Below are 106,597 nucleotides of genomic sequence, written 5' to 3'. Positions count from 1 at the left end.
TTGAATGTTTTAGTGACTATGTATAAAAATGCACTCTAACATATAGGAACATTATATTGAGCCCAACAGACTGCAGCTTTATATTGTACGCCTATTTACCTTTAATGGAAAATAACCTACCTACAGCAATGATTCTGAAACCTTTTAAACCTACAGACCATAGGAAAAGTCAAGGGTCTCGATGTACCACCCAAAGGCTACTACCTAAACAGGGAGGAATATGTAGTACTGTGCCACAGTAAAGTGAATTCAAGTTTCCTTGTTGAGCCCAGTGGTGGAAAAAGTACCCAATGGTCATACTTGAGTAAAAGTAAAGATACCTTAATAGAAAATGACTCAAGTAAAAGTGGAAGTCACCCAGTAAAATACTACTTGAGTAAAAGTCTAAAAGTGTTTGGTTTTAAAAATACTTAAGTATCAAAAGTAAAAGTATAAATAATTTCAAATTCCTTATATTAAGCAAACCAGACTGCACCATGTTCTTGTTTTTAAAAATATATTTACAGATAGCCAGGGGCACGCTCCAACATGTTACAAACGAAGCGTGTGTTTAGTGATTCCGCCAGATCAGAAGCAGTAGGAATGACCAAGGGATGTTCTCTTGATAAGTGTGTGAATTAGACCATTTTCCTGTCCTGCTAAGCATTCAAAATGTAACGAGTACTTTTTGGTGTCAGTGAAAATGTATGGAGTAAAAAGTACATAATTTTCTTTAGGAATGTAGTGATGTAAAATATGTCAAAAATATAAATAGTAAAGTACAGATACCAAAAAAAACGACTTAAGTAGTACTTTCAAGTTTTACTTAAGTACTTTACACCACTGGATGAGCCTTATGACACTACAGTTTAGGAACCTCTGAGCTATCATTTTCAAAAGGATCCACCTCTGATGAATGCTGTATGGATGTGACATCCTGTCATATGTTTTTTTCTCACTCTGTATGTGTCATTTTGTAGGAATGCTGTATGGATTTCATATGCTGTCATGTTATCTCTCACTCTATGTATCCCTATTCCTGGTATTGATCTATGAAGTCCATTCATTGAGGACAGCACAGCAGTCTGGTGCTCTAATCTATGATTACTGTTCCCTACAACAACCTTGCTGTTCAATGCTTTGTTAACAACCACACTGCTGTAAACTAAATAAAGGATTTTTCATGCAATGATGTAGTAGGCCTATTATGGATAATTTATTCAGTCACTTGACATGTCTACCAATCTGATTGAACATTCATCTTAACAATATGCTTATTTATACATTTGTGTTAATTGTACTCACTGTGAAGTGGCTTTCTTATCACTAATGAATCAATTGTTTGGATCATTGTTTGGATTCCAGAGTAATCAGTCAGAAGGGTATTTTAACAAATGTAGGCTTAATACAAAATGGAATTGAAGAGTCTTATATGCTTGATTAATCCAGTGCGAACAAGCATGTTCTCAGCATCCCCCTCATCATTTTGAAATTGCAACAGAAATAGCTGTAGTGGAGTGATCTACTTGTCTGTCACACTGAAGGAGTTGATCCAGGGGCAGCTCACAGAGCCTCAGCTCTCCCTCGAGTGTGTCTGCCTGGTGCCTAAACTCCTCTGCCAGGGCTATGTCATCATGGTTGGGCCTTTTCTTTTACTGCCTCCAATCCCTCTGCCACCAAGCTCAGCTAGTAGTTGTCGTTGGCTCTGTGATCGGCCACAGGCATGCCTCTGAGTTCACTCCCCACAGGATTGTGGCTCTGTCTGCTTCTCAAAGTGTCATTATATAACAGCGTTATACTTTTGTCTCTATACTCCAGCATTTTCGATTTGAGATAGAATGTTTCATATTAGGCGATAGTACAGAATGTCAGCTTTTATTTTAGGGTGTTTTCACACATACAGTATCTGTTTTACCATTTTAGAAGTGAAAGCACTTCATGTAGCTTAGTGGTTAAGAGCGTTGTGCCAGTAACCGAAAGGTCCCTGGTTCTAATCCCCGAGCCGACTAGGTGAAAAATCTGTCGATGTGCCCGTGAGCAAGGCACTTAACCCTAATTGCTCCTGTAAGTCGCTCTGGATAAGAGCATCTGCTAAATGACTATAAATGTAAATGTAATGTACCTAGTCCCCCCATTTGAAAAAGTCATAAGTATTTCAGAAAAATCACTTATAGGCTATTCATTTAGTCAAAGTGTAGTATTTGGTCCCATATTCCTTGCACACAATCAGAGGCATCATGCCCATAGTGGTCACAGGGGCATGTGCCCCCTCAGATTTGTCCTGTAAATTTTTTTTAACATTTATTTTCTTTATCAAAATTATGTGTTTCTCTTTAATACACTAGCCACCTAGCAATTTTATGAAGTTTGCTTTAGCTAGGGTTGGGCTTGAATAATTGAGTAATCGAACGGGTGTCAAAGCTCAATCTTTAACCCATTACAGTCTAAGCCCTGTCCAAGCCAGGGGAGGGGGGGTTCTACTAAGCTATATGGAATTGTTTTAAGGTCATACCAAGGATAATTTTGCTTTTGACTTTTAAGGCTCCTTGAAGTATCAATTTATTTTATCTTATTTAGCCTTACTGCTATTAGCCCATACAAGCACATTGAATAACAGATTCACTACATGGAACAACAGATAGTCCCCCCAAAAAATGATAAAGGAAGTGTCTGGATTTTTATTTTATTTTATTTTTTACATGTATTTAACCCCTTATTTTTGGCACTAAACAGTCTCCATATATACACTAAACAAAAATATAAACACAACATGTCAAGTGTTAGTCCCATGTTTCATGAGCTGAAATAAAAGATCCCCCAAAATGTTCCATATGCACAAAAAGCTTATTTCTCTCAAATTCTGTGCACACATTTTCTACATCCCTTTTAGTGAGCATTTCTCCTTTGCCAAGATAATCCACCTGACAGGTGTGGCATATCAAGAAGCTGATCATTACACAGGTGCACCTTGTGCTGGGGGACAATAAAAGGCTACTCTAATATGTGCAGTTTTGTCACACAACACAATGCCACAGATGTCTCAAGATTTGATGGAATGTGCAATTGGCATGCTGACTGCAGGAATGTCCACCAGAGCTGTTGCCAGAAAATTAAATGTTAATTTCTCAACCGTTTGCCGCCTCCAATGTCATTTTAGAGAATTTGGCAGTGCGTCCAACCTGCCTCACAACTGTAGACCATGTGTAAGGAGTCAGGTGGGTGAACGGTTTGCTGATGTCAACGTTGTGAACAGAGTGCCCCATGGTGGCTGTGGCGTTATGGTATGGGCAGGAATAAGCTACGGACAACAAACAAAATTTGCCGCCGTCACCTCATGTTTCAGCATGATAATGCTGGCCCCATGTCGCAAGGATCTCTACACAATTCCAGGAAGCTGAAAATGTCCCAGCTCTTCCATGGCCTGCATACTCACCAGACATGTCACCCATTGAGCATGTTTGGGATGCTCTGGATTGACGTGTAAAACAGCGTGTTCCAGTTCCCGCCAATATCCAGCAACTTCGCACAGCCATTGAAGAGGAGTGGGACAACATTTTACAGGCCTTAATCAAACAACCTGATCAAATCTATGCGAAGGAGATGTGTCGCGCTGCAGGAGGCAAGTGGTGGTCACACCAGATACTGACTGGTTTTCTGATCCATACCTTTTTTTTCAAGGTATCTGTGACCAACAGATGCATATCTGTTTTCCCAGTCGTGAAATACATAGATTAGGGCCTAATGAATTTATTTCAATTGACTGATTTCCTTATATGAATTGTAACCAGTGGTGATTTGAACATGTAAATCTTGGTGGGGCAAACCCCCTCCAAAATGTGGGGATGCATGCCAGCAAAGCCACTACACAGCACTAAACAATACATTCATTGCACTATAACGGTGACGAACGGTGCCCACAAACTGTTAGGGCCTACATAAAGCTGTCCCAACAGCAGAGCTTTCTTTTCAGCACCATGGAGTGAATCCTTACCACCGCTACACCTGGCTATCAGCGGAGCTTTGTCTGGCAGCGAAACAGTTCATTCAGCCTCATTTGCTGCCTTAAAAAAAACACAGCTGATATGACTGACTTGCTTAAACAAATGTGGTTTCTACTGACAATTGAGATGTACAAATGATGGCATAAGGGAACGACGAGCTGATAAGAGGCGATCCATAATTTCGATCAAGACATAAATGAGCGACACCGTCCCTTTTTCCACATTTTATGTTACAGCCTTATTCTAAAATGGATTAAATAAAAAAGCCTTATTCTAAAATGGATCACATTTAATTAAAAAATCCTCATCAATCGACACACAATAATGACAAAGCGGAAACAGGTTTTTAGAATTTTTTGCAAATGTATAAAAAATAAAAAACAGAAATACCTTATTTACATAAGTATTCAGACCGTTTGCGATGAGACTAAAAATTGAGCTCAGCTGCATCCTGTTTCCATTGATCATCCTTGAGAGTCCACCTGTGGTAAATTCAATTAATTGGACATGATTTGGAAAGGCACACACCTCTCTGTATAAGGTTCCACAGTTGACAGTGCATGTCAGAGAAAACACCAAGCCATGAGGTCGAAGGAATTGTCCGTAGAGCTCCGAGACAGGATTGTGTCGAGGCACAGATCTGGGGAAGGGTACCAAATAAATTCTGCAGCATTGAAGGTCCCCAAAAACACAGTGGCCTCCATCATTCTTAAATGGAAGAAGTTTGGAACCGCAAGACTCTTCCTAGAGCTGGCCGCCCGGTCAAACTGAGCAATCGGGGGAGAAGGGCCTTGTTCAGGGAGGTGACCAAGAACCAGATGGTGACTCTGACAGAGCTCCAGAGTTCCTCTGTGGAGATGGGAGAACCTTCCAGAAGGACAACCATCTCTGCAGCACTCCACCAATCAGGCCTTTATGGTAGAGTGGCCAGACGGAAACCACTCCTCAGTAAAAGGCACATGGCAGCCCGCTTGGGCGGATGATCTCCACATGTATGGTTCCCACCGTGAAGCATGGAGGAGGAGGTGTGATGGTGTGGGGGTGCTTTGCTGGTGAAACTGTCAGTGATTTATTTAGAATTCAAGGCACACTTAACCAGCATTGCTACCACAGCATTCTGCAGCGATACGCCATCCCATCTGGTTTGCGCTTAGTGGGACTATTATCTGTTTTTCAACAGGACAATGACCCAAAACACACCTCCAGGCTGTGCAAGGGCTATTTGGCCAAGGAGTGATGGAGTGCTTCATCAGATGACCTGGCCTCCATAATAACCCGACCTCAACCCAATTGAGATGGTTTGGGATGAGTTGGACCGCAGAGTGAAGGAAAAGCAGCCAACAAGTGCTCAGCGTATGTGGGAACTCCTTCAAGACTGTTGGAAAAGCATTCCTCATGAAGCTGGTTGAGAGAATGCCAAGAGTGTGCAATGCTGTCATCAAGGCAAAGGGTGGCTACTTTGAAGAATCTCAAATATGAAATATATTTTGATTTGTTTAACACGTTTTTGGTTACTACATGATTCCATATGTGTTATTTCATAGTTTTGATGTCTTCACTATTATTCTACAATGTAGAAAATAGTAAAAATAAAGAAAAATCATTGAATGAGTAGGTGTGTCCAAACTTTTGACTGGTACTGTACGTGTTCTCAACTTTCCACAGAGAGGTCATAGTTTGTAGGCCAAACCGTTCGGACGCTACAGACGATTTTGTGAGAAGACCCATTTTCTGGATGTCTCATGGTCTGACAAATACCGCTTTAGCTCTGTCACCTTTCTCCGCAGATGCGGAAGTGAGTGTCACGCTCTGGCTCCGGGACTGTGTATTTTGAGCCAGGGTGTGTTCATTTGGTTGTGTGTGGTATTGGTTGTGTTGTATTTGTTTGGGTTTCCTTGTTTGGTCGTGTGACTCCCAATCAGTGGTAACGAGTGTCAGCTGTCGGCTCGTTATCTCTGATTGGGAGCCATATTTAAACTGTCAGTGTTCACCTTAGTGTTGTGGGTTTTTGTTCCGTATTCAGTCTTTGTCACTGTGGACTTCACGTATCGTCATTGTTTGTTGTTTTGGCATTGAGTACTTTAATTTAATAAAGTCATGTTCACTCAACGCGCTGCGCTTTGGTCTCATTCGTCAGACGATAGTGACAGAAAAACCCACCAAAAAAGGACCAAGCAGCGTGTCCAGGAGCAAGGAGACTGGACATGGGAGGAAGCGCCGGGTAAGGAGATCGAGAGGCTGGCGATGGCCCAGGTGGGCAAATCGTGGTCCTGGGAGGACATGCTCGGGGGCAAGGGACCTTGGGGGAGGATCAAGGCCCTGGCGAGAGAGGAGCAACGGCGTCAGCAGGGCCATCGTCGGAAGGACGAGAGGCAACCCCAAGAAATTTTTTTGGGGGGGGCACATGGCTTGGGCGGCTGGGCAGCAGGAGGCTGCCACAGGGCAATTTGGAGAGGAGGCCACCGGGTTTTGGGGGCCAGAAGGCAGGTTGGCGAGGCCGGGATGGAGAGCGGAACCAACTTCCCGTACTCAGGCATGGCAGCATGGGACGGGGCAGGTTCCGCGGTATGCGGAGCAGCGTACGGTGCCACGAGTGGTCCGGCACAGTCCTGTACGTCCTGTGCGAGCACCCCGCACGTGTCGTGCGAAGGGGGGTATGCAGCCAGGACGGAGTGTGCCGGCTCAACGCTCGTGGTCTCCTATGCCTCTCCGCGGTCCCGGATATCCTGCTCCAGTATCACGTGCTGTCATGTCGGTACGGGTACACAGCCCTGTACGTCCTGTGCGGATGCCTCACACAGAGGGTGTGAAGGTAGGCATTCAGCCGGGACGGGTTGTGGCCGCTCTTCATTCCAGGTCTCCTATCCGTCTCCACAGTCCGGTGAGGCCTGTTCCTGCTCTACGCACAAAGCCTACGGGGTGCGTTGCCAGCCCAGCCCGGCCTGTCCCTGCTCTACGCACAAAGCCTACGGTGTGCGTCGCCAGCCCAGCCCGGCCTGTTCCTGCTCCACGCACAAAACCTACGGTGTGCGTCGTCAGCCCAGCCCGGCCTGTTCCTGCTCCACGCACAGAGCCTACGGTGTGCGTCGCCAGCCCAGCCCGGCCTGTTCCTGCTACTCGCACCAAGCCAAGGGTGCGAGTCGTCAGCCGGATCCAGCCTGTTCCTGCTACTCGCACCAAGCCAGGGGTACGAGTCGTCGGCCTGGTCCAGCCCGTTCCTGCTACTCGCACCAAGCCAAGGGTGCGAGTCGTCAGCCTGGTTCAGCCCGTTCCTGCTACTCGCACCAAGCCAAGGGTGCGAGTCGTCAGCCTGGTTCAGCTCGTCCCTGCTACTCGCACCAAGCCAAGGGTGCGAGCCGTCAGCCTGATCCAGCCCATTCCTGCTACTCGCACCAAGCCAGGGAGGCGAGTCGTCAGCCTGGTTCAGCTCGTCCCTGCTACTCGCACCAAGCCAAGGGTGCGAGCCGTCAGCCTGATCCAGCCCACTCCTGCTACTCGCACCAAGCCAGGGATGCGAGTCGTCAGCCTGGTGAGGCCCGTTCCGGCTCCACGCATCAAGCCTAGGGTGCGTATCGTCTGCCAGGTCCGGTCCATTCCTGCCTCACGCGCCAAGCCAGGGGTGCGCGTCGGCAGTCCTGATCCAGCTAACTGGGTCAGATCGGACTGGGGGCACTACGGGGGGATTGTAGTAGGGTGGTGGTCAAGGCCGGAGCCGGAGCCGCCTCCGAGGAGTAATGCCCACCCAGCCCTCCCCTGTTTGGGGTTTTTGAGGCGCGGTCGCAGTCCGCGCCTTTAGGGGGGGGTACTGTCACGCTCTGGCTCCGGGACTGTGTATTTTGAGCCAGGGTGTGTTCATTTGGTTGTGTGTGGTATTGGTTGTGTTGTATTTGTTTGGGTTTCCTTGTTTGGTCGTGTGACTCCCAATCAGTGGTAACGAGTGTCAGCTGTCGGCTCGTTATCTCTGATTGGGAGCCATATTTAAACTGTCAGTGTTCACCTTAGTGTTGTGGGTTTTTGTTCCGTATTCAGTCTTTGTCACTGTGGACTTCACGTATCGTCATTGTTTGTTGTTTTGGCATTGAGTACTTTAATTTAATAAAGTCATGTTCACTCAACGCGCTGCGCTTTGGTCTCATTCGTCAGACGATCGTGACAGTGAGACCTCGGAGGATGTGGTGGATTGAGACACATCCATTGCAAAAAAAACATATCTCTAGCTTAAACTGGCTGATTTTATTGTTGTATTATGCTAATTCGATTTCCGCCGGGGCGTGGACATCGACTCTAGGGGATTCAAATACTGTGTAAAAATATTTGGTGCAATATGCTTTGTGGCTGCCCAAACGGGCTGTCACGTTCGTTCATGAACGGGACGGACCAAGGCGCAGCGTGATATGCATACATGTTTATTTATATTGAATAAACACCACGACAAAACAACAAATGAAACGAAACGTGAAGTCCAAGGTAGACAAACAACATACCTCACACGGAACAAGATCCCACAACTAACAGGTGTCAAAAGGCTGCCTAAGTATTGGCCCCAATCAGAGACAACGAGCTACAGCTGCCTCTGATTGGGAGCCACACCGGCCAACATAGATCTACACATTCTAGATCTCAACATAGACAATCAACATAGCACAACACGACACAGAAAATACACACCCTGACTCAACAAATGAGAGTCATGGCGTGACACGGGCAAGTTAAAAAAAATTATTGAAGACAACGTTAATTGCTTTGACTCTATTGTTTAATTTGTGCATGTGCATTTGTAAGCACAACTAAAAAGAAACCAAGCCAAGCATTACACAGTTCTTCTCCCTAAATTCCCTTTCCCCTTCGTGGCTCATTCACTCAATTGCGTTCTGATTAAAAAATTTCACTCCTTGACAAGAGTCACTAGAGACTCCAAGCCACAAGCGAGTAGAGCACATTTAAAACATTGCTTGTTAGGTGGAGGTAGTTGCAGAAACTATGGAATATGTGTTCCAACAACGAGCTGCAGTTTTTGAATAATTGCGTCCAGTCTATTTTACACTTAGGCTACTTTACGAACTGCTAGTGCCATTTAGAATTGGTTAGTCTAAGATATAACCCCCCTAAACATAGACAGGTTCCACTGAAAATATGCAGAAACATTAGTTTGATAAAGAGCTTATTTTTATCAGAATCATTAAGCATATGCCTACTCCCCAAATAGATGTCGTGACTGTAATTCATTACCATGCAGTGTTCAATGTGGAATTGTTCATCCAACGTCTGTATAATGAAAAGAAGACAGATTTTGGTTTGTAACCCATATTTTTTTTTCTTTCAACTCGCCAAATTGAGCCCCATTTCAAATGATCACTCTTTGAGAATAAAGTTTCCAGACTCTAAATGCGCATCACTTTGCACTGGCAACTTTTTACATTTGGAAAAATATTCTGTTATATTTTATTCTGCTATATGTCTGTACATCATGTTTTTTTTTTACTATAAAGTAGGTGTCGTCACTGTGATAAGGGCTCAGGAAATAAGAGTGTCTTGTCTGCTAAATTAACAAAACAGGGCTATACCATTGCACAGCCATAGGCTTCTACAAGCAAGCGCCACTGCCCTGCCCTGAACTTAGTCACTGTCACTAGCCAGCTACCACCCGGTTACTCAACCCTGCACATTAGAGGCTGCTGCCCTATGTACATAGACATGGAACACTGGTCACTTTAATAATGGAACACTGGCCACTTTAGTAACCATAATGTCAACATATTTCTTTCCAGTGCGGGCCTTGTGTTCTAAAAACAGAATATTATTTTTCACTGAGTACTCAAAAAAACAACATGCGAGTACTCAAACAGTCAAGAAATGTCTAATGCCCATCCCTAGCTTTAGCTAGCCCAGATAGGTTCCCAATCTCCCAACCTCATAACTAGTTACCAACAGTGGTGTAAAGTACTTAAGTAAAAATACTTTAAAGTACTACTTAAATAGTTTTTTTGGGTATCTGTACTTTACTTTACTATTTAAATTTTTGACAACTTTTACTTCACTACATTCCTAAATAAAATAATGTACTTTTTACTAGATACATTTTCCCTGACACCCAAAAGTACTTGTTACATTTTGACAGGAAAAGGGTCCAATTCACGCACTTATCAAGACAACATCCCTGGTCATCCCTACTGCTTCTGATCTGGCGGAATCACTAAACGCATGCTTCGTTTGTAAATGATATCTGAGTGTTGGAGCGTGCCCCTGGCTATCCGTAAATATATTTTTTTAAACAAGAAAATGGTGCAGTCTGGTTTGCTTAATTTAAGGAATTTGAAATTATTTATACTTTTACTTTTGATACTTAAGTATATTTTAGCAATTACATTTACTTTTGATACTTAAGTATATTTAAAACCAAACACTTTTAGACATTTACTCAAGTAGTATTTTACTGGGTGACTTTCACTTTTACCTGAGTCATTTTCTATTAAGGTATCTTTACTTTTACTCAAGTATGACTTTTGAGTACTTTTTCCACCACTGGTTACCAAGAAGCCATTTCAGGCTATCAACCAAATTAGAGTAGCTAGCTTGTCTAACTATCTTAGCTGGCATGCCTGCTGGCAAGGTTAGTAGACTTTGGAAAAGCAAGCAATAACTAAATGTGCTAAATAAGACTTGCATTCCTTTCAATCTTTTACCCAGATTTTACCAGAGATGCAGAGAAGCAGATTTTGTTTATTTAAAAAAAGAACCACCAGTCATCATTCACCATTCAGTTACTATTGGGCAAAACATAAACCAAAACAAACTGCAAATGCATCCAATGACTTTGTAGAGAAACGAGCTTGGTGTAGTCATTGTGCGCAAGGAATATGGGACCAAATACTACACTTTTGACTACTTTAATACCCTAAGTGAATTTGTCCAAATACTTCTTCACATGGGGGACTAGATACATAAAGTGCTATAATTTCTAAACGGTAAAACAGATGTGTGAAAATATCCTCAAATAAAAGGTGACATTCTGGACTGTTGCCTCATATGAAACATTTGATCTCAAATCCAAAATGCTGGAGTATTGAGTCCCCCCTCCCAAAAAAAACCACTGTCCAAATACATATGGAGGGGAGCGTATTTTCAACAACCTCAGTCCTCAAACCAAGGTTTACACATTGTTTGTATGAACTGTTTGACCAATAATTCTCCCGAGTGGCGCAGTGGTCTAAGGCACTGCATCGCAGTGCTAGCTGTGCCACTAGAGATCCTGGTTCGAATCCAGGCTCTGTCGTAGCCGGCCGCGACCGGGAGATCCATGGGGCGGCGCACAATTCGTCCAGGGTAGGGGAGGGAATGGCTCAGTTGGATGTAGCTCAGTTGGTAGAGCATGCCGTTTGCAACGCCAGGGTTGTAGGTTCGATTCCCACGGGGGGCTAGTATGAAAATAAAACAATAAAAACAAACAAAAACACAATTTATAATGTATGCACTCACTAACTGTAAGTTGCTCTGGATAAGAGCGTCTGCTAAATGACTAAAATGTAATGTAATAGAATAGATAGAAAATGAGACAGAAAATGTACTGAATTCATACACATACAATACATGGCACAAAACACCCTTTCTAAACGTCATGCTAATGACCATGACATACAGGTACACAAATGTAACCCTGTAGTTTCTTTATTTGGGGTAATGCTAAGAGAGGAGAAACTCATGTTGTTTGTCTTTGAGTGCACTTACCTCGTCCCCAGACCAATTTCCCACAGACAGTGTCGGTTGAACGTACTAGGGCACTGAAGTTGTCTAATTACTTTACTTGCTACTATGGGTTATGTTTACTTTCTCTGTTCATCTGATTTGACTGCCCCCAAACCCTCTCATGACAACTGATAGTTCGTAGAAAAAACCAGCAGTGGTGATTAGCTGTGTCCATGTGGATCTGACTTGTCGGGGGCAATCTGTCAGGTCTAGAGACGAGGGGTTAGAACATCTACAGGTGTATGGTGCTGAGTCTCCAGGGCACAGCATTACATCTGCTGTGTTCAAGGCTGCTCCACATGAATCTTACATGAAACCGTACAAGTGCACTTTAAAGTCAAGGGACATGACAATATGTACTCTCTTGCAGAATCCATATGCTGATGCTGCTCACAATTAAGACAGTGTGTACATGCATTCTGTATATAATGGGAAGTGGGTGGACTGAGAAATCTAAGCATGTGTGAATACAGTGATTGGTGTCAGTTGTCATGTGAAATTCAAAGCTAATGTTGCTCAGAACTTCTGATTATACTGCATCCCCTAAAGCCCTGTTGTGTCTGCCTGGGCCAGGGCAGATTAACTGAGAGAGAGCAGCAGGAGATGATGCTGAGACGCCCCTGGCATTACAGTCAATCTAGGAAAATTATTTTACATTATATTATTTACTAATTTGTCAGTCTCCCTTTGGAAGGCCTACCTCAAACCCTATTCAGACTTCTCAATGCATTATTCATATTGAGCCATTTCCTCAGAGAGGAATTCTGTTTGAAGTTATTAAACTCGGTATGAAATAGCCTCCAGCATCCTAACTTTTCAATCTCATCTGTGAACCTCCGGACCTTTACCCTTCTACTCTGCTCTATAGATGGAGTGAGTTAGATAGCTTTAGGACATCATGTGGGATAGTTGTAGAATATAGAATAAGCTTTTAAGCAAAATGATCATGAATTACATAACAGGAAATCATTGTTCTGAAATTCAATATTTTATTACACAGAAAAAATGACCTCACTGGTTTTGAATACATTCTGTACATTCTATACATTAGTTGAAGATACTCAGCAAGCACATACTTAATAAACAAATATCTGGATTGGTTATGAAATTAGACCCTGGTGGATTCACAGAGATGCTCATTCCTAGTACCTCTGTAGGAATGGCGACACCACAATAGTGACACCATCAAAATTCCCCATATAACAACAGCCAAAGGTCACATCAAAAGTTCAATGTTCACTCGCTGGTTCCTGGTTGCCCAATGGTAGGTCAACCATGCTGAGTTTATAGGCACAATCTGTCAGATTTGCTGATTTCCAATGGTCATTCATTTCAATTAATGACATAAATTACAATAATGCCTTATGAGCTTAGTACAGCTGTCTTACACTATCATAACCCAATATCTAAGGTTGTTACTCTTTTTTTGTAAACAATGTAAAGCTTAAAAAATATCAGCTCCATCCATCAGCTCAAGTAGCAGGGTACGGCTGTTGAAATCCCATATTGTGCCTTTAAGAGTCCACAGGACATGCTGTCCATTATTTTTGCTTCGAAAACTCTTCGCATGATCTCTGTGTAAGCAAGTAAACCAAGTCATCCGTTCTTCCCCAGTCAGAGGTTTTCCTCTTTGCCAATGCGTTTTGCCATTGTGTCATTAATTCATCCATAATACACATTTTTATCAATCAGCATGTTATATTGACCAATATAACACATAAAATACAAATTTCAGTTAAAATCTGAGCCATTGATCTTTTAACTTATGAAATATGTAAGTGTATCCCTTCTGCTAAAGATTGCATTTTTCTGATTCTGTTAATTAAGCAAAGCAGTAAAGTGTTGGCATTATCTTCACTGTAGTCTCGTGAGCCATACTCAAAGTATTGCACCAACTGTAGCTAGCTACAGTATATGAAAGGATGCCAAAGGTCCTGGTCAGTTGGAATAGAGCACATGAAAAATCTAATGGAACTTTGTTTCACAGATCAATTGCTCAGCTTCTCTCTGATCCTTTGAGTAAAGTAGAAAGCATTTCTGATGATTAGAGCTGAGCTTGCTGTCCATTTGTTGATAGTGGTTTCGATTGGTGGAGAAGGAGAGAAAGTCACAGTATTCAGGGGCCTTCAGGGTCCATGCTGCTCAGTTATTTGACGGCCCTTGCTATCCGGGTCCTTGGGATGTCCAACTCTGATGTCACCCCATTGAAGTTGAAATTTAAAATGGTAAGGGATAGAGTTAGGGTTTAGGGTAGGGACGTCCCATGGACCCTGGATAGCACTAACCGTTCTTTGACAGATGCTTTTGCCCTTCTCTTCCCTCACAGGCATTGGTCAGACGGGCGTGGGGGAGGGCGGGAAGGGGGGGGAGCTCTGCATGGGGGTGGGACCTGAGGGGGTGGGGGCAGAGAGCCAGTTGGGGAAGGGGGTGTGGCGGGGCAAAAGGGTGGAGGGGTGGCAGGGCAAAAGAGGGGAGGGGTGGGTGGAGCAACAGGTGGGGGAGGACTTAGAGAAGTGGGGGGCAGAGCTCGGTTTGGAGGGGGGGTGTAAGGGGGAGGGGTGATGCAGGATGGAGGGGGGGGAGTGGATGGCAGAGGTGGTAGAGTGGAGGTGGGAGAGGGGGGCATATGGGAGAGGGTGCTGTGTGAGGAAGGGTGACTGTAGGTGTGAGGCAGACTGTAGATGGCCGTGGAGGGCTGGTTGTAGACTGGATAACGAGGAGCAGGGTAGCCTTTCACCCGGGTGAAGCTAATGCACCTGCCCTGTAAGTTAGGAGAGAGGGATACAACAGGGAAGAGTGCAATCAGAGGCAGTCATCAGGGTTTTACTGATGCGTTGGTGTATATTGAATTATTTTATAACGTTTCCATGCAAAGTGGATTTATAGATCTTAGCGTCTCCATTCAAATAGGATCGGAAGGGAATACGACCAATCTCTCATTTTCCTATCTGAATAATGTGCTGACTCCATCTTGTCTTCTGCTTACCTATAAATGTCAAATTCAGTCAAAACAACAAGGAGATTTACTGAGGTAGCAACAGCTTCTGGAAGATGGGAAGAGGGGGAATTGTGTGGATGGTTTGCCCCATCCTCCTATCCACATCTGTCATTGAGACCATATAAAAACAAAACTCCCAGCTAGGCTAGAGTTACAGGAAGGTGGGGATGTGGGTAGTCATCTAACCTTAATGGCTTCAGCAGATTTGAACACATTCCTTCAGGTTGGAGCAATACAGTATTAGCGCCTCAGCCTGTATATGCCAGGTTACTTTGTGCCTTTCTCGCAGCCACTCTGTCTGTGCACTGTTATAATGACTAACAGCTGCAACTTCTCTGCTCTATTATTTACTGCCTGGCTGGAAATGGTTTAAAAGATTATGTTTTAAGATTATTTAATTAAGAAATGGTCATTCAAAAGCAGTTTTAATGAATTTAGGGATTTAATTGGCGTTCAAAACTGCCAAAGTGATGAGTGTGTAGGGAGGTAATGAAAATGCCCACTCTCCTCAGCTGCCTGGTGGAATAGTTTAGATGAAAAAAAAAAAGATTTGAAAGGTTCTGGAAGAATCATCGCGATGTACAAAAAGAGAATAAAAAAGGAAGATGGTAGACTGAAGCCTCCCCTCTCTCTATTTTCCATGCTGTCTGCTTTGCTCCTCAGGCTGTGGTCTTGGCTCCAGACCTTCCTATTTCCCTCACTTTTCCAGGAGTTTGAGTTATTTCTCTTAAGGATTTGCAACGGAGTGGGTCTTGGCATTACGCAGTGTGGTCTCTGCCTCCTTAAAGGGGCAGTCTGCAGTTTTTGTCTTATAAATGTTTTATGTACCCATTGATTCTTGAAGAAAATAAATGCCTCATGAGCTTAGTTCTGTCGTACCCCATCAGAACCCAAAATATAAGCTTGTTTTACTCCTATGTTTGTAAACAATGTAAATGTAAACAAACACTATATAGCCTCAAAACATGGTTAAAACTATAATGTTGATTACATGGATAGTCAGGACTTGAATCCATAGCTCTGTCTATGAATTTGAGAGTGGTTACACTTCTCCATCCCCATCCCTCAGCTTTTTACCGAAGCAGGGGCGGGGAAACACTTTTACATTTGTTCAACTGCTGATTGCCGTTTTAACTGTTTCCTCTGATTGTATTTTTTCTGCTTCTCTTGCATAACAGCATAACGAAGTGCTGGGCCAGTGGGCCTTATGATCCCATAGAAGAGCTCTGAAAGAAAATCCCCTGTAAACTATCCTTCTCTGCCCTATAGGTAAGCCTCAGTCACACACTGGCTTTCTTATTGAGTTGCTAAAACGGCCTTCCATGACTCTGCATATCCTTGCGTCCGCCCATACAGTGCAGTGACAGCAGGTAGCATGTGTTGGACGTGTCTTTCTCTATGCTGTTTGTCTTCACGTCTTACCTTGTCTCCAGGATGGGGTCTCATCACAGACACCCTATCATAGCCTTTCCTCAGGAACACCCACAGAGCATCCAGCTTGCCCTGAACAAAGACATGCACAGTAAAGGGAAGATAATAATATTACATAATAGATGTAGAACATGATAATTCCAATAATATTGCCTGGCTGCCTGCCTGGTTGTCTGTCAGTTGCTTTACTCTGCTTTGTTTCTATACTGTATATGGTATAGTATACAGGTCTGTTGATCAGTCGGACTGTCTGTCTGCCTGGTGCACTTTGTTCATGGAAAGCTATGTCCCTCGACATCATAATAGTCCGAGAGAAGGGTAGGTGTCTGTTTCTGTCTGTCTGGTGCTCTTTGTCCATGCAAAGCTGTGTCCCTCCACGTCATAACAGCCAGGGAGAAGGGTAGGTAGAGATAAAGGGGAAGGAATGTATTGTGTTGGGATTAGCACCAGCTCCCCTCTTCTCTGCAGATTTTGTGTTCCCGAGGTCGGCTCAGTTCATGTCTGGTTCATATTACGGCTCATCCAGCTGACTGAGACGTTATGAAACAAAGTTCCTGGAAATGTTGACGTTACAGGAACACTGCAACTAACTAAGAATTGTTTTGATCATAGACTGTTTTATTTTTTATGGAATTTAGAGTGCATATGATTGCGTGTGTATGGTACTGCAATTTTGTTCTTGTTATTGCCCCACTCAATTAGAAGAAATTCGAACTTGTATGGTATACCATTACATGTTTTTGATATTTTCCATGGAGTGTATAGTGCACTTGTATTTCGATAGGAAGGTACTGTAATTTTGTTGTTGTTATTCCCCTACTCAACTAGAAATTGTACCTTTTTATGGTATCCACCTTATGCAGCCTGGCAACAAGGGCATATCCAATTTGTTGCTGTTGTTTTTCAACTTCCGCCGCATTGACACCGCTGGGGATGGTCAATATAAATGAAATTTATTAAAACTATTAAATAATGCACACAGAATTGGAAAGATATGGGAATGATCTGGTGAGGAAAATGATTGAAAAATGTTAACTTTTGTTTTCATGTAGTATAAGCACTCAGAAGCTGACGTTAGCATAAGGAAAAGGCAATAGGGACACTCCTGACCTGCAAACCAATATTTCATTTCAGAATTGGTTAAAATTAGGTCAGGGTTTTGGTTAAGGTAAGAGTCAGTTTTAGATTTAGTTAGTCTTTTTGCAGGTCAGCAGTGTCCTTATAGACTCTCTTAGCATATTTAGCATTCCCCATAGTCATGGCAGGTTAACGTTAGCTTTGTGGCACAACAGTTTGCAAATATCCTAATGTTATCTACATAAAACATTTCTGCATTGTTTCTGTCATTTGTCAATGTTATTCTGTGTCCAACAACATTGTCTTTTCAAGTATTGCTCTTTGATTGAAAATGGAAATAGCCTTTGTGGATAACGACCATTAGATACAGTCTAATTACGCTAGCTAACCATCTATGTTGAGTCTATGGGAATGCTTACGTCGGCATCCTACGACATGAAAATAAATGTTCTCATCAGATAATTAACATATCGTTTAGATTTTCTGCACTTTATTTAATAATTTTGACTAATGTAATTTATACACTACATGACAAAAAGTATGTGGACACCTGCTCATCAAACATCTCATTCCAAAATCATGGGCATTAATATAGAGTTGGTCCCCCCCTTTGTTATAGCAGCAGTCTCCACTCTTCTGGGAAGGCTTTCCACTAGATGTTAGAACATTGCTACGGGGACTTTTTATTTTTTATTTTTAGGGGGTAGATCAGCTTTAATATTGCAGATAGATTGTAACTTCCATCAATGTAATTGTCTGCATCACTTCCAATCCCCCATATGTTTTCCCCCCACAAATATATACATACATACATACATACATACATACATACATACATACATACATACATACATACATACATACATACATACATACATACATACATACATACATATAAATACATATACATACATATACACTACCGTTCAAAAATTTGGGGTCACTTAGAAATGTCATTGTTTTCGAAAGAAAAGCAATTTTTTTGTCCATTAAAATAACATCAAATTGATCAGAAATACAGTATAGACATTGTTAATGTTGTAAATGGCTATTGTAGCTGGAAACTGCAGATTTTTAATGGAATATCTACATAGGCATACAGAGGCCCATTATCAGCAACCATCACTCCTTTGTTCATTTTAAAAGGCTTATTGATCATTAGAAAACCCTTTTGCATTTATGTTAGTACAGCTGAAAACTGTTCGTGCTGATTAAAGAGGCATTATAACTGGCCTTCTTGAGACTAGTTGAGTATCTGGAGCATCAGCAATTGGGGGTTCGATTGCAGGATCAAAATGGCCAGAAACAAATAACTTTCTTCTGAACCTCGTCAGTCTATGCTTGTTCTGAGAAATGAAGGCTATTCCATGCGAGAAATTGCCAAGAAACTGAAGATCTCGTACAACGCTGTGTACTACTCCCTTCACAGAACAGCGCAAACTGGCTCTAACCAGAATAGAAAGAGGAGTGGGAGGCCCCGGTGCACAACTGAGCAAGAGGACAAATACATTAGAGTGTCTAATTTGAGAAACAGACGCCTCATAGGTCCTCAACTGGCAGCTTCATTAAATAGTACCTGCAAAACACCAGTCTCAACATCAACAGTGAAGAGGCGACTCCGGGATGCTGACCTTCTAGGCAGAGTTGCAAAGAAAAAGCCATATCTCAGACTGGCCAATAAAAAGAAAAGATTAAGATAGGCAAAATAACACAGACACTGGACAGAGGAAGATTGGAAAAAAGTATTATGGACAGACTAATCGAAGTTTGAGGTGTTCGGATCACAAAGAAGAACATTTTTGAGACGCAGACCAAATGAAAAGATGCTGGAGGAGTGCTTGATGCCATCTGTGAAGCATGGTGGAGGCAATGTGATGGTCTGGGGGTGCTTTGGTGGTGGTAAAGTGGGAGATTTGTACAGGGTAAAAGGGATCTTGAAGAAGGAAGGCTATCACTCCATTTTGCAACGCCATGCCATACCCTGTGGACGGTGCTTGATTGGAGCCAATTTCCTCCTACAACAGGACAATGACCCAAAGCACAGCTCCAAACTATGCAATAACTATTTAGGGAAGAAGCAGTCAGCTGGTATTCTGTCTATAATGGAGTGGCCAGCACAGTCACCGGATCTCAACCCTATTGAGCTGTTGTGGGAGCAGCTTGACGTAAGAAGTGCCCATCAAGCCAATCCAATTTGTGGGAGGTGCTTCAGGAAGCATGGGGTGAAATCTCATCAGATTACCTCAACAAATTGACAACTAGAATGCCAAAGGTCTGCAAGGCTGTAATTGCTGCAAATGGAGGATTCTTTGACGAAAGCAAAGTTGGAAGGACACAATAATTATTTCTTTTAAAAATCATTATTTCTAACCTTGTCAATGACTACATTTCCTATGCATGTTGCTATATTTCCTGTTCAAACTCATTTCATGTATGTTTTCATGGAAAACAAGGAAATTTCTAAGTGACCCCAAACTTTTGAACGGTAGTGTATATACACATATCCTTTTTTTAAATATATTTTCCTTTATTACTTTCCAACCCCACCACCCCTCCCCTAATTGGAGTAAACAGTATGAAAATGTATGCACTCACTAACTGTAAGTCGCTCTGGATAAGAGCATCTGCTAAATGACTAAAATGTAAAAAAAAATGTAAACTAGTGAACAACAACGCTTAGGCCTCTACGTCCAGCTTATACATACTACAGTGGGGGAAAAAAGTATTTAGTACAGCCACCAATTGTGCAAGTTCTCCCACTTAAAAAGATGAGAGAGGCCTGTAATTGTCATCATAGGTACACGTCAACTATGACAGACAAATTGAGAATTTTTTTCTCCAGAAAATCACATTGTAGGATTTTTAATGAATTTATTTGCAAATTATGGTGGAAATAAGTATTTGGTCACCTACAAACAAGCAAGATTTCTGGCTCTCACAGACCTGTAACTTCTTCTTTAAGAGGCTCCTCTGTCCTCCACTCGTTACCTGTATTAATGACACCTGTTTGAACTTGTTATCAGTATAAAAGACACCTGTCCACAACCTCAAACAGTCACACTCCAAACTCCACTATGGCCAAGACCAAAGAGCTGTCAAAGGACACCAGAAACAAAATTGTAGACCTGCACCAGGCTGGGAAGACTGAATCTGCAATAGATAAGCAGCTTGGTTTGAAGAAATCAACTGTGGGAGCAATTATTAGGAAATGGAAGACATACAAGACCACTGATAATCTCCCTCGATCTGGGGCTCCACGCAAGATCTCACCCCGTGGGGTCAAAATGATCACAAGAACGGTGAGCAAAAATCCCAGAACCACACGGGGGGACCTAGAGAATGACCTGCAGAGAGCTGGGACCAAAGTAACAAAGCCTACCATCAGTAACACACTACGCTGCCAGGGACTCAAATCCTGCAGTGCCAGACGTGTCCCCCTGCTTAAGCCAGTACATGTCCAGGCACGTCTGAAGTTTGCTAGAGTGCATTTGGATGATCCAGAAGAGGATTGGGAGAATGTCATATGGTCAGATGAAACCAAAATATAACTTTTTGGTAAAAACTCAACTCGTCGTGTTTGGAGGACAAATAATGCTGAGTTGCATCCAAAGAACACCATACCTACTGTGAAGCATGGGGGTGGAAACATCATGCTTTGGGGCTGTTTTTCTGCAAAGGGACCAGGACAACTGATCCGTGTAAAGGAAAGAATGAATGGGGCCATGTATCGTGAGATTTTGAGTGAAAACCTCCTTCCATCAGCAAGGGCATTGAAGATGAAACGTGGCTGAGTCTTTCAGCATGACAATGATCCCAAACACACCGCCCAGGCAACGAAGGAGTGGCTTCGTAAGAAGCATTTCAAGGTCCTGGAGTGGCCTAGCCAGTCTCCAGATCTCAACCCCATAGAAAATCTTTGGAGGGAGTTGAAAGTCCGTGTTGCCCAGCGACAGCACCAAAACATCACTGCTCTAGAGGAGATCTGCATGGAGGAATGGGCCAAAATATCAGCAACAGTGTGTGAAAACCTTGTGAAGACTTACAGAAAACGTTTGACCTGTGTCATTGCCAACAAAGGGTATATAACAAAGTATTGAGAAACTTTTGTTATTGACCAAATACTTATTTTCCACCATAATTTGCAAATAAATTCATTAAAAATCCTACAATGTGATTTTCTGGATTTTTTTTCTCATTTTCTGTCATAGTTGACGTGTACCTATGATGAAAATTACAGGCCTCTCTCATCTTTTTAAGTGGGAGAACTTGCACAATTGGTGGCTGACTAAATACTATTTTCCCCCACTGTATATACATTTTATGGACACAGTCAATTTTACAATAATTCTATTTTGTTTGTTTTTATTCCTAAACTTCCTCTACCCTCAACGTCTCCGATCATTTTCATGATGTCCATCCAGTTTGCTTCTAAATGCCATATCTTTCAAACTGTGCTCTTTCACAAACGTTCTCAACCTATAACCTACAGTGGGGAGAACAAGTATTTGATACACTGCCGATTTTTCAGGTTTTCCTACTTACAAAGCATGTAGAGGTCTGTAATTTTTATCATAGGTACACTTCAACTGTGAGAGACGGAATCTAAAACAAAAAATCCAGAAAATCACATTGTATGATTTTTAAGTAATTAATTTGCATTTTATTGCATGACATAAGTATTTGATCACCTACCAACCAGTAAGAATTCCGGCTCTCACAGACCTGTTAGTTTTTCTTTAAGAAGCCCTCCTGTTCTCCACTCATTACCTGTATTAACTGCACCTGTTTGAACTCATTACCTGTATAAAAGACACCTGTCCACACACTCAAACAGACTCCAACCGCTCCACAATGGCCAAGACCAGAGAGCTGTGTAAGGACATAAGTTCAAGATGACGGTCAATCACCCTCGGTCTGGGGCTCCATGCAAGTTCTCACCTCGTGGGGCATCAATGATCATGAGGAAGGTGAGGGATCAGCCCAGAACTACATGGCAGGACCTGGTCAATGACCTGAAGAGAGCTGGGACCACAGTCTCAAACAAAACCAATAGTAACACACTACGCCGTCATGGATTAAAATCCTGCAGCGCACGCAAGGTCCCCCTGCTCAAGCCAGCGCATGTCCAGGCCCGTCTGAAGTTTGCCAATGACCATCTGGATGATCCAGAGGAGGAATGGGAGAAGGTCATGTGGTCTGATGAGACAAAAATAGAGCTTTTTGGTCCAAACTCCACTCGCCGTGTTTGGAGGAAGAAGAAGGATGAGTACAACACCAAGAACACCATCCCAACCGTTAAGCATGGAGGTGGAAACATCATTCTTTGGGGATGCTTTTCTGCAAAGGGGACAGGACGACTGCACCGTATTGAGGGGAGGATGGATGGGGCCATGTATCGCGAGATCTTGGCCAACAACCTCCTTCCCTCAGTAAGAGCATTGAAGATGGGTCGTGGCTGGGTCTTCCAGCATGACAACGACCCGAAACACACAGCCAGGGCAACTAAGGAGTGGCTCCGTAAGAAGCATCTCAAGGTCCTGGAGTGGCCTAGCCAGTCTCCAGACCTGAACCCAATAGAACATCTTTGGAGGGAGCTGAAAGTCCGTATTGCCCAGCGACAGCCCCGAAACCTGAAGGATCTGGAGAAGGTCTGTATGGAGGAGCGGGCCAAAATCCCTGCTGCAGTGTGTGCAAACCTAGTCAAGACCTACAGGAAACGTATGATCTCTGTAATTGCAAACAAAGGTTTCTGTACCAAATATGAAGTTCTGCTTTTCTGATGTATCAAATACTTATTTCATGCAATAAAATGCAAATTAATTACTTAAAAATCATACAATGTGATTTTCTGGATTTTTGTTTTAGATTCCGTCTCTCACAGTTGAAGTGTACCTATGATTACCTCTACAGGCTTTGTAAGTAGGAAAACCTGCAAAATCGGCAGTGTATCAAATACTTGTTCTCCCCACTGTATATAGTTATTATGGACACAGTATATTTTACAGTGGTTATTTTGTTGTTATTAGTCCCAACCTGCAGCTCCATTCAACCCCTCCCATCTACCTCTTAACACCATCCATATTGGATTTCTATTTGCCATATATTTTTCAACTGTACTGTGATGCTTCACAAAAGTTCTGAACCCTTCTATTCTCATTGTTTCTACAGATTGTAAATAAACATTTTTGCTAAAAGTATTATTATATTATTGATCGATAGACAATGACTTTTCAGATCACCCTGTACTGCTATCTGCAGGGTTAGCTCCAGGTAAATATTGCCATCCTTCAGCCATCCCTGGACCTGTGACCAAAAATAAGCTACAAATGGACAGTACCAAAACAAATGATCTAATGATTCTGTCTCTTCGCAGCAAAATCTGCAGAGGTGGGAAGATTGTATCCCCCATATAAATAACATTCTATTGGTAGCAAGAATTTTGTATAATAATTTAAATTGAAAAATTCTAAGTTTTGAATCCGGCGTCGTTTTGCGTATCAGTTCATAAACTATTTGCCATGGAATCGGTACGTCAAAAATCTCTTCCCAACTATTTTGCAATCTATATGGGACGGCTGTCAATCCTTTGGTCCTTAAATGAAACTGGTATACTTTTTTATTTATCACAATTTTCTTTAACCAATTATGTTCTTTAATGCAGGGCCGACAGACAAGTTCCTTACTTTTTCCCCCTTCCACTTTCCTATTCCATTTTTGTGGTAATGCTGCAATTATTTGGTTGTAATTTTGGGTAGAGCAGATATTTCCATATGTTTTTGTTAGCTGCATGTAACTCCACCAGTCCTACCTATGATATCATTTACGAAGATTATACATTTTTTTAAACATTCTTTAAAAAAAAGAATGTTTTTTTTTATCAATTAGTATATTTCAGTTTAACCACAATATTTATTGCATTATTTGTTCTGTCATTTCTGGAGGATTAAATTGAAATTGCAACCAACTTTTTATTTAATTTTTTTATTTTACCATTACTTAACTAAGCAAGTCAGTTAAGAACAAATTCTTATTTTCAATGACGGCCTACACCAGCCAAACCCGGATGACGCTGGGCCAATTTTGTGCCGCCCTATGGGACTCCCAATCATGGCCGGTTGTGATACAGCCTGGAATCGAACCAGGGGGTCTGTAGTGACGCCTCAAGCACTGAGATGCAGTGCCTTAGACTGCTGCGCCACTTTCAATGGCTTGTTTTAGAAATAGTGATATTTTGGAGATTATTTCTGAAAGTGAGAGGTTGTAATCTGAATAAAGGGAAAAAGGCCATTCTTCAACATGGGGTGAGATAATCTTACTAATTTGCTAGAGAACCAGTTCGGATTTAAGTATAACTTTTGTATGACTGAAGCTTTTTGTGATAGATCTAATGCTTTAATATTTAATAATTTCTGTCCTCTGAATTCATAGTCATTATATAAATAGGCCCGTTTAATTTTGTCTGGCTTGCCGTTCCAAATAAAATGGAATGTTTTTTTCTCATATAATTTCGCTAGGCGTAGGGAAGACCATAAGCAAATAGGTAAACTGGGATAACACTAAAGAGTTAATCAGGGTGATTTTTCCACAAATAGACAGGTATTTACCTTTTCATCGTAGGAAGTTCTTATCTAGTTTTGCTAACTTTCTATTAAAATGTATTGGAGTGATATCATTTATTTATTTTGGGATATGTATTCCGAGTATATCCACATCACCATCAGACCATTTTATTGGTAAACTACACGGTAATGTACATTTTTTATTTTTTAGTGATCCAATATGTAATATAGTACATTTATCATAATTTGGTTGTAATCCAGAGAGGTTAGAAAATGTATCTAGATCCTCTATGAGGCTGTGGAGGGATTCAAGTTGTGGATTTAAAAGAAAACATGAATCATCAGCGTACAATGACACCTTTGTTTTTAAGCCCTGGATTTCTAATCCCTTGATATTATTGTTGGATCTGATTTTAATAGCTAACATTTCGATGGCCATAATAAATAGATATGCCGATAGTGGACAACCTTGTTTTACTCCTCTTGACAGTTTAAAACTTTCGGAGAAATAGCCATTATTTACTATTTTACACCTAGGTTTACTATACATGATTTTAACCCATTTTACAAGAGATTTTCCAAAATTGAAATGCTCCAGGCATTTATTTATAAACTCCAGTCGTACTTTATCAAAAGGCTTTTCTAAGTCAGCTATGAATAGCAGGCCTAGTTTCCCAGATTTTTCATAGTGTTCAATTGTTTCCAGTACTTGCCTTATATTATCTCCAATGTATCGTCCATGTAAAAAACCTGTCTGATTAGAATTAATAATGTCAGACAATACCTTTTTAATTCTATGCGCTATACATTTTGCTAGAATTTTTGCATCACAACACTGAAGTGTAAGGGGCCTCCAATTTTTTTAATGGACTGGATCTTTATATTTCCCACTTGTATCCTGTTTCAGTAATAATAATTGCTACAGGGACTTGCTTCCATTCAGCCACAAGATCATTAGTGAGGTCGGGCACTGATGTTGGGCTATTAGGCCTGGCTCGCAGTCGGCGTTCCAATTCATCCCAAAGGTGTTTGATGGGGTTGAGTTCAGGGCTCTGTGCAGGCCAGTCAAGTTCTTCCACACCGATCTCGACAAACCATTTCTGTATAGACCTCACTTTGTGCACGGGGGCATTGTCATGCTGAAACAGGAAAGGGCCTTCCCCAGACTGTTGCCACAAAGTTGGAAGCACAGAATTGTCTAGAATGTCATTGTATGCTGTAGCGTTAAGATTTCCCTTCACTGGAACTAAGGAGCCTAGCCCGGACCATGAAAAACAGCCCCAGATCATTATTCCTCCTCCACCAAACTTTACAGTTTGCACTATGCATTGGGGCAGGTAGCGTTCTCCTGGCATCCGCCAAACCCAGATTCGTCCGTCAGACTGCCAGATGGGAAAGCGTGATTCATCACTCCAGAGAACGTGTTTCCATTGCTCCATGAAAAACGCCCCCAGACCATTATTCCTCCTCCACCAAACTTTACACCACTCCAGCCGACGCTTGGCATTGCGCATGGTGATCTTAGGCATGGTGTGCGGCTGCTCGGTCATGGAAACCCATTTCATGGAGCTCCCGACAAACAGTTATTGTGCTGATGTTGCTTTCAGAGGCAGTTTGGAACTCGGTAGTGAGTGTTGCAACCGAGGACAGACAATAGTTACACACTACGTGCTTGAGCACTCAGCGGTTCCGTTCTGTGAGCTTGTGTGGCCTACCACTTCGCGGCTGAGCCGTTGTTGCTCCTAAACGTTTCCACTTCACAATGACATCACTTACAGTTGATGGGGCAGCTCTAGCAGGGCAGAAATGTTACTGACTTGTTGGAAAGTTGGCATCCTATGATGGTGCCATGTTGAAAGTCACTGAGCTCTACTGAATTCTACTGCCAATGTTTGTCTATGGCGATTACATGGCTGCATGCTCGATTTTATATATCTGTCAGCAATGGGTGTGGCTGAAATAGCCGAATCCACTAATTTGAAGGGGTGTTCACATACTTTTGTATATACAGTTGAAGTCGGAAGTTTACATACACCTTAGCCAAATACATTTAAACTCAGTTTTTCACAATTCCTGACATTTAATCCTAGTAAAAATTCCCTGTTTTAGGTCAGTTAGGATCACCACTTTATTTTAAGAATGTGAAATGTCAAAATAATAGTAGAGTGATTTATTTCAGCTTTTATTTATTTCATCACATTCCAAGTGGGTCAGAAGTTTACATACACTCAATTAGTATTTGGTAGCATTACTGTTAAATTGTTTAACTTGGGTCAAACATTTCAGGTAGCCTTCCACAAGCTTCCCACAATAAGTTGGGTGAATTTTGGCCCATTCCTCCTGACAGAGCTGGTATAACTGAGTCAGGTTTGTAGGCCTCCTTGCTCGCACACGCTTTTTCAGTTCTGCCCACAAATGTTCTATAGGATTGAGGTCAGGGCTTTGTGATGGCCACTCCAATACCTTGACTTTGTTGTCCTTAAGCCATTTTGCCACAATTTTGGAAGTATCCCAGGGGTCATTGTCCATTTGGAAGACCCATTTGCGACCAAGCTTTAACTTCCTGACTGATGTCTTGAGATGTTGCTTCAATATATCCACATAATTTTCCTACCTCATGATGCCATCTATTTTGTGAAGTGCACCAGTCCCTCCTGCAGCAAAGCACTCCCACAGCATGATGCTGCCACCCCTGTGCTTCACGGTTGGGATGGTGTTCTTCGGCTTGCAAGCACCCCCTTTTTCCTCCAAACATAACGATGGTCATTATGGCCAAACAGTTCTATTTTTGTTTCATCAGACCAGAGGACATTTCTCCAAAAAGTACGATCTTTGTCCCCATGTGCAGTTGCAAACCGTAGTCTGGATTTTTTATGGCGGTTTTGGAGCAGTGGCTTCTCCCTTGCTGAGCGGCCTTTCAGGTTATGTCGATATAGGACTCGTTTTACTGTGGATAAAGATACTTTTGTACCTGTTTCCTCCAGCATCTTCACAAGGTCCTTTGCTGTTGTTCTGGGATTGATTTGCACTTTTCGCACCTAAGTACATTCATCTCTAGCAGACAGAACGCGTCTCCTTCCTGAGCGGTATGACGGCTGCGTGGTCCCATGGTGTTTATACTTGCATACTATTGTTTGCACAGATGAACGTGGTACCTTCAGGCGTTTGGAAATTGCTCCCAATGATGAACCAGACTTGTGGAGGTCTACAATTTGTTTTCTGAGGTCTTGGCTGATTTCTTTTGATTTTCCCATGATGTCAAGCAAAGAGGCACTGAGTTTGAAGGTAGGCCTTGAAATACATCCACAGGTACACCTCCAATTGACTCAAATGATGTCAATTAGCCTATCAGAAGCTTCTAAAGCCATGACATCATTTTCTGGAATTTACCAAGCTGTTTAAAGGCACAGTCAACTTAGTGTATGTAAACTTCTGACCCACTGGAATTGTGATACAGTGAAATAATCTGTCTGTAAACAATTGTTGGAAAATTACTTGCGTCATGCCCAAAGTAGATGTCCTAACCGACTTGCCAAAACTATAGTTTGTTAACAAGACATTTGTGGAGTGGTTGAAAAACGAGTTTTAATGACTCCAACCTAAGTGTATGTAAACTTCCGACTTCAACTGTATAGTGTATTTACCGACATCTCCTCCCTGGCTTTGCTGTGTGACAACAGGCCGGAATGGGTCGGAAGTTGGAAAACAACCACATTTGATCAGGAACTGGGCGGGGCTACGTAACAAAGTGAATACAGCCCTGTACATTACCTTTATAGGGGAGTACCACTTCTGGGGACTGATGGGTTTGTGCATGCCGTTGTTGAGAGTGCGTGTTGGTGCCATGTCAAACTCCTGCTCTGGCATCTTGACGCGGGCATTCTTGGCTTTCTCTAGTTTGGCCCCCTCCTCAGTGGAACCCTTGTCACCCCAGCGGACCTGAACAGGGACAGGCAACAACAGTCAGTGAGTGGCAGGGGAATGGTAATATAATGACCAGAGCTGAGCCGTAATTGGATGAAGGGCCCCACAGTCCGGGCACAACAGTCAGTGCATGTCTTTCTCACCTCCATTCTCTTGATGCCACCCACACCTCGGCCACCGTAGTATGAGGCATCAACAGTGGGCCACCTCTTCTTGGGATACCCGTCCTCGTCCTCGTCCTTACAATAGAGGAAAAAGAGATCCCTCATATGGTACCCTTGCCCTATAATGTTCATGATATCAGATGCCTTCAACTCAACCAGTGATATTGTTGCAAACAAGCAAGGCAGAGGTCATGCTAAACTTGATGTCCTGGTCAAGTTCAACCAAGTCTCACAAATATATATGAAGCATGGCATCCCTGTGGGGTGTGACCGGAGAGTTCCCCTGTTAAAATCTCCAGCCACATCTGAGAGCCTGAAAACAGTTATAACTAAACTTGTAGCAAACCTGTAGCATAACTAAACTCCTCTCTCTACCTAAAGAGCTGGGCTGCTATCCAGTTTACCGGACAGAAAGTCAAAAACAACTCCATCCGTCTGGAATAAGGTCAGACAATCTGCCCTGTCAGGTCCTGGCTGCATTGCCCCTCTCACCTACAGCTGCAGTCCAGTCACTCTCTTGGTTGGCAGTCCACATGCAGACAGAGTGTTCTTTGGCAAGAGAGACAGGAGGCCAACCTCCCCTCACAAATAAGTATGAAAAAATGTATGCACTCACTAACTGTAAGTCGCTCTGGATAAGAGCGTCTGCTAAATGACTAAAATGTAAAATGTAATAATATATATAATAATATATGCCATTTAGCAGACACTTTTATCCATGACTTACAGTCATGCATGCATACATTTTGCGTACGGGAGGTTCCGGAAATCGAACCCACTATCCTGGCGTTGCAAGTGCCATGCACTACAAACTGAGTTACAGAGGACTGAAATAATGCTGTACAGGTCAGGACCTTGGGTGATTGACTGACCTTGTGCAGATGGAGTCTTTGTTAGTTTTTTTACCCCTGTGAGTTCTTTAGGTAAAGAAGGGAGTTTAGTTTGTGTGTGTCTGTGTGTGTTTATTTTATTTCACCTTTATTTAACCAGGTAAGCCAGTTGAGAACAAGTTCTCATTTACAACTGCGACCTGGCCAAGATAAAGCAAAGCAGTGCGATAAAAACAACACAGAGTTACACATGGGATAAAACAAAACATACAGTCAATAACACAATAGAAAATCTATATACAGTGTGTGCTAATGTAGTAAGATTATGGAGGTAAGGCAATAAATAGGCCATAGTGCAAAATAATTACAATTGAGTATTAACACTGGAGTGATAGATGTGCAGAAGAAGATTTGCAAATAGAGATACTGGGGTACAAATGAGCAAAATAAATAACAATATGGGGATGAGGTAGTTGGGTGGGCTAATTACAGATGGGCTGTGTACAGGTGCAGTGATCCGTAAGCTGCTCTGACAACTGATGTTTAAAGTTAGTGAGGGAGATAAGAGTCTCCAGCTTCAGAGATTTTTGCAGTTCGTTCCAGTCATTAGCAGCAGAGAACTGGAAGGAATGGCGGCCAAAGGAGGTGTTGGCTTTGGGGATGACCAGTGAGATATACCTGCTGGAGCGCATACTACGGGTGGGTGTTGCTATGGTGACCAATGAGCTAAGATAAGGCGGGGATTTGCCTAGCAGTGATTTATAGATGACCTGGAGCCAGTGGGTTTGGCAACGAATATGTAGTGAGGGCCAGCCAACGAGAGCGTACAGGTCACAATGGTGGGTAGTATATGGTGCTTTGGTGACAAAACAGATGGCACTGTGATAGACTTTATCCAATTTGCTGAGTAGAGTGTTGGAGGCTATTTTGTAAATGACATCGCCGAAGTCAAGGATCGGTAGGATAGTCCGTTTTACGAGGGCATGTTTGGCAGCATGAGTGAAGGAGGCTTTGTTGCGAAATCGGAAGCCGATTCTAGATTTAACTTTGGATTGGAGATGCTTAATGTGAGTCTGGAAGGAGAGTTTACAGTCTAACCAGACACCTAGGTATTTGTAGTTGTCCACATATTCTAAGTCAGACCTGCCGAGAGTAGTGATTCTAGTCGGGCAGGCGGGTGCAAGCAGCGTTCGATTGAAGAGCATGCATTTAGTTTTACTAGCGTTTAAGAGCAGTTGGAGGCTATGGAAGGAGTGTTGTATGGCATTGAAGCTCGTTTGGAGGTTTGTTAACACAGTGTCCAATGAAGGGCCAGATGTATACAAAATGGTGTTGTCTGCGTAGAGGTGGATCTGAGAGTCACCAGCAGCAAGAGAGACATCATTGATATACACAGAGAATAGAGTCGGTCCGAGAATTGAACCCTGTGGCATCCCCATAGAGACTGCCAGAGGTCCAGACAACAGGCCCTCCGATTTGACACATTGAACTCTATCTGAGAAGTAGTTGGTGAACCAGGCGAGGCAGTCATTTGAGAAACCAAGGCTATTTAGTCTGCCAATAAGAATGCGGTGATTGACAGAGTCGAAAGCCTTGGCCAGAGCTGGTGGCCGGGGTAGGGGTAGCCAGGTGGAAAGCATGGCCAGCCGTAGCAAAATGCTTATTGAAATTCTCGATTATCGTAGATTTATCGGTGGTGACAGTGTTTCCTAGCCTCAGTGCAGTGGGCAGCTGGGAGGAGGTGCTCTTATTCTCCATGGACTTTAGTGTCCCAAAACATTTTGGAGTTAGTGCTACAGGATGCACATTTCTGTTTGAAAAAGATAGCCTTTGCTTTCCTAACTGATTGTGTATATTGGTTCCTGACTTCCCTGAAAAGTTGCATATCGCGGGGGCTGTTCGATGCTAATGCAATACGCCACAGGATGTTTTTGTGCTGGTCAAGGGCAGTCAAGTCTGGGGTGAACCAGAGGCTATATCTGTTCTTAGTTAAGAATTTTTTGAATGGGGCATGCTTATTTAAGATGGAGAGGAAAGCGCTTTTAAAGAACAACCAGGAATCCTCTACTGACGGAATGAGGTCAATATCCACCCAGGATACCCTGGCCAGGTCAATTAGAAAGGCCTGCTTGCTGAAGTGTTTTAGGGAGCGTTTGACAGTGATGAGGGCTGGTCGTTTGACCGCGGACCCATTACGGACGCAGGCAATGAGGCAGTGATCGCTGAGATCCTGGTTGAAGACAGCGGAGGTGTATTTAGAGGGTAAATTAGTCAGGATGATATCTATGAGGGTGCCCATGTTTACGGATTTAGGGTTGTACCTGGTAGGTTCCTTGATAATTTGTGTGAGATTGAGGGTATCTAGTTTAGATTGTAGGACGGCCGGGTTGTTAAGCATATCCCAGTTTAGGTCACCAAGCAATACGAACTCTGAGGATAGATGGGGGGCAATCAATTCACATATGGTGTCCAGGGCACAGCTGGGGGCGGTCTGTAGCAAGCGGCAACAGTGATAGACTTATTTCTGGAGAGGTGGATTTTTAGAAGTAGAAGCTCAAACTGTTTGGGCACAGTTCTATCTAGACGGAAAATGTTGTAGTTGGGGATGGAAATTTCAGAGTTTTTGGTGGTCTTCCTAAGCCAGGATTCAGACACTGCTAGAACATCAGGGTTGGCGGAGTGTGCTAACGCAGTGAGTAACTCAAACTTAGGGGGGAGGCTTCTGATGTTAACATGCAAAAAACCAAGGCTTTTACGTTTACAGAAGTCAACAAATGATAGCGCTTGGGGAGTAGGAGGGCTACAGGGCCTGGGTTAACCTCTACATCACCAGAGGAGGAGTAGAATAAAGATACGGCTAAAGGCTTTAAGAACTGGTCTTCTAGTGCGTTGGGTACAGAGAATAAAAGGGGCTGATTTCCAGGTGTTGTAGAATAGATTCAGGGCATTATGTACAGACAAGGATATGGAAGGATATGAGTACAGTGGAGGTAAACCTAAGCGTTGGGTAACGATAAAAGAGATAGCATCACTGGAGGCACCGATTGAGCCGGTCTCCGCGTGTATGGGGGGTGGGACAAAGGAGCTCTCTGAGGCTGGTTGAGCGGGACTGGGGGCTCTACAGAGAAATGGTATAATAAGAACTAACCGGAACAGCAATAGGCAAGGCATATTGTCATGTGAGAGAGGCATAAAGCAATCACAGGTGTTATTTGAGAGAGCTAAGACAACAACTGGTAATGGCGACGAAAGTTTGGGCTGAGGCTAAACAGATAAACAGGACAGATAAACAGGATGGGGGTACCGTGTAAAGGAACTGTCCAGCAGGCATCAGCTGTGCAGCTGAGTGATCATATGGTCCAGTGAACAGTAATAGGTGAGTCCGGGAGCAGATCGAATGGCTGCTATAGCACAGGCGAACAGGAAGCACGGCTGTTGATTGTGTGTGCTAGCGGGCCGGGGCTAGCAGATGGATCTTCGTGGTCGTTGCAAAGGGAAGCCTGTTGAAACCACATCAGACGATTACGTCGGCAGACCAGTCGTGATGGATCGGCGGGGCTCCGTGTCGACACTAGGAGGTCCCATCCGGTTGACAGAGAGGTAGATAGCCGGGAGATGGGCCTGGCTCGAGGCTAGCTCAAGGCTAACTGGTGCTTGCTTCGGGGGTGGTGGTGATTAGCCAACAACATCCATTCGGTTGCAGCTAGCTAGTTGCGATGATCCGGTGTTAAGATCCAGTGATTCAGTGATTCCGACAGAAAATCAGATATGTTCTTGGTCGATCGCGCGCTGTGCAGACAGTGCAGACAGGCCGATAATAATCCAGGCTAGAGCTGGCTGGTAGATGTGTGTGTGTGAGAGAGAGAGCGAAATCTAATTTAGCCTGACCATGCCTCTTTGTGTTGCCTCTAATATCTTCCATCACTACCCACTGGGCACAGACGTCAATTCAACGTCTATTCCACATTGGTTCAACGCAATGTTTCATTGTAATGACATGGAAACAACGTTGATTCAACCAGTGTGTGCCCAGTGGGTACCCTCCTCGGTACCAGTCCCTATGCCCTGCTACATTTTGAAACCAACTCATGTTGTTCTGATTGATGACATGCGATGCCTCTATGCTGAACGTCTGCTTCTGTCGGGTCAAAATGGAAAATGACAGCTGTGAGTCAATAACTCAGTCTAATCCCCATTATGCTCCTACAGGTTCAGAGCTCTTTGAGGCAGAGGCTGCTGGCTGTTTTCAGACCAGACAACAGGAGACTGAGAAAGACACAGAGAGCCTGATAACAGGGTATGATAGTGATGTTTCAACTCTACAAGAGGCACAGGCCTAGAGACAAAGTATATGAGACTACAAGATTTACTCACTGAGCTGTCCTCCAGTACCGGAGGTGGAGGCTCATGGATGATCTGCAAAGATGGAAAAAGAGACTGAATCATGAAAAATGATATTTCCCATCTGCATACTGTACATGGCAGCGTCTCTGCTGGGGTGCAGGAAATTAGTTTGAATGTGAGAGGGTGATAATGTGTTACCTACAGTGCCTAGTGAAAGTCTACAGTACACACCCCTTGCACGGTCTTCACATTTTACTGCCTTAAAATTTAGTTTTAAAAGGGATTTAATTGGATCCTATCATATTTATTTTGACCCTTACAAACTCCCCAGTCCCTACCGGTGACAAAGATAACCATAACATGATACTGCCAGCACAATCATTGAAAATACAGAGGGTTTATTTGCTGTATTGTCATGCAGTATTACTTAACAGCCTTATTGCAAACAAAATGGATGATTTGGAGTGGAGTTTTTAACACAGCCGTCCTTCTTTTCACTTTTTCATACAGGCCAGTAATGTGGAGTGAATGCAATGTTGTTGATCCTCTGTATTTTCAAGTATTGTGGTGGCAGCATCATGTTATGGGTATGCTTGTCACCGACAGGGACTGGGGAGTTTGTCAGGATAAAAAAAACATGAAAGGAGCAAAGCCCAGGTAAAATGTTAGAGGAAAACCTGCCGTAGTCTTCTGAGAACCTAACCCTGGGATAGTTTTATTTTTCAGCGGGACAATTACACACATCTTAATGCCAAAGACACACCAGAATGGCTTTCCGAGGTGTTGAGTGTTCCTGAATGGTCCAGTCTCAGTCCTGACTTAAACCTGCTTGAAAATCAGAGACATGGTTTGAATATTGATGTCCAACAATTATTCCCAACCAAATTTACTGAACTTGAGCAATTTTTACAAAAACAATGTATATATACTGAGTATACAAAACATTAAGAACTGCTCTTTCCATGACATAGACTGACCAGGTGATCCCTTATTGATCTCACTTGTTAAATCCACTTCAATCAGTGTAGATTTTTGTATATGTATTTATTAAGGATCCCCATTAGCTCTTCCTGGGGTCCTGCAACATTAAGGCAGTTATATACAATTTAAAATATTACATGCCATTATATTTCATAACACTTTACCCAATACATTTAGTGTGTTCCCTCAGGCCACTACTCCACTATCACATATTTACAATACAACATCCATGTGTGTGTAAAGTGAGTGTCTATATGTATGTGTGTATGTACCTGTGTGTGTGTCTCTTCACAGTCCCCGCTGTTCCACAAGGTGTATTTTTACCTGTTTTTCTAATCTGATTCTACTGCTTGCATCAGTTACCTGATGTGGAATAGAATTCCATGTAGTCATGGCTCTATGTAGTACTGTGCGCCTCCCATAGTCCGTTCTGAACTTGGGGACTGTGAAGAGACCTCTGGTGGCATGTCTTGTGGGGTATGCATGGGTGTCCGAGCTGTGTGTCAGTATTCCAAACAGACAGCTCGGTACATTCAGCTCGTCGACACCTCTCACAAAAACAAGCAGTGATGAAGTCAATCTCTCTTCCACTCTGAGCCAGGAGAGACTGACATGCATGTCATCAATGTTAGCGCTCCGTGTACTTTTAAGGGCCAGCCGTGCTGCCCTGTTCTGAGCCAACTGCAATTTTCCCAAGTCCCTCTTTGTGGCACCTGACCACACTACTGAACAGTAGTCCAGGTGCGACAAAACTAGGGCCTGTAGGACCTGCCTTGATGATAGTGTTGTTAAGAAGGCAGAGCCGCGCTTAATTATGGACATACTTCTCCCCATCTTAGCTACTGTTGTATCAATATGCTTTAACCATGACAGTCTACAATCCAGGGTTACTCCAAGCAGTTTGACACCTCAACTTGCTCAATTTCCACATTATTCATTACGAGATGTAATTGAGGTTTAGGGTTTAGTGAATGATTTGACCCAAATACAATGCTTTTAGTTTTGGAAATATTCAGGACTAACTTATTCCTTGCCACCCATTCTGAAACTAACTGCAACTCTTTGTTAAGTGTTGCAGTTATTTCAGTTGCTGTAGTAGCTGACGTGTATAGTGTTGAGTCATCCGCATACATAGACACACTGGCTTTACTCAAAGCCAGTGGCATGTCGTTAGTAAAGATGGAAAAAAGCAAGGGGCCTAGACAGCTGCCCTGGGGAATTCCTGATTCTACCTGGATTATGTTTGAGAGGCTTCCATTAAAGACCACCCTCTGTGTTCTGTTAGACAAGTAACTATTTATCCACATTATAGCAGAGGGTGTAAAGCCATAACACATACGTTTTTCCAGCAGCAGACTATCATCGATAATGTCAAAAGTCGCACTGAGGTCTAACAAAACAGCCCCCACAATCCTTTTTAGATGAAGGGGAGGGGACCGGTAAAATAAGGATTTTTAAGCCTTGAGACAATTGACACATGGATTGTGTATGTGTGCCATTCAGAGGGTGAATGGGCAAGACAAAATATTTAAGTGCCCTTGAACAGGATATGGTAGTAGGTGCCAGGCGCACCGGTTTGTGTCAAGAACTGCAACGCTGCTGGGTTTTTCACGCTCAACAGTTTCCTGTGTGTATCAAGGGTGGTCCATCAACCCAAAAGGACATCTAGCCAACTTGACACAACTGTGGGAAGCATTGGTCAACATGGGCCAGCATCCCTGTGGAATGCTTTCGACACCTTGTAGAGTCCATGACCCGATGAATTGAGGCTGTTCTGAGGGCGAAAGGGGGGTTGCAACTCAATATTAGGAAGGTGTTCCTAATGTTTGGTATACTCAGTGTATGTTACCCTAAGAGTTGTGCAAAGTTGGTAGAATCTTATTTAAAATTATGCACAGCTGTGATGGCTGACAGTATTAACTCTGGGGTGTGAAAAAAGTTCTAATTGAATCCCTTTTTAGATGTGATTTTAAGGCAGCAAAACATGAAGACTGTGCAAGGGGTGTGTAGACTTTTACTAGCGACTATATTCATTTTTTGTGTGTTTGGTTTTACAGGTACTGTAGATAAAACACAATCTCATGAACAAATACTGCTGCGTAATGCAATATCCTAATGCGCACACACACTTCACGAAATGATTACAAAAAGTATGGCTGACGTACCACTGTGCAGCAGAGAGGCCAGAACCACCAGAGCAGAGCCAGCATCAGCAGGAGCAGCAGGATGAGCAGAGCTATGGCCAAGAACGTCCCATCAGACTGGGGTAGGTCGAGATAGGAAATAAGGTCAGAACCTGGTGTACATAAACTAAAGTCTGTGCTTGAACACAAGCTATATTACCTCCCAGGAATAGACATGGAAGAGTACAGTACTAAAATGAGCCACACAATTAGAAGAACAACACTGTGTAGAGAGGTGGTGAGGGGTTGATACTTACACAGCTGACAGTGGTGATGGTGACGGAACTAGATATGAAACTCAGGCCATTGTTCATACTGACGTGGAGGGTAGCTGCCCTGAGGGAGGTGAGAGGAAGGTGAGGGAAGAGAGGCAGGGAGAGGTGAGGTGAGAGGGTATAATTACCTGCACTGTTTGTTTATTTTGCTCTAATATCTATCCTTCAACACATCTCTGTTTTCATTTCAGAGACCGACGATAGCTGCTTTTCTGAGAAAATATGACTTGAAAGCAAGGGAGATGTAATTGTGGGTAATGAGTGGGTAAAATAATATGCAGTACCAGTCAAAGGTTTGGACACACCTACTCATTCAAGGGTTTTTCTTTATTTTTACTATTTTCTACAGTACATTGTATAATAATAGTGAAGACATCAAAACTATGAAATAACACATATGGAATCATGTAGTAACCAAATAAGTTTTAAACAAATCAAAATATATTTTATATTTGAGATTCTTCAAATAGCCACCCTTTGCCTTGATGACAGCTTTGCACACTCTTGGCATTCTCTCAACCAGCTCCATGAGGTAGTCACCTGGAATGCATTTCAATTAACAGGTGTGCCTTGTTAAAAGTGAATTTGTGGAATTTCTTTCCTTCTTAATGCGTTTGAGCCAATCAGTTGTGTTGTGACAAGGTAGGGGGGTCATACAGAAGATAGCCCTATTTGGTAAAAGACCAAGTCCATATTATGGCAAGAACAGCTCAAATCAGCAAAGAGAAACGACAGCCCATCATTACTTTAAGACATGAAGGTCAGTCAATACGGAACATTTCAAGAACTTTCAAGTGCAGTCGCAAAAACCATCAAACGCTATGATGAAACTGGCTCTCATGAGGACCGCCTGTCACGGTTTCGGCCGAGGCTGCTCCTCCTCCTGGTTCGGGCAGGCTTCGGCGGTCGTCGTCCCCGGAGTACTAGCTGCCACCGATCTATGTTTCATGTTCGTTTGGTTTTGTCTTGATGTTGTACACCTGTGTCTTGTTAGTCCTCGTTAGTGTCCTATTTAGTTCTTGTTGTGTGTGTTTGTCTTTGTGTGTGATTGCTCTTCTGTTTTGTGTTGGAGCTACGTACTTCCCTCCAGTGTTTTGGAGAGGTGTTTCGCACATGTTAGTGCGCCGTTTGTTTGACGCCTGTGTGCGCCGTTATTTCGCCTTCGGGCTTATTGTGCTTATTTTCTACGTGAATATTGCACTAAAGTCTTTTGGACTGAGCTTCTGCGTCCTGCGCTTGATTCATGCACCACACCCACCTTCAGCACCCCTTGACAGAATCACACACCAAAATGGAATCAGCAGGATCTGCAGCTACGCCTGAGTCGCTCGAGGAGCATGTTCGCGGCCAAGATGACCAGATACGACAACTGGGGACCGCTCTACAGGACGTCATCAACACCCTGCACCGATGGGAGGCCAGCGGGGTACCCACACCTCCACCTACCCTGCCAACCCCATCGGCCGGTCCACCAGTCCCAGGTCCGGAACCCAGGGGGATTCGGCTCTCGCTCCCGAGGGCGTATGACGGAACAGCTGCCGGGTGTCAGGGGTTCCTCCTGCAGGTGGAGCTCTACCTGGCCACTGTACACCCGGTGCCCTCGGGACACGAGAGCGTTTCCGCCCTCATCTCCTGTCTCACGGGCAAGGCGTTGGAGTGGGCTAACGCCGAGTGGAGGAAGATGGACGCCAACACCATCTCCTACGCCGAGTTCTCCCGCCGCTTCAAGGCCGCGTTCGACCATCCACCTGAGGGCAAAGCGGCGGGGGAGCGTCTAGTCCACCTAAGACAGGGGAGGAGGAGCGCACAGGCGTTTGCTCTAGCGTTCCGGACTCTAGCGGCGGACGCAGGGTGGAATGAACGGGCCCTCATCGACCATTTTCGATGTAGCCTACGGGAGGACGTTCAACGTGAGTTGGCCTGCAGGGATACCCATCTCACCTTCGACCAGTTGGTCGATATGTCCATCCGTCTGGACACCCTGCTGGCCACCCGTGGACGTCCCGAGGGGGGTCCGTCCATTCCGCCCACCGGCACCTCCGAGCCGAGCCCTATGGAGCTCGGGGGTGCCGGCGCTAGAGAAAGGAGGAGGAGGAGCCCGAGGGGGCCTGTCTCCTGCACCAAGTGCGGTCGTGGAGGGCACACTGCGGCCAGGTGCTGGGGAGGGTTCTCCGGGGGAGAAGACAACAGGCCACGCACTGGGGGGGCCTCCCAGGTGAGTAGACGTCCCACTTACCCAGAGCTTTCTGTTGCGCACTTTTGTATACCTGTGTGTTTTCCACAGGTTGCACCTCATTCCCAGCATAAGGCGCTAGTAGATTCAGGCGCAGCTGGGAATTTTGTTGATCGGAAGTTTTGTTTAGATTTAGGGATCCCTCTCCTACCTGTTGACAAACCTTTTCCCGTTCATGCCTTAGATAGCCGCCCGTTGGGGTCGGGGTTGATTAGGGAGATCACAGCACCACTTAGGATGTGTGCGCAGGGGGGTCATGAAGAGACTATACAGCTGTATCTGATCGACTCTCCTGCGTACCCAGTGGTGCTGGGAATTCCCTGGTTAAGCACCCATAACCCTGCTATTTCGTGGCAACAGAGGGCTCTCGATGGGTGGTCTGCTCAGTGCGAGGGGCGATGTCTGTGTGTTTCCGTGGGGGCGACTTCGGTGGAAAGTCCAAACCAAGTGCCCGCACTGCACATTCCGCCTGAATATGGGGATTTAGCTCTCGTGTTTAGTAAAACTAGGGCGACGCAGTTGCCTCCTCATAGACAGGGGGATTGTGCGATTGATCTCCAGGCAGGAGCAGCGCTCCCACGGAGCCACATGTATCCTTTGTCTCAAGAGGAGAGAAAAGCTATGGAGACTTACATAGCCGAATCTTTGAGACAGGGATACATTCGGCCCTCCACTTCTCCCGCCTCCTCGAGTTTCTTTTTTGTGAAGAAGAAAGATGGAGGGTTGCGCCCGTGCATTGATTACCGTGGTCTCAATCAGATTACTGTGAAATACAGTTATCCACTCCCTCTGATTGCGACCATGACAGAGTCATTGCATGGAGCGCGGTTTTTCACAAAATTGGATCTCAGGAGCGCGTATAACTTGGTGCGCATTAGGGAGGGCGACGAATGGAAGACAGCGTTTAGTACCACGTCAGGTCATTTTGAATATCTCGTCATGCCATATGGGTTGATGAATGCTCCATCAGTCTTCCAATCCTTCGTTCTCTCTCAACGGTCCGGCACGCCACCTAAACTCCGCCCCTGTGCTTTTTACTCAAAAAAGCTCAGCCCGGCGGAGCGTAACTATGACGTTGGGGACAGGGAGCTGTTAGCTGTAGTTCAAGCCCTTAAGGTGTGGAGGCATTGGCTTGAGGGGGCTCAACACCCTTTCCTCATTTTGACTGACCATCGGAACCTGGAGTACATCCGGGCAACGAGGAGACTGAACCCTCGCCAGGCTCGATGGAGTATGTTTCTCACCAGGTTCGTATTTAAAATCACGTACATCCCTGGGTCCCAGAATGGTAAGGCAGATGCGCTGTCCCGGCGGTATGACACGGAGGAGAGGTCCGTTGAGCCTACTCCCATACTACCGGAGTCTTGCCTTGTGGCACCGGTGGTGTGGGAGGTCGATGCCGAAATCGAGCGAGCGTTGCGTACCGACCCCAGCCCTCCACAGTGTCCTGAGGGTCGGAAGTACGTTCCGCTCGAGATTCGGGATCGACTCATTTACTGGACTCACACGTCACCCTCCTCTGGACATCCGGGTATTGGCCGGACAGTGCATTGCCTTAGCACTAAATACTGGTGGCCCACTTTGGCTAGGGATGTGAGGGTTTATGTCTCCTCCTGCTCGGTGTGCGCCCAGTGTAAGGCGCCCCGACATCTGCCCAGGGGTAAGTTACAACCCCTGCCCGTTCCACAACGACCATGGTCCCACCTCTCGGTGGATTTTGTGACAGACCTTCCCCTCTCTCAGGGGAATACCACCATCCTGGTCGTTGTGGACCGGTTCTCTAAGGCCTGTCGTCTTCTCCCTATGTCGGGTCTTCCTACTGCCCTACAGACCGCTGAGGCCCTATTTACCCACGTCTTCCGGCATTACGGGGTACCCGAGGATATAGTGTCTGATCGAGGCCCCCAGTTTACCTCCCGTGTTTGGAGAGCGTTCATGGAGCGTTTGGGGGTCTCGGTTAGCCTTACCTCAGGGTACCACCCGGAGAGTAACGGGCAGGTAGAACGTGTCAACCAGGATGTGGGTAGGTTTCTGAGGTCGTATTGCCAGGGCCGGCCGGAGGAGTGGGCACGGTACATTCCCTGGGCCGAGATGGCCCAGAACTCTCTCCGCCACTCCTCTACCAACCTAACCCCCTTCCAATGTGTGTTAGGTTACCAGCCGGTTCTGGCACCTGGGCAGCAGAGCCAGATCGAGGCCCCTGCGGTGGATGATTGGATTAGGCGCTCGGAAGAGACGTGGAACGCTGCCCACGTCCACCTGCAGCGGGCCGTCCTTCCTCACAAGGCGAGCGCCGATCTCCACCGCAGTGAGGGGCCGGTGTACGCACCCGGAGATCGAGTCTGGCTCTCTACCAGAAACCTACCCCTCCGCCTGCCCTGCCGGAAGCTGGGTCGGCGGTTTGTGGGGCCCTTTAAAGTCTTGAGAAGATTGAACGAGGTGTGTTATAGGTTACATCTACCTGTTGAGTATAAGAATATTAACCCCTCGTTCCATGTGTCTCTTCTCAGGCCGGTGGTAGCTGGTCCACTCCAGGACAATGAGATAGGGGAGACTCCTCCGCCCCCACTGGACATCGAGGGGGCTCCGGCGTACACCGTTCGGTCCATCTTGGACTCAAGACGCCGGATGGGGGGTCTCCAGTATCTCGTGGAGTGGGAGGGGTACGGCCCGGAGGAGCGGTGCTGGGTGCCGCGGAGGGACATCCTAGACCCATCTCTCCTGTCGGAGTTCCACCGGGACCATCCCGCGCGCCCTGCTCCGCGTCCTCCTGGTCGTCTCCGAGGCCGGGGTCGGCGCACGGCTGGAGCCGCGCGTCAAGGGGGGGGGGTACTGTCACGGTTTCGGCCGAGGCTGCTCCTCCTCCTGGTTCGGGCAGGCTTCGGCGGTCGTCGTCCCCGGAGTACTAGCTGCCACCGATCTATGTTTCATGTTCGTTTGGTTTTGTCTTGATGTTGTACACCTGTGTCTTGTTAGTCCTCGTTAGTGTCCTATTTAGTTCTCGTTGTGTGTGTTTGTCTTTGTGTGTGATTGCTCTTCTGTTTTGTGTTGGAGCTACGTACTTCCCTCCAGTGTTTTGGAGAGGTTTTTCGCACATGTTAGTGCGCCGTTTGTTTGACGCCTGTGTGCGCCGTTATTTCGCCTTCGGGCTTATTGTGCTTATTTTCTACGTGAATATTGCACTAAAGTATTTTGGACTGAGCTTCTGCGTCCTGCGCTTGATTCATGCACCACACCCACCTTCAGCACCCCTTGACACCGCCACAGGAATGGAAGACCCAGAGTTACCTCTGCTGCAGAGGATAAGTTCATTACAGTTACCAGCCTCAGAAATTGCAGCCCAAATAAATGCTTCACAGAGTTCAAGTAACAGACATATCTCAACATCAACTGTTCAGAGGGGACTTTTTTTATTTTATTTTTATTTCACCTTTATTTAACCAGGTAAACCAGTTGAGAACAAGTTCTCATTTACAACTGCGACCTGGCCAAGATAAAGCAAAGCAGTGCGATAAAAACAACAACACAGAGTTACATATGGGGTAAAACAAAACAAAGTCAAAAATACAACAGAAATACATATAATATACAGTGTGTGCAAATTTAGCAAGTTATGGAGGTAAGGCAATAAAATAGGCTATAGTGCAAAATAATTACAATTAGTATTAACACTGGAATGATAGATGTGCAAGAGATGATGTGCAAATAGAGATACTGGGGTACAAATGAGCAAAATAAATAACAATATAGGGATGAGGTAGTTGGGCGGGCTAATTTCAGATGGGCTGTGTACAGGTGCAGTGATCGGTAAGGTGCTCTGACAACTGATGCTTAAAGTTAGTGAGGGAGATAAGTGTCTCCAGCTTCAGAGATTTTTGCAATTTGTTCCAGTCATTGGCAGCAGAGAACTGGAAGGAATTGCGGCCAAAGGAGGTGTTGGCTTTGGGGATGACCAGTGAGATATACCCGCTGGAGCGCAGACTACGGGTGGGTGTTGCTATGGTGACCAATGAGCTAAGATAAGGCGGGGATTTGCCTAGCAGTGATTTATAGATGGCCTGGAGCCAGTGGGTTTGGCGACGAATATGTAGTGAGGACCAGCCAACAAGAGCGTACAGGTCACAGTGGTGGGTATTATATGGGGCTTTGGAGACAAAACGGATGGCACTGTGATAGACTACATCCAATTTGCTGAGTAGAGTGTTGGAGGCTATTTTGTAAATGACATCGCCGAAGTCAAGGATCGGTAGGATAGTCAGTTTTACGAGGGCATGTTTGGCAGCATGAGTGAAGGAGGCTTTGTTGCGAAATAGGAAACCGATTCTAGATTTAACTTTGGATTGGAGATTCTTAATGTGAGTCTGGAAGGAGAGTTTACAGTCTAACCAGACACCTAGATATTTGTAGTTGTCCACATACTCTAGGTCAGACCCGTCGAGAGTAGTGATTCTAGTCGGCTGGGCGGGTGCAAGCAGCGTTCGGTTGAAGAGCATGCATTTAGTTTTACTAGTGTTTAAGAGCAGTTGGAGGCTACTGAAGGAGTGTTGTATGGAATTGAAGCTCGTTTGGAGGTTTGTTAACACAGTGTCCAATGAAGGGCCAGATGTATACAAAATGGTGTCGTCTGCGTAGAGGTGGATCTGAGAGTCACTGAGTGAATCAGGCCTTCATAAAGGAACCACTACTAAAGGACACCAATAAGAAGAAGAGACCTGCTTGGGCCAAGAAACACAAGCAATTGACATTAGACCGGTGGAAATTTGGTCTGGGGTCCATATTTGAGGTTTTTGGTTCCAACCGCCGTGTCTTTGTGAGATGCGGTGTGGGTGAACAGATGATCTCCGCATGTGTATTTACCACCATAAAGCATGGAGGAGGAGGTGTTATGGTGTGGGGGTGCTTTTCTGGTGATACTGTCTGTGATTTATTTAGAATTCAAGGCACACTTAACCAGCATGTCTACCACAGCATTCTGCAGCAATACGCCATCGCATCTGGTTTGGGCTTAGTGGGACTATCATTTGTTTTTCAACAGGACAATGACCCGACACACCTCCAGGCTGTGTAAGGGCTATTTTACCAAGAAGGAGAGTGATGGAGTGCTGCATCAGATGACCTGGCCTCCACAATCCCCCGACCTCAACCAAATTGAGATGGTTTCGGATGAGTCGGACCGCAATGTAAAAAATAGTACAAATAAAGAAAAACCCTTGAATGAGTAGGTGTGTCCAAACTTTTGACTGATAGTGTATAAGTTTATCTTAGCATTTCATGAGTTGGGTTTGGCATGCATCAATTAAAGCAGTGAGGATGTGAGAGTTAAACAGTCACTTACGTCCCCTCCTCCTCCAATATTGGAGCTGGACACAGCAGGTAGGTGTCTCTCACGACCAATGGTCTTTTCACTATGGGTTATAGAAGAGAATGCTTTGTATTATGTGTATATATAAAAAACTACCTAATACTGTATACAGTGGATAATGTCCCTGATTATACATCCTATAGCTATGCATCCAGCGAGAGGTGCATGGAAATAAAAACAAAAATAAAATCAAAATACAGTACAGTAGCTAATTAATTAACAAACGGTGCTATTAATTTAACTATGTATCTCAGTTAAAGTATCATAGTTTCAAAGAGTTGTAGATCAAAGAGTGTTTTAAAGAGTATAGTTGAAATTGAAATACTTTGAAACAAATTGTGAAAATTCCTTTGTTGTTGTCTTTGTGGCCCTTTACTTGTGGAAAATGAAGCAACTGAAATCCTTCAGAGTGAGTGTGGTTTATTTACCCTGGCCGAGAGAACGTCCAGTGTGTGCACATGGCATATAAGATCCACATTCCCGCTGTACATCTGAGAAGCCTTAAGTATTCAACCAGATGAAGCAAAGTGTGTGTGTGTTTGTGTGTGTGTGTGTGTGGGGGGGGGTATTTGTAATAACAGTGTGCATGATATAACCCCCTCTTCCTTGTGGCCAAGGCAAACGTAGCCCCACCTCCCGTAATGCCTCAGGGAAGAATGCAGAAATGTCTCTTCAGTGTAAAGAATTGGACTACTCTCTACTGAATATTGCTAATCAACGGATATTATTGCAAGTCCCTGATCCATTTGAAGATTCTGGATTAAATAAACCCTTACCTTTAAAGCTTCAGAGAGCCTTCTACCTAGCTTATCAGAGGCACTGAGCCTAGAGCAGATGTGCTAGATCCGTTTTGGATGAGTGAAAGGAACAAAGAAAGCACATTACATCTCCAACTCAGATCTGTTTGTGCACTGCTGCCGACTACATTGGTGTGGAATTTGCAACCAGACAGTGGTTTGCAACTTTGGAGCGAGGGTAATCTCTTGCATCAAAAGCTTTGTGCCACAAGTGCAAAGAAGTCCTTTCTTGGTCCATTGTCCAATGTTCTGTCATGTGTAGGGCACCTTGTGGGATACTGCTGTTCTACATTGGCCCAATGAAATGGTTAAGTGAGGAACAGAAGACAGGCAGAAATTGTCTTGAGAACCCAACTGGTGCCTGTTTGATCTAATGAGCATTCTTTCAGGCTCATTCCTTTAGGCTCTTTCGTTCAGGATGGTTGAAATCCTTCTCTTTTGTATTTGCCTGTTTCACAGTCACAGTCAATAACAGCCAACTAACTCACTGTGACATTGCTGAAACAGATATCTTTCTAAGCCTCATTACCCTGCACTAAGAACCTTGTGTGAAAGTTAGAGATTCTTCCCAGCTCATTAAAAACAGAGGTGTTGCTGATGGGATTCATTAAGGTTAATGGTCGGTAAATTGTAGGTACCGTAACGTCCACTTACTCAAAGTAAGAGTGTCGTTGATGCGGAAGCTACAAAGGACCTTCCCCACCTCGCGGGCATGTGAGAAACCATTTCCTTTCACTACCACCTGGAAGGACTCTAAGGCAGGATGAAAGGGAGAGAACATGGAGAATCATCAATGCCATCTGTTCACCTTGATATTCATAAGTAAAGCGGAATTACAGTTGATAATGATATTTTCAAATCCTTCATTCCTGAGGCCAAATGCTCCCCAATTATCCATAATGATACATCCCACTGGGCACAACACATCATTTCAACGTGGAGAATTGGGTAATATTTGGTAGATGCATTGATCAATGAGATTCCACCCTATTTTCACCCACACAAAAAGTTTGTTGAATTCCCAATGAAAAATCAATGTCTGATTTCTGGTTTAGTTGTCACCTAAATGTGTTATCAATGTGCTTTCAACCATTGAAAAGCACAACAACGTTCAAATGGGAATACAATGTCAGATATTTTGTTTATTTATACAACAACTTAATGTGTTATCAATGTGCTTAATCTAATAGCACAACCAAATGACCTGGATTGCAATTGAGATTACATTAAACTACATGGTACAAGTGACCAATGCCGTTTGAGATTCTGTTCAGATTATTGTAGCAATTGTGAAGATTTCCACAGAACATTTCATGTTACAGTAACCTCAAAATGTGGCCATGGATGTGTTACCAATTTTAAGGTTGAATAAATACTGTTACATTAGTTTGTACGATAGCCTTAACATTAAGCTATTTACTGTCTTACAAAAGTAATATTGAATTGTGTTTGGTTGACAATGCAACAAAATATCAACATTTTAAAGGAGATGTATCTATTACTTGGATAGTTCGATCTAAGCCACTGGCTTAATCTTATTATTTTATTTCTTTAACTTGTATAAGCTTGAAACCCTACAGCGCATTCGGAAAGTATTCAGACCCCTAGACTTTTTCCACATTTTGTTACGTTACAGCCTAATTCTAAAATTGATTAAATTGTTTTTTCCCTCATCAATCTACACACAATACCCCATAATGACAAAGCAAAAACAGGTTTTTAGAAATGTTTGCAAATGTATAAAAAAAATGAAAAAAGTATTCAGACCCTTTACTCAGCCTTTGGCAGTGATTACAGCCTCAAGTCTTCTTGTGTATGACGCTATAAGCTTGGCACACCTGCATTTGGGGTGTTTCTCCCATTCTTCTCTGCACATCCTCTCAAGCTCTGTCAGGTTGAATGGGGAGCGACGCTGCACAGCTATTTTCAGGTCTCTCCAGAGATGTTCAAGCGGGTTCACGTCCGGGCTCTATCTGGGCCACTCGAGGACATTCAGATACTTGTCCCGAAGCCACTCCTGCGTTGTCTTGGCTGTGCGTTTAGAGTCGTTGTCCTGTTGGAAGGTGATTCTTCACCCCAGTCTGAGATCCTGAGCGCTCTGGAGCAGGTTTTCATCAAGGATCTCTCTGTACTTTGCTCCCTTCATCTTTCCGTCGACTCTGACTAGTCTCCCAGTCCCAGCCGCTGAAAAACATCCCCACAGCATGATGCTGCCACCACCATGCTTCACCGTAAGGATGGTGCCAGGTTTCCTCCAGATGTGACGCTTGGCATTCAGGACAAATAGTTCAATCTTGGTTTCATCAGACCAGAGAATCTTGTTTCTCATGGTCTGAGTCCTTAAGGTGCCTTTTGGCAAACTCCAAGCGGGCTGTCATGCCTTTTACTGAGGAGTGGCTTCTGTCTGGCCACTCTACCATAAAGGCCTGATTGGTGGGGTGCTGCAGAGATGGTTGTCCTGCTGGAAGGTTCTCCCATCTCCACAGTGGAACTCTGGAGCTCTGTCAGAGTGACCATCAGGTTCTTAGTCACCTCCCTGACCAATGCCCTTCTCCCCCGATTACTCAGTTTGGCTGGGCGGCCAGCTCTTGGAAGAGTCTTGGTGGTTCCAAACTTCTTCCATTTAAGAATGATGGAGGCCACTGTGTCCTTGTGAACCTTCAATGCTGCAGACATTTTTTGGTACCCTTCCCCAGAGCTGTGCCTCAACACAATCCTGTCTTGGAGCTCTACGGACAATTCCTTCGACCTCATGGCTTGGTTTTTGCTCTGACATGCACTGTCAATTGTGGGACCTTATATAGACATGTGTGTGCCTTTCCAAATCATGTCCAATCAATTGAATTGACCACAGGTGGACTGCAATCAAGTTGTAGAAATATCTCAAGGATGATCAATGGAAACAGGATGCACCTGAGCTAAATTTTTAGTCTCATAGCAAAGGGTCTGAATAGCTATGTAAATAAGGTATTTCTCTTTAATATTTGTAATACATTGGCAAAAATGTCTAAAAACCTGTTTTTGCTTTGTCATTATGGGGTATTGTGTGTAAATTGATGAGGGAAATGTTTTATTTAATCAATTTTAGAATAAGGCTGTAACGTAACAAAATGTGGAAAAAGGGAAGGGGTCTGAATGCACTGTATATGTATTGTCTATTTTTAGAATTTAAACAATAGCTGTTGATGACTTCCCAAGTACTATATAGGCCTGAATATGGTTACATTTAATTTGCTCTGTTGAATCTACCCTTTGGAATAACTTCGATAGCAACAGTGAATCTATTAAGGGGACATTTCTCAACAATCATTCTCACGATATTACATGGTTATAGTCTAATATCAAAGCTAACCAGGGCTGGGTTTGGTTAAAGCCCTTGATGGAAGACTGAAGGGATAGCTGTAGATAGATCAACTCTCCAGTAGGAGGTGCTGCTCAGCCTATTGTTTTTTCTTATAGTGGATATTACGTTGAAGATCTGATGTTGTTTCAAAGGTACAAATTCAACATATTTTATACAAGGTGTGTCTATGTTGAAAATTGGTTACCATCATGATATTATCCTGTAGTTGAAATTCTACCCTTAAAACAACAGTGATGACTTTTTTCAAATCCAATGTATTTTCCACATAGATTCCACGTCACAATAACTTGACAAATTACTTTGAAACAATGTTGACTTAACCAGTTTGTGCCCAGTGGGATGATGATTATCTGAAATCGGTCAAATGCAGGCTAGGCTGAGCCAGAGAGGATGTAATGTTTTAACCACGCCTGTTTATCTTCAGCTGGCACTTTGCATTTACACTGAGTCAAACACATATTTAAGTCAATCAATTTCCCCCCTGCTGTCTCATTACACACACAGTAGAAACACAGAGTGGATTGATCCGTGTTAGCAGCATATCAATAAACAAGCGTCATTGCCATGCAGCTGGAGCCCATTAAGAAACCCATTTCCATTCTGGAGCTCCAACAGAGGAGCTAATACACCACTCACCTCCTTCACAGATACTAGAGGGCTCTGCTGCCAAGATCTCAATGCATGATCTCTTCAGGATCTGCGGGAAGGGAGAAGAGAGAGCGAGAGAAACAGAGAGCGAGGGAGAAGACGAGAGGGAGAAGGCGACGGTTAATGATGAAGGCGGAGAGCAGCAGTACTGATGGCGTAAATCTGTAAGAATTAGAGCTGTTGAAAGTATGTATACCTTATACCATGGTATCCTTTCAACAGTGTTGAAAACATACCTTAAAATAGTGAACAGCTGTTTGCATCATTCTACCAACCCCAACAACAGTGCCCTTACTGAATCAATGACTCCTTGCAGTGCCTCAAAGCCATCATTTACAGGGAAGACATGGTCCTTACTGTCGGCTATTGTCCAAAGCTAGGGAGTGAGGAGAGTTATAATTTAATAACAGTGTAATAACAATAATAATCCCCTGCTCACAACAGAAACATGTGAACGTGGCTCACCTGGGTTTCATTGAAGTCTTTTACTCCCACGCAGTAGACTGAGGCGCCCAGTTGACGCGATCGGCTGGCCTAGTTTTCAAAAGGGCAACACAAATAGACATGAAAGTTATTTCATAACTCGATATTGACCAAAGTAGAGAGAACTTCATGTGTGGTGTTAGATATATAGAAAACCAATACAACACATTGTATAAAGGTGTCTCCATAAAGGATGAGCATTGATTCTATGAAGCATCTATGGAAGGCTTGCAAGACAGATTTTGGGTTTTCTCCAACCATCTTAGTTTGTGCAGGTATTTAGTCATGACTGACATTTGGAGACAAAGGCATCCAAGTTTTCTCCAAAGCAGAGTTTGCTGTCTATAATGTTGCAGGCATTTTTGTAGCAGTCCACTCTATCGATTGCTTTGTTTAAATCTAGTTATTTCAGGGCCGTAACCAGGGTCTGAGTTTTAGTGAGGTCCCCTGACAGGGTGAATATTAAGACAGTTGGAGCTCAGTTACTGAATTCTTATACAGTTTAAAAACTATACAATGCTTTTTGGAGAACAGCAAAAACAAGCAAAAATGACTCCAGCCATTATCACCTTGGCTGCTGTAGGTTCATTCACCTCAGTCGATCTACAAACACATAGCCTATTAGCTATAATTAGCTGCTACACATTAACTCAGCACTGGGATTAAAAACTATAATTTAATAAGTACAGAGGGATCTGTTAGCAGAAAAAGCATTTTATTAACAAAAAGTAAACAAATTAGTTTGTTTTATATAACTTTATCTGTATGAGAGTGACTAGCAAAAACAATGGGGGCCCCCTAGAGGTCAGGACCCCTGGGTCATGATTATTACAAGTTTAGATAGCTGGCTAGACTAACTAGACTAATTTACCAATGTATTTTTACAATTGAGTGACTGTCAGTAAAGAGGTTTCCATCCAACCATCCATGTGTGTAAAGTACATGTCGGAAAAAAAATGTCAGACAGACCTGATGGAAACACAATTTTTCGGTAAACCTTCCAAATGTCGACAAAACAAAATACGCAAGACAAGGTGGGATCTTTTTATGTTGGTAAAATTTATTATGCGAAAATTTTTGGTGGAAACGCTTTTATACGCAAATGTTGATATAATAGCCATCATATCGAAGTAAACTTGGAGTCATAAGATGACATGTTGTGTGGTCCTCCTACTACGACTCATCGGGAAAGCATACAGTTTATTAGGTTACAGATTAAATAAATTATGATGAACTTCACATGGTGGTATAAGTGCACTGTATGAGCTTGATGCTCATTTCCAATAAATATCAAGGGTCTTATTCTGGTGACATGATAATCAATCCAGGGTGCCGTTTGACAAATAATCTCGCTCTTTTGTCCAAAATAATAATCTCATCATGTAGGCTATATGTGTGCTTTAGCGAACAGTGTACAGATAGCGCTGTTGGCTAGAGTGTATGTGCCAATAGCAGAGTGTGCACACTCACTATATAACACTACATTTTAACAGCAAAATGCATTTTATGTGCACTACGTCATCACGCACAGCCTTTTAGCTGCAACAAGTCCATTTGATGGAAACACCTCTGGTGGGAAAATTTGCATATTGTTTATATGCAGATTATAGAATTTTCGCATGAAAATCTGTTGCCAATTTGATGTAAACCTAGCTAGTGAGTGACGTATGACGAAGAAAACTGCTGATGCACAACTAAGTTTCAGAATTGCACCTTGTGTAAATTGAGACCCCGACTGAGTTCCTAAAAATAAAAACAAAATTGTTTGTTGAAATTCGAGTGTGAGAACTGTGAGAAGTCCGGACCTTGGTGTCCACATATATAGTTATGGCCCTGAGTGCTTTGGGTGTTCTTCCACAGCCCATGATGACTTCTTCAGTCTTGGTGACATTTAAGTCAACTTCTCAAGTCTAGGAAGTTCTGCACAAATGGCCACCAGCCAATGTATAGACATCCAGTAATTGAAAGGCTTTAGGTTAGGCTCTTTTCCATTTCACCAGCTGAATTTACTGATGCAGCCAGCTGTAGGAAGATATGCTACATCACCAAAAGTGTGTGGACACCTGCTCGTATAACATCTCATTCCAAAATCATGGGCATTAATATAGAGTTGGTCCCTCCTTTGCTGCTGTAACAGCCTCCACTCTTCTGGGAAGGCTTTCCACTAGATGTTGGAACATTGCTGCAGGGACTTGCTTCCATTCAGTCACAAGCATTAGTGAGGTCGAGCGCTGATGTTCGGCGATTAGGCCCGCAGTCGGCATTCCAATTCATCTTAAAGGTGTTCGATGGAGTTGAGTGGCTCTGTGCAGGCCAGTCAAGTTCTTCCACACCGATCTCGACAAACCATTTCTGTATGGACCTCGCTTTGTGCACAGGGCATTTTTATGCTGAAACAGGAAAGGGCCTTCCCCAAACTGTTGCCACAAAGTTGGAAAGCACAGAATCGTCTAGAATGTCATTGTATGCTGTAGCGTTAAGATTTCCCTTCACTGGACCTAAGGGGCCTAGCCCGAACCATGAAAAACGTCCCCAAACCATTATTCCTCTTCCACCAAACTTTACACCACTCCAGCCGACGCTTGGCATTGTGCATGGTGATCTTAGGCTTTTGTGCCGCTGCTCGGCCATGGAAACCCATTTCATGAAGCTCCCGACGAACAGGTCTTGTGTAGACGTTGCTTCCATAGGCAGTTTGGAACTTGGTAGTGAGTGTTGCAAGCGAGGACAGGCGATTTTTACGCGCTATGCGCTTCAGCACTTGGCGGTCCCGTTCTGTGAGCTTGTGTGGCCTACCACTTCGCAGCTGAGCGTTGTTGATCCTAGACGTTTCCACTTCACAATAACAGCACTTACAGTTGACCGGGACAGCACTAGCAAGGCAGACATTTTACGAACTGACTTATTGGAAAGGTGGCATCCTATGACGGTGCCACGTTGAAAGTCACTGAGCTCTTCAGTAAGGCCATTCTACTGCCTGTTTTTGTCTATGCAGATTGCATGGCTGTGTGCTTGATTTTATACACCTGTCAGTAATGGGTGTGGCTGAAATAGCCAAATCCACTAATTTGAAGGGGTGTCCACATACTTTTGTATATATAGTGTATTAACAGAAACAGCATTTCTAATAATGATAATTACAGATTATGACAGGCAGTAGTACTGAGAAGCCACTCCTCCAGGACTGGAATACCTTGTGGAATGTGGTTAGCTATTTGCATTCTCCTCACTCTGTGAGTGTAGTGATACAGTAGATATTACCAATAGATCATCCATTACTGTAGGTCCAAAACAAATATTTATCTCACCTCTCTCTCTGCCAGATCAAACTGATTCTCCCTCAGTTCGCCATCTGTCAAGGCAATGATGACACTGGCCGTACGGAAACCTGATGGACCAGGACAAATACATTTACATTTACATTTTAGTGATTTAGCAGACGCTCTTATCCAGAGCGACTTACAGTTAGTGAATGCATATTTTTTTATACTGGCCCCCCGTGGGAATCGAACCCACAACCCTGGCGTTGCAAACGCCATGCTCTATCAACTGAGCTACATCCCTGCCGGCCATTCCCTCCCCTACCCTGGACGACGCTGGGCCAATTGTGCGCCGCCCATGAGTCTCCCGGTCGCAGCCGGCTGTGACAGAGCCTGGATTCGAACCAGGATCTCTAGTGGCACAGTTAGCACTGCGATGCAGTGCCTTAGACCACTGCGCCACTCACAAATGAGTTACAAGACAACAGAGCAGAACAGAAGACATCTTCTCAGAACACAGACTGTCTATCTGTCTCTGAATGTGAAGATAATAATTGGATAATTCATTCTAATACCTCTGATACCATAAATTGTGTTCAATAGGGATCAATAGGTTTTAATTGTACTCTTTTGTGTCTGCTTTTGACATAATGAGAGCCAGAGTTCTACCCACATTATTTATTCCAAGTGCAAAAACAAGAATAATCTACTCACTGTCACCAGCATAGTAGATTTGTTCACTGGCCTGGAAGAGCAGATAGAAGAAGAATCATTTTTAGGATACTTTATTGATCAATACGAGAGAGCAATTTGTCTTCTGCTTTTACCCATAGATAGATAGGAAGGTTATTGGAACAGAACAATATATTGTTCTAATTTTTGCAGCGGGACGTCTAGCTGTTGCCCAGTTACCTTCAGCTACTGGTCTCCAATCCATTACTCACCCTTTGGAACCCTTTGTGCATGAAAGTGTCTCCCCCAGGGTGCACCATGCGGAGCTCCTCCAGGCCTGCCCGAATCTGCTCCCTGCTCTTACACAGACACACACACACACACTATGCCATTGGTACCGTCAGTGTATCATGTGGGCAGTACCCCACATAGTACCCTCCACAAAACGATTGACCAATGAGTGAAATGGGCAGGTCATTAAAAGTGTTGTATTGTGTATCCTGTCTGTGTTAGTTGTGAGTAGTTAAAGCATAACCACAACAGCTTGAAGGATTATGTCTTGCCTGTCTTCTGTTAGTTTCATCAGGATCCGTCCCTCTGTAGAAAATACAATGAAGGACATCCGCAGCTGAGGACTAGAGAGGAAGAGAAAGAGATACAGGAAACTGCCAAAATAATGGAAAGACTTGAGTAAATAAGGGATACAAAGTATATTGAAAGCAGGTGCTTCCACACAGTTGTGGTTCCTGAGTTAAGTAAGCAATTAACATCCCATCATGCTTAGGGTCATGTATAAAAATGCTGGGCAGGCCATTATTTTGGCTACAATGGCTATGCCCCCATCCACAGGGCACGAGTGGTCACTGAATGGTTTGATGAGCTTGAAAACGATGTAAATCATATGCCATGGCTGTCTCAGTCACCAGATCACAACCCAATTGAAAGTTTATGGGAGATTCTTGAGTGGCGCCTGAGACAGCGTTTCCCACCACCGTCAACAAAACACCAAATGATGGAGTTTCTCCGATAGAGTTCCAGACACTTGTAGAATCTATGCCAAGGTGCAAGGAAGCTGTTTTGGCTTGTTGTGACCCAACACCCTATTAAGACACTTTATGTTGGTGTTTCCTTTATTTTGGCAGTGACCTGTAGATGGGTGGGGGGTGGGAGTATTTCCACAGTTGACAGACAGACATAATCTCTTTATGTGTGTTGCTGTCTTGTCCAAATACTTTGTGCAAAAACATGTCTGTTTATATCCTTACTGGACTTGATAGATCCTTACTGGCCAGTATACATTCATTGAGCTCTCTGGGACTTGTAGTGGTATCTGGGTAACAATCCAGGCAATACTGTACCTTATGAATTTATGAGCCAGGTGATCGACAAAGTAATAGATCTCATTCCAGTGGTGTTGTACACTCCCGGACCTAAAATAAATGTTGGAAGATGTCTGTTATTGTGGTGGAGCTGTTAAAAGGGCCCTTACAGGTACCATGATTGACCTGTCCACAAACCAATCGCTGCTTCCGTGTGTCCACCAATCAGCTCACCCTACAGGGCGTTAGCTAATGATAATGCGTTACCCTGCTCAGATGTTGCATGCATCAACCAATGGTTGTGTGCCATGATAGCAGATTTCTATATCATGTGATTTGGTTTGTTGATATGTTAAATAGGCCTACCTATCCAGGCGTTGTAAGATCTGGCATGTGTCTGCAATGTAGTCGGGGAGGAACTCAACCAAAATGAGGGAAATGATGCTTGTCAATACAACATGTAAGTAGACATATTTTGAAAGTGCAGTCATGCACAGCAGGAAACGTTGGTAGGGCCTTTTAAAATCCATTTTTATATTTTACCTACTTCAGTTTTTTCCCACAATTCTGTTTTCTTGCTTTTGTTTTTCCAGGTTTCAGATTTCTCAATTTATTTCATGTTTAACCCCATTTTGTCACAAACATTTTTCTGTGTTCACAACAATGCTTAAACCACATCAGGGGATGACTTTTGAGGTCTGGGAAAAATCAAAGAAACACTGTTGTTTGGTTAGCTGGTTTTCTGTAGTGCAACAAGCACATGTGATGTGATTTGGCCGCCAATAGAATGGCCAGCAGCACTCCGTATTATTCAGCCCAATGAAATGACACCATATATACATTCTACAGACCCTACTGAATATTCCCTACCATACCTTTACTGCGGCACCCAGAATAGTTCTTGCTCTAAGCCTATACAGATGAAGTCAGAAGTTTACATACACTTAGGTTGGAGTCATTAAAACTCATTTTTCAACCACTCCACAAATTTCTTGTTAACAAACTATGGTTTGGGAAGTCGATTAGGACATCTACTTTGTGCATGACACAAGTAATTTTTCCAACAATTGTTTACAGACAGATTATTTCACTTATAATTCACTGTATCACAATTCCAGTGGGTCAGACGTTTACATACATTAAGTTAACTGTGCCTTTAAACAGCTTGGAAAATTCCAGAAAATGATGTCATGGCTTTAGAAGCTTCTGATAGGCTAATTGACATCATTTGAGTCAATTGGAGGTGTACCTGTGGATGTATTTCAAGGCCTACCTTCAAACTCAGTGCCTCTTTGCTTGACATCATGGGAGAATCAAAAGAAATCAGCCAAGACCTCAGAAAAATAGGTGTAGACCTCCACAAGTCTGGTTCATCCTTGGGAGCAATTTCCAAATGCCTGAAGGTACCACGTTCATCTGTACAAACAATAGTACGCAAGTATAAACACCATGGGACTACGCAGTCGTCATACCGCTCAGGAAAGAGACACGTTCTGTCTCCTAGAGATGAACGTATTTTGGTGCGAAAAGTGCAAATCAATCCCAGAACAACAGCAAAGGACTTTGTGAAGATGCTGGAGGAAATAGGTACAAAAGTATCTATATCCACAGTAAAACGAGTCCTATATCGACATAACCTGAAAGGCAGCTCAGCAAGGAAGAAGCCACTGCTCCAAAACCGCCATAAAAAAGCCAGACTACGGTTTGCAACTGCACATGGGGACAAAGATCATACTTTTTGGAGAAATGTCCTCTGGTTTGATGAAACAAAAATAGAACTGTTTGGTCATAATGACCATCGTTATGTTTGGAGGAAAAAGGTGTCGCCTTGCAAGCTGAAGAACACCATCCCAACCGTGAAGCACAGGGGTGGCAGCATCATGCTGTGGGGGTGCTTTGCTGCAGGAAGGACTGGTGCACTTCACAAAATAGATGGCAACATGAGGAAGGAAAATTATGTGGATATATTGAAGCAACATTTCAAGACATCAGTCAGGAAGTTAAAGCTTGGTCACAAATGGGTCTTCCAAATGGACAATGATCCCAAGCATACTTCCAAAGTTGTGGCAAAATGACTTAAGGACAACAATGTCAAGGTATTGGAGTGGCCATCACAAAGCCCTGACCTCAATCCTATAGAAAATGTGTGGCCAGAACTGAAAAAGCGTGTGCGAGCAAGGAGGCCTACAAACCTGACTCAGTTACACCAGCTCTGTCAGGAGGAATGGGCCAGAATTCACCCAACTTATTGTGGGAAGCTTGTGGAAGGCTACCGGAAATGTTTGACCCAAGTTAAACAATTTAAAGGCAATGCTACCAAATACTAATTGAGTGTATGTAAACTTCTGACCCACTGGGAATGTGATGAAATAAATAAAAGCTGAAATAAATCATTCTCTCTACTATTATTCTGACATTTCACATTCTTAAAATAAAGTGGTGATCCTAACTGACCTAAGACAAGGAATTTTTACTAGGATTAAATGTCAGGAATTGTGAAAAACTGAGTTTAAATGTATTTGGCTAAGGTGTATGTAAACTTCCAACTTCAACTGTATGTATTCCATATACAGTGATTCACATTGGGGGCATTTATATGACCTTGGAACATGTCTAAAAACACAAATGTAATGCAAATGTCACTTACATATGAACAAATATGAATCATTGTTAATGTTTAGACAATAATTTTTCATGAATGGTTATTGACACTTTTCTACTATTACGTGGGGAACTTTCATATTGAATTCTTTCAAAATTCCGTGGCCCGGAAGTATATTTTTTGTGTTGCTGACGAGACACTAATCATGTGATGAGTTCGCAAATCAAATACCCCACTTGTGTTGCCACTGGACAGCAAAAAACAAGTAAGTTAACTTTTATTTATCGTAATTTTAATTAGTTTGTAGTAGTTAAGTGTTGTTAGATTACATACTGTAGCTACCTCAATCGTTATTTCAAATAATTTTGGTGACTTCACAGCAATTGCTAACTATAAGAAATGCGGACTTGTGTAAGACCCGCAGCTGTACTTAAGTATGTGGGCATGCTGCAGTGATGTCTAAAATGCTTTGAATTAATTAGCACCTTGGAGTGTGCTGTCGCTTTCACCACAATCCATAGTAGGCTACTTGGCTGCTACGTTGTGTTTGACACTTTTTTTCTCAATGTGTTCCGGTACCTCAGAGCCCCCCTCAAACCCACAGCATAGACACACACACTTACACATACCAACTGATTAATGGACTGCTGAATGTATATATATTTTTCTCTTGCTTTGTTTGCTCTTTTCCATATTATATCTCCGATAAGCTACCCAGGAAAGGCCTGAAAATTGCCCACATTAATATATGTAGCTTCAGAAATAAGGTTCATGAAATCAATAACTTGCTAACTTCAGATAACATTCATATATTAGCCATTTCTAAAGCTCACTTAGATACAGTGCATCCGGAAAGTATTCAGACCCCTTGACTTTTTCCACATTTTGTTACGTTACAGCCTTATTCTAAAATGGATTAAATAAAACAACGAATCCTCATCAATCTACACACAATACCCCATAATGACAAAGCAAAAACAGGTTTTTAGAAATGTTTGCAAATGTATTTATAATAAAAATCATATTATTTACATAAGTATTCAGACCCTTTGCTATGAGACTCGAAATTGAGATCAGGTGCATCCTGTGTCCATTATTCATCCTTGATGTTTCTACAACTTGGAGTCCACCTGTGATGAATTCAATTGATTGGACATGATTTGGAAAGGCACACCTGTCTACATAAGGTCCCACAGTTGACAGTGCATGTCAGAGCAAAAACCAAGCCATGAGGTCGAAGGAATTGTCCGAAGAGCTCCGAGACAGGATTGTGTCGAGGCACACATTTCTGCAGTATTGAAGGTCCCCAAGAACACAGTGGCCTCCATCATCCTTAAATGGAAGAAGTGTGGAACCACCAAGACTCTTCCTAGAGCTGGCCGCCTGGCCAAACTGAGCAATCGGGGGAGAAGTGCATTGGTCAGGGTGGTGACCAAGAACCCGATGGTCACTCTGACAGAGCTCCAGAGTTCCTCTGTGGAGATGAGAGAACCTTCCAGAAGGACAACCATCTCTGCAGCACTCCACCAATCAGGCCTTTATGGTAGAGTGGCCAGATGGAAGCCATTGCTCAGTAAAAGGCACATGACAGCCCGCTTGGAGTTTGCCAAAAGGCACCTAAAGGACTCTCAGACCATGAGAAACAAGATTCTCTGGTCTGATGAAACCAAGATTGAACTCTTTGGCCTGAATGCCAAGCGTCACGTCTGGAGGAAACATGGTACCATCCCTACGGTGAAGCATGGTGGTGGCAGCATCATGCTGTGGGGATGTTATTCAGTGGCAGGGACTGGGAGACTAGTCAGGATCGAGGGAAAGATGAACAGAGCAAAGTACAGAGAGATCCTTGATGAAAACCTGCTCCAGAGCACTCAGGTCCTCAGACTGGGGCGAAGGTTCACCTTCCAACAGGGCAACAACCCTAAGCACACAGCCAAGACAACGGAGGAGTGGCTTCGGGACAAGTCTCTGAATATCCTTGAGTGGCTCAGCCAGAGCCCAGACTTGAACCCAATCTAACATCTCTGGAGAGACCTGAAAATAGCTCTGCAGCAACGCTCCCCATCCAACCTGACAGGATGAGAGGATGTGCAGAGAAGAATGGGAGAAACTCCCCAAATACAGGTGTGCCAAGCTTGTAGCGTCATACCCAAGAATACTCGAGACTGTAATCGCTGCCAAAGGTGCTTCAACAATGTTCTGAGTAAAGGGTCTGAGTACTTATGTAAACGTGATATTTAAGTTTATTTTTGACAATTTATTTGCAAAGAAAATCTAAAAACCTGTTTTTTGCTTTGTCATTATGGGGTATTGTGTGTAGATTGATGAGGGGGGGAAAACGATTTTATCCATTTTAGAATAAGGCTGTAATGTAACAAAATGTGGAAAGAGTCAAGGGGTCTGAATATTTTCCGAATGCACTGTAATTCATTTGATGATACAGAAGTAGCAATACAAGGATATGGGAGAGGTGTTGCTGTATATATTCAGAGCCATATCCCTGTAATGCTTAGAGAAGGTATTATGTCAATTGTTATTGAAGTGTTGTGGTTACAGGTTCACCTGGCACATAAATACTTTTGGGTGTTGCTATAGGCCACCTAGTGCTAACAGTCAGTATCTAAATAATATGTGTGAAATGCTTGATAGTGTATGTGTTGTAAACTGAGAGGTCTACTTTCTTGGGGACCTGAATATTGACTGGTTTTCATCAAGCTGTCCGCTCAAGAGGAAGCTTCTCACTGTAACAAGTGCCTGTAATCTGGTTCAGGTTATTAATCAACCTATCAGGGTGTTTACAAACACTACAGGAACAAGATCATCCACATGTATTGATCACATTTTTAGTAATACCGTAGAACTTTGTTCTAAAGCTTTATCCGTACCCATTGGATGCAGTATAGTGGCTACATCCAGGAAAGCCAAAGTTCCAAAGCTGGGCCTAAAATAGTGTATGAGATCATACAAAATACTTTGCTGTGACTCTTATGTGGATGATGTAAAAAAATATATTTGTTAAGGCTCCATGGATTGATGAGGAATTGAAAAACTATGGTTGAAAGTGATGGGGCAAAAGGAATGGCTAATAAGTCTGGCTGCACATCTGACTGGCTGACTTACTACAAATTGAGAAATTAGGTGACTAAATTTAACAAAAAGAAGAAGAAACTGTATTATGAAGCCAAGATCAATGATATAAAGAATGATGGAAAAAACGTTGGAGTACTTTAAATGAAATTATCAGATGGCTTATTCATTACACAACCATTTAATGTTGCCAATTATTTTAATGATTACTTTATTGGCAAAGTGGGCAAACTTAAGCAAGAAATGCCAACAACGAACAGTGAGCCATTGTACTCATGCATAAAAAACAAATAATGAAAGAAAATCATTGCAAATTAGAATTTTGTAAAATTAGTGTGGGAGAGGTGGAAAGATTATTGTTATCGATCAATAATGACAAACCTCCTGGCATTGACAACTTAGATAGAAAGCTACTGAGGATGGAAGCTGACTCTATAGCCACTCCTATCTGTCATATCTTTAATCTGAGCCTAGAGGAAAGTCTTTGTCCTCAGGCCTGGAGGGAAGCCAAAGTCATTCCGCTACCCAAGACTGGTAAAGCGGCCTTTACTGGTTCTAACAGTAGACCTATCAGCTTGCTGCCAGCTCTCAGCAAACTGTTGGAAAAAATTGTTTGACCAAATACAATGCTATTTCTCTGTAAACAAATGAACATACTTTCAGCATGCTTATAGAGAAGGGCACTCAACATGTACTGCACTGGCACAAATGACTGATTGGTTGAAAGACATTCATAATAAGAAGTTTGTGGGAGCTGTACTGTTAGATTTCAGTGCAGCCTTTGATATTATTGACCATAACATGTTGTTGAGAAAACGTATGTGTTATGGCTTTTCAACCTTTCTATCTAATAGAACTCAGAGGGTTTTCTTTAATGGAAGCTTCTCTAATGTCAAACACGTAAAGTGTGGTGTACTCTTTTCTATTTTTACCAATGACCTGCCACTGGCATTAAACAAAGCATGTGTGTCCATATGCTGATGATTCAACCACATACGCATCAGCAACCACATCTAATGAAGTCACTGAAACCCTTAACAAAGAGTTGCAGTCTGTTTTGGAATGGGTGGCCAGTAATAAACTGGTCCTGAACATCTCTAAAACTAAGAGCATTGTATTAGGTACAAATCATTCCCTAAGTTCTAGACCTCAGCTGAATCTGCTAAATAATGGTGTGGCTGTTGAACAAGTTGAGGAGACTAAATTACTTAGTGTTACCTTAGATTGTAAACTGTCATGGTCAAAACATATAGATTCAACGGCTGTAAATATGGGGAGAGGTCTGTCTGTAATAAAGAGATGCTCTGCTCTTCATTGTAATAAGAGGGCTAATATTAATACTATGCATGCCAGTCTCTCTTGGCTAAGAGTTGAGGAAAGATTGACTGCGCCACTTCTTGTTTTTATAAGACTTAATGTGTTTTAAATTCCAAATTGTTTGCATACTCAACTTACACACAGCACTGACACACACACTTACCCCACCAGACATGCCACCAGGGGTCTTTTCACAGTCCCCAGGTCCAGAACAAATTCAAGTAAACGTACAGTATTATACAGAGCCATGAGTGCATGGAACTCCCTTCAATTATATAGCACAAGTGAACTGCAGACCTGGTTTCAAAAAACAAATAAAGCAACACCTCACGGCACAATGCCTCTCCCCCATGTGAACTACTTGTTGTGTGTATGTACTGACATGTATGTGTAACTGATAGATTCACACACATACTACATGTTAATGTTTTTAAATGTATGTAAATTGTAAAGTATTTTGTCTGTAATGTATTTTTCGTTATGTGTTGGACCCCAGTAAGACTAGCTGTCACCATTGGCATCGGCTAATGGAGATCCTCATAAATCAAATAAAAAATAAAAGCAGGGACCTCATGAAATGGGGAGTAGTTTGGACAGCATTAAGGAAAAATATTATTCAGATGATTACCAGTATGTGTTTGATGATTACCTTGGACAGCAACACTGGACTCAGGAAATGAGCACAGCTTTTCCAAAACGCCAGTCAAATAGGATAATGTCAATGCAACTTTGAGATGTGACCATTTTAGACTTGATAAGTATGGTGCATAGAGACAGGTTTTGTTTAGGATGGATCACAATGTGCCTTTTTCTGTAGGCCTACAGACGTGCCAGAGGTTTTGAGTGATTGGCCAATTCAGACTGACACAATAGCAATACAGCAGTTATGAATACTTACAGAATGTCCCACATATTTGATGGATATGTTTAAGTATTTGAAAGATGTTGATGCTTGAAAGTCTGAATACATTGATTGAGAAAGGATAAATCAAAAGATCTCTTTCTCTCTCTCTACCTTTCTTTCTCTCTCTTTCTTTCTTTCTCTTTCTTTCTTTCTTTCTTTCTTTCTTTCTTTCTTTCTTTCTTTCTTTCTTTCTTTCTTTCTTTCTTTGCCTCTCTTTTCTTCCCTCTCACTTGTTTTTCTGTCCGTTGTACTTTGATATGAGTCCCAGTCCTGACACAGCTGCCAGAAACTCGGGAGCTTTGGAACATCTGGGCCTAATGGTGAAAGGGTTCTGCAGACCAGACAGACATGGAGAGAGGTTTGGGGCGTAGAGAAAGACCGGAGCTCTCCCCACTGCACACTACACTGTGCAAGGGAAGACGACTGGGGAGTCATGAAGTAGCTAACATTGCTCTGCATGCTGTATGAACAGTCACACATTTCACCCATGCATACTGTATTCCGATTAAAGTGTGTGAAATACTGCATGTGATCTATACTATAGAACTGTTCATCTGAAAGATTTTAATTGCTTGGGAAACTTAAAGCAGCAAAAAATTATCTAAAGTAGAAATGTATTGTTTTCTCACTTCCAAACTAAGCTGATTGCTTTTGCACGTTCAAGAGCAGACTTTTATTTACTTTTATTGTAAACTTGGTTATTTATATGGTAAGTGGTGTACCATATGCATCCAAACAACTAGTTAAAAAATATATGAACTAATGGTTTTGTGGGGCAATTTTTTTTCTAAAATCATTTTATTTGCTAGCTTTCATATATCCTCAATAGTGTGACTGCTCAACGGATTGTGGATGAGAATTGAATAAGACAGGACTAACTGTGAAAAAACATTCCCTATGAAAGCTCGGAATTACTGTAGTTCTGTATTCTAGCATGGTGCACCACAGAAATGTAATTGCAGTGGAGCTGCCAATAACTGGGAAAACAATTGCCATCTTTAAAAGCATTTGGACACACAGAGGGAGGGGTGAGTCTGGAAAGGTAAGGAACACATGACTTGAACACATAACAATAACATACTAGCATTCCCCAGCATCCTACATGCCATATGGGCAATGTTTCATGAAAACAGAGATTCTAAGGCCCGTGATAGCACAACAAGTTTACAGATAGCCTGTGTTTTGTTGGCAGTTTTTTCCATTTCCAATTTCCATTTTCCAGTAGAAACTAATGGAGCCTCTTGACAGAGCAGGTGGGGAAAGCTGAGGAAGTAGATTTGACCAGTTTTCTGCTGTGCTGCTTTAGTGGAACTGATTGGAACCACCAGGGAGAGGTTAGTATGCAGCCTCTGGCCCCATGGGTCTCTTGGACTGCATATCACCCACATACCTGCTCTAATTTCTGCATATTTACCTCAGCCCAAGCACCCCCTCCACTCCACCAACTCTATTTCCCTCTTCCACCACCCCACCCCCATGCTCTAACACTTCCAATTAGCCCCCGGAGACATATATGTTCACGTTGTGTTGTCAGGCCTCTGGTTCAGATTAGTGGATCAGGCTATCACTCCATTAAAATTAGACTACCTTAAAAATATATATATTTGTAAAGTAAAATGTAATTGCTCGGTGTAAGTATTTCTCTGGGCAATAATGATGAGAATGCAGAGAAATGTCCAACATGTGGTAGGTGACTAAATGGAAGCAGGCTGCTACACTGCCTCTATGGATGCTCCTGCAGTAAAGTGAGACTTGGAGCAGGCAAGAAGACAGAGGAGAACACTCACTTGTCCAAAACGAAGTAAAGGTCAAACCCCCCGTAGCAGGAGGACCCTGCCTCCCTCCTGTCCTGGCTCTGTCCTGCAGTGCCTGCCACCAGAATTGCCATCAGGGTGCAGATCTCTGCTGCAAGCATGGCCTGCCTGCATCTGCCCAGAGACATTATTCCAGCTTCAGGAGAAGGCTGCAAAATCAGAACACCTTCAAAAAGTCCAAACTAGTCCAAATGATCTCCTTTCAGATAGTTCCCGTGTTCCCCAGCACGCCGCCTCACGGTGCAGTGATCCACCCAGAGTTAAGATTCCAGGCATTAAATATTCCCAGTCTGGATCAGCATCCCATCTCCACAGCAGCAGTCCTGTGCCGGGAGAGGGGGAGTGGAGCTGCTTGGACTGCATCAGGAAGAGCTGTTCCAGGTCATACACACTCCCTCTCTCAAATAACACACACACACACACACTGGCAGTGGGGATACATTTTTGTCACACAGTACTTTTTCCTTTCTTTCTATTGTTTTTCTTTCTTTATTCCCTCTGTTTCCTACATCCTCAGCAATAGTGCCACTTAGTGGCAAGTCGGTTATGACTGCAGTGATTATGATTCCCCTGTAGTCTTTTTTTATTTTATTTTTAACACACAACTTTGCATAATGTTTACAATTACAAAAAATTTACTATGTACTATGTTTTTTTCTAAGAAGTTGGTAGCAGCAGTGTAATTAAAACCTGGCAAAATCAATTGAAATTAGTTAGAAGTCTGGCTACCAACTTGTGTTGGTAAAAATCAATAGGTTGTAGTAGTGATTACAAATCAAATCACATTTTATTTGTCACATACACGTGTTTAGCAGATGTTATAGCGGGTGTAGCGAAATGCTTGTGCTTCTAGCTCCGACAGTGCAGTAATATCTAACAAGTAATATCTAACAATTTCACAACATATACCCGTTAGCGGAGACTGCATTCGTGGTAAACGCTACATCTGTCGGCTCAATCGGAAATTACCTTGTCACTCATTGTCATTCCAAAAAAAACATTTGGCTTGACAATGACAGCAATGGAGTTGGCGAGAGCACAAACAGATCTGGGGCCAGCCTCAGTTTGTCGGGGCATGGACTCTACAAGGTGCCAAGCGTTCCACAGGGATGCTGGCCCATGTTGACTCCAATGCTTCCCACAGTTGTGTCAAGTTGGCTGGATGTCCTTTGAGTGGTGGACCATTCTTGACACACATGGGAAACTGTTAAAAGTGAAAAACACAGCAGCGTTGCAGTTCTTGACACAAACCGGTGCGCCTGCCACCTACTACCATATCCCGTTCAAAGTCACTTAAATATTTTGTCTTGCCCATTCACCCTCTGAATGGCACACATACACAATCCATGTCTGAATTGTCTCAAGGCTTACAAATCCTTCTTTAACCTGTCTCCTCCCCTTCATCTACACTGATTTGAAGTGGATTTAATAAGTGACATCAATAAGGGATCATAGCTTTTACCTGGTCATGTCATGGAAAGAGCAGGTGTTCTTCATTTCCTGCAGTCGAATGACCACAAGCGCCCTCTAGTGGCCTCATGGGTGGAATGTTATTCATATTTTTCATAATTTCATAATTAGTCAAAAATATAGTTCATAAACCACCGAAAACCTGGTGTTTCTGAATTGTTATATGTCAGTCTTCTGTGATGTATATAAAGTGTAATATTGGGATGCAAACTCAAAATTGAATACATTTCAACTCTATATCTGACATGGTACAGGGGTTGTTTTTTTTTTAAGCCCATAACCATGTGTGTGAGGTGTATACTTTTGTTTCAAAGTAGATTTGTTTAAGACTACAGAGAAACACTTAGTGTATGTAATTAATGTTTGAAATGTTTATGTTGTAGTCAAATATTATATCTGTTTAAGCTTCCTGCGGTGAATTTGCATTCTACTAATTATTTGTAATTATGTTCTGGCCACCTGACCCTCCGCTCAAGAAAAAATCGTCCAGAGACTGAATCTAGTTGATGATCCCTGCAATTAATCAGTACGCTTCCTCCTCTGCAATGCAATTTTCTTCTTATCAATATAAACAACATTTGTGCTGACTGATTAACAGTGTCAAGCTACTTTTCAACGTATTCCCAAAATCCTTTACATTTGTATTGGCGGATCGCAACCAACTGAAAGGTGCATACACCGCCATCTACTGTACTGGAGTGTGAATTCATTACACTTTGTGACAAAAGGGAAGGGGAAAAATGAAGAAAGAAATGGCCCTACCAACTAACCCTACACCCATTAAAACCTTACCACTATTCCACTACTTGGCCCAATCTGGTCCTACACCAGGACGGCACACCTTGTAACTCTTCTGCAGTAAAATCTCTGTCATCCAAATACTTCTCTACAGCTGCCACCCACCACAACATCTATTTTCTGTGATTTATGTTCCATTTCTTCTGGTACAGTTGATAACCATGGCGAATGACATATCTGTAAATCACATTTCTATGTGAATTTGGTGGGATCAACCAAAAAGTTACATATGGTAGCTTTAAACAATACCAACATCATTGCTTGTTTGCGCGACCTTTGCGCAGTCAAAAGAAGCCATGTGACTGTTTAACACAACAACTGTTTTAGACTATATTTTTTAACCAAGTAAGATACATAAATGTTCAATCAGTACTGAGTGAATGAACAACAACAATATCTTCCTGTCATCACCAGACTGTCTATTTAAATAGAGTGTACATTCTTGACAGGGTTCGTAGCGTACGCGTCAACGTCGCCCCCATAGGATCTGAAGGTCCTGGGTTTCTGACCATTCTATTTCGTGTATAGTTTTGATACCCCTCTCCCAGTCCCGACACACACACTGGTCTGCACATGCACGCACGGTGTGCTTATTTTCAATTATTCGGTGGCTCTACGGGGGAGAGAACGGTGGAGACTGGAGAGCTCAACTCTTTAGGAATACGTCATTGCGCTCATCCATCAGATGCACTCCACCCCTACGGTACATCCCAGGGACACACTGCTTAATGGCAGGGTGGCGGATTGTGTTCCCTGAAATGCGTTCACCAGCTGATTTGAGTGAGCACTTGGTTATCTTCTGGTCCCACTGGAACATCCAGCTCCCCTGCTGCGCGATATCAGAGAAGACCACCGTTGTACCGGGAAACATTCGGATGACCACCTCTAAATCCACGCATATCCCGCACCATTGTCTTCCCCTTGGTGTATCCCAAGTCACTGCTGGCGCAGAGCACCATGCAGTTTGTGCCACTCATGCTTTGCTCTCCCAGCCACCTAATGTGACAGTCAATAATGTATTATGTATTAGTGCTGGGCGATTAACCAAAATGTCTGTCATTTTTCGGTTTTTAAACGACTAATTGACCGACGTCAGTTCAATCATTTGAATTCCATTTCGTTCGTTTTTTTTCTGTGAGCTTGATGTGCAGTTTCTGTAGAGATAAATCAGATCAAGCCTGAACAAGCCAATATGCTACATAGTTTAGCGCAGAAAATGTGGTAATTAACTACAATGACCATAGTCCATTGCGCGGCCGCTTAAAATGGTAAGGTATGTGCTGAGCAAGACATTGGGACTGAGAGAAGAGAGAACAGGCAACCGAGAGGGATAGAAAGCAATTGCTTCGCGAGTCTGAAAATACGTTATGAAAGTGATTGATAGTTGGTATTCAGCAGTCATAATGCATGCCTTATTTACTTTGAAGAACTACAAAATAGTGATTTTGTCTGACAGCATAGGCAGGAACTCTATAGCATGAGACAAATATTTTATTAAAGTAACTAATGTGAATAAATGATGGTTAATAAGTGATAAGCAGTAATGGGCAGTCAATTTTATTAATTGTTTTATTCTGTATTGTTACAGCATTCAACCCACATAATGCATAGTGCATTAAATGTCCAAAATGAAAGTGAAAACAGTGATATAAAAAAAACAATTACGAACCGAAACCAAACCGACCTCAAAAAGTACTAATCACTCAGCAGTATAATGTACAGTTGAAGTCGGAGGTTTACATATACCTTAGCCAAATACATTTAAACTCAGTTTTTCACAATTCCTGACATTTAATCCTAGTAAAAATTCCCTGTTTTAGGTCAGTTAGGATCACCACTTTATTTTAAGAATGTGAAGTGTCAGAATAATAGTAGAGAGAATGATTTATTTCAGTGGGTCAGAAGTTTACATACACTCAATTAGTATTTGGTAGCATTGCATTTAAATTGTTTAACTTGGGTCGAATGGTTCGGGTAGCCTTCCACAAGCTTCCCACAATAAGTTGGGTGAATTTTAGCCCATTCCTCCTGACAGAGGACATTTCTCCAAAAAGTACGATATTTTTTCCCATGTGCAGTTGCAAAACGTAGTCTGTCTTTTTTATGGCGGTTTTGGAGCAGTGGCTTCTTCCTTGCTGAGCGGCCTTTCAGGTTATGTCGATATAGGACTCGTTTTACTGTGGATATAGATACTTTTGTACCTGTTTCCTCCAGCATCTCCACAAGGTCCTTTGCTGTTGTTCTGGGATTGATTTGCACTTTTCGCACCAAAGTATGTTCATCTCTAGGAGACAGAACGCGTCTCCTTCCTGAGCGGTATGACGGCCGCGTAGTCCCATGGTGTTTATACTTGCATACTATTGTTTGTACAGATGAACATGGTACCTTCAGGCGTTTGGAAATTGCTCCCAAGGATGAACCAGACTTGTGGAGGTCTACACTTTTTTTCCTGAGGTCTTGGCTGATTTCTTTTGATTTTCCCATGATGTCAAGCAAAGAGGCACTGAGTTTGAAGGTAGGCCTTGAAAAACATCCACAGGTACACCTCCAATTTACTCAAATGGTGTCAATTAGCCTATCAGGAGCTTCTAAAGCCATGACATCATTTTCTGGAATTTTCCAAGTTGTTTGAAGGCACCGTCAACTTAGTGTATGTAAACTTCTGACCCACTGGAATTGTGATACAGTGAATTAGAAGTGAAATAATCTGTCTGTAAACAATGTTGGAAAAATTACTTGTGTCATGCACAAAGTAGATGTCCTAACCAACTTGCCAAAACTATAGTTTGTTAACAAGAAATGTGTGTAGTGGTTGAAAAATGAGTTTTAAAGACTCCAACTTAAGTGTATGTAAACTTCCGTCTTCAACTGTATGTAAATAGTTCATGGGTAGGCTACATGTTAATTATTTATGTATTTTCCAGGAGCTTGCTCAATTGTCTTTTTTAAAGACATCAGGAAAAAAAAAAACAGTTTAAATGGGTTTCTGGTTTTTCCCTTCCCTCTGTAAAATTAGCTGTTAATATTAAATAAATACTAATAATTACATGATTTATGTTGTCATTTGTCATTATTGTGTATTTTTTATTTACTTGTATTCATAGTGGCGCTGAGGGTGCTGTAGGGGTGCTGAGGGTGCTGTAGGGATGCTGAGGGTGCTGTAGGGGTGCTGAGGGTGCTGTAGGGGTGCTGAGGGTGCTGCAGCTGTAGCCGCGGGCAAAAATAATAATTCTGTGCTCCCAACAACAAAAAATATATTCCTGCAGCTTTGCTTGTAATGCTGTGTTATGCTGTATTATAATGTTGTATAATAATGTTGCATAATCACCTTCCGGTGTAAAAACCATGGAAATGTAAAACAAAAAACTGTTTTAAGTGAGAAGTAGGCATTGGTCTGAAATATAAAGGAAATTCACCAGCACCACAATGCCTACTCCACCCATGTTCTACCAAGATTTTACAGCACACAGCTTTAACCTACAGTGCCTTGCAAAAGTATTCATCCCCCTTGGCGTTTTTCCTATTTTGTTGCATTAAAATGTCACGAGTGTCAGTGTGGTCGAAGTCAGGCGCAGGACACAGAACTCAATGAAAACGTACTTTACTGACAAGTAAAGAAACAAATACAAAATACCTCCACACAGGGAGGAGCAAACCCGCTCACCAAACGACACACGAAATGAAATAACAAACACGCACAAAACACAATGGGAGCCACCAGGTTAAATAGGGAAGGAGTAATTACATGATGGGAAACAGGTGTGAGATAATCAGACAACAACAGGTAGAACATAGAAACATAGATTTGCAGCAGCTAGTATTCCGGTGACGACGAACGCCGAAGCCTTCCTGAGCAAGGAGGAGGGGCAGCCTCGGCAGAATCCATGACAGTAGCCCCCGGGCCGCGCGTCGACACCGGCCTCGGGGATGGCCAGGAGGACGCGGTGCGGGGCAAGTCGGATGACTGCGATGGAAATCCCTCAACATGGAGGGATCGAGGATGTCCCTCCTAGGGACCCAGCACCGTTCCTCCGGACCATACCCCTCCCACTCCACGAGATACTGCAGGCCCCCCACCCGACGTCTCGAATCCAGGAGGAACCTCCTGTATCTCAGACTCCTGGAGTGGACCAGCTACCACCGGCCTGAGGAGAGACACATGGAACGAGGGGTTAATACAATACTCAGGAGGAAGCTGTAACCTATAACATACCTCGTTCAATCTCCTCAGGACTTTGAATGGCCCCACAAACCGCCGACCCAGCTTCCGGCAGGGCAGGCGAAGGGGCAGGTTTCGGGTCGAGAGCCAGACCCAGTCCCCCGGTGCATACACCGGAGCCTCACTGCGGTGGCGGTCGGCACTCGCCTTTTGCCGCCCGATGGCCTGCTGCAGGCACACATGGGCAGCGTTCCAGGTCTCCTGCGAGCGCCGAAACCATTCATCCACCGCAGGTGCCTCGATCTGGCTCTGATGCCAAGGTGCCAGGACCGGCTGATAACCTAATACACACTGGAATGGAGTAAGGTTAGTGGAGGAGTGGCGGAGTGAGTTTTGGGCCATCACTGCCCAGGGGAGGAAAACCGACCACTCCCCCCGCCGGTCCTGGCAATACGACCTCAGAAACCCACCCACCTCCTGGTTGACTCTCTCCACCTGCCCGTTACTCTCGGGGTGAAACCCTGAGGTCAGGCTGACCGAGACTCCCAGACGTTCCATGAACACCCTCCAGACCCTTGAGGTGAACTGGGAACCCTGATCAGACACTATATCCTCAGGTACCCCATAGTGCCGGAAGACGTGTGTAAATAGGGCCTCAGCAGTCTATAGGGCCGTAGGGAGACCGGGCAGAGGAATGAGGCAGCAGGACTTAGAAAACCGATCCACAACGACCAGGATCATGGTGTTCCCTTGTGAGGGGGGAAGATCCGTCACGAAATCCACCGATAGGTGGGACCACGGTCGTTGTGGAACGGGTAGGGGTTGCAATTTCCCTCTGGGCAGGTGTCTAGGAGCCTTACACTGGGCGCACACCGAGCAGGAGGAAACATAAACCCTCACGTCCTTAGCTAAGGTGGGCCACCAGTACTTCCCAGTAAGACAATGCACTGTCCGACCGATGCCAGGATGACCAGAGGAGGGTGACGTGTGAGCCCAATAGATCAAACGATCGCAGACCTCCAGCGGGACGTACATACGACCCTCTGGACACTGGGGAGGAGTTGTTCGTTACGTAATGCCCACTCGATGTCCGCGTCAACCTCCCACACCACCGGTGCCACCAGACACGATGCCGGAAGTATGGGAGTGGGCTCCATGGAACTCTCCTCCGTGTCATACAGTTGGGACAGAGCATCTGCCTTAGCGTTCTGGGAACCTGGCCTGTAAGAAAGGGTGAAAACAAAACGGGTGAGAAACATGGACCACCTTGCCTGGCGAGGGTTTAATCTCCTCGCCGCCCATATGTACTCCAGATTGCGGTGGTCAGTCAAAATGAGAAAAGGGTGTTTAGCCCCCTCAAGCCAATGTCTCCACGCTTTCAGGGCTTGGACCACAGCCAACAGCTCCCGGTCCCCCACATCATAGTTGCGCTCCGCCGGGCTGAGCTTCTTCGAAAAGAACGCGCAGGGGCGGTGTTTGGGTGGTGTGCCCGAGCGCTGCGAAAGTACAGCACCTATCCCAGCCTCCGACGCGTCCACCTCAACCGTGAAAGCCAAGGAGGGATCCGGATGAGCCAGCACTGGAGCCAAGGTAAACAGGTCCTTCAGGTGACTGAACGCCCTGTCCGCCTCAGCTGACCACCGCAGATGCACCGGTCCCCCTTCAGCAACGAGGTAATGGGAGCTGCTACCTGACCAAAGCCCCGGATAAACCTCCGGTAGTAGTTGGCAAACCCCAAAAATCGCTGCACCTCCTTCACCGTGGTTGGAGTCGACCAATTACGCACGGCCGAAATGCGGTCACTCTTCATCCTCACCCCAGACGCGGACATGTGGTACCCTAGGAAGGAGATGGACTCCTGAAAGAACAGGCATTTCTCCGCCTTGGCATACAGGTCATGCTTCAACAGTTGTCCAAGCACTTTACGCACCAGGTGTCACGCCCTGGCTCTGGGGACTCTAGTATGTTGAGCCAGGGTGTGAGTTTTCATTTGTGTTCGTTCTAGTATTGTGTTTCTATGTTGGCCAGTGTGGTTCTCAATCAGAGGCAACGTGAATCAGCTGTTGCTTGTTGTCTCTGATTGGGGACCATACTTAGTAAGCCTGTTTCCCACAGTATGGTGTGGGATCTTGTTCCTTTTGGTTTGTGTTTGTACCGTAGGACTTCACGTATCGTTTGTTGTTTTGTTCGTGTAACATTCATAAAAAGCATGTTCACCTTCCACGCTGCGCCTTGGTCCTCCTCTGTATACGACGATCGTGACAGAAGATCCCACCAAGACTGGACCAAGCAGCGTGTCCAGAAGCCATCGCCAGGGAGATCTCTAGCGGATCTCCTTCGCCTCCTCGACTGGGTCAAGCCGTGTGAGGAAGAGAGGGGCTTGACTTGGAAGCAGAAGGGCGAAAGGCTGGCGAGAGATATGGAGACCTGGTCCACGGGTAGGAGAGAAGCCCAGAATTTTTTTAGGGGGGGGCTCACGCCGTGGACGACGGGGCAGCAGGAGACCGCGATAGAGCGGCCCAGCGGGTTGGCAGAGGAGGCCGCCAGGTTACGGGGGCCACTGGTCAAAGAGGGGAAGGAAGGTGTAGAGGCACGGCGAGATGTACTGGGGTGTGTTACCAGTCCGGTCCGGCCCGTTCCTGATCCCTGCGTAGGGCCAGTGGTGTGTGTCCCCAGTACGGTCCGGTCTGTTCCTGTCCCTTGCACCGAGCCTGTGGTGCGCGTCGCCAGCCCAGTCCGGTCCATTCCTGCTCTCCGCACCAAGTCAGTGGTGCGCTTCGTCAGCCCGGTCCGGCCTGCTCCTGCTCCCCGCACCAAGCCAATGGTGCGCGTCGCCAGCCCGGCCCGGCCTGTTCCTGCTCCCTGCACCAAGCCAATGGTGCGCGTCGCCAGCCCGGCCCGGCCTGTTCCTGCTCCCCGCACCAAGCCAATGGTGCGCGTCGCCAGCCCGGCCCGGCCTGTTCCTGCTCCCCGCACCAAGCCAATGGTGCGCGTCGCCAGCCCGGCCCGGCCTGTTCCTGCTCCCCGCACCAGGCCAATGGTGCGCGTCGCCAGCCCGGTCCGGCCCGCTCCTGCTCCCCGCACCAAGCCTATGGTGAGCGTCGCCAGCCCGTTCCTGCTCCCCACACCAAGCCAGTGCTGTGCGTCGTCAGTCCGGCACGGCCCGTGCCTGTTCCACCGGTGCCTGGTCCGGCACCGGTAAGCTGCTTCACGCCGGAGCTAGAGCAATCCGCTCCACCAGTGTGCAGTCCAGCTCCGGCCAGCGGGGCCAGACCGGACCAGGGGTACTTTGGGGGGTTGGAGAGGGAGTGGGGATCAGGCCCGGAGCCGGATCCGCCGCCAAGGCGGAGTGCCCACCCGGTCCCTCCCCTATGGTGTTTGGTTGGCGCGGCCGGAGTCTGCGCCTTTGGGGGGGGGGGGTACTGTCACGCCCTGGCTCTGGGGACTCTAGTATGTTGAGCCAGGGTGTGAGTTTTCATTTGTGTTCGTTCTAGTATTGTGTTTCTATGTTGGCCAGTGTGGTTCTCAATCAGAGGCAACGTGAATCAGCTGTTGCTTGTTGTCTCTGATTGGGATCCATACTTAGTCAGCCTGTTTCCCACAGTATGGTGTGGGATCTTGTTCCTTTTGGTTTATGTTTGTACCGTAGGACTTCACGTATCGTTTGTTGTTTTGTTCGTGTAACATTCATAAAAAGCATGTTCACCTTCCACGCTGCGCCTTGGTCCTCCTCTGTATACGACGATCGTGACAGAAGATCCCACCAAGACTGGACCAAGCAGCGTGTCCAGGAGCCATCGCCAGGGAGATCTCTAGCGGATCTCCTTCGCCTCCTCGACTGGGTCAAGCCGTGTGAGGAAGAGAGGGGCTTGACTTGGAAGCAGAAGGGCGAAAGGCTGGCGAGAGATATGGAGACCTGGTCCACGGGTAGGAGAGAAGCCCAGCATTTTTTTAGGGGGGGGCTCACGCCGTGGACGACGGGGCAGCAGGAGACCGCGATAGAGCGGCCCAGCGGGTTGGCAGAGGAGGCCGCCAGGTTACGGGGGCCACTGGTCAAAGAGGGGAAGGAAGGTGTAGAGGCACGGCGAGATGTACTGGGGTGTGTTACCAGTCCGGTCCGGCCCGTTCCTGATCCCTGCGTAGGGCCAGTGGTGTGTGTCCCCAGTACGGTCCAGTCTGTTCCTGTCCCTTGCACCGAGCCTGTGGTGCGCGTCGCCAGCCCAGTCCGGTCCATTCCTGCTCTCCGCACCAAGTCAGTGGTGCGCTTCGTCAGCCCGGTCCGGCCTGCTCCTGCTCCCCGCACCAAGCCAATGGTGCGCGTCGCCAGCCCGGCCCGGCCTGTTCCTGCTCCCCGCACCAAGCCAATGGTGCGCGTCGCCAGCCCGGCCCGGCCTGTTCCTGCTCCCCGCACCAAGCCAATGGTGCGCGTCGCCAGCCCGGCCTGTTCCTGCTCCCCGCACCAAGCCAATGGTGCGCGTCGCCGGCCCGGCCCGGCCTGTTCCTGCTCCCCGCACCAAGCCAATGGTGCGCGTCGCCAGCCCAGCCCGGCCTGTTCCTGCTCCCCGCACCAAACCTATGGTGCGCGTCGCCAGCCCGGTCCGGCCCGCTCCTGCTCCCCGCACCAAGCCTATGGTGAGCGTCGCCAGCCCGGTCCGGCCCGTTCCTGCTCCCCACACCAAGCCAGTGCTGTGCGCCGTCAGTCCGGCACGGCCCGTGCCTGTTCCACCGGTGCCTGGTCCGGCACCGGTAAGCTGCTTCACGCCGGAGCTAGAGCAATCCGCTCCACCAGTGTGCAGTCCAGCTCCGGCCAGCGGGGCCAGACCGGACCAGGGGTACTTTGGGGGGTTGGAGAGGGAGTGGGGATCAGGCCCGGAGCCGGATCCGCCGCCAAGGCGGAGTGCCCACCCGGTCCCTCCCCTGTGGTGTTTGGTTGGCGCGGCCGGAGTCTGCGCCTTTGGGGGGGGGGGTACTGTCACGCCCTGGCTCTGGGGACTCTAGTATGTTGAGCCAGGGTGTGAGTTTTCATTTGTGTTCGTTCTAGTATTGTGTTTCTATGTTGGCCAGTGTGGTTCTCAATCAGAGGCAACGTGAATCAGCTGTTGCTTGTTGTCTCTGATTGGGAACCATACTTAGTCAGCCTGTTTCCCACAGTATGGTGTGGGATCTTGTTCCTTTTGGTTTGTGTTTGTACCGTAGGACTTCACGTATCGTTTGTTGTTTTGTTCGTGTAACATTAATAAAAAGCATGTTCACCTTCCACGCTGCGCCTTGGTCCTCCTCTGTATACGACGATCGTGACACCAGGGACACATGCTCGGCCCGTGTAGCGGAGTATATGAGAATGTCATCAATATACACCACTACACCTTGTCCGTGCAGATCCCTGAAAATCTCATCGACAAAGGATTGGAAGACTGATTCATCAACCCGTATGGCATGACAAGGTACTCATAGTGTCCTGAGGTGGTACTGAATGCCGTCTTCCACTCATCCCCCTCCCGGATACGCACCAGGTTGTACGCGCTCCTGAGATCCAATTTTGTGAAGAAGCGTGCCCCGTGCAATGACTCCGTCATACAAGCTATCAGAGGTAGTGGATAGCTGTACTTGACGGTGATCTGATTAAGACCACGGTAATCAATGCACGGGCGTAACCCACCATCCTTCTTCTTCACGAAAAAGAAACTAGAGGAAACAGGTGAAGTGGAAGGCCGAATGTATCCCTGTCTCAGAGATTCGGAGACATATGTTTCCATAGCCGCCTTCTCCTCCTGTGACAGAGGATACACATGACTCCGGGGAAGTGCAGCACCCACCTGGAGATTTATCGCACAATCCCCCGGACGATGGGGTGGTAATTTAGTCGCCCTCTTTTTACTGAAGGCGAGAGCCAAATCGGCCTACTCGGAGTGAATGTGCATGGTGGAGACCTGGTTTGGACTCTCCACCATAGTAACCCCTAAGGAAACCCCTACACACCTCCCTGAGCACTGACTGGACCATGCCTTGAGAGCCCTCTGTTGCCATGAAATAGTGGGGTCATGAGTGGTTAACCAGGGAAGTCCCAACACCACAGGATACACAGGAGAATCAATCAGATAGAGACTAATCCTCTCCTCATGACCCCCCTGCGTCCTCATTAAGAGTGGAGCGGTGACCTCCCTGATTAGGCCTGACCCTAACGGGCGACTATCTAATGCATGTACAGGGAAGGGCACATCAACACGTACAGTGGGAATCCCTAAACTAAGTGAATACTGACGATCAATAAAATTCCCAGCTGCGCCTGAATCTACTAGCACCTTATGCTGGGAATGAGGAGAAAACTCTGGGAAAACAACCTCAATACACATATGAGCAACAGGGAGCTCTGGGTGAGTCGGGTGCTTACTCACCTGAGACGGTCGACCAGTGCTATGCCTACTCAGAACGTCCGCGGGTTTCCAACAGGTTATCCAGCCTGATGGACATCTCCACCAGTTGGTCCAGGTTGAAGTTGGTATCCCTGCAGGCCAGTTCCCGACGAACGTCCTCCCTTAGGCTGCATCGATAGTGGTCGATCAGGGCCCTCTCATTCCATCCTGCGCTGGCTGCCAGAGTCCTGAACTCCAGCGCAAAATCCTGCGCACTCCTCCTCTCCTGTCTTAGGTGGAACAGACGTTCGCCCGCCGCTCTCCCCTCCGGTGGATGATCGAATACCGCCCGGAAGCGGCGAGTGAAATCCTTGTAGCGGACTGAGGTAGCGTCTATACCTCTCCACTCGGCGTTGGCCCACTCGAGCGCCTTCCCCGACAGACAGGAGATGAGGGCGGACACGCTCTCGTATCCCGAGGGTGCCGGGTGAATGGTTGCCAGGTAGAGCTCTACCTGGAGAAGAAAACCCTGACACCCGGCTGGTGTACCGTCATATGCCCTCGGGAGCGAGAGCCGAAACCCACTGGACCCAGGTGGCGAAGGGGTGGACAGTGGTGTGGGAGGTTGATTTGTTGGAGGTGGTGTAGTAAAGCCACCTCTCTCCCATCGGTCCATAGTATTTACCACTCTCTCCATAGCGGTGCCGAGAGCCTGGATCATGCTCTCCTGTTGTCGGACGCGTTCCTCCATCGATCTGGACTGACTGGCTGTACCTGCTGACTCCATACTGGTGCGTGTTTCTGTCACGAGTGTCAGTGTAATGCGGTGGGTCGAAGTCAGGCGCAGGACACAGAACTCCCCTATCCTCCCGGCCGGCTCGGTCCTCCCCTCCTGCTCCGTGGCTTGATGACTCATTGCGAGCTCACAGAACAGGGCTCCGGGCAGCCGAGCGGAAATAGAGGAAAACTAGACTCCCTGCGGACCTGGCATCTTTTCACTCCCTCCTCTCTACATTTTATTCATCTGTTTCTGCTGCTAAAGCCACTTTCTACCACTCTAAATTCCAAGCATCTGCCTCTAACCCTAGGAAGCTCTTTGCCACGTTCTCCTCCCTGCTGAATCCTCCTCCCCCTCCCCCCTCCTCCCTCTCTGTGGATGACTTTGTCAACCATTTTGAAAAGAAGGTTGACGACATCCGATCCTCGTTTGTTAAGTCAAATGACACTGCTGGTCCTGCTCACACTGCCCTACCCTATGCTTTGACTTCTTTCTCCCCTCTCTCTCCAGATAAAATCTTGCGACTTGTGACGGCCGGCCGCCCAACAACCTGCCCGCTTGACCCTATCTCCTCCTCTCTTCTCCAGACCATCTCCAGTGACTTTCTCCCTTACCTCACCTCGCTCATCAACTCATCCTTGACCGCTGGCTATGTCCCTTCCATCTTCAAGAGAGCGAGAGTTGCACCCCTTCTCAAAAAACCAACACTCGATCCCTCTGATGTCAACAACTACAGACCAGTATCCCTTCTTTCTTTTCTCTCCAAAACTCTTGAGCGTGCCGTCTTTAGCCAACTCTCTTGCTATCTCTCTCAGAATGACCTTCTTGATCCAAACCAGTCAGGTTTCAAGACTGGTCATTCAACTGAGACTGCTCTTCTGTGTGTCACGGAGGCTCTCCGCACTGCTAAAGCTAACTCTCTCTCCTCTGCTCTTGTCCTTCTAGACCTGTCTGCTGCCTTTGATACTGTGAACCATCAGATCCTCCTCTCCACCCTCTCCGAGCTGGGCATCCTCGGCGCGGCTCACTCTTGGATTGCGTCCCACCTGACCGGTCGCTCCTACCAAGTGGCGTGGCGAGAATCTGTCTCCGCACCACGTGCTCTCATCACTGCTGTCCCCCAGGGCTCAGTTCTAGGCCCTCTCCTATTCTCGCTATACACCAAGTCACTTGGCTCAGTCATATCCTCACATGGCCTCTCCTATCATTGCTACGCAGACGACACACAACTAATCTTCTCCTTTCCCCCTTCTGATAACCAGGTGGCGAATCGCATCTCTGCATGTCTGGCAGACATATCAGTGTGGATGACGGATCACCACCTCAAGCTGAACCTCGGCAAGACGGAGCTGCTCTTCCTCCCGGGGAAGGACTGCCCGTTCCATAATCTCGCCATCACGGTTGACAACTCCGTTGTGTCCTCCTCCCAGAGTGCGAAGAGCCTTGGCGTGACCCTGGACAACACCCTGTCGTTCTCCGCTAACATCAAGGCGGTGACCCGGTCCTGTAGGTTCATGCTCTACAACATTCGGATAGTACGACCCTGCCTTACACAGGAAGCGGCACAGGTCCTAATCCAGGCACTTGTCATCTCCCGTCTGGATTACTGCAACTCGCTGTTGGCTGGGCTCCCTGCCTGTGCCATTAAACCCCTACAACTCATCCAGAATGCCGCAGCCCGTCTGGTGTTCAACCTTCCCAAGTTCTCTCACGTCATCCCGCTCCTCCGCACACTCCACTGGCTTCCAGTTGAAGCTCGCATCTGCTACAAGACCATGGTGCTTGCCTACGGAGCTGTGAGGGGAACGGCACCTCCGTACCTTCAGGCTCTGATCAGTCCCTACACCCAAACGAGGGCATTGCGTTCATCCACCTCTGGCCTGCTGGCCCCCCTACCTCTGCGGAAGCACAGTTCCCGCTCAGCCCAGTCAAAACTGTTCGCTGCTCTGGCACCCCAATGGTGGAACAAGCTCCCTCACGACGCCAGGACAGCGGAGTCACTCACCACCTTCCGGAGACACTTGAACCTCTTTAAGGAATACCTGGGATAGGATAAAGTAATCCTTCTACCCCCCCCCCCCCCAAAAAAAATAAAAATAAAAAAATAAATAAATACATATTGTAAAGTGGTTATCCCACTGGCTGGTGAATGCACCAATTTGTAAGTCGCTCTGGATAAAAGCGTCTGCTAAATGATGTAAATGTAAATGTAACTCAATGAAAACGTACTTTACTGACAAGTAAAGAAACAAATACAAAATACCTCCACACAGGGAGGAGCAAACCCACTCACCAAACGACACACGAAGCGAAATAACAAACACGCACAAAACACAATGGGAGCCACCGGGTTAAATAGGGAAGGAGTAATTACACGATGGGAAACAGGTGTGAGATAATCAGACAACAACAGGTAGAACATAGAAACATAGAACATAGATCGGCAGCAGCTAGTATTCCGGTGACGACGAACGCCGAAGCCTGCCTGAGCAAGGAGGAGGGGCATCCTCGACAGAATCCGTGACATACAACCTGTAATTTAAATGGATTTTTATTTGGATTTCATGTAATGGACATACACAAAATAGTCCAAATTGGTGAAGGTAAATTTAAAAAATAACTTGTTTAAATAAATTATAAAATATTAATAACGGAAAAGTGGTGTGTGCATGTGTATTCACCCCCTTTGCTATGAAGCCCCTAAATAAGATCTGGTACAACCAATTACCTTCAGAAGTCACATAATTAGTTAGATTGCACACAGGTGGACTTTATTTAAGTGTCACATGATCTCAGTATATATGCACCTGTTGTGAAAGGACCCAGAGTCAGAGTTCATCTTTTTGAAGAGCCAACTGTTGTATTTGTGTTGTGAATGTGTGAATATACACCTCTATGATATCCACTCTACTGTCCAGTCACATCTTTCTACTACTAGGTTACTTTGATTTCAAAGTCTGTTGGGACTCTCCTTGTAACTTGTCAGCAGGTTATATCATCATACAGTAACTTACACTTGGACCATAATTTACATGTTTGGAGATCTGGAAGTGCCCAATTTACTTACTGATTTGTCATCAATCAGGATAAAGAATGAGCAAGTCTTATAGTGGTGGGAAAAAAGTCCAAAAAATATAAGCCATTTTCCAGGAACTAAATAATATCGAATTTCGTTTAAATTGTTCTGTAGGCTTACTATAAATCAAATATAGGCTACATGCATTGTTTGCACTACCATGTGGTACAGTATCCCTAATCGTTATAGAGAATGAGTGACGCTGATGTGTTTCCAGAAGCGGACTAGAGGCATTACGAGGCGCAGTAGAGCGCACCAGCACAGACAAGACCAGACAAGATAACTATAGTGGAGCTCTTCCAAAGGTAAGTCCCTCTTTGAAAATCTCAATAGTCATCCTGCAGATTTCTATGAAATTGCAACTTTGCCCTCTCAATCTTTTGAATTTAACCCACCATTTGTTCTCACTGCTTTTACTGTATTTGTTTTCTTCGTCAGTTTCACAGACGTTTTCATGTAATTGTTTCAGTAAGAACATACGTGTCATTTGATAAAGTTATGGTAAAAAATAAGAACAATAAATCACGATGGAGTGGATTGTCCAAATGCCAACCTTTCCTTGATTATGGTTATGATGACTAAAGCGTTTTTGAGATAATGTGGGTGTGTATGGCTTTATCGTTTTTCTTTTATATTCTTTACGTTTCTTTTAAAAATCTGTTTGTATCTGCTAGGTTTCTATGCAATATGTAGGGTATAACAACTTTTTCTGATGTGATTCCACTTGGAAGGTGACTTGTGAAAATGGAGATTGCGTCACTGAATGAAACTGCTCTGAACAGCACCATGGACAGCGCCACTATGGACAGAGCCAACCGCACCTATATGCCTTATTACCTGCACTCCACTGGCATGTCCGTCATCTATATCCTGTGCTATGTGGCGGTTCTCCTGCTCTGCATCGGGGGGAACGTGCTGGTCTCCCTGGTGGTCCTCCGGAACCGCAACATGCGCTCCGTCACCAACCTCTTTATCCTCAACTTGGCCATCAGTGACCTGCTCATTGGAGTGTTCTGCGTTCCAACGACTTTGATTGACAGCCTAATATCAGGTGGGAAGTTTTCCTTGTCATTGCCTGGATTCATGATTGGCAGGCTTGTCATTAAAAATTATAGTTATTACTTGTGCATCAATTTGTAGCGTGAGTGTTGCAGGGACTGTCCTGCAGTCGTTTTGTCTGCATCATTAAATCCAGCCAACAAATGTCCCAGTTGGCTTTAATTGAACGTTTTCCTGTTGAGCATTTAGTGTAATATTGTAATAATACTTGTATTTTTATTCAAATTGGACTTTCTTATTTTTTTAAGGAGAACGGAATTCCGAACTCCTTATATAGATTTTTTGTATTATTATTTTAATGACAGAATAGGAGCATGACCAGCGATCCAGAGTAGAGGGAGCAGAAATGCGTAGGGCTCATGCAGAGATTGATGCGGGATCCCCGCGGCAAGGGGAATCATATGGTTCTGGAGGCGAGAGTGTTAACTTTCTGTGCAGGGCTCAAAGGTTTCACTGTGGCTTTTTCAGCTCGAGGCTGTCACCAGTTGAGTCAACCAAGTGTTAGAAGGTCTGGAGTGGAGTGAAAACGCTGGATTTCAATGAACTTGCTGTTGATATGAATGAATTAGTGCATACCCACTGGGCACACCACATCATTTCATCGTGGAAATTTGTGTAATATTTGGTTAATACGTTGATCAATGAGATTTCAACTTTTATTTACCCACTCAAAAAGACAGCCAGAAGTTTCTTGAATTCAGTATGCTTTCATCCATCTAAAAGCACAACAAAATTCCAAATGAAAAAGTTTAAACAATGTCCGATTTTTGGTTTAGTTGTCATCTAAATGTGTTATCACTGGGCCTGGTTTCCCGATAGTGATGGAATTTAGGCATGCTTTTTTATTTATTTATTTACCTTTATTTAACTAGGCAAGTCAGTTATGAACAAATTCTTATTTACAATGACGGCCTACCAAGAGGCAAAAGGCCTCCTACGGAGACGGGGCTGGGATTAAAAATACAAATGTAGGACAAAACACACAACATGACAAGAGAGACATCACAACACTACATAAAGAGAGACCTAAGACAACAACACAGCATGGCAGCAACACATGACACAGCACAGTAGCGACACAACATGGTAGCAGCACAAACATGGTCCAAACATTGTTGGGCACAGACAACAGCACAAAAGGCAAAAAAGGTAAAGACAAGTGTTTTAACGATGCATCTTTCCTACAACAGCCGAAGATGTAACATCCAGAGAAAACGTTTGCTAAATGCGTTGTTTAAGTTTATACAACCGGTGGGTCTAATCCTGAATGCTGATTGGTTAAAACCGCATTCCAGCCGTTGTCTATTCCACAAGTTACCGCCAGCTAAATCTATGACGTTAAAATGCCTATTTACACTGTTCCATCTGACTGCTCAATCCACGGTCTCATCAACCTAGTCAGGCACTTTATTACATTTAAGTCATTTAGCAGACGCTCTTATCCAGAGCGACTTACATGAGCAATTAGGGTTAAGTGGTTTGCTCAAGGGCACATCGACAGATTTTTCACCTAGTCGGCTCGGGGATTAGAACAGCAACCTTTCGGTTACTGGCACAACGCTCTTAACCACTAAGCTACCTAAACTTGATCTCCACTATTAAAAGCATCTAGACATTATCTCACATTTCTTTTAGACTAACATTTAGTTTTCAACAGAGCGGAGATGTGTATAAACCTTGCTGTCTGTCTCTCCGACATTTGCAACATTGTTTCAATATTCAAATTTGATCTGCTGTCCCATAGTATTGAACGTGTCGTGAGTCGGGACGTGACAGAAAGGCAGGCAGCGTTTCTCAGCCGGTCGAAATCATGAATCAGCTGATTTTTATGGATATACAAAAAAAATGTCAATTGAAAAAAGGTAAAACGAAACGCAGCTAATTTGCAGTCTTTCCAGCTACAGTTTGAAGTAATTGTGTTACTGTAGCTGTGTTGTTGGCTAGCTCCTCTGAACAACAGTGTGACGAGTGAGCACATTCTCTATGCCAGGCGAAATCGCGCCTCATTAGCTCATTGTTATGGATGTATCCAAATAAATGTCACTAGAAAACAGCTTAAACAAATGCAAATGCAGCTACCTGGCTGTTATTCTGGCGGAACTTTTTGACTGTAAATTAGCCGTAGTTCGCTAGCTAGCAAGCAAGGGATAATAATGTTGCCAGCCAGTATGGCAATGGAACATTTAGTACGAACGACTGGGTCGCGTCTATAGATACAGAACAAAAAGACTGAACGACTGGGTCGCGTCCATAGACACAGAACAAAAAGAACGAACGACTTGTGGAAGGATGAAATTGTACGAATAAATTAATAAAAATAAAGTTTTTAATGAAAATATGTCAATCATTATTTGAATATGTATAAAAGTGATGTTGATACTGATAGGATCAAAATAAAGGCAACGCCGCTCTTGGATCAGCGTTCTCCATTCAAATCTCCCCTTAACGTTCGAATTATTCCACAATAGTGACGACGGATCAGCTCCTAGAAAGATATTATTACCTATGGCTGCAAATATTGAGGTGGCTTATTTTAAGACTTACCCTATAATAATGCACTAAAAGATTTGGCATATCATTGGGCACGTTAGGCTACACATAATGAAATATATTGAGACAAATTACAAACAGTAGCCTACAAGTAGCAAAATAATAACTCAATTGATTGGACATGAAATGTATTTCAATATGATTTAAATTGGCCTAGCCTATAGCCTACTGTATTGTATTAAACCTACTGTATTGATATTTTAATACAGTCATCTCGGTTTTAATTTGAAGCATATTTTTATATGTAGCTTTATGTGTCGCAATTGCAAAGACATTGGCAACTTTGTATTTGTAGTCAACTTTGTTCTGAAGTTATTGGCGATCACAGAGAGACGTACAAACCATTTGATTCTATGTTTAGCGGAGATCTGTGCATAAGAGATGCTTAATTGCAAAAAAATACATCTAACGACGCACTTCGTTGTTCTAGGAGTGGTCTGACGCAAGCGTTAGATTATGAGCGTTTTCAAGTGCAAAATTAATAACGATGGTTTTGGGCAGGGCCGGAGTTATAATTTGATACAATGTTGAACTTCACTAGCAATAGCTCAAGTCAAGACATATAGAAAGGGAGGCAGACAGGCGGAGAAGAGAGATGAATGTGATTGAAAGAACCGGAATTTTCATCAGGATATTTTCTACTGTTTGTAGTTGTCGGCTTTAGGCCAATGTATGTTACTTAGTTGACGATGGAAGTTATAGGCCTACTGTTGCATCTCTGAGTTCTATGCTCTCATTTCTTTAGCCGCCAATGGGTCACAGTGTATCAATGTGTCCATATGGCAGAGGCTAGTGCTCTGTCCATAGTTTAATTTTAACTTTTAGATTTTTACCATTTAAAGTTAAAATTAAGTTAACAAACAATGATTTTGAGAAACAAAAACGTTATTATTCAAATGAAACTGTTCCACGAAAATGTGCATATATAAATATTCATAACTGGCACACAGATCGGTAGAAATTGTAGAATAAATTGTAAGCTTCCCCAAACTTGAAACTCATGAGCTGCCTACGGTCTTTGAGCTGCCTATGCCCATTCAGTGGCAATTTTAGCATGTACATCTTGGTGGGGCAAACTCACAAAAATGTTATGCCAGCAAAGCCACTACACAACACTAAACAATACACGAATTGCACTATAACGGTGACAAACGGTGCCCATACTGTGAGAGCCTACATAAAGCTGTCCCAACAGCAGAGCTTTCCTTTCAGCACCATGGAGTGAATCCTTACCACCGCTACACCTGGCTATCAGCGGAGCCTTGTCTGGCAGCGAAACAGTTCATTCAGCCTGATTTACTGCCTTTTTTTAAACAACAGCTGATATGGCTGACTTGCTTAAACAAATGTGGTTACTACTGACTCCTTGTGGATTTGTGTAAGTCGATAAGAACCGCATTCTCCTTCAATAATAATGAACGCCAAAATGAGTTTTGACATTTGAACCTCACACAAACATTATTACATTTATGTTCAGTAAATTCATAATGTTTATTCTTATATCATTAACACTTAGCTCTAAGTATAAGCAAGTGCAAGCAAACGAGCTGTGACGAGGTAGACCTATTCATTCAGCACTTTCAAAATGGACACAGACAGAAATTCAGATAGATGTTGAGGCCTTAACTTGTCTAGCTTGCTAGCTAAGATTTTGAAAGTATGATGTTGACCTGATCAGTCCAATCAAAGCTAGGTAGATATAACATGATTTGAGGTCATTTTATCTGTGACCAATGACCTTGAGCCTTCTTGGATGGGCACTTCTAATGTAAATCTATGGCAGCACCCAAGGGGGCTTGAACTGCCTAGCTCTCCCTGTAGATTCTGCGGTGAGGTAGTGTCCCCATGAGTGACAGAACACTGAGCCAATCACAGCACAACTAGAGAAGATTACCAACGCCTATGCTCTGTATGTTCCGCTGGCTGCCCCTCCACCACAGAAAGCACTGAGCTAGGCTGAAACATCTGTATTTTGGAGCTGCCTTACTCAAGAAAGCAAGAAAGAGATCATGTTTTGTATTCGGCTTTATTCGCTCAATATATTTGTTTTTACATTGTTTGCAAACTGATATGTGACCCGAATGAATGCCAAAATAATATGCAAAACAGTCAACAACAGGTGGGCCAGCCTGCGCACACATAGGAGGCCCCGTGAAAAAACGGGCCAGCCTATGGAAATAACATGCCGTCCAAATGATTCGTTCTGGCACCGGGTCGGGTCTGGTTTTGGGAAACCGCTCAGAGATTTAACGATGCGACTACGAAGGTTCTACCCATGAATGTAGGCTTAAAATGCTTTTCGGAAACCGGGCCCTGGATTGCAGTTGAGATTACATTAAAAGTACATTGCAAGTGATCAATGCTGTTCAAGATTCTGTGCAGATTATTATAGCAATTGTGTGTGGTCCTCTGTAGCTCAGCTGGTAGAGCACGGCGCTTGTAACGCTAAGGTAGTGGGTTCGATCCCCGGGACCACCCATACACAAAAAAAAAATGTATGCACGCATGACTGTAAGTCGCTTTGGATAAAAGCGTCTGCTAAATGGCATATTATTTATTATTATTTAGATCTCCAAAGACCTGCTATCTTTGCATGTTATCTTGAACATGCACACGCTTTCTGTAATTAGGCCTACATAAGAAGACATTTACAGTAGGCTAACCTCAAAATGTGGCCATGGATGTGTTACTCATTTTAAGGTTGAATAAATACTGTTACATTAGTTTGTAACAGCCTTAACTTTAGGCTACTGTATTACAAAAGTATTATTGAATTGTGTTTGGTTTACAAATTGGTCCAATATCAACATTTAAAGGACAGCCTATCTAATGCTTGGATAGTTTCATCTGAGCCACTGGCTTAATCCTATTCTTTAACTTAGATTTTTGGTTTAGTTGGAGACATTAATCCAACATATCATTAGTTAACTTGTGACAAGTTAATAGGGTATTTACTGTATTGCAAAAGTGTAATTGAATTGTGTGTGATTGTCAACGCAACCAAATATCAACATTTGAAGGAGATGTATCTTTAGTGCCACTGACTTAGTCTGGTTTTAATTCCAATTTGTCTACGAATTAATAATTGATATGTTGGATTCACTTCTCCATCTCAACCAATAATCAAAGTTAAAGAATAGGACTCAATCAAATCAACTTTATTTAATGTGCATTTACAATCAATTCAAATCAAATATTAATGATTCATTTGAAGATTACATTTTAAATCAACCAAAGCTTGAAACTCTAGGCCTATAAGGCTGCATTTACACAGGCAGCCCAATTCTGATATTTTTCAACTAATTGGTCTTTTGACCAATCAAGGCTGATCTGATTGGTCAAAAGACCAATGAATGAAAAAAATATCAGAATTGGGCTCCTTGTGGAAACGAAGCATATGTATTGTCTATTTTTAGTTTAACCCTGGGTTGAATTGAGACAATAGCTGTTTATGACTTTGCAAATGGTATATAGGCCTAAATAGTATAATTGATGATATATGACTTATAAAGAAATATGGTTACATTTCATTTGCTCTGTTAAACCTACCCTTTGGAATTACTTTGATAGCAACAGTGAATATATTTAGTTATATATTGGTAGTAGTCAGTGACAAAAATAAAAGCTAAACAGGGTTGGGCATGGTTAAAACCCTGGATGGGATAACAAATGAATAGTTGTAGATCAACTCTCCAGTAGGAGGTAGTGGATGTAACGTTGAAGATCTGACATTGTTTCAAAGGTACCAATTCAACATATTTTATACACAGTTTGTCTATGTTGAAAATTGGTTACAATGATGACATAATCCTGTGGTTGAATTTTCATTTTCAAAACAAGAGTTTTGACTTTTTTCAAATCCAATGTATTTTCCATGTTGATTCCATGTCACAATACGTTGACAAATTACATTGAAACAACGTTGATTCGACCAGCTTGTGCCCAGTGGGTATCTATTACATTTATGCATTTTCCCACCCTTTCACACTGTTTGCTCCCTTCAAACAATTTATATCCACACATCTACAGTCTTAAAATCCAATGTCAATCGAAACAAATTAAGATTCATTAAGATTAAAATATTTGGTGTAGCAACCGGGCTACTGCTTGTGTGTAATACAGTCTTTCTTTCCAGGATGGCCATTTGGCCAGATTACATGCACCATGAGCAACCTGGTCCAGGGGATGTCAGTGTCAGCATCAGTCTTCACTCTGGTGGCCATAGCTGTTGACAGGTAATCCACCACCACACTATCCTGGTCCCATATCTGTTTGTGCTCTTGCCAACTTCATTGCTGTAATTGTCAAACCAAACATTTCTCTCTGTGGCTCTCGGCCTCTCTTCCTCCCTACTCTCTGTCTCTCTGTCTCTCTGTCTCTCTCTCTCTCTCTCTCTCTCTCTCTCTCTCTCTCTCTCTCTCTCTCTCTCTCTCTCTCTCTCTCTGTCTCTCTCTCTCTGTCTCTCTCTCTCTCTCTCTCTCTCTCTCTCTCTCTCTCTCTCTCTCTCTCTCTCTCTCTCTCTCTCTCTCCTTCCCTATATCCCTCTTCTCTCAGGTTCACAGGTATTGTGTACCCCTTTAGACATCGAATGAGGCCTGTGACTGCTCTCCTCACTATCCTCTTCATCTGGGTGCTGGCGTTTGCTGTCATCTGCCCCTCGGCCGCCACCCTGACCATCATTCACCTGGAGGACACCTACCTGGTCCAGGACAAACAGACCTACCCTGTCTTCGTCTGCTTCGAGAACTGGCCCCGACCCGAGATGCGTCGGGTCTACACCATGGTCATCTTCGTGCATGTGTACCTGGCCCCCCTGGGTGTCATCAGCATCATGTATGGCTGCATCGTTGCCAAGCTCTCAGTCAACCTGAGGCAGGTGAGCCTGGCAGAGGTGCGGAGGGCCCACTCCCAACGCAGGGTTAAAGTGATCAACATGCTGATCATGGTGGCGGTGCTCTTCATGGTGTCATGGCTACCTCTGTGGACGCTGATGCTGCTGACTGACTACAGGGATCTGGACACGCAGCAGATTGACTTCCTCAGCAGCTACCTGTTCCCTGTGGCCCACTGGCTGGCCTTCTTTAACAGCGGGATTAACCCCATCATCTATGGCTTCTTCAATGAGAATTTCCGCAGGGGGTTCCAGGCTGCAGTGGACTGCAGGTCCTGTTCACAAAAAACAACAACAGGGGTGGTTAATACACGCTTTAACTTCCCGCCCCCTAACAGAGTATTCAATGAGAACCCTGAGTCCCCTGGTGGGAGGAAAGGCCACTGCTCCAAGGGCACTCCTAAGATTATCCCACATGGAACCAATGAAATCCTCCTGGATGACATGAACAGGAATGTTGCACTCAACAGGGTGATTGGAGCCTGGGTGGAGGGACTCTAATTAGGGCTGTGACGATTATAGATTTTTGTATAGATTAATTGTAATGCTCATAATTGTAATGTTTGAAGATTTTTTTTTTGAGCTTGTAATGCATCATAGTGCATCTTAAAAAAGTAGCTATGACATACTTAATGAATACAACATAGCTTTGTTGACACACCCCTCTCTCAAAAACAAATAGTTTTGACCGCTGGGAACTTTTGGAAATGAAGCTTCCCCTCCCAACCATGCTGTTCTGCTTGCAAAATGATTACCAACATTACCCACCCATGGTGTAAAAAAAAACATGCTATTGAGAAAAAAATAAAAACATGCTATTGAGAAGAAAAAAAAATACTGCTAACTACATCTATTTGAAAATTAAGTTCAATGCCCCCCTCCTAAAATAAATGTATTAAGACTATTATGATTCTTATTTTGTTGTTTGCGGTTATTGTCCATAATTTATATATGATAATTGTGCCAGCCCTAAATCTAATACAATATGTAATCATCACAACATCTTTACCCTAACCTTAACCTTCCCCCTAACCAAAGCCTAACCCTAACCCTCATTCAAGACCAAATAGCTAATTTACTTAATCATAAGACTTTGCAGCAGCCATTGCCATCTAGTGAGAATCAGGAAAGGAGGAGGAACTGTTTTACTTTGCCAGTATACAGATAAAGGCTGCTAGAGAGCGCTAAATCCATTAGTGTTGCCTTGGTTACAGAGGAACATAAACTGCTGGGAGAGGAATGTGTATGCTGATAAAATGTTGATGCTGGATATCAGGTTCATTCCCAGTATGTCCAGACTACCTTCAAGTGCACACCAAGGGCCCGATTCAGACTAAGTAAATCTATTCATTTTTTACGTGTTTTGATTTACACACTTCTCAGTAGTTGGAATTCAGACTTACTTTATGCAGGTGCGTAATGGGCTTTGCAGGTGTGGCTCCCTTGCGCACACTCAATAAATGTAATTCAACCACTGAAAACCCTCCCACTTGCTGGCCAACATATTTTCTCATGGAGTTTTCATTCAATAGGGTTTTCAGTACTTTTATCTAAAGCCATCACTTTGAATAAGGTGTACCTTTAATTCAAATTTTCTCGACAGACTCACTATAATATGTATCAAGAGAATGGGTTCAGAATAGGGATCAATCGAAGAAAGCCATCTAAATACACACATTCGTCACCAATTGGTAGATTTAAAAATACTCTGATTTTATAGATTATTTAGGTTTAGGAAAGTATTTATAAATCATACAATAGTTCAACCCATTAAATATTGGAAGGTGAGAAAGGTGTACAATAGGAGTTGAACGGTAGTCCAATAAATCCACGGACTGTGATGACAATGGTCCAGTCACCATGAACCGTGCGTCAGGCTCCAGGTTTAAACTGCTATGTATGGTCTGCTTTCCATAATGATTCAAATAGGCTACGTGTCTCAAATTATTGTACAACTTGTAATACGTTAATATGATCCACTGTTGCTAGCAATCCTCCTAAACAACTGTGATGAAGGAGTCAGGCGCAGGAGGGTAAATCACAGAATAACAGGCTTTAATCCGCAAAATATAGGTTTACGCAGAAATGCGTCAAACACACTCCAGGGCACAAAACAGGCGCACTGGAAAATACAAGGCACACAGGAAAAATAATCCTGTCGATACACAATACACGAGCTCCACCGAGCTTCACTAACCTCCACAAACAAACAATCACCCACACAGACAAGGAAGCAGAGGGAACACTTATACCATGACTAATGAGGGAATAAGGACCAGGTGTGTGTGATTGAAGACAAGACAAATGGAGTGATGATAAATGGATCGGCAGTAGCTAGTAAGCCGGTGACGCCGAACGCCGAAACCTGCCCAAACAAGGAGGGGAGGCAGCCTCGGCGGAAGTCATGACAACAACCATATGGACGTGACAGAGGAAAGAAAGGTAGGCCTAGACGATGCAAAATGTAGGCTACAAATTTAAGGAAACTTACAGTCCCTGCACTAAAGTGACAGTTATTATGTACAGTGCCTTCAGAAAGTATTCATACCCCTTGACGTATTCAACATTTAGTCTTACAGCCTGAATTCAAATAGGATTAAATAGATGTATTTCTCTCACCCATCTACACACAATCCCCCTTAATGACAAAGTGAAATGTTTTTAGACATTTTTGCTAATTTATTGAGAATGAAATACAGAAATATCTCATTTACATAAGTATTAACACCCCTTTGCTATGACACTCCAAAATGAGCTCGGGTGCATCCAATTTCCTTTGATAATCCTTGAGATGTCACTACAACTTGATTGGTGTCCATCTGTGGCCAATTAAATTGTTTGGACATGATTTAGAAAGAAACACACCTGTCTATATAAGGTCCCACAGTTGACAGTGCATGTCAGAGAGCTAGCTCTGGTGAATTGGTTTCTAGACATTGTAGTGTCGTTTGAGTCAAATCAGAGACGGTTAGCTAGCTAAACTCTAGAACGGCAACTGGCAGAGAAGAGAACGAATTCTGGAGCGGAGTAGATGATAGCGGAGAGATGGCGGAACTGGAGGCTGAGTTCGAATAAAGCAGCGCGTCGAGCAAAGTTGGTGAAGATGGACAACAGTAGTGTCAAAATTGAACAAAAAGGAAATTGTTTAAAATTGGAGTGCAGGATACGTGTATGAACAATAATTAATAGTTTCTTGTTGGGATGTGTTTGTTGAGTAAGGATGCATATGTGGGTGACCCGTTTGAGGTATCGAAAATAGTGAAGTATGTGCTGGGAAAAGTGCAGTCTATCAGAGTGACCAGGATTGGTCTTATTTAGATGAATTGTATTTCTAAAGAACAGAGGAATATTGCAGCTGGGCTCAAAAGAATCCGAACAACAGAAGTATTGTGCTTTGAACTTCAGAGCAGAGCACCCGTAAAAGGAGTCATCTCAGGGGTGACGACAGATGTTCAGGTTGAATACCTGAAGAGAATTCCTGGTGTGGTTGGTGCCCGGTGTCTGAGCCGCTGGGTGAATAAAGAAGAAAGTCTGTCGGTCCTGTTGTTTTTTAAAATAAAAACCTACCTATACATGTGAAGCTTGGTTATGAAAAATATGCTTTAAGAGCTTTTGTCCCCAAACCACTGCAATGTAAACATTTTAAAGTATTTGGCCATGTTTCAAGTGTGTGCAGACTGACAGAGTATACTGAAGAACGGTGTGTAGAAGGAGGACAGTGCTGCAATTGTGATTCCTGGAGTGCCCTGTAAGGGTGAAGGAGATTGAGGTTGCAAAGGTTAAAGCAGTCAATCGAATCTCCTATGCGGAGGCAATTTAAAAGAGTTGCGAAAACAAGTGACGGTAGTGAAGATATGGTAGTGGATGCACCACATTCTGTAGTAAATGTTTGCTGCCAGTCAAAAGATACCCTGTGTGTTAAAAAGGTGGATTTTGTGGCGTACATTGCCACAGTTATAAACTGTACGGCTCAAGTCTCAAAGAAGTCAAAGAAACTGGACATTATTGTGGCTGCGGCAGAAAAGGTTTTGTTACCTAAGGATTTTACCTCGGAAGATTTGCAAGGGGTACTGGTTTTGAAAGACGGCCCGCCCTCCCAGGCTCCCCTTGAGTCTGTGTAGGGATCATATCTGAAGGGTATAAAACAATTTATGGAGTGTTGAACGTAACCAAGAGCACAGTGGTCTCCATCAATGGGAAATTGAAAAAATATGGAGCTACCCAGCCTAGAGCTGGCCGTCCGACGAAACTGAGCAACAGGGCAAGAAGGACCTTGGTCAGGGAGGTGACCAAGAACCCAATGACCACTCGGACAGAACTACAGAGTTACTTGTCTGAGATGGGAGAACCTCCCAGAAGGACAACAGCCTCTAAAGCACTTCAACGATCTGGGCTTTATGGGAGAGTGGCCAGACGGAAGACACTCCTGAGAAAAATGCACATGACAGCATGCCTGGAGTTTGCAAAACAGCACATGAAAGACTCTGAGAGCATAAGGTATGAGATTTAAAAAAAGTATTTAGTCAGCCACCAATTGTGCAAGTTCTCCCACTTAAAAAAAAGAGAGAGGCCTGTAATTTTCATCATAGGTACACGTCAACTATGACAGACAAATTGAGAATTTCTTTTCCAGAAAATCACATTGTAGGATTTTTAATGAATTTATTTGCAAATTATGGTGGAAAATAAGTATTTGGTCACCTACAAACAAGCAAGATTTCTGGCTCTCACAGACCTGTAACTTCTTCTTTAAGTGGCTCCTCTGTCCTCCACTCGTTACCTGTATTAATGGCACCTGTTTGAACTTGTTATCAGTATAAAAGACACCTGTCCACAACCTCAAACAGTCACACTCCAAACTCCACTATGGCCAAGACCAAAGAGCTGTCAAAGGACACCAGAAACAAAATTGTAGACCTGCACCAGGCTGGGAAGACTGAATCTGCAATAGGTAAGCAGCTTGGTTTGAAGAAATCAACTGTGGGAGCAATTATTAGGAAATGGAAGACATACAAGACCACTGATAATCTCCCTCGATCTGGGGCTCCACGCAAGATCTCACCCCGTGGGGTCAAAATGATCACAAGAACGGTGAGCAAAAATCCCAGAACCACACGGGGGGACCTAGTGAATGACCTGCAGAGAGCTGGGACCAAAGTAACAAAGCCTACCATCAGTAACACACTACGCCGCCAGGGACTCAAATCCTGAAGTGCCAGACGTGTCCCCCTGCTTAAGCCAGTACATGTCCAGGCCCGTCTGAAGTTTGCTAGAGTGCATTTGGATGATCCAGAAGAGGATTGGGAGAATGTCATATGGTCAGATGAAACCAAAATAGAACTTTTTGGTAAAAACTCAACTCGTCGTGTTTGGAGGACAAAGAATGCTGAGTTGCATCCAAAGAACACCATACCTACTGTGAAGCATGGGGGTGGAAACATCATGCTTTGGGGCTGTTTTTCTGCAAAGGGACCAGGACGACTGATCCGTGTAAAGGAAAGAATGAATGGGGCCATGTATCGTGAGATTTTGAGTGAAAACCTCCTTCCATCAGCAAGGGCATTGAAGATGAAACGTGGCTGGGTCTTTCAGCATGACAATGATCCCAAACACACCGCCCGGGCAATGAAGGAGTGGCTTCGTAAGAAGCATTTCAAGGTCCTGGAGTGGCCTAGCCAGCCCTCCAGATCTCAACCCCATAGAAAATCTTTGGAGGGAGTTGAAAGTCCGTGTTGCCCAGCGACAGCCCCAAAACATCACTGCTCTAGAGGAGATCTGCATGGAGGAATGGGCCAAAATAACAGCAACAGTGTGTGAAAACCATGTGAAGACTTACAGAAAACGTTTGACCTGTGTCATTGCCAACAAAGGGTATATAACAAAGTATTGAGAAACTTTTGTTATTGACCAAATACTTATTTTCCACCATAATTTGCAAATAAAATCATTAAAAATCCTACAATCTGATTTCCTGGATTTTTTTTCCTAATTTTGTCTGTCATAGTTGACATGTACCTATGATGAAAACTACAGGCCTCTCTCATCTTTTTAAGTGGGAGGACTTGCACAATTGGTGGCTGACTAAATAATTTTTTTCCCCACTGTATCTGTATTTCATTCTCAATAAATGTGCATAGAAAAAAAGTATGAATACTTTCTGGAGGCACTGTATGTGGGTATTACTGACGGTGGCTTCCGATAGGGGCTAATATTTAATATGATAGAAATTGTAAAAAATTACAAATAATAGTCTGGGCATATAATTAAAACATTCTAGAGCGCATAAATCAACTCGATAGGTTCGGCACTACTGTCAGTGTGCACCGGTTTCCATACAGCCTCGGCTTGGGTCTCCAAATTTCACACCCGCAGATTATGAAGCCATAGGCATACAATAACAATTTGGAATAACAACACAGCTACAGTGAGGGGAAAAAAAGTATTTGATCCCCTGCTGATTTTGTAAGTTTGCCCACTGACAAAGAAATGATCAGTCTATAATTTTAATGGTAGGTTTATTTGAACAGTGAGAGACAGAATAACAACAAAAAAATCCAGAAAAACACATGTCAAAAATTTTATAAATTGATTTGCATTTTAATGAGGGAAATAAGTATTTGACCCCCTCTCAATCAGAAAGATTTCTTGCTCCCAGGTGTCTTTTATACAGGTAACGAGCTGAGATTAGGAGCACACTCTTAAAGGGAGTGCTCCTAATCTCAGCTTGTTACCTGTATAAAAGACACCTGTCCACAGAAGCAATCAATCAATCAGATTCCAAACTCTCCACCATGGCCAAGACCAAAGAGCTCTTCAAGGATGTCAGGGACAAGATTGTAGACCTACACAAGGCTGGAATGGGCTACAAGACCATCGCCAAGCAGCTTGGTGAGAAGGTGACAACAGTTGGTGCGATTATTCGCTAATGGAAGAAACACAAAATAACTGTCAATCTCCCTCGGCCTGGGGCTCCATGCAAGATCTCACCTCGTGGAGTTGCAATGATCATGAGAACGGTGAGGAATCAGCCCAGAACTACACGGGAAGATCTTGTCAATGATCTCAAGGCAGCTGGGACCATAGTCACCAAGAAAACAATTGGTAACACACTACGCCGTGAAGGACTGAAATCCTGCAGCGCCAGCAAGGTCCCCCTGCTCAAGAAAGCGCATATACATGCCCGTCTGAAGTTTGCCAATGAACATCTGAATGATTCAGAGGAGAACTGGGTGAAAGTGTTGTGGTCTGATGAGGCCAAAATCGTGCTCTTTGGCATCAACTCAACTCGCCGTGTTTGGAGGAGGAGGAATGCTGCCTATGACCCCAAGAACACCATCCCCACCATCAAACATGGAGGTGGAAACATTATGCTTTGGGGGTGTTTTTCTGTTAAGGGGACAGGAAAACTTCACCACATCAAAGGGACGATGGACGGGGCCATGTACAGTCAAATCTTGGGTGAGAACCTCCTTCCCTCAGCCAGGGCATTGAAAATGGGTCATGAATGGGTATTCCAGCATGACAATGACCCAAAACACACGGCCAAGTCAACAAAGGAGTGGCTCAAGAAGAAGCACATTAAGGTCCTGGAGTGGCCTAGCCAGTCTCCAGACCTTAATCCCATAGAAAATCTGTGGAGGGAGCTGAAGGTTTGAGTTGCCAAACGTCAGCTTCGAAACCTTAATGACTTGGAGAAGATCTGCAAAGAGGAGTGGAACAGAATCCCTCCTAAGATGTGTGCAAACCTGGTGGCAAACTACAAGAAACGTCTGACCTCTGTGATTGTCACGCCCTGGCTCTGGGGACTCTTAAATGTTGAGCCAGGGTGTGTAGTTTCTATGTTTAGTTTTCTATGTTTGAGTTTCTAGATCGTGTAGATCTATGTTGGCCAGGGTGGTTCCCAATCAGAGGCAGCTGTAGTTCGTTGTCTCTGATTGGGGACCATACTTAGGCAGCCGTTTGGCACCAGTCTGTGTGGGATCTTGTTCCGTATAGGTATGTTATTAGTCTACCTTGGACTTCACGTATCGTTTGTTTGTTGTTTTGTTCGTGTTCAGTACTTTAATAAATATGTACGCTTATCACGCTGCGCCTTGGTCCGTCTCATCCGTAAACATTCGTGACAGAAGATCCCACCAAATGAGGACCAAGCAGCGTGCCCAGGAAGAGAGAATAGCGATGTCTCAGGTGGGCAAATGGTGGACATGGGAGGAGATATTCGCGGGGAAAGGGCCATGGGCGAAGGTAAATGCCCAGGCAGGAGAGGAGAAACGGCGCCAACCGTGCCGACGACGGACACCCGAGAGGCAACCCCAAGAAAACTTTGGGGGGGGGGCACACGGCGTGGACGACGAGGCAGCAGGAGGCAGCGACAGGGCGAATCTGCAGACTAGGAGAGGAGGCCACCAGGTTACGGGGGCTATTGGTCCAGAGGGAGCAGGAGTTAATTGGTCAGAGGGAGGAGCTACAGGAGGCGATAAGGGAGAAGGAGAGTGTTGAGGCACGGCGAGAGGAGCTGGTTAGGCAGCAGAAGGAGCGGGGGTTTAGAAGGGAACCCAGTCCCGCTCCTCGCACCAAGCAAGTGGTGTCGCCATTCCGGTCCGGCCCGTTCCTGATCCCCGCACTAAGCCTGTGGTGCGTGTTCCCAGTACGGCCCGACCCATTCCTGCTTCCCGCACAAGGCCAGTGGTGTGTGTTCCCAGTACGGTCCGGCCCGTTCCTGCTCCCCGCACTAAGCTAGTGGTGCGTGTTCCCAGTACAGCCCGACCCGTTCCTGCTCCTCGCACTAAGCCAGTGGTGTGTGTCCACAGTCCGGTACGGCCCGTTCCTGATCCCCGCACCAAGCCAGTGGTGTGTGTTCCCAGTCCGGCCCGGCCCGTTCCTGCTCCCCGCACCAAGCCAGTGGTGCGTGTTCCCACTCCGGCCCGGCCCGTTCCTGCTGCCCGCACCAAGCCAGTGGTGCGTATTCCCAGTCCGGCCCGGCCAGTTCCTGTCCCTCGCACCAAGCCAGTGGTGCGCATCGCCAGCCCGGTCCGGCCTGTTCCTGTCCCTCGCGCCAAGCCAGTGGTGCGCGTCGCCAGCCCGGTCCGGCCTGTTCCTGCCCCTCGCACCAAGCCAGTGGTGCGTGTCGCCAGTCCGGTACGGCCCGTTCCTGCTCCCCGCACCAAGCCAGTGGTGCGCATCGTCAGTCCGGTCCGGCCCGTTCCTGCTCCCCGCACCAAGCCAGTGGTGCGCGTCGTCAGCCCGGTCCGGCCCGTTCCTGCTCCCCGCACCAAGCCAGTGGTGCGCGTCGTCAGCCCGGTCCGGCCCGTTCCTGCTACCCGCACCAAGCCAGTGGTGCGCGTTGTCAGCCCGGTCCGGCCCGTTCCTGCTACCCGCACCAAGCCAGTGGTGCGTGTTCCCAGTCCGGCCCGGCCCGTTCCTGCTCCCCGCACCAAGCCAGTGGTGCGTGTTCCCACTCTGGCCCGGCCCGTTCCTGCTGCCCGCACCAAGCCAGTGGTGCGTATTCCCAGTCCAGCCCGGCCAGTTCCTGTCCCTCGCACCAAGCCAGTGGTGCGCATCGCCAGCCCGGTCCGGCCTGTTCCTGTCCCTCGCACCAAGCCAGTGGTGCGCGTCGCCAGTCCGGTACGGCCCGTTCCTGCTCCCCGCACCAAGCCAGTGGTGCGCATCGTCAGTCCGGTCCGGCCCGTTCCTGCTCCCCGCACCAAGCCAGTGGTGCGCGTCGTCAGCCCGGTCCGGCCCGTTCCTGCTCCCCGCACCAAGCCAGTGGTGCGCGTCGTCAGCCCGGTCCGGCCCGTTCCTGCTCCCCGCACCAAGCCAGTGGTGCGCGTCGTCAGCCCGGTCCGGCCCGTTCCTGCTACCCGCACCAAGCCAGTGATGCGCGTCGTCAGCCCGGTCCGGCCCGTTCCTGCTACCCGCACCAAGCCAGTGGTGTGCGTCGTCAGCCTGGTCCGGCACCGGTCAGCTGCTCCACTCCGGAGCCAGAGCAATTCGCTCCACCGGGGTCCGGTCCAACTCCAGTCAGCGGATCCACTCCGGAGCCAGAGCAATCCGCTCCACCGGTGCCCAGTCCAGCTCCAGCCAGCGGCTCCAGTCCGGAGCCTGTACAGTTCGATCCACCGTCGTCGGGTTCAGCTCCAGTCAGCAATGCCAGACCAGACCAGGGGCGCAACAGGGAGGTGGAGAGAAAGTGGTGGTTACGCCCGGAGCCGGATCCGCCTCCGAGGCGGAATGCCCACCCGGCCCCTACCCTGTTATGTTTATGGGGCGCGGTCGGAGTCCGCACCTTTGGGGGGGGGGGGGGGGGGGGGGTACTGTCACGCACTGGCTCTGGGGACTCTTAAATGTTGAGCCAGGGTGTGTAGTTTCTATGTTTAGTTTTCTATGTTTGAGTTTCTAGATCGTGTAGATCTATGTTGGCCAGGGTGGTTCCCAATCAGAGGCAGCTGTAGTTCGTTGTCTCTGATTGGGGACCATACTTAGGCAGCCGTTTGGCACCAGTCTGTGTGGGATCTTGTTCCGTATAGGTATGTTATTAGTCTACCTTGGACTTCACGTATCGTTTGTTTGTTGTTTTGTTCGTGTTCAGTACTTTAATAAATATGTACGCTTATCACGCTGCGCCTTGGTCCGTCTCATCCGTAAATGATCGTGACAGTGATTGCCAAAAAGGGTTTTGCCACCAAGTACTAAGTCATGTTTTGCAGAGGGGTCAAATACTTATTTCCCTCATTAAAATGCAAATCAATTTATAACATTTTTGACATGCGCTTTTCTGGATTTTTTTGTTGTTATTCTATCTCTCACTGTTCAAATAAACCTACCATTCAAATTATAGACTGATCATTTCTTTGTCAGTGGGCAAACGTACAAAATCAGCAGGGGATCAAATACTTTTTTCTCTCACTGTATTTATACTACACTGTGGAAAAGGGGCCTGTACAACACCCCTCCCACTCCCTTCCTGCCTGGAGGGGAGCCCTCCAAACACCCTCTTTCAACCAAACCAACATGTGACCACACAGATGCAGTCATTGACAGTGAGTATCATATGAATGTGGTGTGTGGAGGCCAAGTTGTAGTTATTCCTTTTGTTATGTTACTGTAAATATATATTATATTTCTCCCTACAGCATTGGGTGCTAATTTGTTTGAGCTTGTTTGTTGCCCATATAGCGCTAATATTGTATATAGATGCTAATGTGTATCTTTGAGCCTTCCAGTTTGATGACATAAGTATGTTTGCCCTTTATGGCATATTGTATAAACAATGTATTGTTTCTATTCATCCTAGTGAAACAATCTTCATCCCTCACCTATATCATCATCTTCACATCTTCTCTCAGCTACATCATCATTTTCACATCTTCTCTCAACTACATCATCTTCACATCTTCTCTCATCTACATCATCATCTTCACATCTTCTCTCATCTACATCACTATCTTCACATCTCCTCTCATCTACATCAACATCTTCATATCTTCTCTCCTCTACATCACCATCTTCACATCTTCTCTCATCTACATCACCATCTTCACATCTTCTCTCACCTGCATCATCATCTTCACATCTTCTCTCATATACATCACCTACTTCACATCTTCTCTCATCTACATCACCATCTTCACATCTACATCACCATCTTACATGACTGTAAGTCGCTTTGGATAAAAGCGTCTGCTAAATGGCATATTATTATTATTATTATTATCTTCACATCTTCTCTCTTCTACATCAATATCTTCACATCTTCTCTCACCTACATCACCATCTTCAAATCTTCTCTCATCTACATCACCATATTCATTTTAGTCATTTAGCAGATGCTCTTATCCAGAGCGACCTACAGTTAGTGAGTGCATACATAATTTATTTATTTTCATACTGGCCCCCCGTGAGAATCAAACCCACAACCCTGGCATTGCAAGTGCCATGTCCTACCAACTGAGTTACACGGGACTATCTTCTCTCACCTACATCACCATCTTCACATCTTCTCTCACCTACATCACCATCTTCACATCTTCTCTCACCTACATCACCATCTTCACATCTTCTCTCATCTACATCACCATCTTCACATCTTCTCTCACCTACATCACCATCTTCACATCTTCTCTCATCTACATCACCATCTTCACATCTTCTCTCACCTACATCACCATCTTCACATCTTCTCTCATCTACATCACCATCTTCACATCTTCTCTCACCTACATCACCATCTTCACATCTTCTCTCACCTACATCACCATCTTCACATCTTCCCTCATCTACATCACCATCTTCACATTTTCTCTCACCTACATCACCATCTTCACATCTTCTCTTAGCTACATCACCATCTTCACATCTTCTCTCATCTACATCACCATCTTCACATCTTCTCTCACCTACATCAACATCTTCACATCTTCTCTCATCTACATCACCATCTTCATATCTTCTCTCATCTACATCACCATCTTCACATCTTCTCTCACCTACATCACCATCTTCACATCTTCTCTTAGCTACATCACCATCTTCACATCTTCTCTCACCTACATCACCAACTTCACATCTTCTCTCATCTACATCACCAACTATCACATCTGTTACCTGTTACACCATCTGAAGCCTACAAAGACCAATGATACAAATCTATTCAATAAAATATCAAAAGGCTACCCTCGTGTTCTTGCAGACCTACCCATTGCGGTACCTCCCACCCATCCTACCCTAGTTTCTTTGAGCTATTTTACAGGGCTGAAATACCTGTCATATTGACATGCTTTTCAGTTTGCTGATTACAAAAAAAGGGTAACTGTAATCCGTTATGTTACTAGCAAAGTTGCAATCGGATTGCTTTAGAAAAACGAGTTTACTTCTTGGATTACTTTTAAATGTTTTCTCAATTACATTTTAAAAAAGGCACAACTTTTAAGTTTGTTCCTGAGTGAGTCTGACCACAAGTCAGAGACTATTATGATGACACAATGTTTTTGATGGATCCTTTTGGTCTTCTAATGCCTGTTAAGGGGAAATAATTAAAAAGTAACGGAAAGTAATCAGATTACATTACTGAGTTTGGGTAATCCCAAAGTTATGTTACTGATTACAATTTTGGACAGGTAACTGATAACATTTAGTAAGTAACCTACCCAACCCTGTTCTTATCGACAGCGCTTATCAATTTATAAATTAGTGCATAGAGATAGTTATTTCTATGATTTTTTTTTCTTCTATTCTACTTGGAACCAAAGGGTTGCTCCACCTTATTCAGGGTTTCCTCGTGTGTAAAGGTGTAATTATGAGTGCATTAAATCAAGGTCTGAATACTGCGTATATGTAAACACACCTCTGCCACACCTCCATTTCTATGATCTCCACCCCAAACGAATAGCTGGCTGGCACATGCTTTACCTCATGCTTAAGTTCAAGGTCCGAATAAAGTTCAATTTACGCATGCGTAACTCGGGTTTGAATTCCCCCCCCCCCCCCCCCCCATAGGCCGATAAGATACAATCCCCTGTCACCACCAATATCAATACACGCACAAGCACGTGTGCATATACACACATCAAACAGCCCCCGAAGCCATTATATGCAAATGTGGTTGTGTGCATGGGTCCTCTGGGCCTGTGAAATAACTTTCAAACATTAGTATTTCTGGAAGACAGGAATACACATGCTGCGACGTCAGTCATTGAATAGTTCCTTTTGGGTGCAGTTAGAAGTACGAGATGCCATAACCGCTCACAGGGATGGCAAACACTTGAAATTCAGTCTGTCAGTACAGATTCATGTAAAACGGCTTTTAGTTTCCTTGCACCTCACTTAGGGGCTGATTCAGACTTAGGAAATGTATGTCCTTTTTTTATGCGCGTTTTGATTTAAGCACTTGTCAGTAGTTGGTATTCAGACCTACCTTGTTCCTGTGTGTAACTGGCTTTGCAGGTGTGGCTCCCTTGCACGCATTGAATACATTTAATTAAACCGCTGAAAACCCTCCCACTTGCTGGTCAACACAATTTATTTTAATTCATTTAATAGGGTTTTCAGTACATTTATCTAAAGTCATCCCTTTTAAAACGGGATAAATCTACTCTAATCCTCACTAATCATGGAACGATAATGACAGCTGTCCAGTTGCGTGAACCGTGCTCCAGGTTTAAACTGCTATGTGGCGACTGCGTTCCAAATTGATTCAAAAAGGCTACATATCCCAAATTATTGCACAACGTTATCCTGATATCATCCACTATTGCTAGTGACCCTCAGAAACAACCACACAGACGTGACCGGAAAGAAAGATAAACGGAATGAAATGATGCAAAATATAGGCTACAAATTGAAGGAAACTAACACTAAAGTGACAGTATGTGGCCAACAAGTATGTGGACACCCCTTCAAATGAGTGGATTCGGCTATTTCAGACACACCCGTTGCTGACAGGTGTATAAAATCGAGCACACAGCCATGCATTCTCCAAAGACAAACATTGGCAGTAGAATGGCCTTACTGAAGAGCTCAGTGACTTTCAACGTGGCACCGTCATAGGATGCCACCATTCCAACAAGTCAGTTCGTCAAATTTCTGCCCTGCTAGCGCTACCCCGGTCAACTGTAAGTGCTGTTATTGTGAAGTGGAAACGTCTAGGAGCAACAACAGCTCAGCCGCTAAGTGGTAGGCCACACAAGCTCACAGAACAGGACCGCCGAGTGCTGAAGCATGTAGCGAGTAAAAATCGCCTGTCCTTGGTTGCAACACTCACTACCAAGTTCCAAATTGCCTCTGGAAGCAACGTCAGCCCAAAACAGAACTGTTCGTTGGGTGCTTCATGAAATGAGTTTCCATGGCCGAGCAGCCGCACACAAGCCTAAGATCACCATGCGCAATGCCAAGCGTAGGCTGGAGTGGTGTAAAGCTCGCCGCCATTGGACTCTGGAGCGGTGGAAACAACTTCTCTGGAGTGATGAATCACGCTTCACCATCTGGCAGTCTGACGGACGAATCAGGGTTTAGCGGATGCCAGGAGAACGCTACCTGCCCGAATGGATAGTGGCAACTGTAAAGTTTGGTGGAGGAAGAATAATGGTCTGGGGCTGTTTTTCATGGTTCGGGCTAGGCCCCTTAATTCCAGTGAAGGGAAATCTTAACGCTACAGCATAGAATTACATTCTAGACGATTCTGTGCTTCCAAATTTGTGGCAACAGTTTGTGGAAGGTCCTTTCCTGTTTCAGCATGACAATGCCCCTGTGCACAAAGTGAGGTCCATACAGAAATGGTTTGTCGAGATTGGTGTGGAAGAACTTGACTGGCCTGCACAGTTTCCTGACCTCAACCCCTTTGGGATGAATTGGAACGCCGACTGTGAGCCAGGCCTAATCGCCCAACATCAGTGCCCGACCTCACTAATGCTCTTGTGGTTGAATGGAAGCAAGTCCCCACAACAATGTTCCAACATCTAGTGGAAACCCTTCTCAGAAGAGTGGAGGCTGTTATAGCAGATAAGAGGGACCAACTCCATATTAATGCCCATGATTTTGGAATGAGATGTTCGACGAGCACGTGTCCACATACTTTTGGCCATGTAGTGTAGCTTACTAACACAAGATAGATATTGGTTTTGACTGTGTATCCGAAATGCAGCCATAGGCTACACCTAAATTATAGTCTACTGTAACCTATCAAAACTAATTTGTTAGAATCTATCACTTTTTTTGAGAATAATCAAATCATCCTGCTTCAGGATTATTTTACTCCTGCAACAAAACTGGTCAAATTAAGATCCCACACCTGTACTGTAATTGTAATGGTATTTGGACATTGCAATGAAAAGATAATCCATCTTGTTAATATAATACATAGCATAGATATTTTTGTTGGATAGAGGAAGGAAATAGCTATATGATGCTGTTAGGTGTGTCAACAAAAATGTTTTGTTGGGGTTGGGTGTCCCATTAACTTTGGGGTTGAAGAGATCACAATGTCCAATATGTTGAACACACATTTAATCAACAAGGGCTCAGGCTATAGACATTGAATGAAAGTAATATAGGGCCCACTGTCACCCAGGCCTAGGCTAACTGGCATAACCCAACCAACCATTCAGCTGGAAATGTTA

The 106,597-nt window shown here is 44.5% G+C and overlaps 2 protein-coding genes across 2 annotated transcripts; one reads left to right on the top strand and one right to left on the bottom strand.

Annotated features, from left to right (window-relative positions):
* Nucleotides 1-12,697: 12,697 nt before the first annotated feature.
* LOC311136015 (anthrax toxin receptor 1-like) lies at nucleotides 12,698-65,479 on the bottom strand (the record flags this gene model as incomplete). The annotated part of the gene is made up of 18 exons (XM_084170077.1): nucleotides 12,698-14,484; nucleotides 16,144-16,224; nucleotides 28,560-28,727; nucleotides 28,856-28,951; nucleotides 34,081-34,122; nucleotides 37,197-37,292; nucleotides 37,472-37,550; nucleotides 45,058-45,127; nucleotides 46,536-46,634; nucleotides 49,882-49,942; nucleotides 50,189-50,269; nucleotides 50,359-50,427; nucleotides 53,685-53,764; nucleotides 54,351-54,381; nucleotides 54,581-54,662; nucleotides 54,872-54,943; nucleotides 55,667-55,738; nucleotides 65,325-65,479. 18 exons carry the CDS (start codon nucleotides 65,477-65,479, stop codon nucleotides 14,044-14,046), a joined length of 1,875 nt encoding a protein of 624 aa, XP_084026203.1. The 3' UTR covers nucleotides 12,698-14,043.
* Nucleotides 65,480-82,729: 17,250 nt separating this feature from the next.
* On the top strand, nucleotides 82,730-90,986 carry LOC311136354 (neuropeptide FF receptor 1-like; the record flags this gene model as incomplete). Its single annotated transcript, XM_084170459.1, has 3 exons — nucleotides 82,730-83,036; nucleotides 89,730-89,829; nucleotides 90,149-90,986. 3 exons carry the CDS (start codon nucleotides 82,730-82,732, stop codon nucleotides 90,984-90,986), a joined length of 1,245 nt encoding a protein of 414 aa, XP_084026585.1.
* Nucleotides 90,987-106,597: the final 15,611 nt, after the last annotated feature.

The sequence above is a fragment of the Coregonus lavaretus genome (genome assembly GCF_964263955.1).
Source record: "Coregonus lavaretus genome assembly, chromosome: 10".
Lineage (NCBI taxonomy): Eukaryota > Metazoa > Chordata > Actinopteri > Salmoniformes > Salmonidae > Coregonus > Coregonus lavaretus.
The sequence above is the reverse complement of the archived record's forward strand: the minus strand, read 5'-3'. Positions and strand labels throughout refer to the sequence as shown.